We start from the raw sequence: 144,179 nt of genomic DNA on the forward strand, positions 1-144,179 counted from the left end.
GGATGTTTTGTGAACAATGCTGTCACGCTTTCACCAGGCACACACACCACCAGATGTCAGTGCACGCTTCCACCATGCACACACACCACCAGCCTTCAGTGCATGCTTCCAGGCACACATACCACCAGCCATCAGTGCACGGTTACAGACACACACACCACCAGCTGTCAGTGCATGCTTTGCCACCAGGCACACACACCACCAGCCGTCAGTGCACGCTTTCACCAGGCATACACACCACTGGCCGTCAGTGCACACTTTCACCAGACACAGACACCATCAGTCGTCAGTGCATGCTTTCACCAGGCACAAACACCACCAGCCGTCAGAGCATGCTTTCACCAGGCACACATACACCACCAGCCATCGGTGCACGCTTTCACCAGGCACACACACACCACAAACCGCCAGTGCACGCTTTCACCAGGCACACACACACCACCAGCCGTCAGTGCATACTTTCAACAGGCCCACACCACCAGCCATCAGTGCACGCTTTCACCAGGCACATACAACACGAGCCATCAGTGCACGCTTCCACCAGGCACACACACACCACCAGCCATCAGTGCACGCTTCCACCATGAACACACACCACCTGCCGTCAGTGCAGGTATCAGAGCGCTTTAAATCAGCATGCTTATAACAAGCAAGACTAGAACTCTATATTACTGCCAACTTTGCTTAGCATAAGCAACAGCTAACCATTCACAAACAATGTTTATATACCAATTGCAAATAAAAAAATCTAAATTAATGCAAAGCATTGTCATTTACAATGCCAGTAACTCAAACTTTAATGCTGCGAGACCTATTGCATTGTAAATGCTTGTCCTTAATGTTTCTGCATGGGTTGAGAGAGAAATGTCCCTGTTTTCTACCTGATGTCAGTAAGCCCTTACTTGCTTGTGAGGTGAGAGGTCTGCACCTTGTTAGTGCTTTGTCCCTTATTTCTCTGGGAAACGTATTTTAATTGCCTGATCCTCACTGTTCATACTAGTAATTAACACACAGAGACAGTTTCTTAATTAAATATTGTTTTATTTCATCACATAAAATTGTGTTGATGTGGTTAATACCGCTGAAGCCATTGCCAAAAAAGCTGAACAGAAAAGCACACAGTCCCTCCCAAAGCAAGTATTGCTGGAAAATGTTTGAAGTCAATTTATCCCATGTCTAGAGGCAGGATGATAAAGTTTGGGCAGTAACTAAGGCCTGAATCCACTCCTACTGAATAGGGGAAGCATCAGAGTGCCTTGAACTCACCCCTGATGGAAGCGTCAGAAGGGCGCCTGATCTCTTTTCTTGTGGAAGTGATACTGGTGAACAAAATGGTCCGCACCCGTGTGTGCTGGTAAGTGGTGGAACATGCAGAAGTATTCGGGATTGTTCTAGTAACTGAATTAAATTGTTAGTATTAGAAGAGCCAGATCTCATTGTGCTGGTAACAGAAGAGAATCAGATGAATAGAACCTTTCTCTGATGTTGGTGAAGTGGTAAAAAACAAAAGTTCTGAGCTTGTTCATAGTGCTGGTGAAAGGGAGAGCAGAGAGAGGGGATGAAAAAGTGTCCGTTAGAATAAAACGGATTCTATCCTCCTATTGGGTAATATGGTGAACATCAGAAGGACACAGACTCAGTCATGGTGACGTTGAAAGATAGAGCATACCGAAGCTTGCGTCAAGTGCTGGCAAAATAAGAAGCAGGCAGAAGAACTTGAATTGAGGAGTCCATGCTGGGATAAGTGTAGGAGCACGCTAAAGGACGCGGTCTTGCTAATTCTGATTAAATAAGAGGAGAAGCATGCAAAGCGCCCTGGATTCAATCCTCATACTTGATTTGAGGAGACGTGTGAGAACAATTAGGAGATTGCTGCTTTGGAGATATATCAGCCACACAGTAGTCTTATCAAATGAGCTGTTGGTTCCTAGGGGAGACACAAAATGGAACAAATGAGATAAAACAAATGGCTTCTCACGTGGTGACAAATCATTATATCTTCATTACACAGAGACAACACCAGAAACAGACGGTTGTATGTGACAATATTGAGGTCAACAATATCGACCTACGAAAAATTACTTTGCTAACATAAGTATATATTTACTATTCTTAGTTCCACATCTGCTTACCTTGATGATTATGGGGTAGTTAATGGTGTGAATGCAGTTTATCGTCATTCAATATATTGCATGATCTATAGTGATAACCACTGAAACTGACTCACAGCACACACATGGAGCAATGTGACTAATTCCACGAACAGGGATCAAGTATCTTCTGTCTGTGATTACACTGATGGATTACCCATCACTTTTGGTATACTTTAATACACTCATAGATTAGCTGTGGAGTCTAATTAGAAACTGATCTACGTAACACACAAGTACCAATCATTCCCCACCTTCGGTGACAATTAGGGACTAGTCAACCCACTGGATATCATCTTCAAGGCCAGTCAGAAAGTAAGTGACATCACACACACACACAGAGACAAATCATCGACTGTCTGTGATCACACAGAAGGACCAATCACCCCTTGGCTGATGTAATCGCACATGGAAACCACTCGTTCTCTGTATGATGTTGCAGACAAGGGCCAACCATTCCCTGTCTCAGTCTGTGCTAATTCAATTCAGAGTTTTTGAGTTTTTGAGTTCCCTAGTGCTTGTCAATGTGACAAGAACAGGCCACACCAAGCTAAGTGCAGGGACGGGTTGTGCAATAAAGTATCTTAGTATCCCACTTCAAGTCCACTTTATGGAAGTTTACACTGCTATCTGGAAAACCCCAATGAAAGACTAACTTTAGAACAAAGCTTGACTGTCTGTTTTACTGTCTAATCTGAAACATTTCAGATGAAGGAAGGTTAAGTAGTAAAAGAGGAGTGCTCTGCTTTTCTATAACGTGGTCACTAATCTTTGGGACCGGACCCTTTCATACCTACTCAAAAATATCCAAAGGTTTGAAACTGAATACCCAAGATAACCACTTTCTTACATGGAAATTCGCTTTTAGCCCATACAAAATGGCCAAGGTTATCCAAGCCTGAAGCTCTCGGTCCCCTTTCATGCTTGCTCTCACAACCTTTGAACTATAAAGCAACTATGGCGAGGAAACACCATAAATCCATAGGTGGCAGATGCATCTCCTCAACACAGATCTTCCTCCTCAAGGGAGGGCCAGCCAGAGAGTGCCAACCCATCAATGAGAGCAACATAATGAGCCAAAGTGCTATCAGCCAACATTTACCCAAACAATACTGAAGCCTACTCAGGCTGTGACCCACCATCAGAACTAATAACTTCAACCACAGTTCCACAGATAGGAACACTAAGGAAAGCATTTATGCAGCACACTACAATATGTGGCGAAGTGTGGCTCAATGGTTAGAGCAGGCACACTTTGATGCAGAGCTCTGGCCAGGGACCAGGGTTTGATTCCCACCTCGGTGGGTCTCCGGCTCATTAATTCCCCTGACTGGATATTCTCGCCTCAGTGCCTGTTCTGATCATGGGTCCCACGCTGCAACTCTGGGCAATAGCTTGCTTAGTCTCCACAATAGCCCCAAAAGCGCTGGGATGCCTGGCTGCACCTGGGGGGTGCCCAGGAGTGGACATTTCCCAGGAAAGCCAGGAAGGGTTCCTAAGCGGTATACGGACAGCGCCGGGACACCTCCGGTGGAGGTAGCTGTGCGCTTTACAAATTCCGACATTTACATCAGCCCCACCTTGTGCACAACATCTCTACCAGAGATGTAAGTCACTCAGTAGCAGAATAAAGGCCAACCTAAACGTAGAGCAAGAATGTGCTCTCTCAGGAGAGACATGATCCTCTCATGATGCAGCAACTCTCATAAACATCCTGCTCAACCACATTTTGAAATCCTCATGAAGAACAGGTCTTGTGTCAGAGGCAGAGTTGTCTACCACTCACTCACAACACTGGTCATTGTCACTCAAGCTTTATCATACAGACTACTGCTGCTGTGAGATTTTAATCTGTGTGTGGACTTCACGTATATGACACACACACTTGAATCTGTTTAAAACTGATAGTTGTTAAGTTTCTTTCTAATGATCTCCTCCACACGTAAGGCAAGTGATACTCTGTACCTGGCCATCTCCTGAAGTACTAAGCCCTCGGTTGTATCCCTAAACGGATAACTTCTGTTATCATTATCTACAACAGCAAAATGTACCCAGGGAAGACTGAAACATGCATCTTTGATCATTCAAACTTTGCCCATCTACCACAGAATCCAATCAGATTTCATGAAGTTTTCCCTGCGTACGACACACCACCCCTTCAATCTAAACCAACCTAGACTCCCTCCTCCATGAAATACCCAGAACACTGAATATGGTGCCATCCTTACAACATGAAAACGTTGAAAAGGTGGTTAATACGTGGTTCATCTGTGGAAACTGGAAAAATGGTGGAGAAACCCCAAATGCCAACCAACAAGTAGCTCTGTAAAGCTTACAAGGTAATACCTTAGAGCAGTCCAGAAAGCAAAGAAAGCCAGTTTTGCAATCAAAATGAATTGGGTTCGAGACCAAACAGCCAAATTGTTTAAAATATTTCAGGAAGTTACCCATCCGGATGTGTTTGCCCTTGTCCTTTTAGTCCAACCTTGTCAAAATATCATGTCCTTCTTTGAGAGCAAAAAGCTCCAAGCACAGGCTAATATTTCAGAGTAGTTGCAATACCATTTTGTGCCTCAATTGATCCTCCCAACATCTAAACATTGTCTCAACCTTTGCAGTACTAAACCCAGAGCAAAAGTGCAACGCTACTAGCAAGTTGAAAACCTTCAAATTTCTAGTTGAGCCGTGTTCAGTCACTGCAATACAAGACAATGTCTCTATTCTTGAGTCAGAGGTAACAAGAAACAGGAATGCGTCACAACTAAAAGCAATGCATCCCAAACTCTCTAAATAAATAAAAAACACAATAATCACCTCAATGCTAAAGATACTGTCAGCCAGCCCGCTGGAAACAGGCAATTTCAGTCCCATCCCTGGGAAGATGAAGAATGATGGCATAACTCAACAAGTGCAAGAAGTTATATAATCAAACTCTACTCTGCATTTGGAAAAAATATATTGAGTTTTTCATAGTGGGAGACAGTAATATCGGGGGGGAATATTGTAATACAAAAATATCATTATGCAGAAATATTGTTGTCAAGATATAATTTTTTTCAGACAAGTATCATTACTAATATTGTTTTCAATAATATAGTTGTAAAGAGATCGTTTTTTAATTTTTTTTAATGTGTTTTATTTTATTTAATGTTATGGTTTGTATAATTGGTATTATTTTTTTTAAATATAGTTTGTAATTTCGATTGATTTACATTTTTTATTTAATCGTTAATGGTAATTTATAGTTTTGTAGCAGGTTGGTGGGTTTGTAGGGGGGAGTTAATTAAGTAATAATTAAATATGAATTAATAATGTTGTGGTATGTGATTGATATTGCATATTACTGATTTAATTAATTAAATTTGAGGTGTGGGTTATGATGTTTGTAGGGGCATAGGGTGGAAAGTTAATTAGGTAATAATCAATTAACACTTAATTTGTAATGTATTATCAATTATTTAATAGATTATTAATTCATTGTGAATTATTAGTAATTATGTACATTATTTAATACTGAATTATTTTAGTTATACTTTAGTTGCATGTTGCTTAGTTTGTAGGTGTATAGGGTGGGAAGTTAAGTAATTAAAAAAAATGATATACAAGTAAATCTTCAAAGGATTATAAATTATGTAATTTTGTGTAATAAATATATATATTAGTTATATTTTAGGTGTCGGTTGCTCAGTTTGTAGGGGTGTTTGGTGAGATGGTAAGTAATTATTAATTGGCAATTCATTAATAATTGTTAAGTAGTTATTTCATTGATTATCAATCATCTAAATTGTGTTATACCTATTTCTTTTTAGTTCTATTTTAGGTGTAGGTTTCTAGGCTTTGGCGGGATATCGGTTGGAAAGTTAATTAAATAATAACTAACTCATCATTATTGTTAAATTGAAAAGTAATTGTTACATTGTTTATTAATTTAGTAAATTAGTGAACTGTTTTTAAATATATATATATATATAATGTTAAGTAATAATGTTTATAGTAAGAGTTTTATATTTGTTTCTAAATAAGGGTATGCAAATATGTAATGTGTTTGAAGTGAAGCAGTTTACCTACAGTTGCTTAAATTGGAGTGGGAATATTAAATCGTACTCCTCTGAAGTCTATGTTTTCCCTACTGTTGCACAGACTGGAGTGGCAATAATAAATATGCCTCTCTGAAGGCCACCGCTTGCCATACTGTTGCACAGTCTGGAGTAGGAATAGGGAATGTAACCGATCCGAAATCCAACGCTTTCCTTACTGTTGCACATACTGGAGTGGCAATAGTAAATCTTACTGCTCTGAAGTCAAACAGTTTCCCCACTTTTGCTTAGACTGGAGTGACAATAGTAATTTTAACCCCTCCAAACTTCAGTGCTTTCCCTTTTATTGCTCAGACTAGAGTGGCAGTAGTAGGTTCTTCCCCTTCAAAGTCCAACACTTTTCCTACTGTTGCATGGACTGGAGTGGCAATAATAAATTATGTCTCTCCAAAGGCCAACGCTTGCCTTACTGTTGCACAGACTTGAGCGTGAATAGTAAATTTAAACCCTTCGATGTCCAATGCTTTCCCTACTGTTCCTCAAACTAGAGCGGGAATAGTAAATTTAGCCCCTCCGAGTCCAACACTTCCCCTACTGTTGTACTGTTTGGAGTGTGAATAATATATTTAACCATTCTGAAGTTCTACAATTTCTCTACTGTTGCATAAACCTGGAGTGGGAATAGTATATGTATTATTCCCAGGCTCAAATACATTTCCTAATATTGTTTAAATATATTTATTATTAATATTCTAATTTTATAGCATTTGTTTATATTTCAATTTGTTTCTAAATGTTTATAATATTGTTTGTAAATGGATTTTTCTGTTTGTTTTAACTTTTATTTTAGTAATTTATATAATGTTTGTAACTGAATTCTTAAATTTCATGCAAAAAATATATGTAAATATATAAGATGTACTTTTTATAATAGTACATAAAAATACATTTATGCAAAATATATATTTTTAGTAATTGTGCTGTATAGGTTTGTGTATGTATATATATCTATACTACTATTATAAAGAGAGAACAGAAACCTTTTGGCAAGGTAAACTCGGGAACCACGGCGCCAATCCACACACCCAATACATTGTTGGAATCCTCAGGGTGTGTAGATGGACATAGGCGACATAAAATAAAAATAAAACGTAAATTAAAAAAAAAAATTAAAAACAAAGTAGTCCCCTAAAACTAGCGCCGGCCGCAACGTAGTGCTGACCGCGACCTAGACGTGTGTGATGATGACAGGCGGGGAGGAGCGGTGACGGGCAGCGAGGAGTGGCGGTGAAGTCCCAAGCGCAGGGAGGAGCGGCGGCTCAGGTAAGGCAAAGGCGAGACGGGAGGCGGGAGGCGGTCTGGGCAATGTCGGGGCGGGCGGGGGCCCAGGCGGGAGTGCACAGAAGCCTAAAAGAGGAGTGGCGGAGGAGCGGAGGCTCAGGTAAGGCGAGGCGGGAGGCGGGAGGGAGGCGGGAGGGAGGCGGGCGGGAGGCAGTCTGGGCAATGTCGGGGCGGGCGGGGGCCCAGGCGGGAGTGCACAGAAGCCTAAAATGCTGCCCCCAGCCCCCTTCTGCCCCGGGCAACGCCGGGGCGGGCTGCTAGTATGTATATATATATATATATATATATATATATAGATATATATATAGATATATATAAATACATATGCATATATACATATATATAGTAATTTAATCAGCAAAATTTCTTCTTCCAGAAATAACTGCGCAGGACACTCCAAGGTGCTTAATTTTGTTTAATGCAAAAACTGAAGCTTCCTACCGACACGTTTTGCCAATTACTTCTTGGTCACGGTGAAGCAAGCATTGTTCAACTTCCATTTACATACAGACGTGAGTCCCTTACTCACTTTGCCACTGGATTCAAGCTAGCCTGGCTGATGAAGGCTGAAATGCCAGAAACCGGTCCCAGGGTGCTTGTTTCCAGTCCAGGGAAGACATGGCTTTGGCAGTTCGGGCTGGACTGTTCCCATGAGGCACAGGGTCAGACTGATTTGCATATGGCCATGTCTGAACTGGGATGGCAGAGTGAGCTAAAGAATGGTGATGGATTAAACCCAGATCATTTGACATGATTAGACACAAACTTTTGTTGGATCAACTTAACCCAGTGTTGGTTAAAATACCAAATTTTACTTTATGCTGCTGAGGAGGATTCTTCCCCAGATTTAACTGTTACACCGCACTGAATTGATAAGGTCCTTGGGACTCTCAAAATGCTATTACTGTAACACCGTACAATCAAGCACCCCAAAGATGAAACTTCGAAACTACAAAATCTGCAAAACTGAGGAAATCAGCTCAGCTCACTCAGATTTTTAAAGCCCTGCATTGTATCCCAATTGCCAAGAGGATAAAGTTCAAACGCCTGTGCTCTGTTTTAAACTCCCAGGGCAGTTTATGACCCAAACTAAATTCAAACCTTATTTGCTAACTATACAAGTAGCTGAAGACTAAGATGAAATTATGCAAACATGCACACATAAATCAGATCAAACAGCATATCCCACAGAGGCCGGGCGATTGGGATGTTGGGAGCTCAACCTTGGAACACCATGTGCCCAGATCTGAGACATCAATCAAACTTTGCAATCAATATTCATGATCAAATTTTAGATGAGCCTCCTCTACTTAGAGGTCTTCCCATCTCACCAGGCCCTAGTGAGTGCAGCTCATCCCCATGAAGGTTACACCTGAACACTGGTGTTTTATGTTTATGTTTATGGGCTTTGTAAAGCGCGTGACTACACTTAGGCATCTCAGCGCTGCATGAATCAAGGTAAAGGGGGTGAGCGCTTAGTCTTGTGGAAAGAGCCATGTCTTAAGTTTTTTCCTGAACAGTACTTTGTTTTGATTGAGTCGAAGGTCTGGATCTAGACTGTTCCAGAGCATAGGTATCTAATGGATGAAAGACCTTCCACCCCATATGGCTCTTTTTATTGTGGTATCTTTCATGAGAAATTTTGAGCTCGACCTAAGCTGTTGGTTGGGTGTATAGTAGGCGACCAGGTTTTGAATAAGTGCCGGACCCCTTCCGTGCATGGCACGATGAGCCAGGTTAAGGGACTTGAATTTGATTCTGGCTTGAACTGGGAGCCAATGCAGTTCCTTCAATCTTGTTTTAACTGATTGGCATCTAGGTATGTTCAGTAATAGTCGTGCTGCTGCGTTCTGAACAGTTTGTAGACAGTTTGTTACGTATGTGGGAGAACCAAGAAAGAGGGAGTTTCCGTAGTCCAGCCTCGAAATCACCAGGGCCTGGACTACTGTTTTGCTCATGTCTTTTCTGCTCATTTTTCTGCCTTCTGTTTTGTCTTGTTTGCTTGTTTTTTGCCCTCTGTTTTGCCTTTTCTGCTCTTTTTTCTTCCCTCTGTTTTGCCCTCTTCTGTGCTGTTTTGTTTCTTGCCCTCTGTTTTGTCTTTCTGCTCGTTTTTCTTCCCTCTGTTTTGCCCTCTTCTGCTCTGTTTTGCTTTTGCTGGATGCTTTTTTTGCCCGTTTTGCCTTTTCTGCTAGTTTTTCTGTCCTCTTTTTTTTACCTTTTTCTGCCCTCGTTTGCCTTTCCTGCTCGTTTTTCTGGCCACAGTTTTGCCTTTTCTGCTCGTTTTTATACCCTCAATTTTGCCTCTGCTGCTCGTTTTTATACTCTCCATTTTGCCTCTTCTGATCACTTTTCTGCCCTCTATGTTGCATTTTCTGCCCCTTGTTTTGTCTTTTCTGCTTGCTCATTTGTCTGCCCTTTGTTTTGCCTTTCTCTGATTGTTTCTTCCCTTTTCCTGCTGTTTCCTCAAGACCTGGCTTTTCTACGGAGATCTTGCACCACAGCGCCCAGATACCACCGGGGCTGACAGTGCTGCGCTCTACAAATGATGATTGACTGAAAACTGTGCATGAGAAATCAGCTTCTCTTTGAAAGTGGATTAGTTTACTCATGGAATGTTTTGTACAGATGCACATGTGCTTCAAAGAGACTTCCTGTCAAACGGCAGTGCACTTCAAAACAAATAACTAAATGAATAAGTCATGTGTTGGCCAATACCAGTAATGTGAAATCGGCAAAGTCGCCCAGGATAAATAAATTCCATTATTACCACACTTTTTGAAAGATATTGTTCAAGTCTGTCTGATCTTTCCTGCACAGAAAGATATTGTTAGGAGCTGGTGGCCCACATTTCTCACCATCATCCCTTTTCCCTGTATAAAGGAGATTATCAGGTGGAGGAAGTCTTCGTCACTCCTGTCTGGAGCCGGCCTGCCTCTTAATGCCTTCATCCTATTGGCTACTATAGGGTCATTGAAAGGGTTTACAACTAGGTTAAGTTTGGTGTTAAATTATCGCTTCCCATGATACTCTTTCAATATGCCATTCCAGTCTGTGGCCATACAATGGCCACAGCACACAATCTTGTTAGTATGTCGTCGCTTCGTTTTTCACAAATCAGTCACTATCATGGGCGTCATTTAGGGGTCACTGCTACGACACCTGGCATGCCCCATGTGACCCCTTGCACTGTCGTTGTGACGCCTAGTATCAGCTGTGGCAGGAACAGAAGCAGCTTGTCCTTATGGATGTCGGTGGGGGCTTCACTCACCTAATTTTTGTCGATTTTTTATTATACTCATAGTGAATATTACATTATTCGCTAATAGTTTAATAAAAAATGGCGTACAAATAGCTGGAATATGACTTTCCCTGGCAGCTGATGTAAGTAAAAAAAAATATTTTAATTGTATGTATGTTGTCACTTGCTTGTGGAGGTGATCTGGGGCCGGTCTCTCTGTCCTATCGCTTGTGGAGGTGATCTTGGTATGGTCTATCTGCCCTATGTTATGTTATGTTAAGTTAAGAATACTTATAAAGCGCTCGTACACCATACGGTTTCATGGTGCTGAGGTCCAGGGAGGACTGCTGCTAAGTGATTTATTCGATCACTGTCAATTGTGATGCCAAGGCTTTTAATAGATCTAGACGGAAGATTGGGGTTTCCCAACTTAAGAGGGGACCTGCGACCGGTCTCTCTGACCATCACCTGTTTATTGAGGTGATCTGGGGCTGGTCTCTCTGCCCATCACCTGCTTATTGAGGTGATCTGGGGCTGGTCTCTCTGCCCTATTACTTGCCTGTAAAGGTAATCTAGGACTGCTCTCTCTGCTCATCACCTGCTTATTGAGGTGATCCGGTCTCGTAGAAACATGGATAATGACCAGGGCACCATGTTAAAGTTGGTTTCAATCTTTTCTGAAAGAACGTATCAGACCCTATCCCTCCCTTCCTCCCTACATCTAAAGCACAGGTACTGTGTGGAGAACCACAGAGTGCATCCCTGTACCCTATTCCGTTCAGTATGTACATCCATCTTCTGTTGAGCTTGAGGTACCACACTTCTCTTTAACAGGTTAGATGAGCAAATTCCAGCTTCTGCATTGAAGCTGACAGACTCTCTGGATGGAGTGTCTCTATAGATCAGGCATAACTTTCTGCAACTAAGTGTGAGCAAGACAAAGCTGCTTGTCATAGGAAAGAACACTGAACACTTGGACTCAAGCCTATGGACCCGTTTCGAAGCCAGACCTACACCTGCAACTAGCCTTAAGCCCTTCGTGGGTATATTCAATTTGGTGATATCCCCGACAATGCAAGTTCATTCTAGGGTGAGATCTTGTCATTGGTTGTTATGCTTGTTAATAAACATCTTGACTTTCTTACCAAAAACACACCCTGCCTCCTCAGTGCCCTCATGCATTCACTCCGGATTGGATTATTGCCATAGCCTATGTCTGCTACTTAGTGATTTTACACCAATAGGTTCGGACGTTTGCTGTGAGGGTGACTATTACTTTGTTAATCCACCGCTCTCAGGCAGATATGTGTTAAGGTGGATATGTTTTAATGTGTTTAAAGCCCAGCTTCATATTCTGTCCATATGATCAGTAGGTGCTGGAAGTTTTCTAATGTTCTTTTCAAAATGATTCTGGTATCGATTATTTATATATTTGGTGATTTACAAATATATAAATAATTAAGTTTAGCCAAAATGTCCCCTAACCTTTCACAATGTAGCTAGGTCAATACATAGAGAATATTGGACCTTAGAAAGATTGCGTGAAATAAATCTTATATCCTCTGACGCATATTGGAATTCTCTCCCCCCAAACAGGGACTTCTATCATAAGTCATGAGAAAAATCCAACCATACTTGTAAGAAATCTTGCACAATAACATACCACTGGATTTCTCCACGGCTTTATTGGGTATCTTTGCAATGGACTCCTTGCCACCTTTAAACCTACCAGACATACCTTTTGCAGTCATCCTCCTTTCTCAGGGTATAACATCGATACTGGGCAAATGGAAGGGTTATGACTGTCTATCCATAACACCTGGTGGTATTGGATCTACTTATTTCATGTGGCAGACTGCATCATTTCTAATGAAACATGATCTGGAGGAGCATAAAACCTTTGCAGAGTAAGTTAGATCTATACTTGGTAAAACCATCTTCAACGAGGTAATAAGGTACATGACAACTGTGTATCTTCTTATTCAGTGATACCTACCTACCCTCTGTAATTTTATCAAGACTTTTAAAATTACACAAAGATGCCACATTCATTCCATTGCATTTTCTTGTTTCGTCCATTAAATGGCTCAGGCTCTAGCAAAAGTATCACTTAAGTTTGATTTGATGCCTACTGTTCCTACTGCCTCTAAAACCTTTGTTGGTCTCTTGACTTTCATGCAACCTCTGTAGGAGCTCTGTACTGTATCTCTGTACTACAACCCAGCATGCTGTTTATTTCTTTTTATTTGTCTTTACTTAGATTGAATAAATATTTACTGCATTTCAGAAGTCTCCTAATGCTTCCTTTCGATTACATTTATACAAATTAATTCTCTATATGCTAACACTACTAATAAAACTACTAGAACTTCATCATCACGATACTTAATACTATGTATTTGTGGACAAACCTTTTAGTAACTCGTTACTAAATGTGTCAGTACCTTGTTTACATTTCCGTTCTGTTACGTCTTTTTTATATAAAAATCAATAAAAAAGTCTGAAATTAGAAACAAAATAGATAAAAAACAATAAATAAATCGGAGGCTTTTTTGTCTCTGCCAATTCCCTGGGTCAGCTCGCACTTACCCATCATAGGCTAGTGGAGGTGATCTCATTACCCGCTTGTAGAAAGGACACTAGTTTTGGAAGAAGTTCTGTTCTCTCTTTCTCTCGCTGGCTCATCCTCTCTTGCTCTTTCATTTTAGTTCTTTCTCAATCACACTTTCTCATTCGGTCTTCCTTTCTCTCTTTCTATTTCTCTCTATGTCATCTTGTATTCCTCCCTTCTTCTCTTTCTATTTCTCTTTCTATTTTTTTTGTACTCTCTTTCTTTCTTTTAGTTTACCTTTTTATGGAAGTGGCCATTAGTCAGTGATGAACTTCACTCTTGGTCTTGTTCGAGGAGCCCCAAAATAACACGGCATAGCCCTTCTTCAGGGAGTCCGGGGGCCTGGACACCATCACCCACTGGTCTGAGGAAAACAACATCAGGTTACAAATGACAGGGTAGTGTCCTCATGGCGGTGTAGTGACATCTCACCAGAGTATAATTTCCTTTGGTTACTACTTACTAGTATGCAGTGCTTGATATCTAGGGCGCCAGTGATATAACAATCAAAATAACTTTTCATAAAATTAGGACGCGCTGTCAGGTTTTATTATCAACAACTTTAATGATATTCGCTTTCCCGACCTCAGAAGGATGGAAGGCTGAGTTTGTCTTGCCGGGATTCGAGCCTGTTAGCTTCACGTTGCTGCATGTTGGCAGTAAGCATTAAAACACAAAGCCATTTTAATATACGAGTAGCTTCCTGTATGTTTTCAGCGACATTTCCTGGGGAGAAAGTGGTGTTTGTGGAGCTCAGTGTACCCCTTCATTGGCTGTAGGCCTGCATTGTGTTCTCCCCAGGACTTCCTATCCCATGAGAGTAGCGTATAGCACCGTTTGTAGCTGAGAGTTTTTGATGTCTTCTCTAGTGACCACAGGGATGTATTTTTGTTTAGCGCTCTTGGCTGTAGGTCTCCAACCTGGCTATTTAGTACTGTAAAAGGAGCAGAAGGTGAAACCTTGTGACTATAAGTATACAGGACCTGATTCACGTAAGGCCTCCGCACTCGTGGCTTTAAGTATAAAGGACCTGATTCACAAAAGGCCTCCGCACTCGTGTCTATAAGTATACAGGACCTGATTCACAAAGGGCCTCTAAACTCGTGGCTATAAGTATACAGGACCTGATTCACAAAGGGCCTCCGCACTCGTGGCTATAAGTATAAAGGACCTGATTCACAAAAGGCCTCCGCACTCGTGTCTATAAGTATACAGGACCTGATTCACAAAGGGCCTCTAAACTCGTGGCTATAAGTATACAGGACCTGATTCACAAAGGGCCTCTGCACTCGTGGCTATAAGTATACAGGACCTGTTCTCAAAGGGCCTCTGAACTTATGGCTATAAGTATACAGGACCTGATTCACAAAGGGCCTCTGAACTTGTGGCTATAAGTATACAGGACCTGATTCACAAAGGGCCTCTGCACTCGTGGCTATAAGTATACAGGACCTGTTCTCAAAGGGCCTCTGAACTTGTGGCTATAAGTATACAGAACCTGATTCACAAAGGGCATCTGCACTCGTGGCTATAAGTATACTGTGTTTTGTATTCAGGCATCTTGTGTTGTTAGGAGAGATTGAATTGTTAAATTATGGCTAAAAGTTCACAGTGACTCATGTTTAGACATCTGAGAAAAGAGAATCATCGAATACAAACTTTACATAAATGAATAAAGACAAGCAAAGTCCACTATATAAACCAGTCTGTGGGGGAATTAAAGCCGGACAAAGAACTGCTGTGGTCCTCATAAAGTAATAAACAAGATGCTTAAACACAGTTCACAACAAATTCAAACAACACTAGCAAAACTGTAACACCTAGGGCTCTCTTCAGACACGTGGCTCTCAAGCAGTGGTCAGTGGTGCTGGAACAATTTTCAGATTGGGGGCACTGCCTTCAATGCTACATCACTGATCTCATAGGTGTTATATGAAAAATCCAAGCATCACACAAAGAACAAGTGTTGCAAACAAGCCACACCCATTCTTTAGGCAAGTGGTAAGAGTGCAGTATGTACCCGGTGTTGCATTCAGGAGCACACTGTCACAAGTATATTAATACAGCTTGGTATGGTGTTACATTGTCATTTACAAACAACACATTTTCCATTGAAATTAGCATTACACTGGCACAAACAACCAGTTTTGCTGATAACATTATATAGCGCACAATCAATGTGTGAAAATTGGGTTTAAGAGAATACTTGTCATTTGCTTAACAGCAAGGAAAGTGTCTTGATTTGTTTGGATCCTATTCCAATCTTTGTTTCCATCACACTCCAGAATTAAACAACAAAGAATTTCATTTGTGCTTTCCTAACTGTTTATTTATTTTGAAATATTTGTACAGTTCATTTCTAGGTATTTAGAATTTGTTGTGTGTTTGTAGAACACAAACCCCTGCAGACTTTACTTTAACACCAAAAATATTGTCACTTTACAAAATCGTCACCCTTTGCAGTAAGAGAAAGAAAAGTTAATACCAGTGTTCATGTTAAAAGAATAAGCAGCAATTTATCAGAAGATTAGACTGACATTAGGACTTTGTATTTGATTGCCCATTAAGGATATAAAACCCAATTTTAAGGTAATCTTCCATGCTCGTTCATTTTCAGAGCATCAGCATGGTTATTTTGGGGGATGCTACAGCATCCCCCACACCTCTTCTTCCAGCGCCTAGGAGAGTGTTCTGTCCTATCTACAAACATTGTGAAATCTCAAATAACTACAGAAAATCTGTGTAAAATAGTAATAAAAGTCAACTTTTCTGCAGTCTTATGAATCAAGGAAGCGGAGGGTCCACCTGGATAATAACATTTTACATAGGCGCTACATAGGTCTGCTTCCAAAATGCCAACCACAAGCCACATCTTCACATTTTATCCTCATTCACAGCAACACATTACAGCAACATTAGAGATTCACTCACAGAGAATCGGACTGTTTGCAACCATAAAAGCTTTTAGTGCATCGGGCTCGAAGAAATGCTGTTTCTCCAACAACACTCAACTTGCATGGGGAGTACCTTTGCCCCGAGTGTTGCAGGGTTGTATGTACACCACCCTGAGATACACAAAATTCTCAATAACACCAACCCCTTTCTCTATCATATAAAAACGTGGAATAGATACATCGACGACATCCTGGTAATCTGGGATGGTGATGAGTCCACAGCTGAGGAGTTCATAATATGGCTCAATACACAGAACACCTTCCTGAAGTTCACCCACACAATGAGCAGGACGGAACTAGTTTTTCTGGATCTTAACATCATTGCAGAAAAAGGGATCCTAAAGACCAATACTCACAAAAAACCGACAGCAAAGAACTGATTACTACTTTAAGACAGTTTTCATCCCAGACACCTAAAAGAAAACATACCATTTGGACATTTTTTAAGAGTCAGGAGAAACTGTACAGAACTCAATGATTACAGGACACAGTCATAAAAATGGACACAGAAATTGCTAGCAAGGAGCTACCCCAACCGAATAGTTTCAAAAGCAAAAAATCACGCATTCAACATTCTTAGGGACAATCTACTTGAACCCCGCCCACACCAGGCAAGCAAGAAGAAACAAGGCCGATCTGCATTACGACATATAACATAGCTTCAGCCGGGTCTCAAAAATCATAGGGAAACACTGGCGTATTCTGAACAGCTGTAATTTGAACATACCAAAGCCTATATTCTCTCACAGAAAAGGAAAAAGCCTGAGGGTAGGCTAGTACATACCTGCCCAACTCACTAATACGAGACCAGTGAGCCAATCTATTTCTGCAACATCACCAATGGGCCACTATCCCTGCGGGAATTGCGGTGTTTGCCATCTCACTAAGATCACCAAGACTATGTTTTTCAACAATGGAATGCAACAATGCAACTTGACAAATTGCAACACTGCAGGGGTAGTCTATCTCATTACTTGCCCATCCAATTTGCATAATGTGGGCATGACCACTCGCAAAATCAGCATCAGAATATGTGAGCACCGTAGCAATGTCCGATGCCAACGCATCACAACAAAGATGTCATCCCATTTTCTTGAACTGAAACATACACCCTGAGATTTGAAATGGGTGATTCTTGAACACATCAAGAACACAGACAACTGTGAGCAATGCCTTCTGGAAAAGGAGCAGAGATGGGTCTTCAAACTCAGAGCAGATTCCCTGGGTCTTAATGACAATATCCATTGGGGTCTTATTCTTTGATTTTCCAACAGCGCGGTTGAAATAAGGACCCAGAGACACACAAAGCTAAGATGCAGTCTCAGGGAATCGATTTAGGCATGTAAGCAGAGGGCGGCCTTGACGAAGTAAGTAGAAAGGAGGGTCTTACGTGGTATATCACCTGGTAGCCACGAGCGAAGGTACTCAATCGACTACCTTAGATGTTTTTTCTTTAGTCCCGCGTTGATTACTCTCTCCTGACGATACAATCTTTCATTTTTTCCTTCACTTAGGGTTTGACTACAGGCCCCTCCTCTCTGGCAAAGACCATGACGCACTAGTACAGCGTCAAAAATGTATGTAATAAGATGTTTGTGTGTTCGTGATTGTCTTGTTTTGCCTCATGATGCCTCCCCACAATGGTGGAGATTTTTTACACAACAACTGAGTTAAAGCTACGAAGAAGGGCATTTATTGCTTTTTCATGTACAGAGTGATCACTGTTCTACAGTTTTAATAAGCACCCTCACATTTGGGTGTTTCATATTTGTGTTCATTTGCATTGAGTAGGTTTGTCAGTCAAGGCTAATGAGCCGTTTTGTTTTTATTGTGTCCTTATTAGAGGATTCTGAGGAGTGGTACCATTGGGATTAGATTCCCGATTGGTCCTGAAGAAGAGCCAATAGGGGAACGGCTCGAAACATGTTGACCGATCATTTCTGGAGAGAACAGATTCATTATAGTCCTCGCCTTCAGTCACAACCCCTGGTTTTAACCTTACCAGCTAGGGGCGGGAATAAAACAATAGTCCTACTAGTCAGGTATTTTAAACTTCTACTCCCCTCCACCTCACATTCTTTATCATAGACTACATCTATAAGTGCTCCCTTGTAACAGTTGGGTCTTAGCATGCCTCAATCTGTAGAGGATTGGGATGAACCCCAAAGATAAAGCATACCACCAAGGGGATTCACTGTATCTGATACACGCTCCCCTGGGCAGGTTTCCTTTCCGAAATCTTTCGATTTCTTTTGGAAAACCTATTACTCCCCCCTTTTTTTGCTGAGACAATATTAAATAATCCAATCATTACATAGGGTATAGAGTTACATTATCTGAAGAAGTATGTGCCTTAAAGAAGCCATGAACATTGGGGCATAGTATAAATTGCAGTAGTGACAACATTTGAGCAGCAGCATGTCGACTAATGGCAAATTCCATATGTAAAAGTTGGGCAGTCAATCTCAGGGCAATAATCATTTGTGAAACTAAACCATCAAGGTTAGAAGTGAGGACAAGAGGTAAGCTAAGAATTCTTTGAAGGAGAAGGGCTTTCAGCTCCGATTTACAAAAAGCCTTCGAAATGTTGGTGCGTAGGATACAGAGTTAAGGAGTTCCACATTCTGACAGTGCTTCCTGAGAAGGATTATACCATGAGTCGTTCTTTTTTAAAGTTCAGTGGTTCAAGCAACACTGCTTTGGCGTTTTGATGGTCTATTGTCCCCAGTTCAGCTGGAATCTGTCTAGCAGTTAATATGGAGTGGATGTGGGTAGGGCTTTGTCAATGATACAAGCCGTCTTGTATATAGCTCTGGCTTTAATGGACAGCCAGCGAAAGTGAACAGAATTGGTGAGATATGATCATTCATTTTGGCCCCATAGATGAAACGTGCTGCTGAATGTAGGATTGATTTGAAAGGCATGAGATGAGTTTTGGGGAGATCAGTTAAGAGAGAGTTACAGTAGTCAATTCTAGAGGGCATTAATGATTAAACAAGAGTTTTTAGATCTTGCTCTGGAAGGTAGCGGCAAATTCCCCAGAGAAGACGCAATTTACATTGCACATTTCTGGCCGGGGTTCTGATTTCCAAATGTAAGTTGAGCCACTTATCTAGCATGACTAGTCAGGATGTGGCACTGTCTACAATGGTGGGTCTGCTGTTTAGCATGCTGAGTGTGTCCATTCAGGGTTTTATACGAGGTTGTGATTTCGATGAGGAAATGAGGAGAAATTCAGGTTTGGAAGGATTTAGTTTTAAGTGATGTGAAGTCATCCCATCTCCAACAGTGATTAGAGTGTTGCTGAGGTGCGAGATGCCATTTGGGGAGGAGACCTGCAAGTACAGTGGGTGTCATCTGCATATTGATGATACAAGATCCCTGATTTTCCTAGTAAGAGTCCAAGGGCTCGATATAATGGTTTGTTATGGGTCACAGCCAGGATAGATCCCTGAGGGACCCCGTGATCTACAAGATCTAAGAAGGAGACACAAGCCTCTTCTACAGTCAAATGTTGGACCCCAGTAATTCCAGGAGGTAAACGATGCAGGAAAGATGATTGATCAAGTAGGAAGCAGTACCACAACCAGGAGGGGTACAGTGCACCAGGGTTGATTTAACTAGCGGAAGGTAGCTCCACCACCATGAGGGGAATATTTCAGCAGGGGTGAGTTAACCAGTGGGAGGCAGACGCAGCACTAATATCAAGAGAGGAATGGTGCAGGATGGATGATTTAACCAATACCACCACCATGAGGTGAACTGTGCAGCAGGGTTGAATTAACCAGCGGGAAGCAGCGCCAGCCACCACTAGGAGGGGAACAATGAAGGATTTATGGTATGAAAAAGAGGGAAGTAGCACTACCACCAGGAGGTGAAGGTGCAGTGGGGACGATTTAACCAGAAGCAAGCATAGCTACCACCAGGATGAGAATGGTGCAGCAGGGATGATTTCACCAACAGAAAGCTGTGCCACCATCAGGAGGGCGATGGTGCAGCAGGGGTGAGTTAACTAGCAGAATGCTGTGCCAACAACTGGAGGGCATAGGTGCAGCAGGGATGAGTTAACCAGTGAGAAACAGCAGCACCACCACAAGAGGAACAGTGTAGGATTGTTGATTTATCCAGCAGGAAGCACTGCATCCAGCAGGAAGGGAATGAGTCAGGATGGATATTTTAACCAGTGAAAAGCACCACCACCACCAGGAGGGGAACGGTGCAGCAGTATCGATTTAACTAGCAGGAAATAGAGCTGTAAAATGTTTCTGGGGGAAGGAGCTACGCTAGCAACCAAGATGGCTGCTTAGGCTCCCGACTCCGCCGGCCTCCGTCCCCCGCCAGATGATCCTGCTACTAATCCTGAATTTACACCCTGCCTCCGGGCGTGTGAACTGCTGTGCTGTACTTTGGAGCGATCCTGGGACTTTTACCAGCTTGGTGGACGGAGTTATGTCGAGTTTCAGTTTGGGGCCTACACCAGCTTGTGAGCCGGGGACTCGAGTACTGGCCCAGCCGGGTTCCAGTTGAATAACATCGGCCGTGGGTGACCGACAGGGTCTGGTCCTTGGACGTGGAGAACTTTCTAAGCCTGATTTTGACGGCGGTTGTTGCTCTGGCCTAAAAATCGACGGAGGGTTGATGAGGCACAATTGTGGCTGTGGGTGGAGGTCCCTGACCCGGAGACCCGGTTCGCCGCCGCCGGAGTTCGCTGAGTCGGGGTCTCCGCTCGCGGTAGCGGAGCGTGGATTGTGATCTTTGTACGCCTTGAGTCTCCCTCCGTGGCAGTCCGTCCCAATTTTGCCGGTTTCCCCGGGGAAGTTCGGTGCCCCTGGGGGACGCGATAATGGTCGACTCGGAACGAAATGTGGTGGGACGGACTGATTCTGTACCGTTGATGCGGACTGTACTGGCAGCTATCGGGGCACTACATTGCCATGTGGAGTTTATTGTCCAGAAAATGATAGCGGTCACATATAGACATGGGCATGAGGGACCGGACCCTGATCCGTTGCAATATCTTGATCGGTCTATACCACCCACGGAGGTCCTTGTAACAGCAGTGGGCCCTTTGCCACGAGGGGCGGCGGAGCTTCATGGCAATGTGATGGCCGACGACCGTGTACTCGGTGTTCTCTATGGATTGCCAAGCCCTCCATCATTGCCTACTGTGTGGATTACTTGGTGCTTCCTTTCCGGATACTCTTGGTGGGAACTGTCTATGGCATCAAACAGCGTTTTTCCCCTCTCTGACACCTTCATTACGATCGCAGAGACAACGGCGCTGGGAGCTCATCGCAGTGAGGGACATCGTTGATGTCGATGGAGTTTCCAGTGATTCTAAAACTTTGCTTAGCCTCGGAAGGAACTTTACTGAACTGTTTTGGCATTTTGACTATCCTGCGGAGGCGACAGTCTGTCCGGAAGGGGCTTGCACGTCTGATCGGAAGGGTCAAGGATGAGACTGATTGTTGGGGCTTGGCTTCGAGGACTTGCTGAATTGGGATTCGCTACTATTGTATTTACGGGAAGTCGGGTGGTGTTTACTGTTTCCCCTGTTGTTTTATGTCGCTTCTAATAGAGTTGTGGGTTTTATCCTGGGGGATTCATGGTTCTGGCGAGGGGGAGAGGGGACCGGGGGCCCGTACTGAGGTGTCCTCCTCCACTTTTTCTACTTTTAGAACCTAGTTAGATGGGGCGACAGGTACATTGCTAGTTGGGGACAGGCGCAAGCCATATGCAGGGGTGCAGGGTGGGGGAGGGGTGTTCGTCTTGTTAGTGTTTGTAGTTTTTATGTTTGAAATCCTTTAGAATCCTGATATAGGTGGTCTTATTGAGGCGCGAATTTGTGTTTTGGGTGGATGGGCTCTGGTGGGGGTATTATTAGCATAAATTAGCCAACTGTTGCGTCATCCGTTATTGTATCCGGGATGCGGCTGTAGTCTCGTAACCTTTTTACTGCTGCGCCCCCCCCCCCTCCCTTCTACTCTGGATTGCCGCTCAATGTTTATCCTGTTTCCAGGGGAGGTGGGGTTGGTGGTTGGCATTTGTTTGATTATCCTGAATGTCGAGGGGCCACACACCCGATGTAGCTTGTGAGTAGGCTTTATTGATAGCTCTCCATCCATTTTTCCCTGTATATATATTGCTCATCCTTTCATTCCGCGATGTAAGTCACCTGTCATTGGTTTTTCTTTGTTTATTCAATAAAAAGAAATTAAAAAAAAAAAATGTTTCTGGCTGCACAAACTGGAGTAAGAATAGTAAATAATACTATTCCTAAGTCCAGCGCGCCCCTCAAGTCATTCTTATGACTTGCGATGTAAAGTATCACGTACTAACAACGTGGTCATTGTAACAACTGCGTTGTAAAAGCACTGCAATGTGATGACAACGTTGTAAACGCTGTTTCCCCTCTGGAAACACCAGATATGCCCAGCAATTCACTTTTTATTCTTACTCGAAGAAAACTCAAGTAGGCCAACAACAAACATTGACTTAAGCCTAAAAGGACACTTCAAACTCAATATAATGTTAGAGATCATGGCAGGATGAAGCGCTATGATTCCTCAAAGCATTCTTACCTTTTGCCATTTAAGTCTGAAGATGACAGAAAGAAGTAATCAGGGCTGTGGGCAATGAAATTCAGGCTCTTTTGGGCTTTGACATCCTCCTTCTTCTCCTGCTGCCAATTCTCAGGTTTCAGGACTCTGGCCTCAGTGTTGATGTCCTTCTTCTGCTGCAATGACTTTACGGGAGCAAGGACACCTGCCTCCATTGAGCTGAGATCTTTCTCCTGACGACGCTCCTTTGAAAAGCTAGAGGAACATTACAGATCGTGTGAGCATTAGGTGCAGTGCACAGATAACCCCCTCATCGTGGAAGCAAGAAGACTGAGAGAGCACAAGTTTGGAAAAAATGTATAAGTACGCCATATTTACAAGCACGTAGTTAGTTTAAACATGTTTTGCACACGAGTGTTTTATATCTAGGAGTGAAAATATACAGAGTGTTTTATATTCAGTAGTGAAATGTATAGAATGTTAAGTAGAGTAACTATAATTGTAACGGTGTGAGATTAATGTAGAAATGTTGGAATGAATATGAAAACCTCACGTTCTCATGTTAAAAGAATCATGTCCGAATTAAATGTAACTTTAAAATCCAGTATAATGTGTAGGCCTTAGGGCAATTCACAGCAAACCTGAACGTGCTGCTAAATTAATGTGAGATAAGGTTGACATGGTTCTTCCAAATGTACTATTGAACTTAGGGTTAAAAGTATATGCTTTATAGATGTGTTATTTTAGAAACGTATGCTAGTTAAGAATGTTTGCTGTTTAAATCAAGTTAACGTTTTAAGAGTGCAGGGACCTGCTGCATGTAAATCAAGTAGGCCAGAGGAGATAATGTCATGTCGTTTAAATCGTCATGTGCTCGTTAGAGAAGAGGTCGCGAGGTGTCCAGCACAGAGCTTTGAGAGTGTTTTACGACTAAAGATATGGTGGAGTCTGGAATTTGAGGCCCACTGCAGGACGAGCTGTATGCAGGTGCGAGGGTCCTAATCAGCTCGAATGAAAGGGACTTTGTTCAGTGGCGCCTTGCGCAGGCCTGTAGGAGTTTCCAGGAATTTCAGGGGGTATCAGCGTACTGGAGAAGAAGCCTGGGAACCAAGGTCAACTATAACGAGGGTCTTCAAGAGTACCATCATGGAGTTTGTCGCGCAATGATGTACCACGTGAGGGGCGTCCCAAGGGGCGTTTCTATTGAAAATGTGATTTGGTATTAGGGAAAGAGACCCGGGAGGAGAGCAGAGCAGATGATTTTGGGAGCCTAAGGAAGCGGATGGGTAGGCAGATAGGCTGATCAGGAGAGACCCATTATCAGAGAAGAGACAAAGAGAAGTGCGTGATCTTCTTAGGAAGTCACCACGGCTGACACCTAGAGGGTTAAGATCTTGCTAAGTAGGGATGTCACTTAGTATAGTGTAGGGACAGACTAACTTAATTTTCTTTTCTGTAATGACTTTGAGATTGCAACTTATATCTATTTTGACAACCCTTATGGTTTTTGAGCTTGTACTTATTATTTTGTTCTTCAGACTTAGATTATTCAAGAAGTTCATGTTTATAGTGATACCAATTTACCTTTTGAATCTCATTTTGAGAAGTTTGTATCTTCAGTTATCTTTGACTTTATATTAAATCTTTGAAACTTTAATCCTGGTCAGTGGTCATTTAGAGTGGTGTAAGTTCTTAATTGACTAACCTAGTAGTAGATTATCTTTTACTCAATGACAGGTACCAACGATTCAGTCGACTTGGTTTGGGATCTAGTAAGATAACTAGTAACCAGAAATCCCGCGTTAGCAGTTGGTAGCAGAGTGAGGATGGTTATCTTCTTGAGGAAGGTAATCTAGAGAGGTTAGTTTACCCCAAGGCCCGAGACGCCGAGAGACGAGCAGCGGAAGAATCGTGTGCCGAAAGGTGCAGACGGTGCGAGAAAAGCAGCAGTATCGGAGAGTGAGTATAAAAAGGGTCATGCGTGAACAGATTGCGGTGTTTTGTGTTGTACTTGTATTGTAATGTCTTGCGGAGTTGAATGCCTGTAGTGTGAATGAGAGAAGGTTGTGAGCGCGCGCAACCTGGTAAGCTGGTTACCTGGTAAACGGGTGAACTGGTGAAATCTTAAGTTCAGGCCAGAGCTTAAGTGGTTTTGGGTGTATCGAACATCCAGGGTAGTTGTCGACCATAGTACGGAGGTCACGAGGTACCATTGACCGCCGTGGATCCAAGATAGGGGGAGTGTAAGAGTGAGTGTATGAGTAACGGACGCTGGTCGAAAGTTACTGTGTGTGAGTACCCTATCGGAGAAGGCGATTGTCTGGAAGTAAACGGAAAGACATTTCGCCAAGTTAAGGTGACAACTACAGAAAGACTGTGGGCGTACAGTCAAAGAAAGGTGATCGCTTGGACGGAAGTAATCATTTTTCGGAGTATGAATGGGACGCGTGCATAACCGAGGAGACGAGCTGAGAAAGGAGGGGAACTGCTGCGAAGGGGGACGGGTGACGTCGGCTAGAGCCGCGCTGTGATTGAGCGGTTGGTGTGACGTTAGCTAAAGCCGCGCTCTGGTTGGGCGGCTAGCGTGACGTCGGAGGAAAGTCGCGTACGGATAGGCCAGTTAGTGAGAACGGCGCTGAGATTGGTGGAGTGTCATCAGGAAGTAAACAAACGCAGAGAAAAGAGGAATCATGAAGTGTTTTAAGTGTTTGAAAGGGATTTTTAAACGTAAACGAAGTGAACATTATTACGGGGAAGAGGCTCCGCCAGAGGGTACACCAGCTCATTATATGGCAACGAATGTGGGGCTGCATACGATATTATGGATTGGGGCTTGGAATAAGCTTACGGAAGGGAATGAGGAAATGCAGTTCCCGAGGTACGGGACGTTTAAATTAGAGGTGTTACATCGGCTAAAAGCAACCATGTCCTCATTGAAACCCTCGCCCAGACCAACACAGTTTGAGGCTCTTAATGCATGGATTAAGGCTGCACACGACCGAAATTTGAACAGGCGTCAACAAAGGCTGACGCGATCGGTAAGGGCAGTACGAGATTCTAAATGGGATGAGGAAGCAAAGCGGTGGAGGGTACAGACTATTGAGGTGGAGAAAATGTATCCGATGAGGGAGGTGTCAGGAGGAGGAAACCTCATGGAAGAAGACGAGGAAAGCGAGTCGGAGGACAATCTGATAAACAGATTGTTAATGGATAGACCACCTCCGAGAGTGGGGTTAATAGAAGATAGAGGGCTTGCAAGGGAAGATGGGAATGACATAGAGGGATATACACCACTCCCTATATCGGAATGGACACCTATCAAAAGTGGAGAAACACCTCCAAATAACACTGTACAGAGTGTAGTGGGAAGGTTTGTAGTGCAGAAAACGCCAACCACCGAAAGGGCTGAGTCTGTGGGATTACCAGACGCTCTTCAAGTGCCTGTTACCATAGGACCCATAGTTTCGATCTATAACTCTGAGAGAGATAGGGGGGAACAACAAAGGCAATTGGATAGAGAAAGGATCGAGATGGAAAGGAGGAATAACGTGACAAATGCATGGAAGCAATTGCCAGGTTCGGTAACATGGAACACCCCATTAGACACAACTGTCGGTCCCAATTCAGAACAGGGAGGTCCGAGAGGACCAATGGATCTAAGGGGACCGCGGCCAAGACCCTATTCAGAATTAAGAGCTGATTTGAGGGAATGGGACGGGTCCATAGTATCCCCGAATAATAGGTCGAGAACGGAACCAGAGTGGGAAAGTAGAGGTAACGGGACTGTATCTCTTTGTGGGGCCAGCGAAAGTAGTCAGGGGCGGGAAGGCCAAAGTCAGGAGAATAGAGGAGTTACATGTCCTACAAATCAGAGAGAACAGCCGGAACAAAATACTAGGATTGTAGAATGTGAGGAAATGTCCCGTCTCTGGGGAAAAGGAGGAGATGAGGCGGTACGGGCTTTTCAGAATAGGTTTAGGTGCCTTCATCATACACTCGGGGAAGACGTTCAACATTGGAGAAAGGAGAACAGTGATAGGTCCCGCCACGCCTCGAATAATCAGGAATCACAGGGAAGTAGGGAAGAAAGAGGGAGTAATGGAACATCTTACCCTGCATCCCGTGAAACTAGCCAGGATGGGGAGAGAGAGGCTAGGAGGCATGAAGGAGTGTTTCACCACCCACCCCGAGAAGATGGAAAGGCATGGGACCTAGAGAGATGGGAACAGGGGAGGACTCCCTATAACTCACCAATACCTAAACGTAGATCTCGGAGCTGGGATGGGAGAGATGCGGATGGAGGAGCTAAATTGAGTGTCTTAAAAGCTGAAATTAGGGCAAAAAGGCTTGATGTTACTAGTTTAAAATCAGATGTTGATAAGATAATAGATGGAACATTGCCTTTGGAAAGGATAGAATTGTATGAACAGGATGAGTTATTGTTCATGGCAAAGGATATTACTAGGAAAGCTAGAGCGTTTCATGAAAAACTGACTGATTTGGCAGATAGGTATGCCGTGGATTTATCTAGGACAAGGGCATTACAGAGTAACCACAGATTACAGTACGCAGACCAGGATCTAGATGAGAAGAGAACTACTGGATTAAAAACACACATAAGAGAGCTGGTATCAGGGATAAGAGTGTGGAGGGAACTGGATAAATGGGAAGAAAGGTGGTCGAAAAAGGGCACGGTTAGACGAAGTACAAATGTGATGACCCCAGAGGGAAGGGTAATGCATATGGAGGCATTCCCTTTGCGAGAAATATCAAATGGAAATTATGTACATGTGCCCTGGAGTAGAGGAGACTTAGCTGCATTCACCAACTCATTTCCGAAGTTGCGGGACAATCCAGTAGAGTGGTATAAGCAGGTAGAGAGGTTTGTTAAAATTTCGAAGGTATTGTGGATTGATTTGAACACGTTGTTTGACATCGTGGTCCCATCTGATTTATGGACCCCTTGTAAGACTAGTGTTGAATGGCCAAATACTGAACCAGTGAGGGATCTTCGGACTAATGGACCGTCCGAGATTGTCATGCAAAAGTATGAAAGGGTAATAGCATGGCTGAAAGATAAGGTACCACCACAGGACATAGATTGGGTAAAAATAGACCGAACAAGGCAGGAACCCAAGGAGACAGTTCACGAGTTTTATGAAAGATTATTGAAAACTTTCAAGCAATACAGTGGACTAGATGTAATGGATCCCAAAGATATAGGGCAGTTTGTGTCAAAGTTTGTCTTGGGGTTGAGACCTGATATTTGTTTGATGATACAGCAACATTTAATCTGTTGGCAGAACAAACCACTAGATGAGATTTTACGTTATGCGAGGTACTGCAGTGACGAGATAGATTCTAAAGCCAAGAATCTAAAGGAGAAATTGATGGTGGTGCAAATGCAGTCCGCTGGGAAGGGTGGCCAGCAGAAGCAGGGAATGGGACGAAAACCAAACGGTCAGAGCAAAGATAATGAAGAAGGGCAGAGACCTAGGATAGACTTTGCCACTCTAAAGAAAACGACAAAGTGTCATCAGTGTCACCAGGTGGGGCATTGGCGACGCGAGTGTCCCTTTAACCCTGAAAATGGAGAGTTGGAAGTAGAAGAGCAGGTCCAAGAAGTCCCAGTGCAAAAGGTGACAGTCCCAAGTAGTAAGGTGGCCAAAGGGGGGACTTCGGCTCCACGGGCCCAATTCCCACAGCCACCGAAGATAGCAGCTGGGGGAAAGGTCTTTAAACAAATGCCTCTGTTTATCGAGGAAGAAAAGTGTTATTACATTGATCCATTGACAGGACAACGGGTGAGCAGTGAAGAGGACTGTACCCTCGGGGCAGTCCTAGAAGTGGATCAGAGAGGGCCATTTGTTGAGGCAGAAGTGGCAGGATGTCCCACTACGTTCTTAGTGGACACTGGGGCTACTCGTTCGACTCTGAGGTCAGCGGTGGTTACAGACTTGCCAATGTCAGGGGAAACAATTCAGGTGGTAGGAGTCGCAAATAAAAGAATGACTAGTCCCTTGACAGAACCAGTGTCTGTGAAAATTGGAAACCACATGAACGAACATCAGTTTGTGGTTTGTGACTCAAGTCCGGTATGTCTGTTAGGAAGGGATTTGTTGTGCAAATTGAACTGCACCATATACTGCACCCCGCAAGGAGTGGAGGTACAGACTACCGACGAAGATGCTACTTTTAAGGTGGCCAATTCGAAATCTTGTGTAGAACTATATCCTACTCTGACAATAGAAGATCTTCCCCAAGATTTAAGAGATGCAGTGGCGTCAGAGGTATGGGATTTTACAGGAGAAGAAATAGGATTGATTAAGGGGGTAGAGCCGGTAAAAATTCTGGTAAAACCAAATGTTGAGTTTCCAAGAACGCCTCAATACAAATTGTCCCAGGAAACGATTGCGGGAATAAAACCTGTGATCGAGTCAATGATACAACAGGGAATACTGAAAGAAATCGTGGGTAGTCCTTGTAACTCCCCGATTATGGGTTTACAGAAACCTAGCGGGAAGTTTAGGATAGTTCAGGATTTACGAAAGATTAACAACATAGTCGTTTCATGTTGTCCCGTGGTACCGAATCCATCAGTGATACTGTTTCAAATACCATGTCAAGCAGAATGGTTCACAGTGATAGATCTTTGTCAGGCTTTCTTTTCAATCCCATTGGATGAAGAGAGCAGGTATCTTTTTGCTTTTAAGATGGAAGATCGCGTTTTAACATGGTGTCGAATCCCACAAGGATTCACAGACAGCCCATCCATCTTTAATCAGTTGTTGAAGAAGAATCTTGAGAATCTAGTACTGCCACAGAACTCGGTTCTGGTACAGTACATAGATGACCTACTTGTTGCGTCAGAGACAGAGGAAGCTTGTAAAGCAGATTCAATTGCCTTACTGAATCATTTAGCTGAAAATGGACATAAGGTATCTCCGAGCAAGTTGCAGTATTGTCTGATAGAGGTACAGTATCTAGGGCATAGGTTAGAAAAAGGGAAACGTAAGGTGTCCCCAGAGAGGATTGAGGCGATAATGAAAATGAATGCGCCTACAACACAGAGAGAAGTTAGAATGTTCCTAGGAATGGTGGGTTACTGCCGACAGTGGATAGTTAACTTCTCACTGAAAGCAAAGCCCTTACAGAAACTGACGCACAAGGAGGTGAGTGATCCGGTACCATGGGATGAAGAATGTCTGGTGGCGTTTTTACAGCTGAGAGACGATTTATGTCGTGCTCCGGCTCTGGGAATGCCAGATTACGAAAAGTCATTTTCACTCTATTGCTGTGAGAGAGAGGGATGTGCTTTGTCAGTCTTGGCACAGACCCACGGAAATGCCCGTAGACCAGTTGCATATTTTTCGGCTACATTAGATCCAGTAGCCGCAGCGTTGCCCGGATGTCTCAAATCCGTTGCTGCAACGGGTGTCAGCATTGAAAGGAGCGAGAGTATTGTGATGGGACATCCAGTGGTGGTGTATGTACCACATTCAGTTGAATTGCTAATGACCAGGACGAAGACGCAGCATCTGACCAATAGTAGGCTCACGCGCTACGAGCAAGTTATCCTTGCTGCGGAGAACGTGACTCTTAGGAGATGCTCTGTCTTGAATCCTGCTACTTTGATGCCATTACCTACTGTAATAGAAGGCGAAGGATGTGAAGACCACGATTGCCTTGATGTGACTGAACTATGCACGAAACCCAGACCAGATATTGTGGATGAGCCGTTGTCTGACCCCGATGAAATTTACTTTGTTGATGGCTCATGTTTAAGAGACGATACTGGTCGGTTGAGAGCAGCTTATGCTGTTTGTACTATTACTGGAGTTGTGGAAGCCGCTTGCCTGGAAGGAGTACATTCCGCACAGGTAGCAGAAATTATTGCCCTAACTCGTGCCTGCATAGCAGGAAACGGAAAGAGAGTCACCATCTACACGGACAGCCAATATGGTTTCGGTGTGGTTCATGATTTCGGGCAGTTGTGGTCTCAGAGGGGTTACATGACCTCCTCTGGTTCGCCCATTCGAAACGGAGAATTTGTGAGATTGTTGTTAGAAGCATTACAAGGTCCAGTTGACATTGCAATCGTAAAGTGTGTAGCTCATACTAAGAATACAGATTTTGTGTCACAAGGCAACAGATACGCTGATGAAGTCGCACGCTATTGTGCGGAACAAAATTATTCTTTCTCAAAGGTGGAAATAGAAGGTGCAGAAGAAAAGACTGAATTAAGCATGATGTTAGAAACTGTAGACACTTGGGAGGATTTAAGAATAATGCAGGAGAACGCACCTGAAACAGAGAAAAAGGCATGGGAAATAGCAGGTTGTGTGCGAAGTGAAATGGATTTTTGGGTTTCAGCAGATGGGAGAGCTGTGTTACCTGAAGAATTAGCTAATCCCATGGCGAGAGAAATACATGGTCCAGTACATCTAGGAAGGGATGCTATGATGAGAGTGTTTAGGCAAACTTGGTATTGCCCTAAATTTAGAATAGCAGCAGAATCAGTATGTAAGCGATGTGTTACCTGCCAACAACTGAACGTAGGCAAACGAACACCAGTCACACTGAGTCACATTGGGAGGTCGGGGGGGCCTTTCAATAGAATGCAATTAGATTTCATCGAAATGCCAAGAGTCAATCGCCTTAGGTATGTGTTGGTGATTGTATGCGTATTTTCCAGATGGATTGAAGCGTACCCTACACGTAGGTGCGATACACTCACAGTGGCTAAATTGTTGCTCAGGGAGTTGATACCGCGCTTCGGGGTGCCTGCCTCTTTGGAATCTGACAGAGGAAAACATTTTAACAGCGAAATAGTGAAGATGTTGTGCTCCACACTGAATATCGATCAAAAGCTGCATTGTAGTTATCGACCAGAAGCTTCAGGAATTGTGGAACAAGTGAACGGCACGTTAAAGAATAGATTGGCTAAAGTAGTGGCATCCACATCTTTGAGTTGGCCAGATGCTCTTCCTTTAGTGCTCATGAGCATGCGCAGCACCCCTGACAGGAGGACAGGTCTCTCTCCCCACGAGATCCTGATGGGGAGGGCCATGAGACTTCCTACAGTTCCAACTACTGCCCTATTGAATATTACAGATGATCTGATCTTGGATTATTGTAAAGGACTGTCTGACGCCATCCATTCTGTGTCCCTTCAGGTGCATGCGGCTGAAGTTCCAGCATCGAGGAACCTGTGTCATGATCTGAACCCAGGGGACTGGGTCTTAGTTAAAAAACACGTCCGGAAGAACTGCCTAGATGTTCGCTGGCGTGGGCCCTTTCAGGTAATCCTGATAACGAACACCGCGGTGAAGTGCGGGGGGCTGCCAAATTGGATCCATGCTTCCCATACTCGAAGAGTTCCAGCACCTCTAGAGGGAACAGCTCCCATCCCAGACGAAAGCCCGGAAGTGGAAGAAGAGTTGCAAGAAGGGATTGAGGCAGCTGAGGGGGTGTCAGAAGAAGTTGGGAACGCAACGGATTCAGAAGAAGAGCGAAGGCAGGACGGCAGTGAGACAGAAGACGCAACTGAAGGAGAGAGCAGAAGTGAATACGACTCAGACTCAGATCCGTATCAGAGCGACCAAGAACCAAGTGAGAGGACAAGGAATAGGAGAATAAGGCTTGGAGCTGCCACTTGGCCAACAAGGAGAAGAAGGCTAAGTTTGAGGTCGGCCCAGGAAGAAACGCTTACTCCTATATCCGAAGACTCAGATCCAGAAGAAGATATCCAGGATCAAGCCGAGGAGGGTCTTAGAAGATCAAGGAGGGTGCGAGTGCCTAGTAGAAGATACTCTACTCCCGACTGGACCTACCTCGTTGCAGATGTCTGGGAGACACAGAACAGGGAGGATCAGGGAAGTGGAACTGATCAGAACTGACCCGATCATCACAGTGCAAATAAGGTTTCTACTGCCAGGAGCGGAGACCGAAAGGTTGCTGACACTCAACATCGTTCATCCTGCTCTCCTGAGTGGAATAAGAAAATTGATTTTAGAGACAGTTGAGTTTCCAGTTTGCTGTTCACGATATCCAATATTGGAGGGAACTCTTCTTCGTTTGGAAATGCTTGAGCGAGTAGTAGAAATGCTAGGAGCGCTTATTGTTGTGGATTAATACCATATTGTGAATGTCTTCAAAGGGGCGCAGAACTGGAAAGGTGAAGAAAGTGATTCTGATTAGAACGGACCCCTTTGTGATTGTGGATGTAGAACTGATAGTACCAGGAGTAGAAATTGAAAAAACGCTAACTCTCAATTTCGTCCGTCCACTTGTCCTGAGCGAAATAAGGAGAATAATCCTAGAAAAAGTTGACTTTCCATGTTGTGGTACGAACTGCCCAGAACCTGAGGGAATGATACTTCGGATGGACATTTATGAAGACGTAGTGTCACTCCTTGAGCCATACATAACTTTAGATGAAAATAAGACTTTTGAAAAGAAATTGTAAACTTGTTGCAAGATAACCTAGCGCCGAGTGGAAGAAGAAAAGTGATAGGGGTTTCCTTTTAGTGGATGGAGAAGGGCTAGGGTTGTCTAATTTCTACGGGACTTTGAACTGTTTTGTGGGAATAAATTGTCAAGCTTCCAAGTGTTCAAAAGAATGACATTGCGAGAAAGAAAGACTTTTGGCTCAGAAAGAAGAAGAAGTGAATGCTGGAAGAAAGTCAAGAACTACACTGTTTGAGAACATGGAGGCTGGCAACCCGAACCGCAGGGCAAAATGTATAGCTGTTACACTTTTACGAGTAGTGGTTTCTCTTATAATTTTAGTGGTAACTGTTTCATTCCTAGTGGGACACGAAGGGGATGAAACCGCAGTCAAGGAGGATAAGGGAGTATCAACCCCGAAAACTACCATTATTGAAGGGAAGGGAAACATCAATGAGAAAGACAAAGCGTTGTTAGATGCAGAAATAAAAAGGCTTCACACAGATGAGTCACAGGGAAATTACAAGTCAAATGCTTATGCTAAATTGCTTTTATGAATATGTTGATGCCATGGAAGTGAAGGATTGTTACGTTTGTATGCAATTACCAGCTTCAGTGGAGGAGGGTATCAGATACCATCATCTTCCGTTGACATATGGAATAACGTGCAGTTTATTGTTGAGCATGTTTTATGGACGAGAAGGATTCGAGTATTATTTCTCGAATTTCGACTCGACATTGCCAGAGGTTCCGAATTTCAAGCATTTGAACAAATGGGACTACTACAAAAGCGAAGACAGATTACACAAATGGTTTATTCCATGGAAAACGTTAGATACTTCACATGCTCGAAGGAACAATCTGACTTGTCAAATATCAGAAGTTGAGAAAAAGTTTATAGCACAGGTAGATACTAGATACAGGAGGCAGAAGATTTTGAAGGCATCAGAACAATGGGAAACAGATTGGACCAAGGAGGAAAGGGCACATCAAAGAAAAGGTAGTATTGGTCCAATTGCTTTGGATAAGGATAAACGGGGAAAACTGTGCATTCACAGGAGTTACTCCTATTATGAAAACTTTTATGTAGGTCAAGTCCATTGTGAACATGCCTTTCAATTGGAGTATTACTCTAAGAACTTTTTGAAAGGGATGCAAGCAATACCAAATGTATATTTTGTATGTGGAAGAAATGCCTATGTGAAGTTACCAGATAATTGGTACGGATCATGCTATCTGGCTGTTGTCTTCCCTAAAATATATCATGTTGAAAATTTAGACACGCCTAAGAAAGAAATATCAACTAGATGGAAACGAGGGCTGGGTGCAGCAGAAGTAGTTGGAGATGTACTAGGTGCTGCATTCCCTTTCTTAGGATTGATAATGAATGACATCAAAATTAGGAGGTTAGCTACAGTCGTAGATAGGCTATCTGCTAGTACTGCAAGATCATTGATGCTGATAGAAGGTGAGATGCAATCGATTAGGGCAATGGTTCTTCAGAACCGACTTGCTTTAGACGTTCTGTTAGCAAAAGAGGGAGGAGTCTGTAAGGCTTTGAAGGTCCAGGAATGCTGTACTTACATTCCAGACAATTCAAAACCTCTAGAGAAGTATATACAAAATATCACTGCCATACACTACGAAATTGAGGACCTAGCAAAGGTAAATGTGTGGGAAAAAGTAGGTCATGGAATGGGTAAAGTTGGAAGTTGGTTTGCCAACTTAGGAAAGGGTATCGTTTGGTACATACTGAAACCCATCATCATAATAGTGATTTGTGTAATCACTTTGTGGGGATTGGTGCGTTTGTATCAATGTTATAGAGCAAATAGGTTGCAGAGAACTATGAGGAAACAGGAGGAAGAGTTGACAGCAATGCGGGATTCTCAATACAAGAGTCTGAAAGCATTGGAGAGTATGAAAAGAGGTGGCACAACCATGACTTCACTTTGAAGGGTTCTACATTTTTAGTGTCTTGGTGATGATGACCCCTGAAGGTCATCAAAGGGGGGACTGAGAGAGCACAAGTTTGGAAAAAATTTATAAGTACGCCATATTTACAAGCACGTAGTTAGTTTAAACATGTTTTGCACACGAGTGTTTTATATCTAGGAGTGAAAATATACAGAGTGTTTTATATTCAGTAGTGAAATGTATAGAATGTTAAGTAGAGTAACTATAATTGTAACGGTGTGAGATTAATGTAGAAATGTTGGAATGAATATGAAAACCTCACGTTCTCATGTTAAAAGAATCATGTCCGAATTAAATGTAACTTTAAAATCCAGTATAATGTGTAGGCCTTAGGGCAATTCACAGCAAACCTGAACGTGCTGCTAAATTAATGTGAGATAAGGTTGACATGGTTCTTCCAAATGTACTATTGAACTTAGGGTTAAAAGTATATGCTTTATAGATGTGTTATTTTAGAAACGTATGCTAGTTAAGAATGTTTGCTGTTTAAATCAAGTTAACGTTTTAAGAGTGCAGGGACCTGCTGCATGTAAATCAAGTAGGCCAGAGGAGATAATGTCATGTCGTTTAAATCGTCATGTGCTCGTTAGAGAAGAGGTCGCGAGGTGTCCAGCACAGAGCTTTGAGAGTGTTTTACGACTAAAGATATGGTGGAGTCTGGAATTTGAGGCCCACTGCAGGACGAGCTGTATGCAGGTGCGAGGGTCCTAATCAGCTCGAATGAAAGGGACTTTGTTCAGTGGCGCCTTGCGCAGGCCTGTAGGAGTTTCCAGGAATTTCAGGGGGTATCAGCGTACTGGAGAAGAAGCCTGGGAACCAAGGTCAACTATAACGAGGGTCTTCAAGAGTACCATCATGGAGTTTGCCGCGCAATGATGTACCACGTGAGGGGCGTCCCAAGGGGCGTTTCTATTGAAAATGTGATTTGGTATTAGGGAAAGAGACCCGGGAGGAGAGCAGAGCAGATGATTTTGGGAGCCTAAGGAAGCGGATGGGTAGGCAGATAGGCTGATCAGGAGAGACCCATTATCAGAGAAGAGACAAAGAGAAGTGCGTGATCTTCTTAGGAAGTCACCACGGCTGACACCTAGAGGGTTAAGATCTTGCTAAGTAGGGATGTCACTTAGTATAGTGTAGGGACAGACTAACTTAATTTTCTTTTCTGTAATGACTTTGAGATTGCAACTTATATCTATTTTGACAACCCTTATGGTTTTTGAGCTTGTACTTATTATTTTGTTCTTCAGACTTAGATTATTCAAGAAGTTCATGTTTATAGTGATACCAATTTACCTTTTGAATCTCATTTTGAGAAGTTTGTATCTTCAGTTATCTTTGACTTTATATTAAATCTTTGAAACTTTAATCCTGGTCAGTGGTCATTTAGAGTGGTGTAAGTTCTTAATTGACTAACCTAGTAGTAGATTATCTTTTACTCAATGACAGGTACCAACGATTCAGTCGACTTGGTTTGGGATCTGGTAAGATAACTAGTAACCAGAAATCCCGCGTTAGCAAGACTTTCATGTCACCAATGGCTCTCTTGACATTTCAATTATTGTCACTGAAACCTCTCAGTGTTATGTTCAAGCGGTGGATTACTGTAGGATGCCTAGTATCAGGTTCACAGTAAGATAAAGAGGCAGCTCATTGATAAGATGCCACAGTGCTCTCGTCACACGATGGGCAAATGAACAAATCAACATTTTATCTGTATCAAGACCACATCAGAAGGTTCACCAATGCTCAACCCAAAGTTTTTTTAGCTAACTCATTTGAGACTCTGATTTTCCTGGTTATTTATGAGGTTCACCATGCCTCATTACCATCTCATCCTCATCATGGCTGTGCGTTGATACTACCAGCATACCAGTATCACCAGGAATGTGTGAGAACTCTTGGTGTGTCCACACCATGCATGTAAGACCCTATTTGTATTCTCATAATGATCAGCCTTCGGAAAAGGTTGTCCTAGTGAATGAAGCCTACCTAGGAGAAGATACTTTCAGATGTGATGAGAAGAAAAGTGAAGTGAGATTGCAAAAGTGGATTTCTGAAAAAACAGCTTTTTGGCTTGTCAGTTTCAAAGTTTTTGTAAGACTTTATTGTTGAGGGAGTTGTTGAGCCCTCACTAATACAGAAAATTGCTAGAAGTAAACAAACATATGTTTGTCCTGGACGGCACACTTAGCTACAGTATTCCCTGGTAGTGAAAGGAAAACACTTTGCGTGTGGATGTGTTCTTTGAGAAAGAGCAGAATGCCTTTACTGAAAGTGAAGTCAGCCAACAGCTGGAGTGGGCTGACCATGGTGTGTGATGAAGCAGGCGTAAGAAAAAGGGGGTTTTCATTTTCTGCTCGTACCATAAAGACACTGGATAATATATTTCATGACCTTGGTCAAGAATTCCTGATGAATTAAAGTAGTGGTGCCGAGCAATGTCAATGTAGACGAACCCACGTGACAGCATGCAAATATTTGTAAAATAACAGCTACCTTAACGGTTAAAAAAGCCTGCAGGGACAGCCGAAACGCGTCCTGAATTAAAGCTGCTTTTGCATGGTGTTTTGTTACCAAGAACGCATGTGCCACAGTCAGCAACAGTGCAGGTTTCTCTAACACACAGTCCTTGACCTTGGGCATCTTGGACTGCTCATATCAGGTGACTTTGAACTGCCCTGTGAGGACAGCAAGGTGAATTGCAAGCTGCAATAGGAGATGCGTGACCAACCGGCAAGGAGGCTTATGTTGCCATTATACAGTGTATCACTTTTAACATATTCTATCCTCATCTGGTCACTCCTAATGATAGATGGATGGATTCAGGGATGGGATGGGGATGCACTGAAGTATGTGATTGGCTAGCTGGCTGGCACACTTGTTATGTGAAAGTGGAAGGATGTGTTATGTGAAGTGTTGTGTGAAAATGGATGACTTTCCGTTTGTGTGAAAATGGATGTATGGATCGAAAGATGAATGGATGGATGGATTGTGTAGTGAGAACAAGGATGGGCTAATGATTGTATGGATGAATAGATAGATGGTTGGTGGAAGTGTTGTGTGAAGATGAATGGATGCTAGTGAACTGACGTGTTGTGTGCATGCAAGTCGAAAGAACAGTGGATGAATGAGTGCTTAGATGGCTGGATATAAGTTGGGCTGACAGTACGCCGGAAGCAGTACAGGGGTGTGGTTGGAATCACAGTCAGTTACAAAAAACACAGTTGATGGACAGAATGTAGAACAATGTCATACATTCACCCCAGTACAAGGATCTGGGCCTAAATCCATCGTTTTTTTCACTCCACACCACCCTGGGTTAGACACTGGCTATATGCAAATCAGCTCTGACCCTTTGCCTCATGGGAAAAGTCCAGTCCGAACTGCCAAGCCCTGTCTTTCCCAGACCGGAATCAAGCATCCAAGGACCGGTTTCTGGCTATCAGCCTTCATTCAGCCTGGATAGCTTGACTCCAGTGGTGTGGAGAGCCTGGGACTCACGTCTGAGCATACCCAGCCCACTCGGGGTGAAAATTACAAAAAACACAGTTGATGGACAGAATGTAGAACAATGTCATACATTCACCCCAGTACAAGGATCTGGGCCTAAATCCATCGTTTTTTTCACTCCACACCACCCTGGGTTAGACACTGGCTATATGCAAATCAGCTCTGACCCTTTGCCTCATGGGAAAAGTCCAGTCCGAACTGCCAAGCCCTGTCTTTCCCAGACCGGAATCAAGCATCCAAGGACCGGTTTCTGGCTATCAGCCTTCATTCAGCCTGGATAGCTTGACTCCAGTGGTGTGGAGAGCCTGGGACTCACGTCTGAGCATACCCAGCCCACTCGGGGTGAAAATTACAAAAAACACAGTTGATGGACAGAATGTAGAACAATGTCATACATTCACCCCAGTACAAGGATCTGGGCCTAAATCCATCGTTTTTTTCACTCCACACCACCCTGGGTTAGACACTGGCTATATGCAAATCAGCTCTGACCCTTTGCCTCATGGGAAAAGTCCAGTCCGAACTGCCAAGCCCTGTCTTTCCCAGACCGGAATCAAGCATCCAAGGACCGGTTTCTGGCTATCAGCCTTCATTCAGCCTGGATAGCTTGACTCCAGTGGTGTGGAGAGCCTGGGACTCACGTCTGAGCATACCCAGCCCACTCGGGGTGAAAATTACAAAAAACACAGTTGATGGACAGAATGTAGAACAATGTCATACATTCACCCCAGTACAAGGATCTGGGCCTAAATCCATCGTTTTTTTCACTCCACACCACCCTGGGTTAGACACTGGCTATATGCAAATCAGCTCTGACCCTTTGCCTCATGGGAAAAGTCCAGTCCGAACTGCCAAGCCCTGTCTTTCCCAGACCGGAATCAAGCATCCAAGGACCGGTTTCTGGCTATCAGCCTTCATTCAGCCTGGATAGCTTGACTCCAGTGGTGTGGAGAGCCTGGGACTCACGTCTGAGCATACCCAGCCCACTCGGGGTGAAAATTACAAAAAACACAGTTGATGGACAGAATGTAGAACAATGTCATACATTCACCCCAGTACAAGGATCTGGGCCTAAATCCATCGTTTTTTTTCACTCCACACCACCCTGGGTTAGACACTGGCTATATGCAAATCAGCTCTGACCCTTTGCCTCATGGGAAAAGTCCAGTCCGAACTGCCAAGCCCTGTCTTTCCCAGACCGGAATCAATCAAGCATCCAAGGACCGGTTTCTGGCTATCAGCCTTCATTCAGCCTGGATAGCTTGACTCCAGTGGTGTGGAGAGCCTGGGACTCACGTCTGAGCATACCCAGCCCACTCGGGGTGAAAATTACAAAAAACACAGTTGATGGACAGAATGTAGAACAATGTCATACATTCACCCCAGTACAAGGATCTGGGCCTAAATCCATCGTTTTTTTCACTCCACACCACCCTGGGTTAGACACTGGCTATATGCAAATCAGCTCTGACCCTTTGCCTCATGGGAAAAGTCCAGTCCGAACTGCCAAGCCCTGTCTTTCCCAGACCGGAATCAAGCATCCAAGGACCGGTTTCTGGCTATCAGCCTTCATTCAGCCTGGATAGCTTGACTCCAGTGGTGTGGAGAGCCTGGGACTCACGTCTGAGCATACCCAGCCCACTCGGGGTGAAAATTACAAAAAACACAGTTGATGGACAGAATGTAGAACAATGTCATACATTCACCCCAGTACAAGGATCTGGGCCTAAATCCATCGTTTTTTTCACTCCACACCACCCTGGGTTAGACACTGGCTATATGCAAATCAGCTCTGACCCTTTGCCTCATGGGAAAAGTCCAGTCCGAACTGCCAAGCCCTGTCTTTCCCAGACCGGAATCAAGCATCCAAGGACCGGTTTCTGGCTATCAGCCTTCATTCAGCCTGGATAGCTTGACTCCAGTGGTGTGGAGAGCCTGGGACTCACGTCTGAGCATACCCAGCCCACTCGGGGTGAAAATTACAAAAAACACAGTTGATGGACAGAATGTAGAACAATGTCATACATTCACCCCAGTACAAGGATCTGGGCCTAAATCCATCGTTTTTTTCACTCCACACCACCCTGGGTTAGACACTGGCTATATGCAAATCAGCTCTGACCCTTTGCCTCATGGGAAAAGTCCAGTCCGAACTGCCAAGCCCTGTCTTTCCCAGACCGGAATCAAGCATCCAAGGACCGGTTTCTGGCTATCAGCCTTCATTCAGCCTGGATAGCTTGACTCCAGTGGTGTGGAGAGCCTGGGACTCACGTCTGAGCATACCCAGCCCACTCGGGGTGAAAATTACAAAAAACACAGTTGATGGACAGAATGTAGAACAATGTCATACATTCACCCCAGTACAAGGATCTGGGCCTAAATCCATCGTTTTTTTCACTCCACACCACCCTGGGTTAGACACTGGCTATATGCAAATCAGCTCTGACCCTTTGCCTCATGGGAAAAGTCCAGTCCGAACTGCCAAGCCCTGTCTTTCCCAGACCGGAATCAAGCATCCAAGGACCGGTTTCTGGCTATCAGCCTTCATTCAGCCTGGATAGCTTGACTCCAGTGGTGTGGAGAGCCTGGGACTCACGTCTGAGCATACCCAGCCCACTCGGGGTGAAAATTACAAAAAACACAGTTGATGGACAGCGCTGATTTGCATATCGCCATTGTCTAACCCAGGGTGGTGTGGAGTGGAAAAACGATGGATTAGGGCCCAGATCTTTTGACTGGGGTGAATGTGTGACATTGATCCACATTCTGTCCATCATTGTTGTTTTTGCAGTAACCGCTCTAAGTGTACTGGGGATGCTCAGAAGTGAGTCCCAGGCACTCCACACCACTGGAAGCAAGCTAGCCGGGCTGATGAGAGGTGTTACCTCGAAACCGGGCCGGTCCTCGGATGCTTGTTTCCGTTCTGGGAAGGACATGGCTTTTGTAGTTCGGACTGGACTGTTCCCATGGGGCACAGGGTCAGCGCTGATTTGCATATCGCCATTGTCTAACCCAGGGTGGTGTGGAGTGGAAAAACGATGGATTAGGGCCCAGATCTTTTGACTGGGGTGAATGTGTGACATTGATTCACATTCTGTCCATCATTGTTGTTTTTGCAGTAACTGCTCTAAGTGTACTGGGGATGCTCAGACGTGAGTCCCAGGCACTCCACACCACTGGAAGCAAGCTAGCCGGGCTGATGAGAGGTGTTACCTCGAAACCGGGCCGGTCCTCGGATGCTTGTTTCTGTTCTGGGAAGGACATGGCTTTTGTAGTTCGGACTGGACTGTTCCCATGGGGCACAGGGTCAGCGCTGATTTGCATATCGCCATTGTCTAACCCAGGGTGGTGTGGAGTGGAAAAACAATGGATTAGGGCCCAGATCTTTTGACTGGGGTGAATGTGTGACATTGATCCACATTCTGTCCATCATTGTTGTTTTTGCAGTAACCGCTCTAAGTGTACTGGGGATGCTCAGACGTGAGTCCCAGGCACTCCACACCACTGGAAGCAAGCTAGCCGGGCTGATGAGAGGTGTTACCTCGAAACCGGGCCGGTCCTCGGATGCTTGTTTCCGTTCTGGGAAGGACATGGCTTTTGTAGTTCGGACTGGACTGTTCCCATGGGGCACAGGGTCAGCGCTGATTTGCATATCGCCATTGTCTAACCCAGGGTGGTGTGGAGTGGAAAAACGATGGATTAGGGCCCAGATCTTTTGACTGGGGTGAATGTGTGACATTGATCCACATTCTGTCCATCATTGTTGTTTTTGCAGTAACCGCTCTAAGTGTACTGGGGATGCTCAGACGTGAGTCCCAGGCACTCCACACCACTGGAAGCAAGCTAGCCGGGCTGATGAGAGGTGTTACCTCGAAACCGGGCCGGTCCTCGGATGCTTGTTTCCGTTCTGGGAAGGACATGGCTTTTGTAGTTCGGACTGGACTGTTCCCATGGGGCACAGGGTCAGCGCTGATTTGCATATCGCCATTCCAGGGTGGTGTGGAGTGGAAAAACGATGGATTAGGGCCCAGATCTTTTGACTGGGGTGAATGTGTGACATTGATCCACATTCTGTCCATCATTGTTGTTTTTGCAGTAACCGCTCTAAGTGTACTGGGGATGCTCAGACGTGAGTCCCAGGCACTCCACACCACTGGAAGCAAGCTAGCCGGGCTGATGAGAGGTGTTACCTCGAAACCGGGCCGGTCCTCGGATGCTTGTTTCCGTTCTGGGAAGGACATGGCTTTTGTAGTTCGGACTGGACTGTTCCCATGGGGCACAGGGTCAGCGCTGATTTGCATATCGCCATTGTCTAACCCAGGGTGGTGTGGAGTGGAAAAACGATGGATTAGGGCCCAGATCTTTTGACTGGGGTGAATGTGTGACATTGATCCACATTCTGTCCATCATTGTTGTTTTTGCAGTAACCGCTCTAAGTGTACTGGGGATGCTCAGACGTGAGTCCCAGGCACTCCACAGCACTGGAAGCAAGCTAGCCGGGCTGATGAGAGGTGTTACCTCGAAACCGGGCCGGTCCTCGGATGCTTGTTTCCGTTCTGGGAAGGACATGGCTTTTGTAGTTCGGACTGGACTGTTCCCATGGGGCACAGGGTCAGCGCTGATTTGCATATCGCCATTGTCTAACCCAGGGTGGTGTGGAGTGGAAAAACGATGGATTAGGGCCCAGATCTTTTGACTGGGGTGAATGTGTGACATTGATCCACATTCTGTCCATCATTGTTGTTTTTGCAGTAACCGCTCTAAGTGTACTGGGGATGCTCAGACGTGAGTCCCAGGCACTCCACACCACTGGAAGCAAGCTAGCCGGGCTGATGAGAGGTGTTACCTCGAAACCGGGCCGGTCCTCGGATGCTTGTTTCCGTTCTGGGAAGGACATGGCTTTTGTAGTTCGGACTGGACTGTTCCCATGGGGCACAGGGTCAGCGCTGATTTGCATATCGCCATTGTCTAACCCAGGGTGGTGTGGAGTGGAAAAACGATGGATTAGGGCCCAGATCTTTTGACTGGGGTGAATGTGTGACATTGATCCACATTCTATCCATCATTGTTGTTTTTGCAGTAACCGCTCTAAGTGTACTGGGGATGCTCAGACGTGAGTCCCAGGCACTCCACACCACTGGATGCAAGCTAGCTGGGCTGATGAGAGGTGTTACCTCGAAACCGGGCCGGTCCTCGGATGCTTGTTTCCGTTCTGGGAAGGACATGGCTTTTGTAGTTCGGACTGGACTGTTCCCATGGGGCACAGGGTCAGCGCTGATTTGCATATCGCCATTGTCTAACCCAGGGTGGTGTGGAGTGGAAAAACGATGGATTAGGGCCCAGATCTTTTGACTGGGGTGAATGTGTGACATTGATCCACATTCTGTCCATCATTGTTGTTTTTGCAGTAACCGCTCTAAGTGTACTGGGGATGCTCAGACGTGAGTCCCAGGCACTCCACACCACTGGAAGCAAGCTAGCCGGGCTGATGAGAGGTGTTACCTCGAAACCGGGCCGGTCCTCGGATGCTTGTTTCCGTTCTGGGAAGGACATGGCTTTTGTAGTTCGGACTGGACTGTTCCCATGGGGCACAGGGTCAGCGCTGATTTGCATATCGCCATTGTCTAACCCAGGGTGGTGTGGAGTGGAAAAACGATGGATTAGGGCCCAGATCTTTTGACTGGGGTGAATGTGTGACATTGATCCACATTCTGTCCATCATTGTTGTTTTTGCAGTAACCGCTCTAAGTGTACTGGGGATGCTCAGACGTGAGTCCCAGGCACTCCACACCACTGGAAGCAAGCTAGCCGGGCTGATGAGAGGTGTTACCTCGAAACCGGGCCGGTCCTCGGATGCTTGTTTCCGTTCTGGGAAGGACATGGCTTTTGTAGTTCGGACTGGACTGTTCCCATGGGGCACAGGGTCAGCGCTGATTTGCATATCGCCATTGTCTAACACAGGGTGGTGTGGAGTGGAAAAACGATGGATTAGGGCCCAGATCTTTTGACTGGGGTGAATGTGTGACATTGATCCACATTCTGTCCATCATTGTTGTTTTTGCAGGAATCACAGTCAGTAACGCATGACAAGCAGTAATGAGGGTCAGGGTGGCTCTAGAAGGTGGGCGGGTAGTAACAACGTAAGAGTAGTTACAGGAAGAGAGGAGTCTGAGAATGCATTTGGAAGGGCGTACATCCAGCACCAGGTGAAAGAAAAAAAGCTAAGGAACAGTGAGAGCAAGGTGGAAAGTAAGTAGTGTGAACACATGCTCTCTCCACAAACGACAGGTGGAGATCTGAGACCTACTCGACTCCATCTACCCCAACATCGCCTTCCTCACGGAAACATGGATTAACTCAACCTCCTTCCCGGACTTCACCACCTCCTGGATGGCCACAAAATCATTCACAAGGACGCATCAACAAACCTTGTGAATGCTAGATTACTGGTTAATGTCTCGGAATGTGGCTGCCTGGACCATTGCCGTCAAACATCTACCGCGCACCCTCTCTTACCACGCACCGGTGATGTTCAACTGGATTATACCATTATCTCAGCCACGCGCTTGTAGTTGCCACTTACCCCAGCACGCATTATTTGATGCAGTTTTCAGAGCGGAGGTGCGCGTAAAACTCCTGCAGTACTTTGCCATCAACGAAAATCGGTGGACTCACCTTCCACACTGTGGAAAGCTTTTAAAGCTGTCATAAGAGGCACTTGCATTGAAAAACAATTGGGGGTCTTAAAGTCTATCAGGTCTACCATAGAGAAACTTTAGGTGGAGATAAAACAACAAGAGCTGCTATATCACCACACGGGTCTCCCTGCACACTTAGCCACTATTAGGGAAAAACGAGGCAGAGGTGGTCGTTGAGACACATTTCCTAGGAAGAGCTGCTCGTGCCCGTAGATATGGAGATGGCGACCGCCCGGGTAGGTCCCTAGCGTACTTCCTTAAATCACAACTCACCTCCTCATTCATCACTAAACTAGATGCAGATTCCAGCCCGATGCAAAGGCAGTCCACTACACTTGGGAGAATGAAATATTTTATACCTCCCTCTACACTGCCACGCAGCCAAACCTGCGACCTGAGCGGCAGGACTACCTAGTCTCCATTGAACTAGTCTTGTTGAGCAATGCCCACTGCGAATACCTTGATGCATCCTTCTTGGCAGAAGACATTGTTCGGGTGTTCAGAAGCCTATGCTGAGGAGTTAGCCCCTCATCTGCTATCAGTATATCAGGAGAAACTTGACAGAGGATGAATTCCCCCGACAGTGCGCAAGGAGGTGATCATCACAATTTTAAAGCCGAACAAACCAGCCAACATGTGCAACGCTTACCGTCCATTGTCTCTGATCAATATTGACGCAAAAATACTTGCTAAACTGCTTGCAGACAGACTGCAGCACCTTCTCCTTACTGTGGCCATACCGGATCAATCTGGGTTTACTTTACATAATTTGCGCACTTTCTTCTTAGTCGTCCATCAAATTGACCCAAACCTACCATCCTTGGCAGCTTTCCTGGACACTACCAAGGCGTTTGATTCCCTAGAATGGCCATTTCTCTTTACTCTACTACCCAGAATTGGCTTGAATAATGACTTTTTAAAGCTTATTAATTTGCTTTACACACACGCAACTGCCACACTCAAAGTAAACGACCTAATATCCGACCCATTCCTTGTGTCTCATGTGGCACCAGACAGGGTTGTCCCCTTTCACCCCTGCTATTTGCAATGGAAGCCCTGGCGGCCCGGCTAAAACAACATCACATGGCAAGGGGACGGGGGTTCCCTGACAGAGGCCTGATAATATCTATGTATGCTGACGACATCCTACTCTACGTGCGCGACCCGTAGTCTTACTTTAACCCAGTGCTACGCAAAATCCTACTGTTTGGTGGCATGTCGGGCATACAGATAAACTGGGCTAAATCAACACACTTCACACTAACGCCGGCCCCTATAACGCTCACACTAGACTTCCCCTTAAACTGGTCAGACGGCGTGGTTAAATATTTGGGGATATGGCTCAGCAGGGATCTACAAGATATATGGTGCCTAAATTATGGCAGGTTGACCACTTGGCTTGAGAACAAAGTAGCCATCTGGGCCAAGCTGCCGCTGTCATTAGTCAGCAGAATTGCTATTGCAAAAATGATAATTCTACTCAAGCTCCTGTACCTGTTTGTTAATAAACCCCTCATGTTCACACAAGTTTTTTTCCGGAAACTGCGCTCTCTCCTTATAACTCACACCTGGGCCAGGAAACAGCCGCCATCTCTTGAGAGGTGCTTACGCTAACACTAGAACAGGGAGGACTTGATGCACCATTGAGCTTTATGCACTATGCGCACAGGCACAATATCTAAATTTCTGGTTGCATCCCACTCCATTCCAACCTCACGTTGAGATAGAAAAAGACTTTGCATCCCCAGCATCACTGCCGGCGGTGCTTTATTATGCATACAAACGTCCGAAGGAAGAAATCAATACAGTGTAGAACCTGCATCGGGCATGGGAGGGTCTTTGACGTTGCACTAAGCTACCGTTACTATATGCTCCAACGACACAACTCGCACATCATCCTATCTTTCCTGCCATGCAAGACACTAGCTCTATCCAACGCGCACGCCAGATGGGATTGACCACATTCAATGACCTTTACCCAGACAATAAATTCCTGGACAATTCGTACAGCCCAGAGAGTGCTCAGACCCCTATCCTAGAAATGTTTTTATATTACCAGCTTCGAGCCCATTGGAGCAGACCCCACTCTACCCCCCCCTCTGCGCCGGCGCCACTAGTTGCACTGGAGACCATATTAGCTCAACCATCACCCAAGAAACGTATCACTCGCATATACAACATGACACAATGCACATCACCGGTTTCGACGCCTCGGTGTTGGAAGAGTACAGTAGGGATCTTACCTCACCCACCACTGAGAAACAGTGGGCCTACTGCCGTGCTCAGCTCAAATGTCTCTCACCCAACTAAAAACGTAGGCTCATTCACTTTAAATATCTACACAGACTGTATCCCACGCTTATACAACTACACCAGATGGGACTGAGACCGGATGACACGTGTTGGAGATGCGCTACAGCACAGGCCTCCTTCATCCACTTAGCATGGACGTGTAGGCCTGTCTCACAATTCTGGCACTAGGTGTTTGGCATTATTCAAAAGGTAACAGGCTTCCGCCCAGACCGAACCCCTCTCACAGCCTCAATGGGGCATGTGGCGGAGGCCGCCTGTCAGCCATGATGCTCCTCCTAGCCAAGCGCCGCATTGCGATACACTGAGGGTCACAAAACATGCCCAAAGTAAACACATGGATTCAGAATATTTATTGTTGTCATGAGATGCTGTCGGCATACTGGGAAGTGATGCCCACGGTGTCCAGGCTTAAAGATATCTGGGCTCCATTTGTCAGATGGGCCGCGATACCGTGCACCAGAGACCCCTGTGATTCATGTAACCGACTTCACAGACCCCAACGCACCGCTCTCACCCATGACCTCACTGGACATCACTGGTTAACCGTGCAATTACTCTCACATGTCAGCAAACTTTGTTTCAGGTACTACTGACATCTAGATGTGGGGGGAACAGCACTTTGTACCTATTCAAGCTTATTTCTCACAGACTATGTATTTATAATGGCTATAATATATTGCCTGCTATGTTATGCTGCTAAACCTGTCTTCTTAAAGGAAAACTGTTGTGTGGCCTATATTTTTCAAGAACACCCACTTACCCAACAGCAAATACGCAATCCCTGCTGTTGAGATGTACTTTCCATGTTTGTATTTTGTATATTTTTTGTGTGGAATGAATACATTGCCATCGTACACAAAAGCACCCTTCGCCTCACCACCCACTCGGACAACCACATGACCAACATGGAGCACCTCAACTTCCAGGTCCAGACCAATCCGTACACCACCCTCCACTTCACCCTATCTACAAACACCCCGGACCCTGTAGACCCTTCAGCAACTCCATCATCAACTTCATTGCACCCAACACTCTCGCCCTACCCTTACAGAAGTTGTAACAAGGTCACCGAAAAACAGCTCACCACTTCCCTCAGCAAAACTCCACATCTGACTTCCGCGGATGCCAATACCTCAGCACGCAAACTCCACTGAGGGATCTCCAACTGCGCTGACACACTGGCTCCCATCAAGAAAACGCCAGGCAAGCGACACCTCAAGAAAGCCATTTGGTACACTCCCGCCCTCCACGAGTCTAGATGCACCTGAAGATGGTTTGAGAAGAGATGGAGGAGCAGATAGACCTCGGAAGACCACTCAGCCTTTAAAACTGCTGTCACCACACACCACCACCTCATTAGAACAACAAAGAAAGTGGTCCTACAAGAAAGGATCAGCGCACTCAATAGCAACAAACTTTTCACTGTGGTCAAAGAATTTGCCAAACCCAGCACAGAGACAGCTGCCATCCTACCCTCCTACCCTCCTAAAACCTCTGCCACAACCTCTGCACCTTCTTCCACTGCAAGATTATGTAGATCTATGACAGCTTCAACAGCCTCGATACCCAAGAACCTCTCACCCCATTTGCAACCATCGCACCCAACGACACCCAACCCCAGAAGACCCTGCTTAGCTGGACCACAGGACATCCGAGACCCTGCTTTCTTGGATCACCCCTACCCCCACAGACCATACACAAAACAATTACATCATCCTAGACTGCTCGCTCACCATGAACCTACACCGTTTTATCATCCTACTTCCACACGCTACTCCTGCACCAAAAGATCTACAAATGGATCCCCATCGAGTCCAGAAAGACATCACCCACGCACTCATCAGCTGCAGACACAACTACGGTAACACACTCTTTGCTTGCATCACCCAGAAACTCTTCAAGAAACAGCAGAACATTCAGACCACCTCTGCTAGACTCATCTTCAATATTCCCTACCGCAGCCACATCACTGGCCACCTGAGAGACTTCCACTGGCTCCCAGTCAACAAAAGAATCAACTTAAAGCTCCTCACACATGCCTACAACCACCGCCTCACATACGGTGCACCCAACAGAGACCTCCGCTCCGCCCAACTGGCCCCGGCAGCAGTCCCATGCATCCGCAAGACCATGACCGGAGGAAGATCCTTCTCCTACCTCGCAGCAAAGACCTGAAACACCCTGCCTCTCCACCTCAAGCAATCACCAGCACTGCCTCAATTCAAGAAGGACCTCAAGACCTGGTTCTTTCACAAGGCCTTCAACAGATCAGCAACCTCTCCCTACCCCCTCTCGCCCCAGCACCGTGAGTCCCTTACGGGTGAGTAGTGTCGCTTTACAAGTCACTTGATTGATTGATTGACTGACTGAACTGCAAGGGAAAAGGAAGTAAAAAAGCTTCAAGAACACGAATGCTGTGGGTTGTTTTTACCAAAAGGGACACAGCTGAAAAAATCTAAATATCCATTACACGTTCTACTGCAGCAGAATTGCTTCTGCTGCAGAGCATTAATTCTAGGTGTGGGTGAAAATGACATTATACCAGCGTAATTTGCCTAATTTTAGGAATTTGATGTTATACTTGTTATGTAGAATTCACGAAGTTATGCCACTTTGGTTACTGTTTATGGTAAAAATGTATTCAATGGAATATTGCGTCCTCGCTTCAAAAATTGACACGAGGATGCATTTTGCACTAAAGTATACTGCGAAAGGCCATATTTGAATATATGCATTATGCAGAATTTTGATTAAATAAATTACACGAATTTTGAACACCCCTAATTATTTCTTCCCACCGGCTAGATGACGCAAGACAAAGACAAACATTACAATGAGACAATGTTTCCAGCTTCTTTTGCCTTCTGGTGGCTCTCCAAATGGTAAAGCACCAATTTGTCTAGAAAAGGATCACCATGCATAACTTGCACTGATATGCTGTCTTGTGCTGTCTTGTGCACACACAGCAATGGACACTGTCCTTGGCAAAGCGAGGACATGCAAGGTTTCCTCTAACAACCTGCCCATGTAGTCCTTTTTCATGCGACAGCAACAAACTAGTTTTCCCCAGTATCCCCAAAAATAATAGAAATTCAGTAATACAGGCCATCATGTGCACAGACACGTTTTTCAAGGTTTAACATTATGTAACACAACTATGGCCATTAAAGAATTGGGGAGCCGGTACCTTTTTACTCCCAGGACAGAGTTGACAAGCTTGCGAATGGCAGATGATCCTCTTGCACGACTGAAGTCGCTGGTGAACATGCCATCTGCATGCCGCCTGGTCCTATGTGTTCAAAAAGGGCGAAAAAGACAGAAAGAAGTCAATCAGTAGTTCTAGTTATGTCCTGCCAGGGCAGCCATGTCTTACTGGAGATCTCCCATATTCTGGCAAAATGAGACAAGTCCTGATCTCTGGCAGACACCAGTAGAAACAATATTCTCCAGTATTAGGACATATTAGCACCCAACAACCACACCTACCTGGTACTGATCATCAAGCTTAGAAGACCCCCTACATTGTTAGCCTGGTCCTCTGAATTGATGGGACGGTCCAGCAAACATGTCGTCGCAGTACTAGTCGTACTGACAATAGACAGCAAACACGTTGTTGCAGTACTAGTCGTTCTGACAAAAGACAGGAGCGCCAACTTAAATGCTATCGCTGTGGATATGACTTCCCTCACACGGAAACCTACCCTGCTTTAGGCCAAAAGTGCAGGAAGTGTGGCAGAGACAACCACTTTGAGAATGTTTGCGGAACACCTCGCAAAGACACTCACTGAGACAATTACAGACAGTCCAGACAGTCCAAGACTCGCAATCATGCAGAGATTCTTCTACTGGCTCTTCACAGTCCAGCCGTCATTTTCAAGGGACATATTAATCCCATCTCGTGAGTCACGGTTACTGTCACAAATATCGCAAGACAGTGACTAATATGTCTACATGGTTGCAGATCCGGACCGGCTGAAGAAATACCCACGATCAGATCTCAAAATGGACACACACTTAGCCAAATTTGTTCTGGACAGTGGAGCATCTCTCAATTACATCTCATTTGCAGAGTACAAAAAAATGAATCCGCCACCACACTTGCATAAAGCTGCTGTATGGATGTACACATGGCTGTCAAAGGAACCTCTCCCGTGTCTAGGACAATTTCCTGTATAAAGTTGATGATGAACCTAACATCATTCACAAGTTTCCAAAACTATTTACCGGACTAGGAATAATGGCTCATTGTCAGGTTCGACTGCATATAAATGAACCTGACAATGAGCCATTACATTATAGCTCAACATCACAGAAAAATTCAGTTTCACCTTCAACAATTTGTAGAACAGGAACTACAAGATCTCCTCCAAGCTGACATTATTGAAAGGACATCAGCAACCCACTCCATGGGTCTCTCCAGTGGTCGTAGTGCCCAAAAAGGGTTCGCCTGGCAAAGTGCGTCACTGCGTGGATATGAGAGCACCCAACACTGCCATTGAAAGAGAACGGCACCCTGGGCCTCACCGGTGCACAGATATTCTCCAAATTAGACCTTAACAAGGGTTATCACCAGCTGGAGCTCCACGAGAAATCGAGATACATCACCACATTCTCGACCCATCAAGGCCTGTTCAGATACAAAAGACTCAGCTTTGGGGTTTCATCTGCCGCTGAGATGTTTCAGGAGGCCATTAGAAAGGTCATTCATCACAATCCCAACACTCTAAACTACAGTGATGACATCCTCGTCTACGGTGCGACACTGCAAGAACATGACACTGTGCTGGATCGAGTCTGCCTTGCTTTACTGGATGCCAATCTCACTCTAAACAAAGACAAGTGTGAATTTCACAAAGCCACACTAAAGTTCTTCGCACACATACTCTCAGGCGCAGGAATGAAAACCGAGCCAGAAAAGATTGCTGCCCTGAATGACACCCCCAAGCCACGAGGCGCTGGAGATGTGCGTTCATTTTTATGCATGGCAAGTTACTGTGCACGGTACATCAGGGATTATGCCACCATCAGTTACCCACTGAGAAAGCTGACCAAACAAGGACACCCTTTTCAATGGACCATGAGATGTGACCAAGTCTTTCATGCAATCAAAGGTTGAATCAGCCAATAACCTTGCACATTTCAATCCTAGAAGAAAAACGGAAATCACCGTGGATGCAAGTCCCGTAGGACTTGGAGCGATATTAGCTCAATACGACAAAGAGAATGATCAGCGGTATATTGTAGCATATGCCAGTTGGAGTGTCACAGACACGGAGAGAACCTACTCTCAACCTGAAAAGGAAAGCCTGGCAGTAGTCTGAGCGTGTGAACATTTTCACATCTTTATTCATGGAAAACACTTCACACTTATCACGGACCACCAGGCCCTGATAACTATCTTTGGGAATCCCCGAGCCAAGATGCCACCCCGAATAGAGCGCTGGGGTATCCGCCTTCAATAGTATACATACACCATCCTCCACAAACCGGGAAAAGCTGCAAATCCAGCTGATTACATGTCCAGACACCCCAAGGCAACGTCCACATCTAATCCCTCAGTAGCTGAGCAGTACATTAATTTTGTGGTGGCTCAAGCCAGACCACCCGCAGTACCTTTGGAAGCCATCATTGACGCTACCAATGAAGATGCCACACTACGAAACATAAAGCATTCAGACTAACAGCTAGAGACATCTGGAGGAATGCGAACAGAATGAACATATTGACAGTTATGATCTGTCCTCTTTCAGACATGTGAAGGATGAATTATCCATCACCACGGATGGTCTCATATTAAGGGACAAACGAATCATCATCCCATCCTCGTCGCCAGTTGTAGTGTCATGGACCTGAAATCATGACACCGACACATGCTTTATATTTCAGGGACTTTATTCGGTCCTTCCTTTTCTTGCCCCAACTTTAACTAACTTTTTCTCCGCCTTGTCTCCTCCTCTTCCGTCCATCACTCTCCTCCCACCTCATGGATTGGTCCTAGTGCCCAGCCCATTTCACGACATTACAAACCTTATTGCGATAAGGTTTTGCTCCGAGGCCTGATTAAAGCACTCTTGGGAAGACTTTGAGCTTCTCACTCTAAGCTGAGACACATCATCCACCTCAGCTGAGATGTTTTGTTCTTAAAACTCTTCTGCATGTGTACACGGCAACATGTGCTTCCTGGTGCATGTTTAACAGGTGAGACTGGCTGTGTTTACCCAGGGTCACAGAAGATGACCTGGCTGGCACTGGGAGGTTGTTTGTGCAAATCATGCGTTGTGCTTTCAGGGATATCTAAAGGAAGAGGGTGCACCAGAGTGTTGTCTGAATGGATGGAAGGCGTCAAGTGGGAGGTTGTAGAGAAACGCCTGGCAGTGTCCTATGGGTGTGGTGTGTGTTTCTCACTGAGTTGTTAGAGGACCAAGGTGACAAAGCTGATTCATAAAGTTGAGTATTTACCCACAACATGGCTACCTCCCTGGGCTGACAGTATTTTTTTCCCACAATGATCTCTCCTGTCACATAAACCTTTTCTTTGCCCAGCCAAGCGCTAGCATCCACCGTATGTGGCAGACATTCAGACTTGGGTTCACAAGAGGGATACTGGATAGGTGCTGACATAAGGGACATAGAGGTCTCAGTGACTTGCATGACCCTTGTCCCCGGGGTAAATGAGGAAACAGAAACACAACAAGAAATGTAGGTGTGGCCTAGATACAGTCACTCTTTTTCCGTTCTTTATCCTATTTTAGTCATCCACGTGTTCAAATGATGTCTTTGAGTTATAGTAATTGAAACACATTAGTAACTTTTCTTTGTGGCAATTAACCAGATCTTCATGGGACATACAATAATAAGAGTTGTTATGCCAATTCTAAGTATACCTGCATGTTCGAAAGCATCCATATTGTGGTTTCAAAATTATATAGTGGTTAGTTTTTTTATTTTTTATTGCAAGCATATATCCACCACATTTTGGCAGTCATGCTTTCTTTTTTTCTTCTTTTTATTTATGTGGTGTATACTTGCAATAAAAATTATTTAAAAAAAGAAAGAAAGAACCAGCACACATACTTGCCAAGGCCAGACCAATTGGTTTCGCCAATGCTTGTTTTACAATAAATAGTGTAGGACAGCCGTGGCCTGGTTCATTAAAATGCAAAATAGTACAAGACGCAAGAAACGCATTTTACAAAGTCACGTGGGTGGGGAATGATGAGAATACAGGGATTCTGAGTCCTACTGTGTGGTTGACATAACAAGGAGCAGCACGTGCAAACAATGGTGGTGTTGCCAGAAAAAGACTGTACTTCCGGGTTTGTACGAGAGGGGGAGATAAAGAAGGGGGCAGTTTTTTGGTCAAACTTATTTTAATTAGCATTTGGTATACACTTCATAATGCTACATCCAATATGGTGCTAAAGCATGGTTACAGAGTATAGCACACTGAATTTCATGTAGGTGGAGCCTCCCTGTATGGCAACAACCGGGGCCTTTCTCTATTTAGAACATAGAGATATAGGTACAGTTTCAAAAAATGTAGAGGCATTAGGCAGTCCATAAAACAAATACACGTGCATGCCCAACCTATCTATGCTTTGCAATACGCTTTTAAACCAACCCGTCCAAAAAACCAAAACAAATCCCCTGAAACAAAAACCCTCCCCCCTTCCTCGGTACCAATTTGAGTGGTGGTGGTGTCCATTACATAGTGCGTGTTGTATACCAGTTGTGTGTGAAGTAAGGTCCTTTGGCGGGATAAGTCTTTATCGTTTCCTTCTGGATGCTCCTATCGGGAGTACTCTGAGGATGCGTCTAGTGCCTGTGGACTCTCGATCTAGAATTGGAAAAGATGCATTTTTCTGATTAAGGGAGGGCACACCGCCAATGGCAGTCCTCGTGTAAGATACATGACTAAAGGACCCCATTTGTATTCAAGATGTTTATAGTCATCCCTGAAGATGTCAGTCATTCTCTCAAGACACAGTATCTTTCAGAGTCTCGAATGCCATACGGATAGGGCGGGCTGCCTTCTTTTTCCAGGAAGCTGCTATCTCAACTTTAGCGGCCCCTATACATGTCCACATAATAGCCTTGTCTGCTTTGGTTTGGTGCTCTAGTGACGGGTCCCTGATGCCTAGGAGTATTCTTCCATGGAGGTCGGTATTGGATATCCTAACATGTGTTTAATGTGGGCGAGTATCTCCTCCCAAAAAGGTCTGATTGTGGGACAGTCCCACCAAATGTGTTGGAAATCACCAAGGAGTCCAAACCCTTTCTAACACAGATCTGATGTATTCTGGAATATCCGTTTAAGTTTGGTGGGGTAGAGATACCAGTCCATCAAAGTTTTTACATGGGCCTCTTGCAGTTCCAGGGAGTGATTACATTTAGCGATGTCCGACCACAACCCTGCCCATTCTTTATCGGGTATGTCTCTTTGCACCATTCCCTCCCACATGGACATATATCTAGGCCTCCGAGAGTGGGTGGTGGCATGGAGGGAGCTATATAAAAAAGAAATTACTCCTTTCGTAGAGCTTACCTTCAGTACACATTTTTCAAAGCTTTTTTTTCTTGTGTGGCAGCATCTCGTATATGGGGGGTAGTAGCCCAGAAGGGGGCAATTTGTCCTATAATTAGGATGGTGTTGGACTTGGCATTTTATGCAGCGTCATCCCTAAACTTTTTGCCTTTCCCCTAGACTTTTCTCTTACATGGTGTTGGTGTCTGGGCACTTTAACACTGCTGTCCAGTGTAAGGTACGTGGGCTCTCTATGTTAAATATGGTAAGATTGGTCTACACCTGTTTGGCCTATTTAATTTACCTGTCAGTCCCTTGTAAAGTGATATCTCATATACCCAGGGCTGGTAAATTAAATGCTACTGGTGGGCTTACACGCTGATTGCGCCACCCACCAAAGTAGCCTTTCAAACCTGTCTCAGGCCTCTGCCATTGCAGGGCCTGTGTGCGCAGTGTTACTGCCGCTGTTACATGGCACCTAAAGTGTGTGCCATGTCTGTGACCCCCCTTTTACTACATGTTAGTGACCCCTAAGGTGGGCCTTAGGTAGCCCTAAGGGCAGGGTGCATTGTAGGTAAAAGATAGGACATGTACCTTAAGTGTGTGACATGTCCTCATAGTGACAAACAACAATGTTGGTTTCTCACTGCTGTGGGGCTGCCCTCCTATAGGAATGCATTGGGATTCCCTGATAAGTGTTTCAGTGGTAATTCCTGATATGAGAGGAGCAGCGTGGTCAAGTGTAGTATATTTGGAATGGTAATAATAAATGCTGCGCAATGATGTGCCTCTGGAGCCCCGTACATCCGGGCTCCTCTCTGGGCCTTTGGCACCAGCACTGCACCCACGTGAGCCCCACTCACCGGGTTCTGGTTGTGGACTCCTCCACTCCCGGGCAGCATGCGTCAGAAGAGCCCCCACTCCTCGGGGACTCTCTCTTCTTCTGGTGGCCTACGTGGGGCTTCCCTCAGCTCACGGAAGCCCCGCCCAACCACAGGCTCCCACTTGGCCGTTCTTCTCGCTGGCCATGCTGCTATTGGCGGCCTCGGCAGTCTCTTCCTGTTTTGGCCCCACCCAGAGTCAGGCAAGGCCGCCTGGCTTCCTGGTTACCGCACAATCGCGTCGGCCGCTTCTCCTCTTTACGGCGGCTAAGTGCGGGGTGGGCTCCCGCCTCAATTAAAGATAATCACGGGTGGTCACCTGCCTCAGATAAAGCAGTTGTGGGGTGGGCACCCGCTCGTCGACACCATATGCGGGGGGGGCATCCGTCGCTAATTAAAGGCATAAAGCGGGGTGGGCTCCCGCTCCACAAAGCCGCATGCTGGAATCCCTACGACGGGCAGACAAGGGAATGTGTAATATAAATATAGGGGCTGTGCACCCATGAGTTGGTTGTGCTGTTCCAGTGCTGAGGGGGCCTGCTGCTGTTGGGCTCCAGGAGGAACCACCACAAGGGTCTGCCTCCCTGCTGGAGGGCCCTGTGTGCTGGCCTGCCTGGGCCCAGCTTTGCTCTCTCGTAATCCCTAAGGACTTTTTGCTTCTAGCGCCTCATGAGCGCTATACTTTAATTGCCCCAGAAGAGAAGAGCGTGGGCTTTGCAGCGCTGAGCTGCCCATCTTTCAGAGGGAATCCCCGTTGTAGAGATTCCTCCATGCAGCTTTGTGGAACGGGAGCCCACCCAGCTTTATGATTTTAATTATTGACGGGTGCCCACCCCGCTTATGGTGTCGACTAGCGGGTGCCCACGCCACAATTGCTTTATCTGAGGCGGGTGACCACCCCGCAATGATCTTTAATTGAGGAGGTCTAGCCACGTGGGTTGCAACTCACCTGGACTGTACTGTTGAGCTGCTGGCTACTTCCTCAGATGATATCCAGTGTACCATTCTTACTTTTAGAGCCCTAATTAAGATTGCCTTTATCAATATTTATTCCCATTTAGGAGGGGGGAGGGTTTCGGGGGAGGGGGAGCTGAGTTGCGGGGGGGGACGACGACGATGTTCTTTGTTCTCTGCGCTGAAGCATAGAGGCTGACAGTGCTTGCATAAGCAAGGAGCAACACAATTCAGCCCTGTAGGACTGTATCTCAGGTCAACTGGGATATCATTCTCACTATAGGAAAGGCCTCACTCCTCGTGTGGAACAATCTGATGGACTAAACAAGTTTCGGCGAGGCTAGGCAAAGTCATGCTGGGGGCACAGTTATTGGACAAGTGTTCCAGGGCCAATGTATTGGGGTTGAATATGTGTGAGAATTGTTTGAGCATTTCTTGAAAACTTAATAAAATCTGTTTTAAAAAAAAATCAATATTTATTCCCACCCGGTCGAAATGGCCCACGAATCCAAGACCATGGGCTTGCTTTCCACGCTTATTGGCTTGGTTCCTCCAAATACCAGGATGGTGATAGGCGGTGACTTCAACTGCCAATTCGAACCACTAACAGCTCCTACTGACTCTTTGCTTTCCGTAGAGGATTCTCTTTGATTAATCCCTCCTCCACTTGTTCCTCCGGTCAGACCTTGGACACCTTTGGTCTTACAGATAAATGCGGTAAAACTAACTCGTGCATTGAGGGCTTGTAATTGGTGCACCAAGTCAGACCAACCTGGCAATTACACCTTTAATAGACCGGGCCAATCATCCCTACTTGACTACATTCTAGTGGAGGCAAGCATCTGGCATTGGGTGATTGATTTTGCTGTCTTGCCAACACACAACAGCAACCACAATGCCTTGGCGCTCGAACTCTAGCACCCAGAACTAAATGGTCCCCCTATTACAGGCCCCTTTTCTGATTCCGGTCTGTCCCTAGACAATAATAGAAGGAGAATCAGATGGGATAATTTGAGGAAGCCACCGGACAAGGTAGCTGCACTTTATTCCTTAATTATCCCTCCTTTGTTGGCGATGGAAACGGCAGTACAAACTCTTGGCACTCCTGACACCATCACCCAAAATACGACCATACACTTGGACTTGACCACCAGTCTAACTAATATTTTTAATCCCCTGATGCACACTAAGGGCAATAGGCCTCCGAAATCCACCTGGTATAACAACACATGCCGTATGGCAAAGAGTGCACTTATTGATGCCATAAAAACCAAAGATAGATCTTTGATAAAAACTTGGAGGGTTCTTTATAGGAATAGTATAAAGTCTGCCAAAGATGAGTGGGAGTCCGAAAGATGGGACGCGATTAACAGGCACTCATCAACAGAGATATGAGTGAGTTTTGGTCGTTGGTTAGAACTGCGAGTTCCTCTGGGAGTTCGCCCATTGAGCCAAATATATTGGCGGAAGCATGGAAACTTCATTTCCAATCATTGTACTCTATTCAGGACACTATAGACCCAATAGAAGGCTCCCAGCCAACTGGTGTAGAGATCTCCCCTGAAGACGAGACTTGGTTCTCTCTGACCGAAGTCCTGAGTGCTATTGGGAAGCTGCCTCTTGGAAAGGCCGCTGGACTGGATAAGATCCCCGGGGACCTATATCGGGAAGAATCCAACGTCTGGGGCACATATTTATGTTTAATATTTAATGCCATATTAAGCGGTATGTAAATCCCGGACACCTGGCTAGGGGGCGAAATCTTTCCAGTTTACAAATAAGGATCCCCTCTTCTGCCCTTAAATTATAGGAAAATAAGCCTGTTGATGTAACGCAAAAGCTGTTCGCCAGGATCATTTTAGATTGTCTTCAGTCCTGGTTGGAAGAGCGTGAGACGCTCAGTGTATATCAGGCAGGCTTCTGAAAAAACATCTCCACCATAGACCAAATCCTAAGGCTCCAATTATTATATTGGAAGACGGTGACAATAGATCTTTGTTGATCTTAGATCAACGTTATAATAATAATAAAACCGCTTATAAAGCGCCTGGTAACAGCTTCACGGCGTGTCCCCGCGCTAGTGAGGAAAAAGTAACCAACAATAACAGAGACTGCCCACCCTTCCGTGAACCCTACATCCTATACAGATGAGTTTTTAACAATGCTCTAAATTTGACTTCAGCGCCTTCTAGTCTCATCTCCAAAGGGAGATTGTTCCAGCTCCGTGCCGCAATCACACTAAAAGAGCGCCCCCCCCATTCTTGCTTTCTTCACTCGAGGAACCACCAGCAAGCCCGTTCCTCCCGAGCGAAGAGCTCTCGAGGGTTCATATTTATGCACCAAGTTTTGCAGGTAAGAAGGAGCCCTATTCCATACAATGCAATGGCAGATCAGGAAGCATTTATAAAGCACTCTCTTCCTGACCGGCAGCCAGTGCAGAGTATCCAGGGCCAGACTGGAGGCTGCTCTCCTAGGCCGCCGCAGAACTAACCGTGCGGCAGAATTTTGCAGAACTTGCAGCCGCCCCAAACTTTTCTCGGTGGCCCCCAGGAATAGAACATTCCCATAATCCATCCGGGAGGTCACCAGGGCCTGAGTCATGGTCCATCTGGCTGGCAAGGGCAGGAGGTCAAGCGTTTTATTCAAGGTCTTCAAGACTCCAAAACACTTCCCAACTAACCGGCGGATATGCCCTTCATAAGAAAGGGTAGGATTAACCCATACCCCCAAGTTTTTAGCCTCCTCACAGGGTACCGGGGTGGGACCCAGACATGGCGGCCACCACTCGGCTGACCAACTGCTGGTCTCCCCGCCCACCACCATCACCTCCGTTTTAGAGGCATTCAATTTTAGGCAATGGGAGTCCATCCAATTCGCCAGAGCCTGCATACAGACCTTAAAATTGGACGCAGTCATTGCGGGGCCTTGAGATAGGGATAGCAGCAGTTGAGTGTCGTCGGCGTAGGATACCAACTCCACTCCATACGCCTGGACGACCCGGGCCAGGGGGGCCATATACAAATTAAATAGAGTGGGGCTCAGGGCAGAGCCCTGAGGCACCACCTGGTCAAGTGCCAGCTCAGTAGAGCGGGCAAATCCCTGCTGGACCTGGAAGTAGCGGCCCGTGAGGAAGGACTTTAGCCAACCCCAAGCAGACCCGGTGACACCACCATCGCTAAGACACTGTAGCAAGATAGAGTGCGCTACAGTGTCAAAAGCGGCACTGAGATCTAGCATCACCAGTGCCATGGTGTGCCCCGCATCTGCTCCCTGTCTCAACGTTTCAGTAGCTCTCAGAAGGGCCGTCTCAGTCGAAAACCCCGACCGGAAGCCCGACTGAGAGGGATGTAAAATCTCAGCCTTCTCCAGGTGCTCCACCAGCTGACGGTTTACAACCTTCTCAGCCACTTTGGCGAGATAAGGGAGAAGAGATATAGGTCTTAGATTTTCAAGAACCTCCATACCCACATTAGGCTTTTTCCTAATGGGCAGGACTATAGCCTTCTTCCAATCTGCTGGGAGCTGCTGGGAGGTAAAGGAGACCTGAAGTACATATCTGAACAGGGGTTCAAGTACATCCAAGCCCTCAGCAAGCACCCTAGGGGGCGCAGGGTCCCGCGGGGAGCCTGATTTTACACTACGACAGATGCTGCGCAGTTCTTCAGATGGAGGAATGCAGAAGTGCTCCAACCTCTCCGCCGAACCTCTCCATCCCAGTGATTCCATGAACTGAAGGCTACTATGCGGCTGTTTGGAGAAAGAGGCATAAATACTCTTTACTTTGCCAGCAAAGAATTCAGCCACTCGATTACATTCCCCCATAGGATCAGTAGATTGGGAATTCACGCCAGGTACCCAGGATATTTCTTTAAAAAGTTTAAACAGCTCCTTCGATGAGTTCTCCGCCTCCTCTATCCGAATGTGATAGTAGGCAGCTTTGGCCCCTCGCGCTTCCTTTTGATATTTCCTCATAGCTAATTTGTAGCAGACCTTACTCCCAGAACAGGATGTCAACCTCCAACTGCGCTCCAGCCGTTTACATTCCGATTGTACCAGCTGTAAATCTGGTGTGAACCATGGAGCAGTCCTAGCTCTTCTACCACAAGTCTTGGAACTGCTCAGTGGAGCCGTGGAGTTCACGGTGTCTAGGATGCGCTCATCAAGCGTAGAGTTCACACACTCAACGTCGGTGCCATCCAGCGGACCCCCTATTTGTATCAGCCTGTTAAAGCTATTTTGGGAGAACTGCTTCCATTTACGGTACGGAAAGTTTTTAATGTCCGCTGCGTGCTTCTCACAGCCAGAGCTACTTATCTGAACGGGAACTAAGTAATGGTCTGACCATGGGATAGGAATAGGGGTGTCCACAGTCACCCCCTCCCAACTCGCAAACACAGGATCCAGTAAGTGACCCATAGCATGCGTAGGAGTTGAATTTTTCAACTCAAGCTGTAGTTCCTGAAATTCCTGACGAAGGTCAGTAACATCTTTCAGATGAGTGTTTTCAAAATGCATATTAGTGTCCCCTAAAACTAAGATTTTACTCCGTCTAATGGTTAGGTGGGCAGCGCTCTCCACAATACTAGACCTAAAGTTTCCAAGGCTTCCTGGAGGTCTATATACTAGGATCCCAGATATAGAGTCCTGCGGACTAAGCTTCAAGTTGAACGTTCCAGCTTCGCATCTGTCTATAGGGATTGGGAGTAGAGTACATTCTAATGGGGACTTTACAATAATTGCAATCCCCCCGCCTCTACCTTGTTCCCTATCAACTCTGGCTATGGAATACCCTGGTGGAACAGCACTAACGATATCGGGATCAGAGTGCTCATCCAGCCAGGTCTCCGTTAGGAAGAGAAAACCTAGCTTCTCATCCAGCAGGAGATCCCATATTTGAGTCGAGTGCTTACTTAAAGATCTACAATTGAGTAAGCCTCCCTGGGCTCTCAGTCCTCCATGAGAGCTAGAGGGCTCTCTAATGCCTTTGAATGGGCAGTAGGGGCAACTATGTATCGCATGTGCCTCCATAGAATTCCTGCAGGATACATTTATTGGTGGACACAGCCGCACAAGTTTCTGGCTATCATAGTGGATAGGTGCTTGCACTAAATGGGCAGGGGTTGTAGCCCCACGCCCCGGCCGGCCGCGGACGGGCGCAGACGGGCTTGACTTAGGCGCCACTTCGGCGCGCCTTCGTCGCGCCCGCTGCACGCGTCCGCTGCGCGGTCGCGGACCCACACACATAAGTAGAGGATAGGGGAGGGGCAACTAGAGCGCTGACCTCGCTGCCTAGAGCCCGGAAGTGCTGGGCTCCTCCTCACCCTCCGCAGCAAACGCCCACACTGGGCGCGGCGAAAAACGGGGCGGGAGTGCAGGAGGTGGAGTGACCCCCCGGACTAATAATCAGCCCCGGAGAATCAAATACAAGTGAGTCAAGCCCCCCACAATGTCACCATAACATTAGGAATAAACCCGATCGTATGTGTCAATATTTAAAAGCGCTTTAGATCAGCGCGCAGTGCAATAAGTGATAAAATACACATGCAATCGTATCAGCAGTTTTTAAGCTCTTAATCAGCGTGATATACAATAGGTATTTTAAAATGCTCTAACAGCTATGGCGCACAAGCGGATGGAGCCTGCCACTGCCACCGGCTAGCTCTTCGCCACCGTTCAAACTGGTACCTCGCCACAAACTTTGGTTAGTTCTGGAGGAACTGGGCATTCCACCTTATCTTCTAACTCTGATCAAGCGACTACACACTGGAAACTTTCCACAGGTTAGATATGGGAAACACTGGGAATTGACTTCACGCTTCCCAGTGAATAGGGGTGTAAGGCAGGGGTGTGTTTTGGCCCCCACACTGTTTTGTCTTTATATAAATGCTCTGGTCGAACAACTGTATCAAATTGCCAACATTGATGCCCCAAAGTTTGCCCGTGACAAGGTGCCAGCAATGATGTTTACGGACGACACCTTGTTACTTTCTAAATCACCCATGGGCATCCAAAGGACTCTTAACACCTTTTTTATATTCTGCAAAGATAGGGGGCTAGAGATTAATACGGCAAAAACCAAGTGTATGGTATTTAATCCTAGCAAATCCTCTCGTCCCAACCCCACCCTAAATGGCACCCAGTTGGAGAGGGTGGCAGTCTTTGACTACCTGGGTGTCACGTTGACGGAAACCTTTGGGTGGGGCCCGCATCAAGAAAAGGCAGGCCTGAGGCTAGCACAGACGACCGGGGGCCTAACAAAATTATATAGGAATTTAACTTCAAGACAACTGGGCCCGCTAACAGAGATTTACAAAGTTTCAATCAGGAGTGCAGTTATGTATGGGACTGAACTTTGGGAACACCACCCTGTAGGCGCACTGGTTAGAACAGAGAAGGCAATGATGAGGCAAATCTTGGGCCTTCCGCCAAGTACCCCTCTCATCCCCTTATGCATGGACCTTGGCCTCAGACCCATGAATGAGGAAATCGAGTTGCGAATTTGGCCTTCTGGCGCAGACTATGGGCAACACCTGGACCACTAGCCTACCAGTCAGAACTCAAGGTGATCCTGGGGCTTCCATGGGTGGGAAAAATATCCTGGTTGGCACATATAAAAGACCTGTGCTTTAGACTAGGCTGGCCAAAATTATGGACCCACCTGGAGGAAGCGTCCCGGACCATCTCACGCCTCGAATTAGTTAAATCTTACAGGCTTTTTAGACTGGGTGAACTCTACAGGAATGCTAAACATGGTTGTTTAACTTCTGACTTTTTTAACTTTAAAGATCAATATTTATTTGAGACTTTCCTTGATGACGTCTATCCACTCATGGCAAGGAAACTCTATGCCCAGTTTAGATGGGGTTGACTTCCAGTCTATGCTTTTACCAGCACTTGGACCAAAGCCTCCCCTCCCGGCTGTCCTGCCTGTGAGAACCAGGAAGAGACCCTTATACATGTTTTTTTCTTCTGTCTAGGTTATATTGCAATCAGAAGGTACTGGCTCTAACCAATATGCAGGAATATGGGGTTTAGACAGATAGGGGAGGCTCTTAGAGTTATGCGAACTGGAACGCACCCCTCGATTGTTTTTGCTGTGTCCCGTTTCCTTAACTCTATGTGGTTTAGGCGTCGCAAGTTTTTAAATTCCTCTAGTGTAGCCTAAACATACCTCTTCCGTTTTCCACTGCTTTGAACACCTATCAAATATGAATTGACTGTTTTAAATGCTTTTAAATGTCAATACTTTTTTTACTTGTTATCGGTATTTTATAATTAACTGCTATTGGCTATATCTTATTATGTTTAAACAAATATAATGTATCTTATTTTTTTATCTGTCGCTTTTATGGTCTGCAATGATCGAAATAAAGCTTGGAAATTGACTATTTATGGGCTTCCACCAATGGACAGCAGCATTAGAGGTGACCAGGTGAAAATGGGAATCAGATAGACTAAACACAAGGTGAGATCAGCCAATGGATGCATATTAATATTAAAAAGCAAGGGAGTAAAATACCCTCTTGTGCAACACTCCAGTTCAGCATGTATGAAGGGGGAGTGGACTGCGAGATTGCAGCTAATCCCGTTCTTTCAGAAATTAATGATTTGATCCAATTTAGAACTTTTCCTCGACATCCAATAAATATAATTCTCTGAATTATGATGTTCATGATTAACAATATCGAATGCTATTGGTAGATACAACAGTATCAGCGCTCCGTCATCATCCCTATCCACATCCATACTTAAATCATCCAGAGTGAAGGATTAGGGTTGAGATTTCGTCCAGCATCTATTATTATACACAGGTGAGACAGATTGAGAGGAGGTGAATGCTGGATGCTGATTGCATCATCAGTCAGAGATGGGTGTCACTTTTGTATTGATAGATTGCGATATCAGGGGTCGCCACAGGACACCCAGAGGTGCTGAATTAGATTCAGTGATATTCCAACTGGATCAATTGCTGGTGAATACAAAAGAGGCAAACCTTTGCGAAAAGGTTTGAGAGAAAACCATGCGAGAGGAGAGGCTGGTGAGGAGGGCTTGGTCGTCTGTAGTTTCCATGTTGTAGAAGCGCCTAGTAGCACCAGAAGGCAGGGGTCTGTACTGCCTGTACTGGTCTATGTGCTGTATTTACTGCCTTCCTCCCGGAGAAGCCCTCGACTCTACCCCCAAACTCTACACTTTCCCTTTTTTATGAATGTGGCTGGAGAGTACAGGAATGTATTTGTGGTTGGAATTAAATAAAACAGTACAGGCTTAAAGGGAATGTGCACCCTGATGTTGGGTCTAGTGCACTGTCGCCTGCCTCAGTGTCTAGAGCGCAGGACTCTCAGTCGCTGTCTGTAAAGAGTAGGATCTACAATGGTACATTACATAGACCCAGGTGTCTGCAGGACCTTGAAACACCTCTCAGCATCAGAAGTATTTTATTATTGTCTCAGTGTACATTCTATTTCATCCAACTAATTTAGAAGTCTGCTTCATGGATGCATTTCTTTACCTTGTAAAGGAGATTTTGTCCAGATCATTGGTCTGCTACATTTAAATTTCCTGACCTGAAATGCAAAGTTTATCTCCAAGGATGGTTAAAGTAGAGATCTCAGTGAATGCTTATGAGAGGGGTCGCTCACGATGAGAGGACATACGTGATAGTGAGCATCCGGCATTATTGGAGACTCTACAACCCTGACATTGTGTACCTAATTACCAAGAGTCTCCTTTACAAGTTGTTCATGATTACTAACTAATTGATGAGGACGATGTGACATTAAAATATACCTGATCTCCATGGTATCCAATGCATCTCGTACTGTACGTGATCGCCACAGGATTTACTGAATATTAGATGTGTACATTACACGCTCACAAGGAGATGAATGGGCATGTTAAATGTCTATAGCACCTGATGATCAGGCTATCAGTAAGAAACTATATAAGGATAAATTCAATGATCACTAGTTGTAACATGCCTATTTGTGATCACCATTTCATCCCTGGGATATCTTGGCAATAGCAGAGAAGTAATATGAGCTGTGTGAAGGCAGCATGGTGCTCACCTTCACACATCTGGTTATGCTGCTCTTACTGATAGTGCAATATTGCTTGATTAAGTTTTGCTCTTACCTGATTGGCTGTGGAAGCGCACTCAAAGAATGCAGAGCAATTCCCATTATCAGCATCACGCGAAGCACCGTCTTCAAGGCCATGATGATCTGAGGAGAGATTAAAGTGCATCAAAGGGTGTACTTGAATGGCACTCCTGGAATATGAGCACACTGACCATGCAGGCAGCAGGCACCAACAGGAAAACTTAAGAAACATGACCGCTAATATTGATTCCACACAGAATGTACAATGTCTTTTCCACAGACCTAGCAGTTGCTTTACCTGACAATATTCACATCAAAATGAACATACAGTATTCAGCCTGAATACTCTATCATGGTAGTGTTTTGGTGATGTGTCCCTCTCTGCATGACTTCTATTCCTCTAGGTTCTAAATCCAGCAAGTTTGTTTGAGCTATCAAGGTTGGTAGGACACACATTTACTGCATGCCATTATTCAGATAGTTTGTTAGAAAGGGTTTTGTATTATTCAACAGAACTTGCTTCATACTTCTAATGTATTTTTTGCGGGTGTACTGCAGTGACACTCCACTAGACAGAAAGTATTGCATTGGCATTAAAAGAAAGGAATCTAGGCGAAGAACTGAAATTGACGTTTTGGTAATCTCTAAAGGAGTGTTCCCATCACAGGGCATTATACAGCAGTACATATCAGTCCAAGTACACTGATCAAGATTTATGCAAATAATTTATCTGCCAACCTTCGCTCCCTGCCCAGGGCCGCCATGAGCCTAGAGCCGCCCCTGTGCCAAGTTTCATGTCTGTCTAGTCAAGCATTAGGAAAACCTTCCACTGATTCCCGAGCCAATGACTGCTGCTAATGGCATCTTACTTTTTCTGCAGCCTTGAGCCTAGTTCCTGGCACTCCTCTTAAACCTCAAGAGGGAGGACCAGGGGAAGAGAGAAACATGTATGTGAGTCTGTTATTTATGTAGAGTGAACCTAGTTATAAAGGAGAGTACTGTAGGTGGCAGGGATCTGATGCAGAGAACAGTGATATTGAAAGAGGGATAGTAAAGAGCAAGGAAACGTGAAAGAATCATGGCAAAGAAGAGGGCAGCAAGGTTTATACAAATGAACTGGACATTATTAGGGAGAGGAGAGAGTTACTTATTTATTTGGTTTTTAATACAATGCAAACCAGACCCCATGGGTATTGTTAAGAGCGTTTTACACAAGACCAGTTCCAATATCTACTTTATTTGGTTCTGTAACATTACTTTTTGTACTGGTTGGTTTTAAGTTCCAAATTATTATCGGGCAAAATACTTTCCTTTGGATCATTTTGCACTTAAGTCTCGTTTTGTCCCTTTTAATTCTGCTGAATCTCTGTGGCAGACCAGGCAGAAGGACCACATCCTCCACTAGCGACAAGCTATAGGATGTGGGTGCCCAGACATATAGTCTACCCGTTTGCTAGGCGGTAACACCTGTCACCATGGAGCTGCCTCCAGTCCTGTCCTGGCTGAACAATTGCCCATGTTACCAGGAGATTGGAAATACAGGTGGGGATCCAGCACAGTTGCATCCAAATTCTAAAAATAAATTTTGATAACTGAGCAGGTGGGCAGCCATTTTTACTTCCAACATGGTCACCGCTATTCAAGCAATGTTGTATCACAGGTTGCGTGGAGTTGTAGTCTTGTGGTGTTGTCAAGGTATCCAGTGGATCCATAACGAAGACAAGCAGAGCAGGAAGCAAGATGGCAGCAAAGAACGTGTTCATAATTAAATGGTTTGTACACATAACAATATTAACAGGCAATACGCAAGTGTTTTTACCGTCATTTTTCACGTTTTAACCGACAGTAGTTAGCCTAGGCCGCTTTTAAAATGACCATTGTTAGACTACCATAGGTATTTTGGCTGTGTATCTTACTTTTTCATTTCAGAAGAAAAGCTGTACCAACGACTTTGAACGGTATATCATTTAGTTTTCTTTCTCATATGAATGTTTAACTTTAAGCAATCCTTGGAGCACGCAGTAATGAGCACCTGCGAAAGAACATCTTGGGAGAAATGTATCTTCTTATGTTGCAGGTAGTAGATGTTTGAACAATGCTGAGAGGGATTCCACTGTGCTCTAGCTTGTGAAACTAATGAATATGATTATCGATATGTTCTTTAACCAGATTGGTCACTTTCGTGGGAACCGTGTAACGAAATGTGGAAAAATAATTATTTTAACGAGTGCAAAGATGACCTTTCCTTATTGTTAGAAGAAGCTTTGTTCGGCTCTTAGAGAGAATTCCTTTTCTATTTGCTTGTGAGCAGATGGCTTCTACTGTCTTTCAGAGGCTATCATACGGGCACTTATTACCCTGACTTCTTTAATTTTCCTAACTTCCTCATGGTATGCAGGGTAGCGTTTCCCTTCATGGCAAATTCAGTTTGCCTATTTTGAGACAACGTTATAACAGTTTGTCTTTGCATTTACAATTTTGAATTACTTTTAAGTATATTGACCAATACATTCTTGTGCTAGCTATTGAAATTCAAATATTTTGATGATTTGGCTTTGTAAATTTGCTAATCTTTTAATAAGCATTCATGGTTTTCAAATCTAATACTCTCTGTCATTTTTGTGAGGCCTAATGTGCTTCACGTTATTGTAATGCAATGACTGTCATGTCAGCCTCAAAGATCCATCTGCGTGAGTGTAGCCCAAACTCGAGTTTGTAAAAATATTTTGCAAGGTGCAAAGCGCTGCAGCAGCGGTGTCAAGCATATTCTTTGCCCATTAAAGAACTACATAGCCCAATCCAAATTCTGAGAAGTGCAGGTACTGCCCACCAAGAGCATAGGAGCCAGGCTGTGAATGCTCATTAAGAGTACAGCTGCCCAGCTTTGGTAGTTGGTACTGCCCATTCAGAGTAAGGTAGCGTGCTGAGAAGTGCTGGCACTGCTCATTAGGAGTATTGCACCCTGCTGAGAAATATTTATACTACCCGTTATGATTATTGCAGTCTAGCTTTAAACTGCTGGTACTAACCATTAAGAATATAGCTGTCCTGCTTGAAAGTGCTGGCACTGCCCATTCAGAGTATAGCGGCCTTGCTGTGAAGGGCTGGTACTGCCTATCAAGAGTATAGCAGTCCAGCTGTGAAGTGCTGGCACTGCCCATTCAGAGTATAGCGGCCTTGCTGTGAAGTGCTGGTACTGTGCCTATCAAGAGTATAGCAGCCCAGCTGTGAAGTGTTGATACTCATCATTAGGAGTCTAGCATCCCAGCTGTACCTTTCTGATACTGCACATCCCAGCTGTGAAGTGCCGGCACTGCCCATTAAGAGTATAGTATCCTTGCTGAGAAGGTCTGGTACTGGCCATTACTGATATAGCTGCTCTGCTGGAAAGTGCTGGCATCATCTCACTTAATACACAGACCTTTTGTCACTAGAAGAGCTTCTCTAGTCTATCACATCCATAGTCAAACCTGCCGGTACTGTAAATTCTAGTATAGTGTCTGTATTTGTCCTCTTGCTGGGGTAACTGCTGAGAAATTAATAGAGAGTAAGCAGCAAGTAAATATGGTTTTCTTTCATTTCTGTGCATGCTTCTTCCCACCCCGACCCCCCCCCCCCCCCCCTCCACCCCCACCCATTCTACCTCTATCGATCTGGAGGATAGGTGTCTGAGTAATGAATGATCAACACCCCTACTCCCACAAACTGACCACATTTGCACCCACAAATAATGCACAAAGCACTTGGAGGCTTAGCGAGTGCATGGGCCCCTCTGGAACCTTTCACCAGTTTCTAGTGCCTTAAACTGGATTGGCTCTGTATAGGATGTTATTCATCACTGGCATAACAGAGGGTTCAGGGAGCAGCAGCAGCAGCTACCCACTGGTTGGTGGTCTTTAACCTTTAGAAGTACAGTGAGAGCTAGAGAAAAACAAGCATTTGCAATGCAATAGGTCTCACATTAATTAAGTTTGAGCTATTGGCATTGCTAAATATTGCAACACCAATTACAACAAAAGTCTATAAATTGTAGGCCAAAAAAAGTGTATTTAATTTTGTAGCAATGGTGGCATGCTGCGCTTTAGATTAATATGTTTAAAAGTAAAGTGCGCCATACTGCGATTGCTACAATAGTTAATTGTGGATGCATTAAGAATTGATATGTGCACTGATGGCTGGTGGTGTGTGTGCCTGTAGAAATTGTGCACTGATGGCTGGTGGTGTGTGTGCCTGGTGGATGTGAGCACTGCTGGTTGGTGGTGTGTGTGCCTGGTGGAAGCGTGCATTGACGGCTGGTGGTGTGTGTGCCTGGTGAAAGCGTGCACTGACGGCTGGTGGTGTGTGTGCCTGGTGAAAGCGTGCACTGACGGCTGATGGTGTGTGTGTGCCTGGTGAAAGCGTGCACTGATGTCTGGTGGTGTGTGCCTGGTGGAAGCGTGCACTGACGTGGTGTTTGTGCCCTTGTGAAAGCATGCACTGACAACTGATAGTGTCTGTGCCTGGTGAAAGTGTGCACTGACGGTGTGGTTGTGTGTGTGGTTGTGTGTGTGTGGTTGTGTGTGTGGTAGTGTGTATGTGGCTGTGTGTGTGGTTGTGTGTGTGGTTGTGGTTGTGTGTGTTGTGTTTGTGGTTGTGTGTGGTTGCATGGTTGTGTGTGTGCTTGTGGTTGTGTGGGTGTGGTTGGGTATTGTGTGGTTGTGCGTGTGTGTGATTGTGTGTGGTTGTGTGTGTGGTTGTGTGTGTGTTTATGTGTGTGGTTGTGGTTGTGTGTGTGGTTGTGTGTGTGTGGCTGTATGTGTGGTTGTGTGTGTGTGTGTGTGTGGTTGTGTGTGTGGTTGTAGGTGTGGTTGTGTGTGTGTGGTTGTGTGTGTGGTTGTGTGTGTGGTTGTGTATGTGTGGTTGTATGTGTGCTTGTGTGTGTGCTTGTGTGTGTGGTTGTGTGTGGTTGTGTGTGGTTGTGGTTGTGTGTGTGGTTGTGTGTGGTTGTGTGTGGTTATGTGTGTGTGTGTGTGGTTGTGGTTGTGTGTGTGGATGTGTGTGTGTGGATGTGTGTGTGTGGTTATGTGTGTGGTTGTGGTTGTGTGTGTGGTTGTGTGTGTGGCTGTATGTGTGGTTGTGTGTGTGTGTGTGTGTGTGTGGTTGTAGGTGTGGTTGTGTGTGTGTGGTTTTGTGTGTGGTTGTGTGTGTGGTTGTGTATGTGTGGTTGTATGTGTGCTTGTGTGTGTGCTTGTGTGTGTGGTTGTGGTTGTGTGTGCTTGTGTGTGGTTATGTGTGTGTGTGTGTGTGTGTGGTTGTGGTTGTGTGTGTGGATGTGTGTGTGTGTGGATGTGTGTGTGTGTGTGTGGTTGTGTGTTGTGTTTGTGGTTGTGTGTGTGGTTGTGTGGTTGTGTGTGGTGTGTGTGGTTGTGTGTGGTTGTGTGTGTGGTTGTGTGTGGGCTTGTGGTTGTGTTTGTGTGATTGTGTGTGTGGTTGTGTGTGGTTATGTGTGGTTGTGGTTGTTTGTGGGTGTGGTTGTGTGTGTGGTTGTGTGTGTGGTTGTGTGTGTTTGTGGTTGTGTATGTACAAGCCACATCGTTCACACTGAGCTCTGCATCTAAAGGTCATGCAATTTGTACATGCGATTTTGAAAGTATCGTATCTCCGAGAGCAGCACCCACTTTTTTTTTAGATACCTGCTTACAAGACAACACATATCTTCTTTACAAAGTAAAGGAGGCTCGCCCTTTGTAGTGAAAAACAATATAATTCTGTTTTTAAATGAGTGAAGGAAATGCATGATTGGTTAACAACAAACAGGTCACCCAAAGCAACGTGCAATAATTAAGGCCAAGAGACTGTCTTTAAGTTAACACCCGCAATAACCTCAGAGAAAGGGACTTGTTTAGAACAAGCAAGTAGGACATTGTATAAAAGTATCCTATATTGAAAAATTTCCTACTCGGAAAGAAGTATTGGCAAAGACATTAGCTTTCCCCTATGTGAGATCGATCGGCTTTATCAATGCTTGTATTACTATTGTTTTGGAGTATTCCTGGAATATGGACTTTCAGATTATGCATGTAGGCACTTTTCTATTACTTATGCATGTTTTGAGAGGAGGGGTGGGTAAATCAACTGAGAGCCAGTGGCAGAAAATAAGCCCCCACTGACCCCGTAGTTTGCAAGGGGGGAGTTCAAATTTCGTTATGCTACTGCAGGGAGGAGGATGAGGTGGTGTTTTAAAAGCAGGGGGGCTTGTTTAAAACCATGGTTGCAAGCGGGTCGGGAGCTAGTGGGTTAACACAACAAATGCATGCCTAAGGTCGAGCTGCTGACCCTGGAACTGGGTTCAACTCTCGGTGTTAGCTTGGTATGCCGTGATCCTGGGCAAATCACTTAATCCCCACAGTGTAATTGAAAAAAAAGGGGAAAAGTGTGTCATTATAATGTACATGGTGCTCATGTAAATCACTCCAGTGCCTACGGGTACACGAGTGAGAGCGCAGGACATGGCTGAAGCTGGGGGCTGGGTAAAACAGAGCAGGGAGAAGGACGTGGTGGGTCAAAAGCAGCTGGGGTGTTGTCTGTAAACAACAAGCTCTCTGCATTGCGCAGATTATAAAACCCCTGTCCCTGCTGCGCACGTCAGGAGGGACCAAGGAATGCAGATTAAAAAATGGAGCGGCTGGAATGAAAACCTGTGCGCGTCCCTTGTGAGAGTTACCGGATGACTAGCGGCGGTGAAAGTGATACCTAATGCGCTGACACGATAGGAAAATAAGCCCCCACTGACCCCGTAGTTTGCAGCGGGGGGGGGCTCAAATTTCGTTATGCCACTGCAGGGAGCAGGATGAGGTGGTGTTTTAAAAGCAGGGGGCTTGTTAAAAATCATGGCGGCAAGCGGGTCAGGGAATATTGGGTTAACACAATGAATGCATGTCTAAGGTAGAGCTGCTGACCCTGGAACTGGGTTCAACTCACGGCAGTGGCTCGATATGCTGTGATCCTGGGCAAATCACTTAATCTCCCCAGTGTAATTGGAAAAAAAGGGGAAAAGTGAAAGTGTCAGTGTAATGTACATGGTGCTCATGTAAAGCACTCCAATGCCTTCAGGAACACGAGTGAGGGCGCAGGACATGGCTGAAGCAGGGGGCTGGGTGAAACAATAGAGCAGGGAGATGGACGTGGTGGGTCAAAAGCAGCTGGGGTGTTGTCTGTAAACAACAAGCTCTCGGCATTGTGCGGCGGGGGGTGGGGGAGCGGATTCCTTTGAAGTGTTTGAAGTCTGATGCCGGCTGCAAACCAGCATGAGTGCGGAGAGAGGCTCACAGACTGGCAAATGGTGTGCGATGTGCACGCGCCCGCACACATGCACTGTAGGCAATCCGCCTGGAAAAGCCTTTGTGAGAACTTTTGAAAGTCCTTACTTAATATCTCACCAAATCATCGCTAACGCGATGGCTTAGGCGAGACCTAACGAGAAAAGGAAATAGCACCACAGTTATCGCTCTAAAGTGATCAAAGGTTCTAGGCAGTATCGTTCTTTAGAATGACTGATTCCTGACTTAGATCTAGGTTATACGCCAGCTAGACACAAGGAGAGGGCAGTCGGGTCACTTTTCCCCAGGCCCTGCACTTTATGAGGACCCGCATTCCTGCTCCAAAATTTTAATTTAATATAGGGCAAAGCCAATATGCCTTGACATTGGAACTTATCGGCTTTGTCAATTCCTTTTGGTGATGCTGTGCATAGTTTGCGCTGTGGTAGATTTCAAAGAGGGGTTTGCCACTTCATTCGATATGAGCTGTACACAACTGTGATGGTTCCATATGGACCTGGGACCTGTTCACTCCCTCTCTGGAAAGCCTAGATGACAATACATATGTCATACACAGACACTCATGATGTTTTATAGATGTATAGGGACACATAGGAGCCTGCAATTCCTGTATAAATGCCTGCCTCCAATTTCCGTATTACATTCAAGTTGTGAGGTCTCTAATCTCCAGTAATAAGAAAATGATGTAGCTGCTCAACTGTAATAAATTGTTACATTTAAGTCTTGACATCCTAATGTTTACTGCCAGAGTCAGCAGCCAATGTGAATAGCAAGCCACAGAGCAGAGGAGTAAACAACCAAATCAAGCTTTCCATTCTTCTGATCTGTTTTTCTAAAATGGATATTGCTCGGTAAAAATGCTATACCTATGACAGCATTTTTATTCTTCGCATCCTATAGATTATTAAAGAGCGATAAAATCTCTCTGCCTGTTGCTATGAATTCTAATCTGACTTACATTACACTGATTCTGATATCTATTTTGCAACAAAGTACTTAAATACTAAATGCTTTTTGTTGTGTTTAATTCGTCACTACTGATTCACATAACATAAAATACTTTGTTTGCATCATTAATTAAAACCATTGTATACTTAAAACACAAATAAATAAGCAAGAAATCAGATTATCCGATTTTACAATAACATGGTTTCACATATAAAATTGACGAGAGGTTAGTTACAATTTTCCAAAATTACATCACTAGGGTATTGTGGTTCCGAGTCCCCAGCAAGGGAGAAAAGAGGGCAAGTTCTATGTGCAAAGATAGTAGGATTTCCATTACAGTTAAAGCCAACGATTGTGGATGCTTTTAGTTTATAGCTCGGTCGGATCATCTGCTGCAGTTTTGATAAAGACCTCATCCGCCCAAGGTCTCTTTTGAGTTTGTTTAATTTGGAGAATCCAAAGTGGACATGTTTCAAGTGTAAATGCTGCAATGTTAGGCTTCCACAAGCCATCCAGTGCAGCTAAAAAAACAACAGTTGCAGCAGCATTTAGTTTGTTGTGCAATCAGCCCTTGTGCTGCAATTTTGATCATGCAAAACCAAAGGGGATGATGGACGGAGTGTTGAACATTGCAAGCACTCACCCCCAGCCAACTGATCTGGGTTTAATCCATCATCCTTCTTTAGCTCACTCCGCCACCCCAGTACAGACATGGCCATATGCAAATCAGTCTGACCATGTGCCTCATGGGAACAGTCCAGCCCGAACTGCCAAGCCATGTCTTCCCTGGACCAGATACAAGCATCCTGGGACCGCATAACAAGACTGCCTGGTCTTAAGGCCACCTCTTGCCGCTTTCATGTAAAAAGTAAATGTAGTGCTTATATAGCGCATGTATCACCCCCAAAGGGGTCTCAAGGCACTGTACACATACCGCTGTGGAACCCTTCCTGGCCTTTCCCTGGGAGGTGCCCACTCCTGGGCACCCCCAAGGTGAAGCCAGGCATCCTAGCACTGTTGTGGAGATTAAGCAAGCTATTGCCCAGAGTTGCACCCATGCTTAGAATAGGCACCAAGGCGAGAATTATCAGGTCCTGGGAAATTGAGCCCAAGACCCACCAAGGTGGGAATTGAACCCTGGTCCAGGACAGACCCCTGCATCAGCGTCTGGCGCTCTAACCATTGAGCCACACTTCTCCACAATATTCCACTGACCTACACTTCCTGTATCTTTATCACTTTTGCAGGATCTTTTTCATGCCTACTATGTCCCTTTGTCAATGTATTCCTATATTTCTCTCCCACCTTCATTTTCTCTTTTCTGCCTTACTCTCACTTTTTTCTGTATCAAAGTTTGATGACGAAAAATGAGTCCCAATCTCCAAAAATGAGTGCCGGTGTCCACTAAAGATGGACAAGCCAAGCCACGGATCTAGTTTGGATCTAGGAGAAAATATCTGGCATGTAAATGGTACAATAAGCATAATGTAAAAATATGATAAAATCTATTTAAAATTCAAAGAACACAGAGAAGCATTTCACCTTAGTATATCATATGATATCACTGCATAGACAGGCATTTGTTATTTTTTTTAAACAGAAAATAGAAACAGTCTTGCCCACCACTCTACCAACAAAGTCATTAGCGAATTAAGTGCTGATTCAAATGTCATGTGTACCCTATTGTGGCCTATATTCTTAATATAGATGCGGAAAATGATAGTATAATACATGGGATTCTGTAATCCCTGGGTAAACAACAGTCAATAAAGTTATTACATACCAGTTCTGAGTCACAATATCTGCTGCCAGAGCTAGCAGACAAGGGGAAAGGTCACAGAGCATAATTGAAGCAGCTGCTTAAAGCAATGAAAGATAAGCTTGCTTTTCTTTCTTACGGTCTATTTTTAGTTTATGATGACACGCAGAGAGAACATGTTTAATTTTTGCACACCTGTGATAGCGAATATCTAAAATCTTTCTGAAGGTTTCTACACATTCCAAACTACTGCGCTTCTTTTCATCTGAATTGTATTGAACTGTTTCAAATATCTGTTTGCAACAAATATCTAACATGTTTTTGATGTTTTTAGTTTTGCACTAGAGTTTTTTTTTTATTCTTCATGTTTGCAAACATGCTCGCTCTTTCACATCAAAGAGCTATGCACCAAGGTTTTAAGAGGTTTGTGGGAAAGGTGATGGCATGACCATGTATTATATGGGATAAAGTACCCCCTGGCGTGCATGATAAGGATATTTGCAAATCACCTCGGACTCATTTCTCTATATGGTTGTGGAACTCCTGGGTGACTTCCAATATCTTTATAATTAGTGCTCCTGGTTTTATGGTATTTATTTTTTAACATTTCCATATCCATATTTATTTGTGTCCATCTTAATGGTATTTATCCATATTTCCTTTCTGTTCTGTTTTGAGAATAAACAGTCATAAAATGGTATATTTCCACTTTTATTTAACTGATAAACATGCATTCATACTTTGATATCTGTTGAGTTTTAGCAAATTAAGCAGCCAAATATACCAAAAACATTACACCCATTTGTAAATACAGCATTATATGCAAATATATGTTAACTAATGCCTGTATTTAAGAAAACCTCATCCTATTGTTTAACTCCCCGTGCTTTCTATCTGCTCTGCTGTTGGCCTCGAATTCATGAAGGACAGCATGGGGAGTCACTTACAAGAAGTACAATTTTCTGTATTTTTCTGTTTGTAAAAATAAATACTGACAGAAAACACATTGTTTTCTGTCTGCATTTATCTCTCAGAATCTGTAAAGATGGAAAACCGGGAGCGTTATTTATAATGCATGGCAGGGGGTACTTTATACCATATACAGATTAATTCACACACAAGGGGTTTTTGCACAGCCCTCCACATCCTGAACTTCTGTATTTGAAGGTACTCTTATATGACATAAAGAAAACAAGCATTTACAATGCAATGGTCTCGGCATCATTAAAGGTAGAGCTATTGGCATTGCTCATGACATTTTTTTTTCTTTAAATCATAAATAAATGGCATTGTCATTTACATTGTCAATACACACCACTCTGCACTCAACTGCACTCACCTGCACTGCACTCAACTGCACTCATCAGCACTGCACTGCACTCACCTGCACTGCACTCAACTGCACTCACCAGCACTGCACTGCACTCACCTGCACTGCACTCACCTGCACTCACCTGCACTGCACTGCACTCAACTGCACTCACCTGCACTGCACTGCACTCAACTGCACTCACCTGCACTGCACTCACCTGCACTGCACTGCACTCACCTGCACTGCACTCACCTGCACTGCACTGCACTGCACTCACCTGCACTGCACTCACCTGCACTCACCTGCACTGCACTCACCTGCACTGCACTCACCTGCACTGCACTCACCTGCACTCACTTGCACTGCACTGCACTCCACTGCACTCACCTGCACTCACCTGCACTCACCTGCACTGCACTCACTTGCACTGCACTGCACTCACCTGCACTGCACTCACCTGCACTGCACTCACCTGCACTGCACTCACCTGCACTGCACTGCACTCACCTGCACTGCACTCACCTGCACTGCACTCACCTGCACTGCACTCACCTGCACTGCACTCACCTGCACTGCACTGCACTCACCTGCACTGCACTCACCTGCACTGCACTCACCTGCACTGCACTCACCTGCACTGCACTCACCTGCACTGCACTCACCTGCACTGCACTGCACTCACCTGCACTGCACTCACCTGCACTCACCTGCACTCACCTGCACTGCACTGCACTCACCTGCACTGCACTGCACTCACCTGCACTGCACTGCACTCACCTGCACTGCACTGCACTCACCTGCACTGCACGCACTGCACTCACCTGCACTGCACTCACCTGCACTGCACTGCACTCACCTGCACTGCACTCACCTGCACTGCACTCACCTGCACTGCACTCACCTGACCTGCACTCACCTGACCTGCACTCACCTGCACTGCACTCACCTGCACTGCACTCACCTGCACTGCACTCACCTGCACTGCACTCACCTGCACTGCACTGCACTCACCTGCACTCCACTGCACTGCACTCACCTGCACTGCACTCACCTGCACTGCACTGCACTCACCTGCACTGCACTCACCTGCACTGCACTCACCTGCACTGCACTCACCTGCACTGCACTCACCGGCACTGCACTCACCTGCACTGCACTGCACTCACCTGCACTGCACTCACCTGCACTGCACTCACCTGCACTGCACTCACCTGCACTGCACTCACCTGCACTGCACTCACCTGCACTGCACTGCACTCACCTGCACTGCACTCACCTGCACTGCCCTCACCTGCACTGCACTCACCTGCACTGCACTCCACTGCACTCCACTGCACTCCACTGCACTGCACTCGCATGCACTGCACTGCACTCGCATGCACTCCACTGCACTCGCCTGCACTCCACTGCACTGCACTCACCTGCACTGCACTGCACTCACCTGCACTGCACTGCACACACCTGCACTGCACTCACCTGCACTGCACTCACCTGCACTGCACTCACCTGCACTGCACTGCACTCACCTGCACTCACCTGCACTGCACTGCACTCACCTGCACTGCACTGCACTCACCTGCACTGCACTCACCTGCACTGCACTGCACTCACCTGCACTGCACTGCACTCACCTGCACTGCACTGCATTCACCTGCACTGCACATACATGCACTGCACTCTGCACTCACTACTCTGCACTCACTACTCTGCACTCACTACTCTGCACTCACTACTCTGCACTCACTACTCTGCACTCTGCACTCACTACTCTGCACTCTGCACTCACTACTCTGCACTCTGCACTCACTACTCTGCACTCACTACTCTGCACTCTGCACTCACTACTCTGCACTCACTACTCTGCACTCACTACTCTGCACTCACTACTCTGCACTCACTACTCTGCACTCTGCACTCACTACTCACTAATCTGCACTCACTACTCTGCACTCACTACTCACTACTCTGCACTCACTACTCACTACTCTGCACTCACTACTCTGCACTCACTACTCTGCACTCCCTACTCTGCACTCACTACTCACTACTCTGCACTCACTACTCACTACTCTGCACTCACTACTCACTACTCTGCACTCACTACTCTGCACTCACTACTCTGCACTCACTACTCTGCACTCACTACTCTGCACTCACTACTCTGCACTCTGCACTCACTACTCTGCACTCTGCACTCACTACTCTGTACTCTGCACTCACTACTCTGCACTCACTACTCACTACTCTGCACTCACTACTCTGCACTCACTACTCTGCACTCACTACTCACTACTCTGCACTCACTACTCACTACTCTGCACTCACTACTCTGCACTCACTACTCACTACTCTGCACTCACTACTCACTACTCTGCACTCACTACTCTGCACTCACTACTCACTACTCTGCACTCACTACTCACTACTCTGCACTCACTACTCACTACTCTGCACTCACTACTCACTACTCACTACTCTGCACTCACTACTCTGCACTCACTACTCACTACTCTGCACTCACTACTCACTACTCTGCACTCACTACTCTGCACTCACTACTCACTACTCTGCACTCACTACTCTGCACTCTGCACTCACTACTCTGCACTCACTACTCACTAATCTGCACTCACTACTCTGCACTCACTACTCACTAATCTGCACTCACTACTCTGCACTCACTACTCTGCACTCACTACTCACTACTCTGCACTCACTACTCACTACTCTGCACTCACTACTCACTACTCTGCACTCACTACTCTGCACTCACTACTCTGCACTCACTACTCTGCACTCACTACTCACTACTCTGCACTCTGCAGTCACTACTCTGCACTCTGCACTCACTACTCTGCACTCACTACTCACTACTCACTACTCTGCACTCACTACTCTGCGCACTCACTACTCTGCGCACTCACTCCTCTGCACACACTCACTCTGCACTCACACTCTGCACTCACTACTCTGCACTCACTACTCTGCACTCACTACTCTGCACTCACTACTCTGCACACTCACTCTGCACTGTGCACACCACTGATATCATGGAATCTTCCACCACACTTTCTAAAACTCTATAGTCCGAAGCATAATAGGCACAGAACCAAAAGAAGGGTAGACATTGCTTAAAATAATCTTATTGTATTTATGAGAAGCAAAAGCGAGACTGTGAAATGTGCTGAATATCAGTTTGTTACGAATCAACAGAGTGGAGTTAGAGAACCAAGAAATAGTAATTTAGAATCCGGGTTAGAAGGAGTAGTAATCACAAGCTGAGGATCAACGGGCGCGAAACAGCGTGGTGGGCGCGCAGGAGACGCAGCGTGAGCGTGCACATCAGCTGAAGATCGCCGAGAAGACACTGAGCCTGCCTGCTGCCGTGACTGACCCGCTGCAGAGGGAAAGAGCCCGGTGAGTGGGGGTAGAGGGGGGGGGCGGCAGAGAGGGAGTGGGTAGAGATGGAGTGTGTGTGTGTGTGTGCGTGCGTGTGTCTGTCTGTCTGTGTGTGTCTGGTGTGTGCCTGCCTGCCTGCCTTTGTGTGTGCGCGTCCACAGACCCTGGTCGGCTCGTGCACCGCTCTGTACTCCCTTGCGAGCTTACTCGGCGACAATAGTTCTCGTTGCCGAGACCTAAAAAAGGAGGCTCCGAAGAAGAAAATAATTACCTAGAATTGATCCCAGGGTTTTGCAATGTGCAATTCGGCCTAGATGTGTATCTCTTTCTGTTGACCGTTTTATATCAAAGGTCACTGCTTTGTCTTGGGGCAGAAGCCACAGGAACGCTAGGCTTGTTTTGAGCTGGAGGGTCCAATAGGATCTCGAGCATAGCATAGCCAGGTATGTGTCTCCTGCTATCAGTGGCTTGCCCACCTATAACCAATACAGGCACAAACTGAGCAGTACCAGCTCGCACACTGCAGTAGATTATCATGCACTGATGTTACAGTCTATCCTGATATAAACACACTGTGCAGCTAAACACAGAGGGGAATATTACATGAGAATGGTGTAGCATAGTGCAGCAAGCAATTTTGCTGTGTCCAGCGGCATCATTTTCAAAACGCTGGGATGAGCCGAATTAGCAAGAATACGGCGTATCCCTATGCTCTGCGCCAGTGCTAAAGATATTGCCTAGTGCCAATGCAGGCATCCTTGCCTGCGTTGCAGGGATGATTGTGTTTGTGCAGGTGTTTTGTAATGGTGTTTTGCTCCTATGTGTGCTGCATAAGGCAGAAGAAAGAGCAAAAAAAGAGGAGAAATAAAAGTATTTCTCCTTGTTGCGCCACATTAATGCCTCCTTTTGAAAGGCGTTCGTTGTAGCACTGCCTCAGATTTACAGATCCTTGTAAATCTGGAACAGGGTCACAAAGCCATGGGTGTTGCTGGGAATGCCCACAGCATTGCACATCGCTTTGCTGCAGAAAACGGGTGCAGAGGGCCTATTTACAAGGCTGTGTTAAGCCACGCAAAGTGGTTTAGCGTGGCTTTGTAAATATGAACCTATGAGGAGCCCCTCAGGAGTGCCATAAAAGTGACACTCTGGCGGCACTAAGGGTTTGTAAATATGCCCCAGAATGTGCACACAAGCAGTGGAGCTCGTACTCACCGTGTACTGGGTCTGGCGTGGGCTTCTGTTGATGCCCCTCGTGTCACCTGGAACTGTCAGGCTTGTGAGTTTGCTGGTGTCATCCCTCTCTTCTTTTATAGCCCCTGAGGGCATAGGGGCACGAGCCTTGGGAATGGAATTGGCTACCTGCCACAGGTGACATGAAGCATTCCTTCCGCCGGTTATTGCCGGGGCTCTTTGCCAGTCGCCACTTTACAAATGTCACCTTTCCTTCTAATTGCCAATAAGGCTGGATGGAGTCTGAGCAAACAGCAGAAGGGCTGCGGATCGATCAGTGCCTGATAGGAAACCAATCAGTGAGATAGAGAGATAGAGAGATAGCAGCAGTGAAAGGACAGCATCCACCTGGCCCGCGACAGATGTACAGACACAGACAATCTAGCCCAGGTAGGGTGGCAATAAAGAGCGATGTGATAACGCCAGATGCAACAGAGGCTGTGGTTCAGCAGGTACAGTGGCACCTAGGCCCAAGAGGCCTGAAGGGCACACAGAGCCCTGAATATTGCTGCCTTTTATTATTCAAACAGCGGCCAGTGGGCCCATTTCCTCCCACTACGGCCAATGACTCACTAGCTAGGCTACTGGCTGTGACCTGACAAAAAAGGATTAACTCACAGTACACAGTGGGTTTAGGAACCAATACCCTGAAGCACAGGGCCACAGACTAAGACACTGAGATACTTGGGACCAGAGACTGTATAATATATAGGTACAAAAAAGATGTTAAAAAATTGTGTCATTTGCTTTTGCGTATTATGCAAAATTTCAGGAAAATTAAGGTATGTATAATTCTGTGGAATGCAAATCGGTATTTAAGGGCCACATGTACGTAGCTTTCTTCATTTCCCGAATGGCCCAATTCGCAGGTTTGCGACCTGAATTATTATTTTTTCTATGTAAAAAGCCGATTTTGCAATTCAATAACCTGTTACTGAATCACAAAATGGGTTAGTGATTCGGTATTAGCAAGGAGCTTGTTAAGGGCATCCCTTCCTACTAGCCACTCACAGTGGTATGCAAGAATGTTTTTCAACCAAAATGCTTTTGCAAAACATTTGCATTTTCCACAAACTTCAAATTGTTGGTAACCCATTGGCAAACATGAAGTAGTCCCCAGGGAACCCCTTCCCTTTTGTGAATGCATGCTAAAACTTTTTTATAAGACACAGCAGTGGTCCCATGGTCCACTGGCTACTCTTAAAAAATGAAAAGAAACTTTAAATTTTCGTTTTTTAAACACATCTTAAAGAAAAACATGCTGCATTTTTAAAAACAACGTTGCTTTATTTAAATGCAAACACAGACATGGTGGTATGCTGTTCCCAGCAGGTCACCTTCCCTGTGTTTTTAGCGATTCCCAATGGATTGCTAATTTCAACCTACCTCATCAATATTAATGAGGTAGTTCAATTGCGACCAATATTAGGAATCCCTAATTGTATCAAAGGCACATTAGTACATAGGTGTTTGCGACTACCTAATAGCAAAATGCAAAAATTCGCTATTAGGTAATCTCAAAATGGAAAGTGGCCAATGTGCTTTATTTTAGCGTTAAGTGCGTCCTTGTGTCAATTTATCCATTTCCTGGAAAAAAAGTAGCATGAAAAGATTGGCATGCTCAACAGTTGCCCGCGTTCTGGCCCTTCCTGTTATTCCTGCACGCTCTTGATGTGAAGAGGTGTGGTGAAGTGGCCAGGGCAGCTGACTTCAGCGGACAGGGTGCACGGTTTGATCTCCGGCAGCAGCTCAGCTCAGCACCATGTGACTCTGGGTAATAGCTCACTTACAGCCTGATTCATGAAGCGAAATTGCGCCCGCAATGGCTGCGAAAATGCAATTGCGGGTGCAAAACACGGAATCGGCATTCAAGTACAAAATAGCGAATTCGCAAACACAGAATAGCGATTTAAATAGCGATTACGCTATAATAGTCGCAGACTCCGGGTAGTCGAGCATTAGCGATACGGAAATAGCGACCAACCACGGAATCTGCGAAATGAATAGCGAAACGCAATATTGTCTCAATCGGCATTCATGAAAAATATACAATAGCGAAAAAGCGCAAATTCGCACGTTTGCGCGGCGCAATTTAAGGACAACTCAAAGCAGGTGGTAACCATAAAAGCCATGATTAAGTAAAATTTGAAAAACTGTTGGCCAATCACCAACAGGTCCAGGCCTGACCAATCACACATAAGGACATTCAGCAGCAGCATTAGGCGTTCCACAATGCCAGGGATGTACATGGTGGTGAGGCGGCGAAGGCTACAGCGAGCAGCACGGAGGAGACGCATGAGGCAGGAAAGGATTTACCGGCAGCGGGTCACCTTGCTGGGCCAAACCAGAGAACAGATTTATGCTAAATACAGGCTGAATGGGGAAATGATCACCTGGCTGATACAAGAACTCGACCCCATCATGCAGCACCCAACAAGGCGAAACAATTCTGTGCCCACACATGTGCAGGTATTGTGCAGCCTGCACCTCCTGGCCTCCGGCAGTTTCCAGGGCATAGTAGCCGCTGCTGGGGGGATATCCCAGCCCACCATGTCACGCTGCCTCCACACTTTTGTTGACGCCATGCTCAGCCAGCTCCACCGCCACATCACATTTCCCACGAGCCAACAGGAATTGGACCTGACAAAACTACAATTTTACAATGTCGCCCATTTTCCCCATGTCCTCGGCTGCATAGACTGTACCCACGTCGCCATCTGCCCACCAGCTGCCACGGAGTATATGTACCGCAACAGGAAGTCCTACCACTCCCTCAACATACAGATGGTCTGCAATGCCAAGACCATCATCACTGACATTGTGGCCCAGTACCCAGGGAGTACCCATGACTCCTTTATCTTCAGGCACAGCGGACTCCACACACGACTGCTCATGGGAGAGTTTGGGGAAGGACACCTACTTGGTAAGTACACTTTGTCGACAATGTCACATTGCTATGAAGTAACTGCGCTGCACAGGCAATCAACATCTGCTCCTCTCATTCAGGTGACAGTGGCTACGCCCTACGGGAATACCTCCTGACCCCTTACCTCAACCCTGCCACACCTCAGCAACGGCGCTACAATGTTGCGCACATCCGGACAAGGAACTGTATAGAAAGGACATTTGGCCTGCTCAAGAGCAGGTTCCGTATTCTGCACAAGACAGGTGGGGCGATGTATTACAGTCCTGCAGCGTGCTGCCGCATTGTGGCTGTCTGTGCAATGCTTCATAACATTGCAACCAAGCGCCGGATACCTGTTGACATCTCAGGCAGTGAATCTGAGGGGGACAACCGGCCACCAGCACATGCGCACCATGCACGCGGGGAGAACCCAGCTGAAGGCCACAGACGTCGCAACCACATCACAGCGAACAATTTCTAGCCCACCCTCTTCCCCCAACCCACATATCACAATTGCATGCAAAATGTAATGATTACACAAGGCTAATGTGTGCAGCAAAATAAATGTATTTGTTTCATTCACAAGAAAAAGGTTATGGTTTCAACTATTTACAAATTACAGTATTCCTGCATACTGCAGTGTGAAGAAGGTTCTTGGCAGGCTTAGCGTCAGCCTGTGGCAGTGTCCCTCAGACAGTGTCAAAGGCGCCTCCGGCGCGTAATGCCCAGGCGCCTGTGAGGCTCATCCTCATCCTGGGCAGCTGTACCAGGCGTTGCCCTGGTGCTGCGCCTAGGTGGCGGGACCTGCGTGGCAGATTGGCTGCTCACGCTGGAGGCACCCTCACTGGCATTGTCTCCCCCTACAGTGGCCGGTAGCACAGGTGTGTGAAGTGCCGTCACGGCGGTGGTTAGGTGCTCCAGGACCCTGGTTATGTCCTCGCAGCACTGGACCAGTTGGTGCTGCTGGGTGAGAGAGCGCCGCGACAACTGGGTGGTGGCATTTGCTGCCACATAATTCGACCTACTATAGGACGACAGCCGGCTCATTAGCTGGTGGTGGCGCCTGCTTGCTACACTGCGGTGCTTGATGAGCGCAGCAGTGTTCTCCTCCATGGCTGCAGTCATGCGGCACATGGCCGCCGTCATGCGGTCCATCCTGTCTCCAACTCCCGCCACATTGCGGCCAATTTTGTGCAGCTGGAGCTGGATGGCTCCTTGCTGCTGCGACTGGCGCTGGTGGATTCTGAGCATGCGCCGCTCGACGCTCATACAGGCATGGAGATGCCCATTGCCCCTCCTGCTGACCGGCCGCTGTGTTGCCGCTGTCGCAGGCCCAGATCTCGTTGCACGAGCTGCAGGTGGTGTCGCAGCAGGTGTTGCTGGTGCGGCAGGAACTGGAGGCACATTGGTGGGGTGCCTGGCTCTGGCTGCCGGTGGGCCGGCAGATGCAGGAGCAGGTACGGTGGGGGGCCTGGCCTTGGCTGCGGGTGGTGCGGCAGATCCAGATGCAGCTACGGTGGGGGGCCTGGGCTTGGCTGCCGGTGGGATGCTAGTTGCAGGGGCCACAACGGTGGGGGGCCTGGCTGCTGGTGTTGGTGCAGCGGCAGATGCAGGAGCAGGTATGGTGGGGGGCCTGGCTGCTGGTGTTGGTGCAGCGGCAGGGGCTGGTGCCTGGGTTTCGGGTTGTGAGTCCTCCTCCTGGGCCTCCTCATCAATCTGCAGCCTCTCGCTGTCACTGCTATCTGCGCCACCTGTGAGGGTAAGTGGATACTCATTAGTTGCATGTGACTGTCAGACGTGCAGATGTTACATGCATGCTGGGTGACATTCCCTGGATGGCTGTGGATTTGCGTACTTTGGAACCTTTCTGGCTGCATTGTGGTACTACTACATTGTGGACAGACTACATCTCCCACAATGCTTCAGGGCATTTCCTGATGCACAACATAGGCATGACTAAGGGCCAATGAGTGAGCCTATTTGGTCAGGGACGGTCATAGGGGACAGGGTCGCAGTCGCATGCCACTTACCTTGGGTGTCTTGGGTGGGGCGGGAGGAGTCCAGAGGGGTCACGCCAACGCATGCCTCCCTCTCCAAGGTGTTCTCAACCTGGTCCTCCAGGGGTGTGTTGGGTGGGACTGTCGGTCCGCCACCTCCAGTGCCCGATGCCTCACCAAGGCGCTCCGCCACCCTCTCCTTGGCACGACCTCGGAGGTCATACCAGCGCTTCTTTAGCTCCTCCAATGACCTATCGGCCACACCCACCGAGTTTACGCTGGAGGCTATTCCCAGCCAGATCCTCCGCTTGTCCTGCTCTGGGACCTTCCTGGAGTTGACGCCGAACAGCCTGTCATGGTTGGCCACCACCCCTTCAATTAGGTTCTCGAGCTCCTGCTCTGAGAACTTGAGCTTGCGCTTTCGTCCTGCGCTGTTGCTGGGGCCAGGGACAGGTTCCTCAGACATGGCGGTCGCTATTTCAGGCGTTTCTGGAGTCGCTATCGCTGGTTAGGCGTCTGCTTTCCGACGTGCTCACTCGTAGGATAGCGTCACTGTGGTGTTTGGGGGTGGGAACTGCCTGCTTCCTGGATGTGATGTCATCACGGTGCTCGGAATGCGTCTTCCCGTTTTCCCGATCGCGCGAGAATGCGAGTCGCAATCCCGATCGCACGGGAATGCGAGTCGCAATCCCGATCGCACGGGAATGCGAGTCGCAATCCCGATCGCACGGGATTGCGAGTCGCAATCCCGATCGCAGGTAGCCGGGAATAGCGATTTTTCTGCGTTTTTAGTTGGTCGCTAACGGCTTTAGCGCCCGCGTGCGAGTCGCTATTTTTTCCCCGAAAAGTACATGAATGCCGTTTTGCTTTTCCTCTATAGCGAGTCGCTATGAATCGCTATTAGGGACACGCAAAACGGCCCGTACATGAATCAGGCTGTTAATTTCCACGACGACCCCCAGCGGCTTGAGACCCTTAAGGGTGAGTAGTTCGCTCTATACAGATTTATTTATTTTGCCACAAACGGTGTGAATTTACACAATGTAGCATCATTTTGGGAACTTCATGTAACTAGCGTAACACCAAATTCCTGCAATTACTTGAATTACTCTGGTGTCATATTTCTTTCACCGGGACCTAGTACAAACTGGGGTGGGAACAAGCCCGAACACCAACACAGGAAGTGACACATGCCCTCGGACTGAAGCGAGGTAGGCCGGAACCAGACCAAGAGGAATCTTCATTTAAAATCACAGGTTCCAGGGGAGCCAAGTAAAACCCAGGCCGGGACCAGACAGAGAAGAGACAGCAAATAGGCCCCAGAAGCCAGCATAGTGCAGTGACAACTCACAGGACTAACTATAAAGACCCATGAAACAGGTAACATCCTATTTAGACAGGCTACGGGACACGAATGAGTGGCCGACAGCGGAGCTGGTTCGGATGAGATTCGTGAGGAAGGAAGAAAAGGCTGAGGACAGTAGACTAGCTTGGGCATCCACGATAACAGACCCCCAGAAAGGTCAGGGACAGCCTGCCCAGCAGAGAAGTGTGAGGGACGGTACCCAGGAGGATAACCAGGTGGACGTCCAGACAGACAAGCCACCACTTGACTAACATAATGACGTCAGAACTACTGGTAATCACAGTAAGCAGACTTGAATCGCTTTGAAGGAAGGGAAGGGGGGTACTGTTTATTGTTTGATGTTTTCTCTTTAGCTTTCCAGGCTGTCACATAACATGGCGGTAAAATATGATGGGACTGCACGCTTTTATACGATTTTTTAGATAAATGTTTTTCATTCACAGGGAACATGTCTATGCTGGATTAGGACATGTGTGCACTAGCATGTATCGTGAATGCAGGCCATGATGTGTTCTTTACACAATTTTAAATGCCAATAAAAATATTTAATAAAAAAAGAAACAGGTAACATTCACCACAGTGTGACAAAAGGCCAGGAAGCAACACCCAGAGACATGGGAGGAGTGGACAAGACAAAGAAGCCACACACACAGAAACAAGGTTTGTTTGAGCAGACAGAGAGAGAGTATATCATCACCACAGGGACACAGCTGCCAGCACACACAGACTCAGGCCAGTGGATCAGCACAAAGAAACACAAGTCAGGACATCACCAAACACAGAGGGTCTAACACACCATGAGAGAGACCCAGGGGCTTAGCACACACACAGACACAGGCCAATAGAACACCACAGAGAGAGAGATAAACCAGGACCATCACCAAGCACAGAGGGTCTAACACACTGAGAGACAAACCAGGACCATCACTAAGCACAGAGGGTCTTACACACTGAGAGACAAACCAGGACCCTCACCAAACACAGAGGGTCTAACACACCGTGAAAGACCAGGGGGCCAGCACACACACAGACACAGGCCAATAGAACATCACAGAGAGAGAGATAAACCTGAACCATCACCAAGCACAGAGGGTCTAACACACTGAGAGACAAACCAGGACCATCACCAAACACAGAGGGTCTAACACACCGTGAAAGAGACCCAGGGGCCAGCACACACAGCACAGACACAGGCCAATAGAACACCACAGAGAGAGACAAATCAGGACCGTCCCCATACAGCGAGGGTCTAACAAAGCGTGAGAGATAAACCAGGACCATCACCAAGCACAGAGGGTCTAACACACCATGAAAGAGACCCAGGGGCCAGCACACACACAGACACAGGCCAATAGAGCACCACAGAGAGAGACAAACCAGGACTGTCACCAAACGCATAGGGTCTAACACACTGTGAGAGACAAACCAGGACCATCACCAAGCACTGAGGGTCTAACACACCGTGAAAGAGACCCAGGGGCCAGCACACACACAGACATTGGCCAATAGAGCACCACAGAGAGAGACAAACCAGGACTGTCACCAAACGCATAGGGTCTAACACACCGTGAAAGAGACCCAGGGGCCAGCACACACAGCACAGACACAGGCCAATAGAACATCACAGAGAGAGTCAAACCAGGACCGTCCCCATACAGCGAGGGTCTAACAAAGTGTGAGAGATAAACCAGGACCATCACCAAACACAGAGGGTCTAACACACCGTGAAAGAGACCCAGGGGCCAACACACACAGCACAGACACAGGCCAATAGAACATCACAGAGAGAGTCAAACCAGGACCGTCCCCATACAGCGAGGGTCTAACAAAGCGTGAGAGATAAACCAGGACCATCACCAAGCACTGAGGGTCTAACACACCGTGAGAGACAAACCAGGACCATCACCAAGCACAGAGGGTCTTACACACTGAGAGACAAACCAGGACCCTCACCAAACACAGAGGGTCTAACACACCGTGAAAGAGACCCAGGGGCCTGCACACACAGCACAGACACAGGCCAATAGAACATCACAGAGAGAGTCAAACCAGGACCATCACCAAACACAGAGGGTCTAACACACCGTGGGAGACAAACCAGGACCATCACCAAGCACAGAGGGTCAAACACACCGTGAGAGACAAACCAGGACCGTCCCCATACAGCGAGGGTCTAACAAAGCGTGAGAGACAAACCAGGACTGTCACCAAACGCATAGGGTCTAACACACTGTGAGAGACAAACCAGGACCATCACCAAGTACAGAGGGTCTAACACACCGTGAAAGAGACCCAGGGGCCAGCACACACACAGACACAGGCCAATAGAGCACCACAGAGAGAGACAAACCAGGACTGTCACCAAACGCATAGGGTCTAACACACTGTGAGAGACAAACCAGGACCATCACCAAGCACTGAGGGTCTAACACACCGTGAAAGAGACCCAGGGGCCAGCACACACACAGACACAGGCCAATAGAGCACCACAGAGAGAGACAAACCAGGACTGTCACCAAACGCATAGGGTCTAACACACTGTGAGAGACAAACCAGGACCATCACCAAGCACTGAGGGTCTAACACACCGTGAAAGAGACCCAGGGGCCAGCACACACACAGACACAGGCCAATAGAGCACCACAGAGAGAGACAAACCAGGACTGTCACCAAACGCATAGGGTCTAACACACCGTGAGAGACAAACCAGGACCATCACCAAGTACAGAGGGTCAAACACACCGTGAGAGACAAACCAGGACCGTCCCCATACAGCGAGGGTCTAACAAAGCGTGAGAGACAAACCAGGACTGTCACCAAACGCATAGGGTCTAACACACTGTGAGAGACAAACCAGGACCATCATCAAGTAAAGAGGGTCTAACACACCGTGAAAGAGACCCAGGGGCCAGCACACACACAGACACAGGCCAATAGAGCACCACAGAGAGAGACAAACCAGGACTGTCACCAAACGCATAGGGTCTAACACACTGTGAGAGTCAAACCAGGACCATCACCAAACACAGAGGGTCTAACACACCGTGAGAGACAAACCAGGACCATCACCAAGCACAGAGGGTCAAACACACCGTGAGAGACAAACCAGAACCGTCCCCATACAGCGAGGGTCTAACAAAGCGTGAGAGACAAACCAGGACTGTCACCAAACGCATAGGGTCTAACACACTGTGAGAGACAAACCAGGACCATCACCAAGTACAGAGGGTCTAACACACCGTGAAAGAGACCCAGGGGCCAGCACACACACAGACACAGGCCAATAGAACATCACAGAGAGAGACAAACCAGGACCATCACCACACACAGAGGGTCTAACACACTGTGAGAGACAAACCAGGACAATCACCAAACACAGAGGGTATAACACACCGTGAAAGAGACCCAGGGGCCAGCACACACAGCACAGACACAGGCCAATAGAGCACCACAGAGAGAGACAAACCAGGACTGTCACCAAACGCATAGGGTCTAACACACTGTGAGAGACAAAGCAGGACCATCACCAAACACAGAGGGTCTAACACACTGTGAGAGACAAACCAGGACCATCACCAAGCCCAGAGGGTCTAACACACCATGAGAGAGACCCAGAGGCCAGCACACACAGCACAGACACAGGCCAATAGAACATCACAGAGAGAGTCAAACCAGGACCGTCCCCATACAGCGAGGGTCTAACAAAGCGTGAGAGATAAACCAGGACCATCACCAAACACAGAGGGTCTAACACACCGTGAAAGAGACCCAGGGGCCAGCACACACACAGACACAGGCCAATAGAACACCACAGAGAGAGACAAACCAGGACCATCACCATACAGCGAGGGTCTAACACACCGTGAGAGATAAACCGGGACCATCACCAAGCACAGAGGGTCTAACACACCATGAAAGAGACCTAGGGGCTTAGCACACACACAGCACAGACACAGGCCAATAGAACATCATAGAGAGAGGCAAACCAGGACCATCACCAAACACAGAGGATCTAACACACCGTGAGAGATAAACCAGGACCATCACCAAGCACTGAGGGTCTAACACACCGTGAGAGAGACCCAGGGGCCAGCACACACACACAGACACAGGCCAATAGAGCACCACAGAGAGAGAGATAAACCAGGACCATCACCAAACACATAGGGTCTAACACACTGTGAGAGACAAACCAGGACCATCACCAAACACAGAGGGTCTAACACACCGTGAAAGAGACCCAGGGGCCAGCACACACACAGACCAATAGAGCATCACAGAGAGAGACAAACCAGGACCATCACCAAGCACTGAGGGTCTAACACACCGTGAAAGAGACCCAGGGGCCAGCACACACAGCACAGACACAGACCAATAGAGCATCACAGAGAGAGACAAACCAGGACCATCACCAAGCACAGAGGGTCTAACACACCATGAAAGAGACCCAGGGGCCAGCACACACAGAGACACAGGCCAATAGAGCACCACAGAGAGAGACAAACCAGGACCGTCCCCATACAGCGAGGGTCTAACAAAGCATGAGAGATAAACCAGGACCATCACCAAACACAGAGGGTCTAACACACCGTGAAAGAGACCCAGGGGCCAGCACACACACAGACACAGGCCAATAGAGCACCACAGAGAGAGACAAACCAGGACCGTCCCCATACAGCGAGGGTCTAACAAAGCATGAGAGATAAACCAGGACTATCACCAAGCACTGAGGGTCTAACACACCGTGAGAGACAAACCAGGACCATACCAAGTACAGAGGGTCTAACACACCGTGAAAGAGACCCAGGGGCCAGCACACACACAGACACAGGCCAATAGAACATCACAGAGAGAGTCAAACCAGGACCGTCCCCATACAGCGAGGGTCTAACAAAGCGTGAGAGATAAACCAGGACCATCACCAAGCACAGAGGGTCTAACACACCATGAAAGAGACCCAGGGGCCAGCACACACACAGACACAGGCCAATAGAACATCACAGAGAGAGTCAAACCAGGACCGTCCCCATACAGCGAGGGTCTAACAAAGCGTGAGAGATAAACCAGGACCATCACCAAACACAGAGGGTCTAACACACCGTGAAAGAGACCCAGGGGCTTAGCACACACACAGACACAGACCAATAGAGCATCACAGGGAGAGACAAACCAGGACTGTCACCAAACGCATAGGGTCTAACACACTGTGAGAGACAAACCAGGACCATCACCAAACACAGAGGGTCTAACACACCGTGAAAGAGACCCAGGGGCCAGCACACACACAGACACAGGCCAATAGAACACCACAGAGAGAGACAAACCAGGACCTACACCATACAGCGAGGGTCTAACAAAGCGTGAGAGATAAACCAGGACCATAACCAAGCTCAGAGGGTCTAACACACCATGAAAGAGACCCAGGGGCCAGCACCCACACAGACACAGGCCAATAGAACACCACAGAGAGAGACAAACCAGGACCTTCACCATACAGCGAGGGTCTAACAAAGCGTGAGAGATAAACCAGGACCATCACCAAGCACAGAGGGTCTAAAACACCATGAAAGAGTCCCAGGGGCCAGCACACACAGCACAGACACAGGCCAATAGAGCACCACAGAGAGAGACAAACCAGGACAATCACCAAACACAGTGGGTCTAACACACCGTGAAAGAGACCCAGGGGCTTAGCACACACACAGACACAGGCCAATAGAACATCACAGAGAGAGTCAAACCAGGACTGTCACCAAACGCATAGGGTCTAACACACTGTGAGAGACAAACCAGGACCATCACCAAACGCAGAGGGTCTAACACACCGTGAAAGAGACCCAGGGGCTTAGCACACACACAGACACAGACCAATAGAGCATCACAGAGAGAGACAAACCAGGACTGTCACCAAACAAATAGGGTCTAACACACTGTGAGAGACAAACCAGGACCATCACCAAACACAGAGGGTCTAACACACCGTGAAAGAGACCCAGGGGCCAGCACACACAGCACAGACTCAGGCCAATAGAACATCACAGAGAGAGTCAAACCAGGACCGTCCCCATACAGCGAGGGTCTAACAAAGCGTGAGAGATAAACCAGGACCATCACCAAGCACAGAGGGTCTAACACACCATGAAAGAGACCCAGGGGCCAGCACACACACAGACACAGGCCAATAGAACATCACAGAGAGAGTCAAACCAGGACCGTCCCCATACAGCGAGGGTCTAACAAAGCGTGAGAGATAAACCAGGACCATCACCAAACACAGAGGGTCTAACACACCATGAAAGAGACCCAGGGGCCAGCACACACACAGACACAGGCCAATAGAACATCACAGAGAGAGACAAACCTGGACCGTCCCCATACAGTGAGGGTCTAACAAAGCGTGAGAGATAAACCAGGACCATCACCAAGCACAGAGGGTCTAACACACCATGAAAGAGACCCAGGGGCCAGCACACACACAGACACAGGCCAATAGAACATCACAGAGAGAGTCAAACCAGGACCGTCCCCATACAGCGAGGGTCTAACAAAGCGTGAGAGATAAACCAGGACCATCACCAAGCACAGAGGGTCTAACACACCATGAAAGAGACCCAGGGGCCAGCACACACACAGACACAGGCCAATAGAACATCACAGAGAGAGTCAAACCAGGACCGTCCCCATACAGCGAGGGTCTAACAAAGCGTGAGAGATAAACCAGGACCATCACCAAACACAGAGGGTCTAACACACCGTGAAAGAGACCCAGGGGCTTAGCACACACACAGACACAGGCCAATAGAACATCACAGAGAGAGTCAAACCAGGACCGTCCCCATACAGCGAGGGTCTAACAAAGTGTGAGAGATAAACCAGGACCATCACCAAACACAGAGGGTCTAACACACCGTGAAAGAGACCCAGGGGCCAGCACACACAGCACAGACACAGGCCAATAGAACATCACAGAGAGAGTCAAACCAGGACCGTCCCCATACAGCGAGGGTCTAACAAAGCGTGAGAGATAAACCAGGACCATCACCAAGCACAGAGGGTCTAACACACCATGAAAGAGACCCAGGGGCCAGCACACACACAGACACAGGCCAATAGAACATCACAGAGAGAGTCAAACCAGGACCGTCCCCATACAGCGAGGGTCTAACAAAGCGTGAGAGATAAACCAGGACCATCACCAAACACAGAGGGTCTAACACACCGTGAAAGGGACCCAGGGGCTTAGCACACACACAGACACAAGCCAATAGAACATCACAGAGAGAGTCAAACCAGGACCGTCCCCATACAGCGAGGGTCTAACAAAGCGTGAGAGATAAACCAGGAATATCACCAAGCACAGAGGGTCTAACACACCATGAAAGAGACCCAGGGGCCAGCACACACACAGACACAGGCCAATAGAACATCACAGAGAGAGTCAAACCAGGACCGTCCCCATACAGCGAGGGTCTAACAAAGCGTGAGAGATAAACCAGGACCATCACCAAGCACAGAGGGTCTAACACACCATGAAAGAGACCCAGGGGCCAGCACACACAGCACAGACACAGGCCAATAGAACATCACAGAGAGAGACAAACCAGGACTGTCACCAAACACAGAGGGTCTAACACACCGTGAAAGAGACCCAGGGGCCAGCACACACACAGACACAGGCCAATAGAACATCACAGAGAGAGTCAAACCAGGACCGTCCCCATACAGCGAGGGTCTAACAAAGCGTGAGAGATAAACCAGGACCATCACCAAGCACAGAGGGTCTAACACACCGTGAAAGAGACCCAGCGGCCAGCACACACTGCACAGACACAGGCCAATAGAACATCACAGAGAGAGACAAACCAGGACCATCACCAAACACAGAGGGTCTAACACACTGTGAGAGACAAACCAGGACAATCACCAAACACAGAGGGTCTAACACACCGTGAAAGAGACCCAGGGGCCAGCACACACAGCACAGACACAGGCCAATAGAACATCACAGAGAGAGACAAACCAGGACCATCACCAAACACAGAGGGTCTAACACACTGTGAGAGACAAACCAGGACCATCACCAAGCACTGAGGGTCTAACACACCATGAAAGAGACCCAGGGGCCAGCACACACACAGACACAGGCCAATAGAACATCACAGAGAGAGTCAAACCAGGACCGTCCCCATACAGCGAGGGTCTAACAAAGCATGAGAGATAAACCAGGACCATCACCAAACACAGAGGGTCTAACACACCATGAAAGAGACCCAGGGGCCAGCACACACACAGACACAGGCCAATAGAACATCACAGAGAGAGACAAACCAGGACCGTCCCCATACAGCGAGGGTCTAACAAAGCGTGAGAGATAAACCAGGACCATCACCAAGCACAGAGGGTCTAACACACCATGAAAGAGACCCAGGGGCCAGCACACACACAGACACAGGCCAATAGAACATCACAGAGAGAGTCAAACCAGGACCGTCCCCATACAGCGAGGGTCTAACAAAGCGTGAGAGATAAACCAGGACCATCACCAAGCACAGAGGGTCTAACACACCATGAAAGAGACCCAGGGGCCAGCACACACACAGACACAGGCCAATAGAACATCACAGAGAGAGTCAAACCAGGACCGTCCCCATACAGCGAGGGTCTAACAAAGCGTGAGAGATAAACCAGGACCATCACCAAACACAGAGGGTCTAACACACCGTGAAAGAGACCCAGGGGCTTAGCACACACACAGACACAGGCCAATAGAACATCACAGAGAGAGTCAAACCAGGACCGTCCCCATACAGCGAGGGTCTAACAAAGTGTGAGAGATAAACCAGGACCATCACCAAACACAGAGGGTCTAACACACCGTGAAAGAGACCCAGGGGCCAGCACACACAGCACAGACACAGGCCAATAGAACATCACAGAGAGAGTCAAACCAGGACCGTCCCCATACAGCGAGGGTCTAACAAAGCGTGAGAGATAAACCAGGACCATCACCAAGCACAGAGGGTCTAACACACCATGAAAGAGACCCAGGGGCCAGCACACACACAGACACAGGCCAATAGAACATCACAGAGAGAGTCAAACCAGGACCGTCCCCATACAGCGAGGGTCTAACAAAGCGTGAGAGATAAACCAGGACCATCACCAAACACAGAGGGTCTAACACACCGTGAAAGAGACCCAGGGGCTTAGCACACACACAGACACAGGCCAATAGAACATCACAGAGAGAGTCAAACCAGGACCGTCCCCATACAGCGAGGGTCTAACAAAGCGTGAGAGATAAACCAGGACCATCACCAAGCACAGAGGGTCTAACACACCATGAAAGAGACCCAGGGGCCAGCACACACACAGACACAGGCCAATAGAACATCACAGAGAGAGTCAAACCAGGACCGTCCCAATACAGCGAGGGTCTAACAAAGCGTGAGAGATAAACCAGGACCATCACCAAGCACAGAGGGTCTAACACACCATGAAAGAGACCCAGGGGCCAGCACACACAGCACAGACACAGGCCAATAGAACATCACAGAGAGAGACAAACCAGGACTGTCACCAAACACAGAGGGTCTAACACACCGTGAAAGAGACCCAGGGGCCAGCACACACACAGACACAGGCCAATAGAACATCACAGAGAGAGTCAAACCAGGACCGTCCCCATACAGCGAGGGTCTAACAAAGCGTGAGAGATAAACCAGGATCATCACCAAGCACAGAGGGTCTAACACACCGTGAAAGAGACCCAGCGGCCAGCACACACAGCACAGACACAGGCCAATAGAACATCACAGAGAGAGACAAACCAGGACCATCACCAAACACAGAGGGTCTAACACACTGTGAGAGACAAACCAGGACAATCACCAAACACAGAGGGTCTAACACACCGTGAAAGAGACCCAGGGGCCAGCACACACAGCACAGACACAGGCCAATAGAACATCACAGAGAGAGACAAACCAGGACCATCACCAAACACAGAGGGTCTAACACACTGTGAGAGACAAACCAGGACCATCACCAAGCACTGAGGGTCTAACACACCGTGAAAGAGACCCAGGGGCCAGCACACACACAGACACAGGCCAATAGAACATCACAGAGAGAGTCAAACCAGGACCGTCCCCATACAGCGAGGGTCTAACAAAGCGTGAGAGATAAACCAGGAACATCACCAAACACAGAGGGTCTAACACACCGTGAAAGAGACCCAGGGGCTTAGCACACACACAGACACAGACCAATAGAGCATCACAGAGAGAGACAAACCAGGACTGTCACCAAACGCATAGGGTCTAACACACTGTGAGAGACAAACCAGGACCATCACCAAACACAGAGGGTCTAACACACCGTGAAAGAGACCCAGGGGCCAGCACACACACAGACACAGGCCAATAGAACACCACAGAGAGAGACAAACCAGGACCTTCACCATACAGCGAGGGTCTAACAAAGCGTGAGAGATAAACCAGGACCATCACCAAACACAGAGGGTCTAACACACCGTGAAAGAGACCCAGGGGCCAGCACACACACAGACACAGGCCAATAGAACACCACAGAGAGAGACAAACCAGGACCTTCACCATACAGCGAGGGTCTAACAAAGCGTGAGAGATAAACCAGGACCATCACCAAGCACAGAGGGTCTAAAACACCATGAAAGAGACCCAGGGGCCAGCACACACAGCACAGACACAGGCCAATAGAGCACCACAGAGAGAGACAAACCAGGACAATCACCAAATACAGTGGGTCTAACACACCGTGAAAGAGACCCAGGGGCCACCACACACAGCACAGACACAGACACAGGCCAATAGAACATCACAGAGAGAGTCAAACCAGGACTGTCACCAAACGCATAGGGTCTAACACACTGTGAGAGACAAACCAGAACCATCACCAAACGCAGAGGGTCTGACACACCGTGAAAGAGACCCAGGGGCTTAGCACACACACAGACACAGACCAATAGAGCATCACAGAGAGAGACAAACCAGGACTGTCACCAAACGAATAGGGTCTAACACACTGTGAGAGACAAACCAGGACCATCACCAAACACAGAGGGTCTAACACACCGTGAAAGAGACCCAGGGGCCAGCACACACAGCACAGACACAGGCCAATAGAACATCACAGAGAGAGTCAAACCAGGACCGTCCCCATACAGCGAGGGTCTAACAAAGCGTGAGAGATAAACCAGGACCATCACCAAACACAGAGGGTCTAACACACCGTGAAAGAGACCCAGGGGCTTAGCACACACACAGACACAGGCCAATAGAACATCACAGAGAGAGTCAAACCAGGACCGTCCCCATACAGCGAGGGTCTAACAAAGCGTGAGAGATAAACCAGGACCATCACCAAACACAGAGGGTCTAACACACCGTGAAAGAGACCCAGGGGCCAGCACACACACAGACACAGGCCAATAGAACACCACAGAGAGAGACAAACCAGGACCTTCACCATACAGCGAGGGTCTAACAAAGCGTGAGAGATAAACCAGGACCATCACCAAGCACAGAGGGTCTAAAACACCATGAAAGAGACCCAGGGGCCAGCACACACAGCACAGACACAGGCCAATAGAGCACCACAGAGAGAGACAAACCAGGACAATCACCAAACACAGTGGGTCTAACACACCGTGAAAGAGACCCAGGGGCCAGCACACACAGCACAGACACAGACACAGGCCAATAGAACATCACAGAGAGAGTCAAACCAGGACTGTCACCAAACGCATAGGGTCTAACACACTGTGAGAGACAAACCAGAACCATCACCAAACGCAGAGGGTCTGACACACCGTGAAAGAGACCCAGGGGCTTAGCACACACACAGACACAGACCAATAGAGCATCACAGAGAGAGACAAACCAGGACTGTCACCAAACGAATAGGGTCTAACACACTGTGAGAGACAAACCAGGACCATCACCAAACACAGAGGGTCTAACACACCGTGAAAGAGACCCAGGGGCCAGCACACACACAGCACAGACACAGGCCAATAGAACATCACAGAGAGAGTCAAACCAGGACCGTCCCCATACAGCGAGGGTCTAACAAAGCGTGAGAGATAAACCAGGACCATCACCAAACACAGAGGGTCTAACACACCGTGAAAGAGACCCAGGGGCCAGCACACACACAGACACAGGCCAATAGAACACCACAGAGAGAGACAAACCAGGACCTTCACCATACAGCGAGGGTCTAACAAAGCGTGAGAGATAAACCAGGACCATCACCAAGCACAGAGGGTCTAACACACCGTGAAAGAGACCCAGGGGCCAGCACACACACACAGACACAGGCCAATAGAGCATCACAGAGAGAGACAAACCAGGACCATCACCAAACACAGAGGGTCTAACACACTGTGAGAGACAAACCAGGACAATCACCAAACACAGAGGGTCTAACACACCGTGAAAGAGACCCAGGGGCCAGCACACACAGCACTGACACAGGCCAATAGAGCATCACAGAGAGAGACAAACCAGGACCATCACCAAACACAGAGGGTCTAACACACTGTGAAAGAGACAAACCAGGACAATCACCAAACACAGAGGGTCTAACACACCGTGAAAGAGACCCAGGGGCCAGCACACACAGCACAGACACAGGCCAATAGAACATCACAGAGAGAGACAAACCAGGACCATCACCAAACACAGAGGGTCTAACACACCGTGAGAGACAAACCAGGACCATCACCAAACACAGAGGGTCTAACACACTGTGAGAGACAAACCAGGACCATCACCAAACACAGAGGGTCTAACACACCATGAAAGAGACCCAGGGGCCAGCACACACAGCACAGACACAGGCCAATAGAGCATCACAGAGAGAGACAAACCAGGACCATCACCAAACACAGAGGGTCTAACACACTGTGAAAGAGACCCAGGGGCCAGCACACACAGCACAGACACAGACCAATAGAGCATCACAGAGAGAGACAAACCAGGACCATCACCAAGCACAGAGGGTCTAACACACCATGAAAGAGACTCAGGGGCCAGCACACACACAGACACAGGCCAATAGAACATCACAGAGAGAGACAAACCAGGACCGTCCCCATACAGCGAGGGTCTAACAAAGCGTGAGAGACAAACCAGGACAATCACCAAACACAGAGGGTCTAACACACCGTGAAAGAGACCCAGGGGCTTAGCACACACAGCACAGACACAGGCCAATAGAGCACCACAGAGAGAGACAAACCAGGACCATCACCAAACACAGAGGGTCTAACACACTGTAAAAGAGACCCAGGGGCCAGCACACACAGCACAGACACAGACCAATAGAGCATCACAGAGAGAGACAAACCAAGACCATCACCAAGCACAGAGGGTCTAACACACCATGAAAGAGACCCAGGGGCCAGCACACACACAGACACAGGCCAATAGAACATCACAGAGAGAGTCAAACCAGGACCGTCCCCATACAGCGAGGGTCTAACAAAGTGTGAGAGATAAACCAGGACCATCACCAAGCACAGAGGGTCTAACACACCATGAAAGAGACTCAGGGGCCAGCACACACACAGACACAGGCCAATAGAACATCACAGAGAGAGACAAACCAGGACCGTCCCCATACAGCGAGGGTCTAACAAAGCGTGAGAGACAAACCAGGACAATCACCAAACACAGAGGGTCTAACACACCGTGAAAGAGACCCAGGGGCTTAGCACACACAGCACAGACACAGGCCAATAGAGCACCACAGAGAGAGACAAACCAGGACTGTCACCAAACGCATAGGGTCTAACACACTGTGAGAGACAAACCACGACTGTCACCAAACGCATAGGGTCTAACACACTGTGAGAGACAAACCAGGACCATCACCAAACACAGAGGGTCTAACACACCGTGAAAGAGACTCAGGGGCCAGCACACACAGCACAGACACAGGCCAATAGAGCACCACAGAGAGAGACAAACCAGGACTGTCACCAAACGCATAGGGTCTAACGCACTGTGAGAGACAAACCAGGACCATCACCAAACACAGAGGGTCTAACACACCGTGAAAGAGACCCAGGGGCCAGCACACACAGCACAGACACAGGCCAATAGAACACCACAGAGAGAGACAAACCAGGACTGTCACCAAACGCATAGGGTCTAACACACTGTGAGAGACAAACCAGGACCATCACCAAGCACAGAGGGTCTAACACACCGTGAAAGAGACCCAGGGGCCAGCACACACACAGACACAGGCCAATAGAACATCACAGAGAGAGTCAAACCAGGACCGTCCCCATACAGCGAGGGTCTAACAAAGCGTGAGAGATAAACCAGGACCATCACCAAACACAGAGGGTCTAACACACCATGAAAGAGACCCAGGGGCCAGCACACACACAGACACAGGCCAATAGAATATCACAGAGAGAGTCAAACCAGGACCGTCCCCATACAGCGAGGGTCTAACAAAGCGTGAGAGATAAACCAGGACCATCACCAAACACAGAGGGTCTAACACACCGTGAAAGAGACCCAGGGGCCAGCACACACACAGACACAGGCCAATAGAACACCACAAAGAGAGTCAAACCAGGACCGTCCCCATACAGCGAGGGTCTAACAAAGCGTGAGAGATAAACCAGGACCATCACCAAGCACAGAGGGTCTAACACACCATGAAAGAGACCCAGGGGCCAGCACACACACAGACACAGGCCAATAGAACACCACAGAGAGAGTCAAACCAGGACCGTCCCCATACAGCGAGGGTCTAACAAAGCGTGAGAGATAAACCAGGACCATCACCAAGCACAGAGGGTCTAACACACCATGAAAGAGACCCAGGGGCCAGCACACACACAGACACAGGCCAATAGAACATCACAGAGAGAGACAAACCAGGACCGTCCCCATACAGCGAGGGTCTAACAAAGCGTGAGAGATAAACTAGGACCATCACCAAGCACAGAAGGTCTAACACACCATGAAAGAGACCCAGGGGCCAGCACACACACAGACACAGGCCAATAGAACATCACAGAGAGAGTCAAACCAGGACCGTCCCCATACAGCGAGGGTCTAACAAAGCGTGAGAGATAAACCAGGACCATCACCAAGCACTGAGGGTCTAACACACCGTGAGAGAGACCCAGGGGCCAGCACACACACAGACACAGGCCAATAGAACATCACAGAGAGAGTCAAACCAGGACCGTCCCCATACAGCGAGGGTCTAACAAAGCGTGAGAGATAAACCAGGACCATCACCAAGCACAGAGGGTCTAACACACCATGAAAGAGACCCAGGGGCCAGCACACACACAGACACAGGCCAATAGAACACCACAGAGAGAGTCAAACCAGGACCGTCCCCATACAGCGAGGGTCTAACAAAGCGTGAGAGATAAACCAGGACCATCACCAAGCACAGAGGGTCTAACACACCATGAAAGAGACCCAGGGGCCAGCACACACAGCACAGACACAGGCCAATAGAACATCACAGAGAGAGACAAACCAGGACTGTCACCAAACACAGAGGGTCTAACACACCGTGAAACAGACCCAGGGGCCAGCACACACACAGACACAGGCCAATAGAACATCACAGAGAGAGTCAAACCAGGACCGTCCCCATACAGCGAGGGTCTAACAAAGCGTGAGAGATAAACTAGGACCATCACCAAGCACAGAGGGTCTAACACACCGTGAAAGAGACCCAGCGGCCAGCACACACAGCACAGACACAGGCCAATAGAACATCACAGAGAGAGACAAACCAGGACCATCACCAAACACAGAGGGTCTAACACACTGTGAGAGACAAACCAGGACAATCACCAAACACAGAGGGTCTAACACACCATGAAAGAGACCCAGGGGCCAACACACACAGCACAGACACAGGCCAATAGAACATCACAGAGAGAGACAAACCAGGACCATCACCAAACACAGAGGGTCTAACACACTGTGAGAGACAAACCAGGGCAATCACCAAACACAGAGGGTCTAACACACCGTGAAAGAGACCTAGGGGCTTAGCACACACACAGACACAGGCCAATAGAGCATCACAGAGAGAGACAAACCAGGACTGTCACCAAACACATAGGGTCTAACACACCGTGAGAGAGATCCAGGGGCTTAGCACACACACAGACACAGGCCAATAGAACATCACAGAGAGAGATAAACCAGGACTGTCACCAAACACAGAGGGTCTAACACACTGTGAGAGACAAACCAGGACCATCACCAAACACAGAGGGTCTAACACACCGTGAAAGAGACCCAGGGGCCAGCACACACAGCACAGACACAGGCCAATAGAACATCACAGAGAGAGTCAAACCAGGACCGTCCCCATACAGCGAGGGTCTAACAAAGCGTGAGAGATAAACCAGGACCATCACCAAGCACAGAGGGTCTAACACACCATGAAAGAGACCCAGGGGCCAGCACACACACAGACACAGGCCAATAGAGCACCACAGAGAGAGACAAACCAGGACTGTCACCAAACGCATAGGGTCTAACACACTGTGAGAGACAAACCAGGACCATCACCAAGCACTGAGGGTCTAACACACCGTGAAAGAGACCCAGGGGCCAGCACACACACAGACATTGGCCAATAGAGCACCACAGAGAGAGACAAACCAGGACTGTCACCAAACGCATAGGGTCTAACACACCGTGAAAGAGACCCAGGGGCCAGCACACACAGCACAGACACAGGCCAATAGAACATCACAGAGAGAGTCAAACCAGGACCGTCCCCATACAGCGAGGGTCTAACAAAGTGTGAGAGATAAACCAGGACCATCACCAAACACAGAGGGTCTAACACACCGTGAAAGAGACCCAGGGGCCAGCACACACAGCACAGACACAGGCCAATAGAACATCACAGAGAGAGTCAAACCAGGACCGTCCCCATACAGCGAGGGTCTAACAAAGCGTGAGAGATAAACCAGGACCATCACCAAGCACTGAGGGTCTAACACACCGTGAGAGACAAACCAGGACCATCACCAAGCACAGAGGGTCTTACACACTGAGAGACAAACCAGGACCCTCACCAAACACAGAGGGTCTAACACACCGTGAAAGAGACCCAGGGGCCTGCACACACAGCACAGACACAGGCCAATAGAACATCACAGAGAGAGTCAAACCAGGACCATCACCAAACACAGAGGGTCTAACACACGGTGAGAGACAAACCAGGACCATCACCAAGCACAGAGGGTCAAACACACCGTGAGGGACAAACCAGGACCGTCCCCATACAGCGAGGGTCTAACAAAGCGTGAGAGACAAACCAGGAACATCACCAAGTACAGAGGGTCTAACACACCGTGAAAGAGACCCAGGGGCCAGCAAACACACAGACACAGGCCAATAGAGCACCACAGAGAGAGACAAACCAGGACTGTCACCAAACGCATAGGGTCTAACACACTGTGAGAGACAAACCAGGACCATCACCAAGCACTGAGGGTCTAACACACCGTGAAAGAGACCCAGGGGCCAGCACACACACAGACACAGGCCAATAGAGCACCACAGAGAGAGACAAACCAGGACTGTCACCAAACGCATAGGGTCTAACACACTGTGAGAGACAAACCAGGACCATCACCAAGCACAGAGGGTCTAACACACCATGAAAGAGACCTAGGGGCTTAGCACACACACAGCACAGACACAGGCCAATAGAACATCATAGAGAGAGGCAAACCAGGACCATCACCAAACACAGAGGGTCTAACACACCGTGAGAGATAAACCAGGACCATCACCAAGCACTGAGGGTCTAACACACCGTGAGAGAGACCCAGGGGCCAGCACACACACACAGACACAGGCCAATAGAGCACCACAGAGAGAGAGATAAACCAGGACCATCACCAAACACATAGGGTCTAACACACTGTGAGAGACAAACCAGGACCATCACCAAACACAGAGGGTCTAACACACCGTGAAAGAGACCCAGGGGCCAGCACACACACAGACCAATAGAGCATCACAGAGAGAGACAAACCAGGACCATCACCAAGCACTGAGGGTCTAACACACCGTGAAAGAGACCCAGGGGCCAGCACACACAGCACAGACACAGACCAATAGAGCATCACAGAGAGAGACAAACCAGGACCATCACCAAGCACAGAGGGTCTAACACACCATGAAAGAGACCCAGGGGCCAGCACACACACAGACACAGGCCAATAGAGCACCACAGAGAGAGACAAACCAGGACCGTCCCCATACAGCGAGGGTCTAACAAAGCATGAGAGATAAACCAGGACCATCACCAAACACAGAGGGTCTAACACACCGTGAAAGAGACCCAGGGGCCAGCACACACACAGACACAGGCCAATAGAGCACCACAGAGAGAGACAAACCAGGACCGTCCCCATACAGCGAGGGTCTAACAAAGCGTGAGAGATAAACCAGGACCATCACCAAGCACTGAGGGTCTAACACACCGTGAGAGACAAACCAGGACCATACCAAGTACAGAGGGTCTAACACACCGTGAAAGAGACCCAGGGGCCAGCACACACACAGACACAGGCCAATAGAACATCACAGAGAGAGTCAAACCAGGACCGTCCCCATACAGCGAGGGTCTAACAAAGCGTGAGAGATAAACCAGGACCATCACCAAGCACAGAGGGTCTAACACACCATGAAAGAGACCCAGGGGCCAGCACACACACAGACACAGGCCAATAGAACATCACAGAGAGAGTCAAACCAGGACCGTCCCCATACAGCGAGGGTCTAACAAAGCGTGAGAGATAAACCAGGACCATCACCAAACACAGAGGGTCTAACACACCGTGAAAGAGACCCAGGGGCTTAGCACACACACAGACACAGACCAATAGAGCATCACAGGGAGAGACAAACCAGGACTGTCACCAAACGCATAGGGTCTAACACACTGTGAGAGACATACCAGGACCATCACCAAACACAGAGGGTCTAACACACCGTGAAAGAGACCCAGGGGCCAGCACACACACAGACACAGGCCAATAGAACACCACAGAGAGAGACAAACCAGGACCTTCACCATACAGCGAGGGTCTAACAAAGCGTGAGAGATAAACCAGGACCATAACCAAGCTCAGAGGGTCTAACACACCATGAAAGAGACCCAGGGGCCAGCACACACACAGACACAGGCCAATAGAACACCACAGAGAGAGACAAACCAGGACCTTCACCATACAGCGAGGGTCTAACAAAGCGTGAGAGATAAACCAGGACCATCACCAAGCACAGAGGGTCTAAAACACCATGAAAGAGACCCAGGGGCCAGCACACACAGCACAGACACAGGCCAATAGAGCACCACAGAGAGAGACAAACCAGGACAATCACCAAACACAGTGGGTCTAACACACCGTGAAAGAGACCCAGGGGCTTAGCACACACACACAGACACAGGCCAATAGAACATCACAGAGAGAGTCAAACCAGGACTGTCACCAAACGCATAGGGTCTAACACACTGTGAGAGACAAACCAGGACCATCACCAAACGCAGAGGGTCTAACACACCGTGAAAGAGACCCAGGGGCTTAGCACACACACAGACACAGACCAATAGAGCATCACAGAGAGAGACAAACCAGGACTGTCACCAAACGAATAGGGTCTAACACACTGTGAGAGACAAACCAGGACCATCACCAAACACAGAGGGTCTAACACACCGTGAAAGAGACCCAGGGGCCAGCACACACAGCACAGACTCAGGCCAATAGAACATCACAGAGAGAGTCAAACCAGGACCGTCCCCATACAGCGAGGGTCTAACAAAGCGTGAGAGATAAACCAGGACCATCACCAAGCACAGAGGGTCTAACCCACCATGAAAGAGACCCAGGGGCCAGCACACACACGGACACAGGCCAATAGAACATCACAGAGAGAGTCAAACCAGGACCGTCCCCATACAGCGAGGGTCTAACAAAGCGTGAGAGATAAACCAGGACCATCACCAAACACAGAGGGTTTAACACACCATGAAAGAGACCCAGGGGCCAGCACACACACAGACACAGGCCAATAGAACATCACAGAGAGAGACAAACCAGGACCGTCCCCATACAGCGAGGGTCTAACAAAGCGTGAGAGATAAACCAGGACCATCACCAAGCACAGAGGGTCTAACACACCATGAAAGAGACCCAGGGGCCAGCACACACACAGACACAGGCCAATAGAACATCACAGAGAGAGTCAAACCAGGACCGTCCCCATACAGCGAGGGTCTAACAAAGCGTGAGAGATGAACCAGGACCATCACCAAGCACAGAGGGTCTAACACACCATGAAAGAGACCCAGGGGCCAGCACACACACAGACACAGGCCAATAGAACATCACAGAGAGAGTCAAACCAGGACCGTCCCCATACAGCGAGGGTCTAACAAAGCGTGAGAGATAAACCAGGACCATCACCAAACACAGAGGGTCTAACACACCGTGAAAGAGACCCAGGGGCTTAGCACACACACAGACACAGGCCAATAGAACATCACAGAGAGAGTCAAACCAGGACCGTCCCCATACAGCGAGGGTCTAACAAAGTGTGAGAGATAAACCAGGACCATCACCAAACACAGAGGGTCTAACACACCGTGAAAGAGACCCAGGGGCCAGCACACACAGCACAGACACAGGCCAATAGAACATCACAGAGAGAGTCAAACCAGGACCGTCCCCATACAGCGAGGGTCTAACAAAGCGTGAGAGATAAACCAGGACCATCACCAAGCACAGAGGGTCTAACACACCATGAAAGAGACCCAGGGGCCAGCACACACACAGACACAGGCCAATAGAACATCACAGAGAGAGTCAAACCAGGACCGTCCCCATACAGCGAGGGTCTAACAAAGCGTGAGAGATAAACCAGGACCATCACCAAACACAGAGGGTCTAACACACCGTGAAAGAGACCCAGGGGCTTAGCACACACACAGACACAGGCCAATAGAACATCACAGAGAGAGTCAAACCAGGACCGTCCCCATACAGCGAGGGTCTAACAAAGCGTGAGAGATAAACCAGGACCATCACCAAGCACAGAGGGTCTAACACACCATGAAAGAGACCCAGGGGCCAGCACACACAGCACAGACACAGGCCAATAGAACATCACAGAGAGAGACAAACCAGGACTGTCACCAAACACAGAGGGTCTAACACACCGTGAAAGAGACCCAGGGGCCAGCACACACACAGACACAGGCCAATAGAACATCACAGAGAGAGTCAAACCAGGACCGTCCCCATACAGCGAGGGTCTAACAAAGCGTGAGAGATAAACCAGGACCATCACCAAGCACAGAGGGTCTAACACACCGTGAAAGAGACCCAGCGGCTAGCACACACAGCACAGACACAGGCCAATAGAACATCACAGAGAGAGACAAACCAGGACCATCACCAAACACAGAGGGTCTAACACACTGTGAGAGACAAACCAGGACAATCACCAAACACAGAGGGTCTAACACACCGTGAAAGAGACCCAGGGGCCAGCACACACAGCACAGACACAGGCCAATAGAACATCACAGAGAGAGACAAACCAGGACCATCACCAAACACAGAGGGTCTAACACACTGTGAGAGACAAACCAGCACCATCACCAAGCACTGAGGGTCTAACACACCGTGAATGAGACCCAGGGGCCAGCACACACACAGACACAGGCCAATAGAACATCACAGAGAGAGTCAAACCAGGACCGTCCCCATACAGCGAGGGTCTAACAAAGCGTGAGAGATAAACCAGGAACATCACCAAACACAGAGGGTCTAACACACCGTGAAAGAGACCCAGGGGCTTAGCACACACACAGACACAGACCAATAGAGCATCACAGAGAGAGACAAACCAGGACTGTCACCAAACGCATAGGGTCTAACACACTGTGAGAGACAAACCAGGACCATCACCAAACACAGAGGGTCTAACACAGCGTGAAAGAGACCCAGGGGCCAGCACACACACAGACACAGGCCAATAGAACACCACAGAGAGAGACAAACCAGGACCTTCACCATACAGCGAGGGTCTAACAAAGCGTGAGAGATAAACCAGGACCATCACCAAACACAGAGGGTCTAACACACCGTGAAAGAGACCCAGGGGCCAGCACACACACAGACACAGGCCAATAGAACACCACAGAGAGAGACAAACCAGGACCTTCACCATACAGCGAGGGTCTAACAAAGCGTGAGAGATAAACCAGGACCATCACCAAGCACAGAGGGTCTAAAACACCATGAAAGAGACCCAGGGGCCAGCACACACAGCACAGACACAGGCCAATAGAGCACCACAGAGAGAGACAAACCAGGACAATCACCAAATACAGTGGGTCTAACACACCGTGAAAGAGACCCAGGGGCCAGCACACACAGCACAGACACAGACACAGGCCAATAGAACATCACAGAGAGAGTCAAACCAGGACTCTCACCAAACGCATAGGGTCTAACACACTGTGAGAGACAAACCAGAACCATCACCAAACGCAGAGGGTCTGACACACCGTGAAAGAGACCCAGGGGCTTAGCACACACACAGACACAGACCAATAGAGCATCACAGAGAGAGACAAACCAGGACTGTCACCAAATGAATAGGGTCTAACACACTGTGAGAGACAAACCAGGACCATCACCAAACACAGAGGGTCTAACACACCGTGAAAGAGACCCAGGGGCCAGCACACACAGCACAGACACAGGCCAATAGAACATCACAGAGAGAGTCAAACCAGGACCGTCCCCATACAGCGAGGGTCTAACAAAGCGTGAGAGATAAACCAGGACCATCACCAAACACAGAGGGTCTAACACACCGTGAAAGAGACCCAGGGGCTTAGCACACACACAGACACAGGCCAATAGAACATCACAGAGAGAGTCAAACCAGGACCGTCCCCATACAGCGAGGGTCTAACAAAGCGTGAGAGATAAACCAGGACCATCACCAAACACAGAGGGTCTAACACACCGTGAAAGAGACCCAGGGGCCAGCACACACACAGACACAGGCCAATAGAACACCACAGAGAGAGACAAACCAGGACCTTCACCATACAGCGAGGGTCTAACAAAGCGTGAGAGATAAACCAGGACCATCACCAAGCACAGAGGGTCTAAAACACCATGAGAGACCCAGGGGCCAGCACACACAGCACAGACACAGGCCAATAGAGCACCACAGAGAGAGACAAACCAGGACAATCACCAAACACAGTGGGTCTAACACACCGTGAAAGAGACCCAGGGGCCAGCACACACAGCACAGACACAGACACAGGCCAATAGAACATCACAGAGAGAGTCAAACCAGGACTGTCACCAAACGCATAGGGTCTAACACACTGTGAGAGACAAACCAGAACCATCACCAAACGCAGAGGGTCTGACACACCGTGAAAGAGACCCAGGGGCTTAGCACACACACAGACACAGACCAATAGAGCATCACAGAGAGAGACAAACCAGGACTGTCACCAAACGAATAGGGTCTAACACACTGTGAGAGACAAACCAGGACCATCACCAAACACAGAGGGTCTAACACACCGTGAAAGAGACCCAGGGGCCAGCACACACAGCACAGACACAGACACAGGCCAATAGAACATCACAGAGAGAGTCAAACCAGGACTGTCACCAAACGCATAGGGTCTAACACACTGTGAGAGACAAACCAGAACCATCACCAAACGCAGAGGGTCTGACACACCGTGAAAGAGACCCAGGGGCTTAGCACACACACAGACACAGACCAATAGAGCATCACAGAGAGAGACAAACCAGGACTGTCACCAAACGAATAGGGTCTAACACACTGTGAGAGACAAACCAGGACCATCACCAAACACAGAGGGTCTAACACACCGTGAAAGAGACCCAGGGGCCAGCACACACAGCACAGACACAGGCCAATAGAACATCACAGAGAGAGTCAAACCAGGACCGTCCCCATACAGCGAGGGTCTAACAAAGCGTGAGAGATAAACCAGGACCATCACCAAACACAGAGGGTCTAACACACCGTGAAAGAGACCCAGGGGCCAGCACACACACAGACACAGGCCAATAGAACACCACAGAGAGAGACAAACCAGGACCTTCACCATACAGCGAGGGTCTAACAAAGCGTGAGAGATAAACCAGGACCATCACCAAGCACAGAGGGTCTAACACACCGTGAAAGAGACCCAGGGGCCAGCACACACACACAGACACAGGCCAATAGAGCATCACAGAGAGAGACAAACCAGGACCATCACCAAACACAGAGGGTCTAACACACTGTGAGAGACAAACCAGGACAATCACCAAACACAGAGGGTCTAACACACCGTGAAAGAGACCCAGGGGCCAGCACACACAGCACAGACACAGGCCAATAGAGCATCACAGAGAGAGACAAACCAGGACCATCACCAAACACAGAGGGTCTAACACACTGTGAAAGAGACAAACCAGGACAATCACCAAACACAGAGGGTCTAACACACCGTGAAAGAGACCCAGGGGCCAGCACACACAGCACAGACACAGGCCAATAGAACATCACAGAGAGAGACAAACCAGGACCATCACCAAACACAGAGGGTCTAACACACCGTGAGAGACAAACCAGGACCATCACCAAACACAGAGGGTCTAACACACTGTGAGAGACAAACCAGGACCATCACCAAACACAGAGGGTCTAACACACCATGAAAGAGACCCAGGGGCCAGCACACACACAGACACAGGCCAATAGAACATCACAGAGAGAGTCAAACCAGGACCGTCCCCATACAGCGAGGGTCTAACAAAGCGTGAGAGACAAACCAGGACAATCACCAAACACAGAGGGTCTAACACACCGTGAAAGAGACCCAGGGGCCAGCACACACAGCACAGACACAGGCCAATAGAGCATCACAGAGAGAGACAAACCAGGACCATCACCAAACACAGAGGGTCTAACACACTGTGAAAGAGACCCAGGGGCCAGCACACACAGCACAGACACAGACCAATAGAGCATCACAGAGAGAGACAAACCAAGACCATCACCAAGCACAGAGGGTCTAACACACCATGAAAGAGACCCAGGGGCCAGCACACACACAGACACAGGCCAATAGAACATCACAGAGAGAGTCAAACCAGGACCGTCCCCATACAGCGAGGGTCTAACAAAGTGTGAGAGATAAACCAGGACCATCACCAAGCACAGAGGGTCTAACACACCATGAAAGAGACTCAGGGGCCAGCACACACACAGACACAGGCCAATAGAACATCACAGAGAGAGACAAACCAGGACCGTCCCCATACAGCGAGGGTCTAACAAAGCGTGAGAGACAAACCAGGACAATCACCAAACACAGAGGGTCTAACACACCGTGAAAGAGACCCAGGGGCTTAGCACACACAGCACAGACACAGGCCAATAGAGCACCACAGAGAGAGACAAACCAGGACCATCACCAAACACAGAGGGTCTAACACACTGTAAAAGAGACCCAGGGGCCAGCACACACAGCACAGACACAGACCAATAGAGCATCACAGAGAGAGACAAACCAAGACCATCACCAAGCACAGAGGGTCTAACACACCATGAAAGAGACCCAGGGGCCAGCACACACACAGACACAGGCCAATAGAACATCACAGAGAGAGTCAAACCAGGACCGTCCCCATACAGCGAGGGTCTAACAAAGTGTGAGAGATAAACCAGGACCATCACCAAGCACAGAGGGTCTAACACACCATGAAAGAGACTCAGGGGCCAGCACACACACAGACACAGGCCAATAGAACATCACAGAGAGAGACAAACCAGGACCGTCCCCATACAGCGAGGGTCTAACAAAGCGTGAGAGACAAACCAGGACAATCACCAAACACAGAGGGTCTAACACACCGTGAAAGAGACCCAGGGGCTTAGCACACACAGCACAGACACAGGCCAATAGAGCACCACAGAGAGAGACAAACCAGGACTGTCACCAAACGCATAGGGTCTAACACACTGTGAGAGACAAACCACGACTGTCACCAAACGCATAGGGTCTAACACACTGTGAGAGACAAACCAGGACCATCACCAAACACAGAGGGTCTAACACACCGTGAAAGAGACCCAGGGGCCAGCACACACAGCACAGACACAGGCCAATAGAGCACCACAGAGAGAGACAAACCAGGACTGTCACCAAACGCATAGGGTCTAACGCACTGTGAGAGACAAACCAGGACCATCACCAAACACAGAGGGTCTAACACACCGTGAAAGAGACCCAGGGGCCAGCACACACAGCACAGACACAGGCCAATAGAACACCACAGAGAGAGACAAACCAGGACTGTCACCAAACGCATAGGGTCTAACACACTGTGAGAGACAAACCAGGACCATCACCAAGCACAGAGGGTCTAACACACCGTGAAAGAGACCCAGGGGCCAGCACACACACAGACACAGGCCAATAGAACATCACAGAGAGAGTCAAACCAGGACCGTCCCCATACAGCGAGGGTCTAACAAAGCGTGAGAGATAAACCAGGACCATCACCAAACACAGAGGGTCTAACACACCATGAAAGAGACCCAGGGGCCAGCACACACACAGACACAGGCCAATAGAATATCACAGAGAGAGTCAAACCAGGACCGTCCCCATACAGCGAGGGTCTAACAAAGCGTGAGAGATAAACCAGGACCATCACCAAACACAGAGGGTCTAACACACCGTGAAAGAGACCCAGGGGCCAGCACACACACAGACACAGGCCAATAGAACACCACAAAGAGAGTCAAACCAGGACCGTCCCCATACAGCGAGGGTCTAACAAAGCGTGAGAGATAAACCAGGACCATCACCAAGCACAGAGGGTCTAACACACCATGAAAGAGACCCAGGGGCCAGCACACACACAGACACAGGCCAATAGAACACCACAGAGAGAGTCAAACCAGGACCGTCCCCATACAGCGAGGGTCTAACAAAGCGTGAGAGATAAACCAGGACCATCACCAAGCACAGAGGGTCTAACACACCATGAAAGAGACCCAGGGGCCAGCACACACACAGACACAGGCCAATAGAACATCACAGAGAGAGACAAACCAGGACCGTCCCCATACAGCGAGGGTCTAACAAAGCGTGAGAGATAAACCAGGACCATCACCAAGCACAGAAGGTCTAACACACCATGAAAGAGACCCAGGGGCCAGCACACACACAGACACAGGCCAATAGAACATCACAGAGAGAGACAAACCAGGACTGTCACCAAACACAGAGGGTCTAACACACCGTGAAACAGACCCAGGGGCCAGCACACACACAGACACAGGCCAATAGAACATCACAGAGAGAGTCAAACCAGGACCGTCCCCATACAGCGAGGGTCTAACAAAGCGTGAGAGATAAACTAGGACCATCACCAAGCACAGAGGGTCTAACACACCGTGAAAGAGACCCAGCGGCCAGCACACACAGCACAGACACAGGCCAATAGAACATCACAGAGAGAGACAAACCAGGACCATCACCAAACACAGAGGGTCTAACACACTGTGAGAGACAAACCAGGACAATCACCAAACACAGAGGGTCTAACACACCATGAAAGAGACCCAGGGGCCAGCACACACACAGACACAGGCCAATAGAACATCACAGAGAGAGACAAACCAGGACCGTCCCCATACAGCGAGGGTCTAACAAAGCGTGAGAGATAAACCAGGACCATCACCAAGCACAGAAGGTCTAACACACCATGAAAGAGACCCAGGGGCCAGCACACACACAGACACAGGCCAATAGAACATCACAGAGAGAGTCAAACCAGGACCGTCCCCATACAGCGAGGGTCTAACAAAGCGTGAGAGATAAACCAGGACCATCACCAAGCACTGAGGGTCTAACACACCGTGAGAGAGACCCAGGGGCCAGCACACACACAGACACAGGCCAATAGAACATCACAGAGAGAGTCAAACCAGGACCGTCCCCATACAGCGAGGGTCTAACAAAGCGTGAGAGACAAACCAGGACCATCACCAAGCACAGAGGGTCTAACACACCATGAAAGAGACCCAGGGGCCAGCACACACACAGACACAGGCCAATAGAACACCACAGAGAGAGTCAAACCAGGACCGTCCCCATACAGCGAGGGTCTAACAAAGCGTGAGAGATAAACCAGGACCATCACCAAGCACAGAGGGTCTAACACACCATGAAAGAGACCCAGGGGCCAGCACACACAGCACAGACACAGGCCAATAGAACATCACAGAGAGAGACAAACCAGGACTGTCACCAAACACAGAGGGTCTAACACACCGTGAAACAGACCCAGGGGCCAGCACACACACAGACACAGGCCAATAGAACATCACAGAGAGAGTCAAACCAGGACCGTCCCCATACAGCGAGGGTCTAACAAAGCGTGAGAGATAAACTAGGACCATCACCAAGCACAGAGGGTCTAACACACCGTGAAAGAGACCCAGCGGCCAGCACACACAGCACAGACACAGGCCAATAGAACATCACAGAGAGAGACAAACCAGGACCATCACCAAACACAGAGGGTCTAACACACTGTGAGAGACAAACCAGGACAATCACCAAACACAGAGGGTCTAACACACCATGAAAGAGACCCAGGGGCCAGCACACACAGCACAGACACAGGCCAATAGAACATCACAGAGAGAGACAAACCAGGACCATCACCAAACACAGAGGGTCTAACACACTGTGAGAGACAAACCAGGGCAATCACCAAACACAGAGGGTCTAACACACCGTGAAAGAGACCCAGGGGCTTAGCACACACACAGACACAGGCCAATAGAGCATCACAGAGAGAGACAAACCAGGACTGTCACCAAACACATAGGGTCTAACACACCGTGAGAGAGATCCAGGGGCTTAGCACACACACAGACACAGGCCAATAGAACATCACAGAGAGAGATAAACCAGGACTGTCACCAAACACAGAGGGTCTAACACACTGTGAGAGACAAACCAGGACCATCACCAAACACAGAGGGTCTAACACACCGTGAAAGAGACCCAGGGGCCAGCACACACAGCACAGACACAGGCCAATAGAACATCACAGAGAGAGTCAAACCAGGACCGTCCCCATACAGCGAGGGTCTAACAAAGCGTGAGAGATAAACCAGGACCATCACCAAGCACAGAGGGTCTAACACACCATGAAAGAGACCCAGGGGCCAGCACACACACAGACACAGGCCAATAGAGCACCACAGAGAGAGACAAACCAGGACTGTCACCAAACGCATAGGGTCTAACACACTGTGAGAGACAAACCAGGACCATCACCAAGCACTGAGGGTCTAACACACCGTGAAAGAGACCCAGGGGCCAGCACACACACAGACATTGGCCAATAGAGCACCACAGAGAGAGACAAACCAGGACTGTCACCAAACGCATAGGGTCTAACACACCGTGAAAGAGACCCAGGGGCCAGCACACACAGCACAGACACAGGCCAATAGAACATCACAGAGAGAGTCAAACCAGGACCGTCCCCATACAGCGAGGGTCTAACAAAGTGTGAGAGATAAACCAGGACCATCACCAAACACAGAGGGTCTAACACACCGTGAAAGAGACCCAGGGGCCAGCACACACAGCACAGACACAGGCCAATAGAACATCACAGAGAGAGTCAAACCAGGACCGTCCCCATACAGCGAGGGTCTAACAAAGCGTGAGAGATAAACCAGGACCATCACCAAGCACTGAGGGTCTAACACACCGTGAGAGACAAACCAGGACCATCACCAAGCACAGAGGGTCTTACACACTGAGAGACAAACCAGGACCCTCACCAAACACAGAGGGTCTAACACACCGTGAAAGAGACCCAGGGGCCTGCACACACAGCACAGACACAGGCCAATAGAACATCACAGAGAGAGTCAAACCAGGACCATCACCAAACACAGAGGGTCTAACACACGGTGAGAGACAAACCAGGACCATCACCAAGCACAGAGGGTCAAACACACCGTGAGAGACAAACCAGGACCGTCCCCATACAGCGAGGGTCTAACAAAGCGTGAGAGACAAACCAGGACTGTCACCAAACGCATAGGGTCTAACACACTGTGAGAGACAAACCAGGACCATCACCAAGTACAGAGGGTCTAACACACCGTGAAAGAGACCCAGGGGCCAGCAAACACACAGACACAGGCCAATAGAGCACCACAGAGAGAGACAAACCAGGACTGTCACCAAACGCATAGGGTCTAACACACTGTGAGAGACAAACCAGGACCATCACCAAGCACTGAGGGTCTAACACACCGTGAAAGAGACCCAGGGGCCAGCACACACACAGACACAGGCCAATAGAGCACCACAGAGAGAGACAAACCAGGACTGTCACCAAACGCATAGGGTCTAACACACTGTGAGAGACAAACCAGGACCATCACCAAGCACAGAGGGTCTAACACACCATGAAAGAGACCTAGGGGCTTAGCACACACACAGCACAGACACAGGCCAATAGAACATCATAGAGAGAGGCAAACCAGGACCATCACCAAACACAGAGGGTCTAACACACCGTGAGAGATAAACCAGGACCATCACCAAGCACTGAGGGTCTAACACACCGTGAGAGAGACCCAGGGGCCAGCACACACACACAGACACAGGCCAATAGAGCACCACAGAGAGAGAGATAAACCAGGACCATCACCAAACACATAGGGTCTAACACACTGTGAGAGACAAACCAGGACCATCGTCAAACACAGAGGGTCTAACACACCGTGAAAGAGACCCAGGGGCCAGCACACACACAGACCAATAGAGCATCACAGAGAGAGACAAACCAGGACCATCACCAAGCACTGAGGGTCTAACACACCGTGAAAGAGACCCAGGGGCCAGCACACACAGCACAGACACAGACCAATAGAGCATCACAGAGAGAGACAAACCAGGACCATCACCAAGCACAGAGGGTCTAACACACCGTGAAAGAGACCCAGGGGCCAGCACACACAGCACAGACACAGGCCAATAGAACATCACAGAGAGAGTCAAACCAGGACCGTCCCCATACAGCGAGGGTCTAACAAAGCGTGAGAGATAAACCAGGACCATCACCAAGCACAGAGGGTCTAACACACCATGAAAGAGACCCAGGGGCCAGCACACACACAGACACAGGCCAATAGAACATCACAGAGAGAGTCAAACCAGGACCGTCCCCATACAGCGAGGGTCTAACAAAGCGTGAGAGATAAACCAGGACCATCACCAAACACAGAGGGTCTAACACACCGTGAAAGAGACCCAGGGGCTTAGCACACACACAGACACAGGCCAATAGAACATCACAGAGAGAGTCAAACCAGGACCGTCCCCATACAGCGAGGGTCTAACAAAGCGTGAGAGATAAACCAGGACCATCACCAAGCACAGAGGGTCTAACACACCATGAAAGAGACCCAGGGGCCAGCACACACAGCACAGACACAGGCCAATAGAACATCACAGAGAGAGACAAACCAGGACTGTCACCAAACACAGAGGGTCTAACACACCGTGAAAGAGACCCAGGGGCCAGCACACACACAGACACAGGCCAATAGAACATCACAGAGAGAGTCAAACCAGGACCGTCCCCATACAGCGAGGGTCTAACAAAGCGTGAGAGATAAACCAGGACCATCACCAAGCACAGAGGGTCTAACACACCGTGAAAGAGACCCAGCGGCTAGCACACACAGCACAGACACAGGCCAATAGAACATCACAGAGAGAGACAAACCAGGACCATCACCAAACACAGAGGGTCTAACACACTGTGAGAGACAAACCAGGACAATCACCAAACACAGAGGGTCTAACACACCGTGAAAGAGACCCAGGGGCCAGCACACACAGCACAGACACAGGCCAATAGAACATCACAGAGAGAGACAAACCAGGACCATCACCAAACACAGAGGGTCTAACACACTGTGAGAGACAAACCAGGACCATCACCAAGCACTGAGGGTCTAACACACCGTGAAAGAGACCCAGGGGCCAGCACACACACAGACACAGGCCAATAGAACATCACAGAGAGAGTCAAACCAGGACCGTCCCCATACAGCGAGGGTCTAACAAAGCGTGAGAGATAAACCAGGAACATCACCAAACACAGAGGGTCTAACACACCGTGAAAGAGACCCAGGGGCTTAGCACACACACAGACACAGACCAATAGAGCATCACAGAGAGAGACAAACCAGGACTGTCACCAAACGCATAGGGTCTAACACACTGTGAGAGACAAACCAGGACCATCACCAAACACAGAGGGTCTAACACAGCGTGAAAGAGACCCAGGGGCCAGCACACACACAGACACAGGCCAATAGAACACCACAGAGAGAGACAAACCAGGACCTTCACCATACAGCGAGGGTCTAACAAAGCGTGAGAGATAAACCAGGACCATCACCAAACACAGAGGGTCTAACACACCGTGAAAGAGACCCAGGGGCCAGCACACACACAGACACAGGCCAATAGAACACCACAGAGAGAGACAAACCAGGACCTTCACCATACAGCGAGGGTCTAACAAAGCGTGAGAGATAAACCAGGACCATCACCAAGCACAGAGGGTCTAAAACACCATGAAAGAGACCCAGGGGCCAGCACACACAGCACAGACACAGGCCAATAGAGCACCACAGAGAGAGACAAACCAGGACAATCACCAAATACAGTGGGTCTAACACACCGTGAAAGAGACCCAGGGGCCAGCACACACAGCACAGACACAGACACAGGCCAATAGAACATCACAGAGAGAGTCAAACCAGGACTCTCACCAAACGCATAGGGTCTAACACACTGTGAGAGACAAACCAGAACCATCACCAAACGCAGAGGGTCTGACACACCGTGAAAGAGACCCAGGGGCTTAGCACACACACAGACACAGACCAATAGAGCATCACAGAGAGAGACAAACCAGGACTGTCACCAAATGAATAGGGTCTAACACACTGTGAGAGACAAACCAGGACCATCACCAAACACAGAGGGTCTAACACACCGTGAAAGAGACCCAGGGGCCAGCACACACAGCACAGACACAGGCCAATAGAACATCACAGAGAGAGTCAAACCAGGACCGTCCCCATACAGCGAGGGTCTAACAAAGCGTGAGAGATAAACCAGGACCATCACCAAACACAGAGGGTCTAACACACCGTGAAAGAGACCCAGGGGCTTAGCACACACACAGACACAGGCCAATAGAACATCACAGAGAGAGTCAAACCAGGACCGTCCCCATACAGCGAGGGTCTAACAAAGCGTGAGAGATAAACCAGGACCATCACCAAACACAGAGGGTCTAACACACCGTGAAAGAGACCCAGGGGCCAGCACACACACAGACACAGGCCAATAGAACACCACAGAGAGAGACAAACCAGGACCTTCACCATACAGCGAGGGTCTAACAAAGCGTGAGAGATAAACCAGGACCATCACCAAGCACAGAGGGTCTAAAACACCATGAAAGAGACCCAGGGGCCAGCACACACAGCACAGACACAGGCCAATAGAGCACCACAGAGAGAGACAAACCAGGACAATCACCAAACACAGTGGGTCTAACACACCGTGAAAGAGACCCAGGGGCCAGCACACACAGCACAGACACAGACACAGGCCAATAGAACATCACAGAGAGAGTCAAACCAGGACTGTCACCAAACGCATAGGGTCTAACACACTGTGAGAGACAAACCAGAACCATCACCAAACGCAGAGGGTCTGACACACCGTGAAAGAGACCCAGGGGCTTAGCACACACACAGACACAGACCAATAGAGCATCACAGAGAGAGACAAACCAGGACTGTCACCAAACGAATAGGGTCTAACACACTGTGAGAGACAAACCAGGACCATCACCAAACACAGAGGGTCTAACACACCGTGAAAGAGACCCAGGGGCCAGCACACACAGCACAGACACAGGCCAATAGAACATCACAGAGAGAGTCAAACCAGGACCGTCCCCATACAGCGAGGGTCTAACAAAGCGTGAGAGATAAACCAGGACCATCACCAAACACAGAGGGTCTAACACACCGTGAAAGAGACCCAGGGGCCAGCACACACACAGACACAGGCCAATAGAACACCACAGAGAGAGACAAACCAGGACCTTCACCATACAGCGAGGGTCTAACAAAGCGTGAGAGATAAACCAGGACCATCACCAAGCACAGAGGGTCTAACACACCGTGAAAGAGACCCAGGGGCCAGCACACACACACAGACACAGGCCAATAGAGCATCACAGAGAGAGACAAACCAGGACCATCACCAAACACAGAGGGTCTAACACACTGTGAGAGACAAACCAGGACAATCACCAAACACAGAGGGTCTAACACACCGTGAAAGAGACCCAGGGGCCAGCACACACAGCACAGACACAGGCCAATAGAGCATCACAGAGAGAGACAAACCAGGACCATCACCAAACACAGAGGGTCTAACACACTGTGAAAGAGACAAACCAGGACAATCACCAAACACAGAGGGTCTAACACACCGTGAAAGAGACCCAGGGGCCAGCACACACAGCACAGACACAGGCCAATAGAACATCACAGAGAGAGACAAACCAGGACCATCACCAAACACAGAGGGTCTAACACACCGTGAGAGACAAACCAGGACCATCACCAAACACAGAGGGTCTAACACACTGTGAGAGACAAACCAGGACCATCACCAAACACAGAGGGTCTAACACACCATGAAAGAGACCCAGGGGCCAGCACACACACAGACACAGGCCAATAGAACATCACAGAGAGAGTCAAACCAGGACCGTCCCCATACAGCGAGGGTCTAACAAAGCGTGAGAGACAAACCAGGACAATCACCAAACACAGAGGGTCTAACACACCGTGAAAGAGACCCAGGGGCCAGCACACACAGCACAGACACAGGCCAATAGAGCATCACAGAGAGAGACAAACCAGGACCATCACTGTTAGACGGACCGGGAGGGTCGGCCGAGGACAAGGGGAGAGGTCTCCGGGGAGAGCCGTCTCCAGCGAACCGTACAGACGGGTAACTTCCCCCCCACAGACGGACACCACACAATGATAAAGTTCAACGATACTTTATAGGCAATTCTTTAAGTACGGTAGAATGGTACAAGGAGGTCTGGACTCAGGGGTCCCCTCTATTCTGGTCTCTGTTTGGGAAAAGGGTAGCGGGACAGTCTTGTTACCAAAAAGATGGAAATAGCTCTCAATCCTCGAGCTCGGTGGTGTAGATGAACGGGCCGCGGCGGAGCCAGCGGGTCCCGAGATGGATGAAGGAAGACGACGGTCCGCGGCAGAGCCAGCAGGTCCCGATGAAGGTGGTGGTTACAAACGGTCCGCGGCCACGCCAGCAGGTCCCGACGACGATGAAGGATAGGGTGGTTCCCAAAGCCGCGGCAGCGCCAGCAGGCAGGACGAGGGTGCACAAGACAGAGCTACGGCAGCGCCAGTAGTCCGTCAAGGATGAGTTCTTCTTTGCGTCTCTCGACTCCAAGATACAACTGCCGTCCTGCTCTGGAGCTGCCCCAGTTATAGGGCTGGTGTGCTTTGATGTCCGGACCCTCGCACTTGGAGGTCGGGAGGTCCGGGATGAGGGGGTTCAGACACCCAGCAGGGGGGTGGAGCCAGCGCCCGGGGAGGCGATGGGCGAGCGGCACTTGGCGGGGGAGAGCCATCGACACCTCTTGCTCCCATTGACTGACCAAGTAGCCCGCTCACCTCCTGGGTGGATGTTGGTGCCGGAATGTCTGAGGCCTGGCCAGGCCCAGGGTTGAGGTCGATCGGGGGCCAGGCGGCCTCGTGGTGGAGTGTCCAAGATGGCGCCCAGGATGGGCGCGCAGGCCGGTAGTGGGTCGGCCTACGCGGTCAACAGGTTCGAGTGTAGGGGTCCCTGCGGGGACGGTGGACGTGCAATGGTGGTGTGTGGTACTTGCGTGGCTGGTTCGGGCCTGGTTGGGCCGGGGGAGAGCGGCCCTTCATGTGGCCTGTCCAACATGCGTCCCCCCCAGCTGAAGGCGGGGAGAGTTACCCATTCTCTTGGGGACTCTTCTCGTCGAGGCGGAAGAACCGGGACAGGCCATCTGCGTTGGCGTGATCTGGCCCAGGCCGATGTTCAACTGTGAAGTCCATCCCTTGTAGGGAGATGGACCAGCGTAGTAACTTCGGGTTTTCCCCCCGCATCTGCATCAGCCACTGCAGGGGTCGGTGGTCGGTCTGTACCCGAAAGGGTGTGCCAAAAAGGTAGGGCCGGAGCTTCTTGAGGGCCCATACCACCGCGAAGGCCTCCCTCTCTATGGTGCTCCAGCGTTGTTCCCGTGGTAGGAGTCGCCGGCTGATGAAGGCCACCGGCTGATCACGGCCCTCGGTGTTCACTTGAGACAGGACTGCCCCAATGCCATGGTCGGAGGCATCCGTCTGGACGACGAACTCCCGGCTGTAGTCGGGGGCCTGGAGCACAGGGGCGGAGCACATGGCGGCTTTCAATTGTTCAAATGCAGCTTGACACTCTGGGGTCCAGTTGACTTTCTGGGGCTGATTTTTTGACGTGAGCTCTGTGAGGGGCCTCACGATAGTACCATAGTCTTTCACGAACCTTCGGTAATAGCCCGTGAGGCCCAGGAAGGCTCGTACCTCGGTCTGGGTAATGGGGGGCTGCCAGGACTGGATGGCGGCAATTTTTAGCTGCAGAGGGGCCACCAGGCCGCTTCCCACCTGGTGCCCGAGGTAGGTTACAGACCCTTGCCCAATTTGACATTTGCTGGCCTTGATCGTGAGGCCAGCTTGCTGAAGGGCGTGCAGCACTGCTCGGAGGTGGTGGAGGTGCTCGGACCACTGGTTGCTGTATACAGCGATGTCGTCTAAGTAGGCGGCGCTGAATCCTTCGAGCCCCGCCAGGACCTGATTGACGAGCCGTTGGAATGTTGCTGGGGCATTCTTCATGCCGAAGGGCATGACTGTGAAATGGTAATGGCCATCGGGAGTGGAAAAGGCAGAACGTTCTTGTGCCCGGGGTGTGAGGCCGATTTGCCAGTAGCCCGCCGTCAGGTCGAAGATACTGAGGTAGCGGGCAGCTCCCATGCGGTCGATTAGTTCATCTGCCCGGGGGATGGGATGTGCGTCTGTCCTGGTGACCGCATTCAAGCCCCGGTAGTCGACGCAGAACCGGAGTTCTGGTGTGGTGCCGGGGGCAGCTGCTTTGGGGACCAGTACTACCGGGCTGGCCCAGGGGCTGTCTGAGGGCTCGATGACCCCGAGCGTGAGCATTTTGGCTACTTCCTCCTGGATGCAGGCCCGTACCCGATCTGGCACGCGGTAGGCCCGGTGGCGGATAGGGGGGCTGTCCCCAGTGTCCACATCGTGCGTACACCAGGAAGTGACACCTGGGGTGAGGGAGAACAGGCTGGCGAATTGTGACAGGAGCACTTGGCACTCCTGGTGTTGCTCTCGGGTGAGGGCCTCTGAGAGTCGGACCCCATCTACGGAACCGTCTTTCTCCCGCGTCCGTAGGAGGTCCGGGAGGGGCTCGGAGTCCTCTTCAGCCCCATTGTCTGTGGCCATCAGGAGGCTGAGTTCTGTCCGTACAAAGTGCGGTTTCAGTCTGTTAGCGTGGAGGACCCGGAGGGGGTTCCGGGAAGATTCCAAGTCGATGAGATAGGTAGCCGGACCCTTGCGCTCGACCACTTTGAAGGGCCCTGTCCACTTGTCTTGTAGGGCGCAGGGTTCGGTGGGGGACATCACCCATACCTGTTGCCCAGGTTCAAATTCGATGGAGGAGGCATTCCGGTCATACCACCTTTTCATGTCCTCCTGACTGGCCTCTAGGTTGGCTTTTGCTAGTTCTCGGAATCGCCGGGTCTGGTTGCGGAGTGTTAGGAGGTAGCGGAAAACATCTGGTGGGTTCTTTAGAGGGGGCATCTCCCAGCCTTCCTTAACTAGGCTGAGCGGCCCGCGTACGGGGTGTCCATATAGCAGTTCAAATGGGCTGAAGCCCAGGGACTTCTGGGGAACCTCTCGATATGCGAAGAGGAGGCACGGCAGCAGCACATCCCACTGGCGACGGAGGGGCTCTTCCAACCCCCCGATCATCCCTTTGAGCGTGCGGTTGAACCGCTCAACGAGTCCGTTTCCTTGAGGGTGATAGGGGGTCGTGAACCGGTAGGTAACCCCGCACTGTTGCCAGAGAGATTTCATATATTTCGAAATAAAGTTCGTGCCTCTGTCACTGACGACCTCCCGGGGGAAGCCCACCCGGGAGAAGATCCCCATCAGAGCCCGGCCGACTACCGGGGCTGTCACAGTCCGCAGGGGAACAGCCTCCGGGTAGCGGGTGGCGTGGTCCACTAGCACCAGGATGAATCGATGGCCTTGTTTTGTGCGCGGGTCCAGGGGCCCTACGATATCGATTCCGACCCTCTCGAACGGGGTGGTGACCACGGGAAAAGGTTGCAGGGGGGCTTTCAGTTTGCGGCCGCTCTTCCCACTGGCTTGGCACGTGGGGCAAGATCGGCAATGCTGGTGTACATTGTCCCTCATTTTGGGCCAGAAGAAGTGGGTCACCAGGCGGCTATAGGTTTTGTCTTGACCCAAGTGTCCTGCCAGGGGGACATCGTGGGCCAGGTTTAGCAGAAAGTCTCTAAAACGGAGGGGTACCACTAGGACTCGACTGGCCCCCAGCTCCGCGATTCTTTGCTCACTGTACAGCAGATCATTGTCCCAGTAGACCCAGTGAGTTCCGGAGGTATCCCCTGCGCTTTGGGCTAGCGCTTGCTGGCGGAGTCCCTCGAGGGAGGGACAGGTCTTTTGTTCTTGGCGAAATTGTTCTTGCGTGGGCCCCCCCTCTTGAGGCCACTGGTCGAGGTTAGCGAGGTCTGGAGGTTGAGCTGGTTCGGGGGGGACGTCACGGTCGGTGGTTTCGGCGGGGGCGACCGGAGGCGGTGGCGCCGGCCATTCGAGTTCCTCTGGGCGGGTGTTGGCACGGGCGGTCATGGACCGGGTGGTGACGCACGCCCAGTCCGGGACGCCCAGCATCCCCAGGTGCTCTTTTCGTTCGACTGCTGCCCATGGAGAGCTTTCCAGGTCATTACCCAGGAGGCAGTCTACGGGGGCATCATCTCGGACCGTCACCTTCAACATGCCGGAGACCCCTCCCCATTCGAAGGGGACGCAGGCCATCCGACACAGACTTTCTGAGTTATCGGCTGAACGTACAGGGCAGAGAATGTTTGGTAAGTATTGTTCGGGGGTCACCAGGTGACAGCGGACGGCTGTTACGCTGGCCCCAGTGTCACGAAGGGCTTCAGCCCGGCGTCCATTGATGCCCACCCATTGGCTGTACTTCTGGGTATTAGCGGGTAGGGGGACCCGCGGGACCATGTCTCTCCCCCCTAGGCAGGCGAGAGCCATGGCGGCTGGCTCCCATTCTTGGTGTTCCTGTTCATATTCTTCTTGTTCCTCTGAGATCTGTTCCTCCCCCAGAGCAGCAGCGGCTACTTGGCGGGGTCTTGGGCTCTGGTACTGGGGGCAGTTTGGGTCGTTTGCATAGTGTCCGACTCGTTGGCATCGATGGCAGGTAACATTGGCTCGATGTCCCGGTCGCGCTGGGGTGCTGCCCCGGTTGGCCGGGGGGGTGGTGCTGGTAGTGGGGGTGACCGGAGCGTTGCTCCTTCCGCGTCCTTGGCCTCCACCTCCTCGGGGACGGTGCTGACCATTGTTGTTCCTGTTCTGTTCGGAGGACCCATTTCGACTCACTCTGGTGATCTCCCACCGGTCTGCTTCGGCTGCGAGCTGCCGGGGATCCGTTAACTTGCTGTCGAGGAGGTGCTGGCGAAGTTCAATGAAGCAATTGTTCGACAGATGCTCCCATACCATAAGATTGAACAGTTGTTCGTAGGTTGTGACCTTGCTTCCTTTGATCCAGCCCTCGAAGGCTCGGCTAAAGTAATTGACATAGTCCACCCAAGTTGTACCCGGGATGCGGGTGCAGTCTCGGAACCTCTGACGGTACATTTCGGGTGTGAGGCCATAGCGGGTGAGGAGTGCAGCTTTCATATGGTCATAGGAGGTCATCTGGTGGTCCGGGAGTTGCAGCAGGGCGTCGCGGCCCTCATTGAGGAATCTCCCCCACAGACCGGCCCCCCAATCGCTTTTATCGATCCGGTGTGCAGTCATAGCGATTTCATAGGCCTTAAACCATTGCTGGATGTCGTCCTCTCGGAAGTATTCTCGAACGACATCCTTGGGGATGTGTACCTTCTTCTCTGTTGCCCCTGGAGTGTGGGGTTGCTCGGGCACCCCTGTTTCTTTATTCTGTTTGCGTAGGTCGATTTCAGCTAATTTCCGCTCATGTTCATATGCCAGTTTCTTTTCCTCGAGCTCCCTTTGTCTCTGTTTCTCCTCTCTTTCTTCTCGGAGACGCAGGTGCTCTAAGTTGATTTTCTGTTCGGCCAACTTTAGTTCAACGTCCATTTTGAGCCGGGCCATTTCCAGCTCGTGTAGTCGGGTTCTTTCTCGTTCCTGGATCTCGTCTGGCGAGAGACCCGTTCTTCGTTCTTCAGGGGCCATGGGGGTTTGTGCTGCGATGTCTTGATCGGGGTTTCCGGCAGCCCCGGTTTCTGCCCAAGATTCTAGGGCCTGCTTAAAGTCATCTTTGGTATTTAGTCCGGTGGTAGCGATACCTAATTCGATACAGAACTGTTTAAGTTCACGATGGCTGTATTCGTCCAATTTCTCCATCTGGAATTTCTCCGTTGATCCGCTGTCTTTAGTTGACATCGTGATTCGCCGTGGGGTGAGCTACTCTCTGTACGGTTTATGCGGTGATTCGGATCCCGTCGCTGGCCACCAATGTTAGACGGACCGGGAGGGTCGGCCGAGGACAAGGGGAGAGGTCTCCGGGGAGAGCCGTCTCCAGCGAACCGTACAGACGGGTAACTTCCCCCCCACAGACGGACACCACACAATGATAAAGTTCAACGATACTTTATAGGCAATTCTTTAAGTACGGTAGAATGGTACAAGGAGGTCTGGACTCAGGGGTCCCCTCTATTCTGGTCTCTGTTTGGGAAAAGGGTAGCGGGACAGTCTTGTTACCAAAAAGATGGAAATAGCTCTCAATCCTCGAGCTCGGTGGTGTAGATGAACGGGCCGCGGCGGAGCCAGCGGGTCCCGAGATGGATGAAGGAAGACGACGGTCCGCGGCAGAGCCAGCAGGTCCCGATGAAGGTGGTGGTTACAAACGGTCCGCGGCCACGCCAGCAGGTCCCGACGACGATGAAGGATAGGGTGGTTCCCAAAGCCGCGGCAGCGCCAGCAGGCAGGACGAGGGTGCACAAGACAGAGCTACGGCAGCGCCAGTAGTCCGTCAAGGATGAGTTCTTCTTTGCGTCTCTCGACTCCAAGATACAACTGCCGTCCTGCTCTGGAGCTGCCCCAGTTATAGGGCTGGTGTGCTTTGATGTCCGGACCCTCGCACTTGGAGGTCGGGAGGTCCGGGATGAGGGGGTTCAGACACCCAGCAGGGGGGTGGAGCCAGCGCCCGGGGAGGCGATGGGCGAGCGGCACTTGGCGGGGGAGAGCCATCGACACCTCTTGCTCCCATTGACTGACCAAGTAGCCCGCTCACCTCCTGGGTGGATGTTGGTGCCGGAATGTCTGAGGCCTGGCCAGGCCCAGGGTTGAGGTCGATCGGGGGCCAGGCGGCCTCGTGGTGGAGTGTCCAAGATGGCGCCCAGGATGGGCGCGCAGGCCGGTAGTGGGTCGGCCTACGCGGTCAACAGGTTCGAGTGTAGGGGTCCCTGCGGGGACGGTGGACGTGCAATGGTGGTGTGTGGTACTTGCGTGGCTGGTTCGGGCCTGGTTGGGCCGGGGGAGAGCGGCCCTTCATGTGGCCTGTCCAACAATCACCAAACACAGAGGGTCTAACACACCGTGAAAGAGACCCAGGGGCCAGCACACACAGCACAGACACAGGCCAATAGAACATCACAGAGAGAGACAAACCAGGACCATCACCAAACACAGAGGGTCTAACACACTGTGAAAGAGACCCAGGGGCCAGCACACACAGCACAGACACAGACCAATAGAGCATCACAGAGAGAGACAAACCAAGACCATCACCAAGCACAGAGGGTCTAACACACCATGAAAGAGACCCAGGGGCCAGCACACACACAGACACAGGCCAATAGAACATCACAGAGAGAGTCAAACCAGGACCGTCCCCATACAGCGAGGGTCTAACAAAGTGTGAGAGATAAACCAGGACCATCACCAAGCACAGAGGGTCTAACACACCATGAAAGAGACCCAGGGGCCAGCACACACACAGACACAGGCCAATAGAACATCACAGAGAGAGACAAACCAGGACCGTCCCCATACAGCGAGGGTCTAACAAAGCGTGAGAGACAAACCAGGACAATCACCAAACACAGAGGGTCTAACACACCGTGAAAGAGACCCAGGGGCTTAGCACACACAGCACAGACACAGGCCAATAGAGCACCACAGAGAGAGACAAACCAGGACTGTCACCAAACGCATAGGGTCTAACACACTGTGAGAGACAAACCACGACTGTCACCAAACGCATAGGGTCTAACACACTGTGAGAGACAAACCAGGACCATCACCAAACACAGAGGGTCTAACACACCGTGAAAGAGACCCAGGGGCCAGCACACACAGCACAGACACAGGCCAATAGAGCACCACAGAGAGAGACAAACCAGGACTGTCACCAAACGCATAGGGTCTAACTCACTGTGAGAGACAAACCAGGACCATCACCAAACACAGAGGGTCTAACACACCGTGAAAGAGACCCAGGGGCCAGCACACACAGCACAGACACAGGCCAATAGAACACCACAGAGAGAGACAAACCAGGACTGTCACCAAACGCATAGGGTCTAACACACTGTGAGAGACAAACCAGGACCATCACCAAGCACAGAGGGTCTAACACACCGTGAAAGAGACCCAGGGGCCAGCACACACACAGACACAGGCCAATAGAACATCACAGAGAGAGTCAAACCAGGACCGTCCCCATACAGCGAGGGTCTAACAAAGCGTGAGAGATAAACCAGGACCATCACCAAACACAGAGGGTCTAACACACCATGAAAGAGACCCAGGGGCCAGCACACACACAGACACAGGCCAATAGAATATCACAGAGAGAGTCAAACCAGGACCGTCCCCATACAGCGAGGGTCTAACAAAGCGTGAGAGATAAACCAGGACCATCACCAAACACAGAGGGTCTAACACACCGTGAAAGAGACCCAGGGGCCAGCACACACACAGACACAGGCCAATAGAACACCACAAAGAGAGTCAAACCAGGACCGTCCCCATACAGCGAGGGTCTAACAAAGCGTGAGAGATAAACCAGGACCATCACCAAGCACAGAGGGTCTAACACACCATGAAAGAGACCCAGGGGCCAGCACACACACAGACACAGGCCAATAGAACACCACAGAGAGAGTCAAACCAGGACCGTCCCCATACAGCGAGGGTCTAACAAAGCGTGAGAGATAAACCAGGACCATCACCAAGCACAGAGGGTCTAACACACCATGAAAGAGACCCAGGGGCCAGCACACACACAGACACAGGCCAATAGAACATCACAGAGAGAGACAAACCAGGACCGTCCCCATACAGCGAGGGTCTAACAAAGCGTGAGAGATAAACCAGGACCATCACCAAGCACAGAAGGTCTAACACACCATGAAAGAGACCCAGGGGCCAGCACACACACAGACACAGGCCAATAGAACATCACAGAGAGAGTCAAACCAGGACCGTCCCCATACAGCGAGGGTCTAACAAAGCGTGAGAGATAAACCAGGACCATCACCAAGCACTGAGGGTCTAACACACCGTGAGAGAGACCCAGGGGCCAGCACACACACAGACACAGGCCAATAGAACATCACAGAGAGAGACAAACCAGGACCGTCCCCATACAGCGAGGGTCTAACAAAGCGTGAGAGATAAACCAGGACCATCACCAAGCACAGAAGGTCTAACACACCATGAAAGAGACCCAGGGGCCAGCACACACACAGACACAGGCCAATAGAACATCACAGAGAGAGTCAAACCAGGACCGTCTCCATACAGCGAGGGTCTAACAAAGCGTGAGAGATAAACCAGGACCATCACCAAACACAGAGGGTCTAACACACCGTGAAAGAGACCCAGGGGCTTAGCACACACACAGACACAGGCCAATAGAACATCACAGAGAGAGTCAAACCAGGACCGTCCCCATACAGCGAGGGTCTAACAAAGCGTGAGAGATAAACCAGGACCATCACCAAGCACTGAGGGTCTAACACACCGTGAGAGAGACCCAGGGGCCAGCACACACACAGACACAGGCCAATAGAACATCACAGAGAGAGTCAAACCAGGACCGTCCCCATACAGCGAGGGTCTAACAAAGCGTGAGAGATAAACCAGGACCATCACCAAGCACAGAGGGTCTAACACACCATGAAAGAGACCCAGGGGCCAGCACACACACAGACACAGGCCAATAGAACACCACAGAGAGAGTCAAACCAGGACCGTCCCCATACAGCGAGGGTCTAACAAAGCGTGAGAGATAAACCAGGACCATCACCAAGCACAGAGGGTCTAACACACCATGAAAGAGACCCAGGGGCCAGCACACACAGCACAGACACAGGCCAATAGAACATCACAGAGAGAGACAAACCAGGACTGTCACCAAACACAGAGGGTCTAACACACCGTGAAACAGACCCAGGGGCCAGCACACACACAGACACAGACCAATAGAACATCACAGAGAGAGTCAAACCAGGACCGTCCCCATACAGCGAGGGTCTAACAAAGCGTGAGAGATAAACTAGGACCATCACCAAGCACAGAGGGTCTAACACACCGTGAAAGAGACCCAGCGGCCAGCACACACAGCACAGACACAGGCCAATAGAACATCACAGAGAGAGACAAACCAGGACCATCACCAAACACAGAGGGTCTAACACACTGTGAGAGACAAACCAGGACAATCACCAAACACAGAGGGTCTAACACACCGTGAAAGAGACCCAGGGGCCAGCACACACAGCACAGACACAGGCCAATAGAACATCACAGAGAGAGACAAACCAGGACCATCACCAAACACAGAGGGTCTAACACACTGTGAGAGACAAACCAGGGCAATCACCAAACACAGAGGGTCTAACACACCGTGAAAGAGACCCAGGGGCTTAGCACACACACAGACACAGGCCAATAGAGCATCACAGAGAGAGACAAACCAGGACTGTCACCAAACACATAGGGTCTAACACACCGTGAGAGAGATCCAGGGGCTTAGCACACACACAGACACAGGCCAATAGAACATCACAGAGAGAGATAAACCAGGACTGTCACCAAACACAGAGGGTCTAACACACAGTGAGAGACAAACCAGGACCATCACCAAACACAGAGGGTCTAACACACCGTGAAAGAGACCCAGGGGCCAGCACACACAGCACAGACACAGGCCAATAGAACATCACAGAGAGAGTCAAACCAGGACCGTCCCCATACAGCGAGGGTCTAACAAAGCGTGAGAGATAAACCAGGACCATCACCAAGCACAGAGGGTCTAACACACCATGAAAGAGACCCAGGGGCCAGCACACACACAGACACAGGCCAATAGAGCACCACAGAGAGAGACAAACCAGGACTGTCACCAAACGCATAGGGTCTAACACACTGTGAGAGACAAACCAGGACCATCACCAAGCACTGAGGGTCTAACACACCGTGAAAGAGACCCAGGGGCCAGCACACACACAGACATTGGCCAATAGAGCACCACAGAGAGAGACAAACCAGGACTGTCACCAAACGCATAGGGTCTAACACACCGTGAAAGAGACCCAGGGGCCAGCACACACAGCACAGACACAGGCCAATAGAACATCACAGAGAGAGTCAAACCAGGACCGTCCCCATACAGCGAGGGTCTAACAAAGCGTGAGAGATAAACCAGGACCATCACCAAGCACAGAGGGTCTAACACACCATGAAAGAGACCCAGGGGCCAGCACACACACAGACACAGGCCAATAGAACATCACAGAGAGAGACAAACCAGGACCATCACCAAACACAGAGGGTCTAACACACCGTGAAAGAGACCCAGGGGCCAGCACACACAGCACAGACACAGGCCAATAGAACATCACAGAGAGAGTCAAACCAGGACCGTCCCCATACAGCGAGGGTCTAACAAAGCGTGAGAGATAAACCAGGACCATCACCAAGCACTGAGGGTCTAACACACCGTGAGAGACAAACCAGGACCATCACCCAGCACAGAGGGTCTTACACACTGAGAGACAAACCAGGACCCTCACCAAACACAGAGGGTCTAACACACCGTGAAAGAGACCCAGGGGCCTGCACACACAGCACAGACACAGGCCAATAGAACATCACAGAGAGAGTCAAACCAGGACCATCACCAAACACAGAGGGTCTAACACACCGTGAGAGACAAACCAGGACCATCACCAAGCACAGAGGGTCAAACACACCGTGAGAGACAAACCAGGACCGTCCCCATACAGCGAGGGTCTAACAAAGCGTGAGAGACAAACCAGGACTGTCACCAAACGCATAGGGTCTAACACACTGTGAGAGACAAACCAGGACCATCACCAAGTACAGAGGGTCTAACACACCGTGAAAGAGACCCAGGGGCCAGCACACACACAGACACAGGCCAATAGAGCACCACAGAGAGAGACAAACCAGGACTGTCACCAAACGCATAGGGTCTAACACACTGTGAGAGACAAACCAGGACCATCACCAAGCACTGAGGGTCTAACACGCCGTGAAAGAGACCCAGGGGCCAGCACACACACAGACACAGGCCAATAGAGCACCACAGAGAGAGACAAACCAGGACTGTCACCAAACGCATAGGGTCTAACACACTGTGAGAGACAAACCAGGACCATCACCAAGCACAGAGGGTCTAACACACCATGAAAGAGACCTAGGGGCTTAGCACACACACAGCACAGACACAGGCCAATAGAACATCATAGAGAGAGGCAAACCAGGACCATCACCAAACACAGAGGGTCTAACACACCGTGAGAGATAAACCAGGACCATCACCAAGCACTGAGGGTCTAACACACCGTGAGAGAGACCCAGGGACCAGCACACACACACAGACACAGGCCAATAGAGCACCACAGAGAGAGAGATAAACCAGGACCATCACCAAACACATAGGGTCTAACACACTGTGAGAGACAAACCAGGACCATCACCAAACACAGAGGGTCTAACACACCGTGAAAGAGACCCAGGGGCCAGCACACACACAGACCAATAGAGCATCACAGAGAGAGACAAACCAGGACCATCACCAAGCACTGAGGGTCTAACACACCGTGAAAGAGACCCAGGGGCCAGCACACACAGCACAGACACAGACCAATAGAGCATCACAGAGAGAGACAAACCAGGACCATCACCAAGCACAGAGGGTCTAACACACCATGAAAGAGACCCAGGGGCCAGCACACACACAGACACAGGCCAATAGAGCACCACAGAGAGAGACAAACCAGGACCGTCCCCATACAGCGAGGGTCTAACAAAGCATGAGAGATAAACCAGGACCATCACCAAACACAGAGGGTCTAACACACCGTGAAAGAGACCCAGGGGCCAGCACACACACAGACACAGGCCAATAGAGCACCACAGAGAGAGACAAACCAGGACCGTCCCCATACAGCGAGGGTCTAACAAAGCGTGAGAGATAAACCAGGACCATCACCAAGCACTGAGGGTCTAACACACCGTGAGAGACAAACCAGGACCATACCAAGTACAGAGGGTCTAACACACCGTGAAAGAGACCCAGGGGCCAGCACACACACAGACACAGGCCAATAGAACATCACAGAGAGAGTCAAACCAGGACCGTCCCCATACAGCGAGGGTCTAACAAAGCGTGAGAGATAAACCAGGACCATCACCAAGCACAGAGGGTCTAACACACCATGAAAGAGACCCAGGGGCCAGCACACACACAGACACAGGCCAATAGAACATCACAGAGAGAGTCAAACCAGGACCGTCCCCATACAGCGAGGGTCTAACAAAGCGTGAGAGATAAACCAGGACCATCACCAAACACAGAGGGTCTAACACACCGTGAAAGAGACCCAGGGGCTTAGCACACACACAGACACAGACCAATAGAGCATCACAGGGAGAGACAAACCAGGACTGTCACCAAACGCATAGGGTCTAACACACTGTGAGAGACAAACCAGGACCATCACCAAACACAGAGGGTCTAACACACCGTGAAAGAGACCCAGGGGCCAGCACACACACAGACACAGGCCAATAGAACACCACAGAGAGAGACAAACCAGGACCTTCACCATACAGCGAGGGTCTAACAAAGCGTGAGAGATAAACCAGGACCATAACCAAGCTCAGAGGGTCTAACACACCATGAAAGAGACCCAGGGGCCAGCACACACACAGACACAGGCCAATAGAACACCACAGAGAGAGACAAACCAGGACCTTCACCATACAGCGAGGGTCTAACAAAGCGTGAGAGATAAACCAGGACCATCACCAAGCACAGAGGGTCTAAAACACCATGAAAGAGACCCAGGGGCCAGCACACACAGCACAGACACAGGCCAATAGAGCACCACAGAGAGAGACAAACCAGGACAATCACCAAACACAGTGGGTCTAACACACCGTGAAAGAGACCCAGGGGCTTAGCACACACACAGACACAGGCCAATAGAACATCACAGAGAGATTCAAACCAGGACTGTCACCAAACGCATAGGGTCTAACACACTGTGAGAGACAAACCAGGACCATCACCAAACGCAGAGGGTCTAACACACCGTGAAAGAGACCCAGGGGCTTAGCACACACACAGACACAGACCAATAGAGCATCACAGAGAGAGACAAACCAGGACTGTCACCAAACGAATAGGGTCTAACACACTGTGAGAGACAAACCAGGACCATCACCAAACACAGAGGGTCTAACACACCGTGAAAGAGACCCAGGGGCCAGCACACACAGCACAGACTCAGGCCAATAGAACATCACAGAGAGAGTCAAACCAGGACCGTCCCCATACAGCGAGGGTCTAACAAAGCGTGAGAGATAAACCAGGACCATCACCAAGCACAGAGGGTCTAACACACCATGAAAGAGACCCAGGGGCCAGCACACACACAGACACAGGCCAATAGAACATCACAGAGAGAGTCAAACCAGGACCGTCCCCATACAGCGAGGGTCTAACAAAGCGTGAGAGATAAACCAGGACCATCACCAAACACAGAGGGTTTAACACACCATGAAAGAGACCCAGGGGCCAGCACACACACAGACACAGGCCAATAGAACATCACAGAGAGAGACAAACCAGGACCGTCCCCATACAGCGAGGGTCTAACAAAGCGTGAGAGATAAACCAGGACCATCACCAAGCACAGAGGGTCTAACACACCATGAAAGAGACCCAGGGGCCAGCACACACACAGACACAGGCCAATAGAACATCACAGAGAGAGTCAAACCAGGACCGTCCCCATACAGCGAGGGTCTAACAAAGCGTGAGAGATGAACCAGGACCATCACCAAGCACAGAGGGTCTAACACACCATGAAAGAGACCCAGGGGCCAGCACACACACAGACACAGGCCAATAGAACATCACAGAGAGAGTCAAACCAGGACCGTCCCCATACAGCGAGGGTCTAACAAAGCGTGAGAGATAAACCAGGACCATCACCAAACACAGAGGGTCTAACACACCGTGAAAGAGACCCAGGGGCTTAGCACACACACAGACACAGGCCAATAGAACATCACAGAGAGAGTCAAACCAGGACCGTCCCCATACAGCGAGGGTCTAACAAAGTGTGAGAGATAAACCAGGACCATCACCAAACACAGAGGGTCTAACACACCGTGAAAGAGACCCAGGGGCCAGCACACACAGCACAGACGCAGGCCAATAGAACATCACAGAGAGAGTCAAACCAGGACCGTCCCCATACAGCGAGGGTCTAACAAAGCGTGAGAGATAAACCAGGACCATCACCAAGCACAGAGGGTCTAACACACCATGAAAGAGACCCAGGGGCCAGCACACACACAGACACAGGCCAATAGAACATCACAGAGAGAGTCAAACCAGGACCGTCCCCATACAGCGAGGGTCTAACAAAGCGTGAGAGATAAACCAGGACCATCACCAAACACAGAGGGTCTAACACACCGTGAAAGAGACCCAGGGGCTTAGCACACACACAGACACAGGCCAATAGAACATCACAGAGAGAGTCAAACCAGGACCGTCCCCATACAGCGAGGGTCTAACAAAGCTTGAGAGATAAACCAGGACCATCACCAAGCACAGAGGGTCTAACACACCATGAAAGAGACCCAGGGGCCAGCACACACACAGACACAGGCCAATAGAACATCACAGAGAGAGTCAAACCAGGACCGTCCCCATACAGCGAGGGTCTAACAAAGCGTGAGAGATAAACCAGGACCATCACCAAGCACAGAGGGTCTAACACACCATGAAAGAGACCCAGGGGCCAGCACACACAGCACAGACACAGGCCAATAGAACATCACAGAGAGAGACAAACCAGGACTGTCACCAAACACAGAGGGTCTAACACACCGTGAAAGAGACCCAGGGGCCAGCACACACACAGACACAGGCCAATAGAACATCACAGAGAGAGTCAAACCAGGACCGTCCCCATACAGCGAGGGTCTAACAAAGCGTGAGAGATAAACCAGGACCATCACCAAGCACAGAGGGTCTAACACACCGTGAAAGAGACCCAGCGGCTAGCACACACAGCACAGACACAGGCCAATAGAACATCACAGAGAGAGACAAACCAGGACCATCACCAAACACAGAGGGTCTAACACACTGTGAGAGACAAACCAGGACAATCACCAAACACAGAGGGTCTAACACACCGTGAAAGAGACCCAGGGGCCAGCACACACAGCACAGACACAGGCCAATAGAACATCACAGAGAGAGACAAACCAGGACCATCACCAAACACAGAGGGTCTAACACACTGTGAGAGACAAACCAGGACCATCACCAAGCACTGAGGGTCTAACACACCGTGAAAGAGACCCAGGGGCCAGCACACACACAGACACAGGCCAATAGAACATCACAGAGAGAGACAAACCAGGACCATCACCAAACACAGAGGGTCTAACACACTGTGAGAGACAAACCAGGACAATCACCAAACACAGAGGGTCTAACACACCGTGAAAGAGACCCAGGGGCCAGCACACACAGCACAGACACAGGCCAATAGAACATCACAGAGAGAGACAAACCAGGACCATCACCAAACACAGAGGGTCTAACACACTGTGAGAGACAAACCAGGACCATCACCAAGCACTGAGGGTCTAACACACCGTGAAAGAGACCCAGGGGCCAGCACACACACAGACACAGGCCAATAGAACATCACAGAGAGAGTCAAACCAGGACCGTCCCCATACAGCGAGGGTCTAACAAAGCGTGAGAGATAAACCAGGAACATCACCAAACACAGAGGGTCTAACACACCGTGAAAGAGACCCAGGGGCTTAGCACACACACAGACACAGACCAATAGAGCATCACAGAGAGAGACAAACCAGGACTGTCACCAAACGCATAGGGTCTAACACACTGTGAGAGACAAACCAGGACCATCACCAAACACAGAGGGTCTAACACAGCGTGAAAGAGACCCAGGGGCCAGCACACACACAGACACAGGCCAATAGAACACCACAGAGAGAGACAAACCAGGACCTTCACCATACAGCGAGGGTCTAACAAAGCGTGAGAGATAAACCAGGACCATCACCAAACACAGAGGGTCTAACACACCGTGAAAGAGACCCAGGGGCCAGCACACACACAGACACAGGCCAATAGAACACCACAGAGAGAGACAAACCAGGACCTTCACCATACAGCGAGGGTCTAACAAAGCGTGAGAGATAAACCAGGACCATCACCAAGCACACAGGGTCTAAAACACCATGAAAGAGACCCAGGGGCCAGCACACACAGCACAGACACAGGCCAATAGAGCACCACAGAGAGAGACAAACCAGGACAATCACCAAATACAGTGGGTCTAACACACCGTGAAAGAGACCCAGGGGCCAGCACACACAGCACAGACACAGACACAGGCCAATAGAACATCACAGAGAGAGTCAAACCAGGACTCTCACCAAACGCATAGGGTCTAACACACTGTGAGAGACAAACCAGAACCATCACCAAACGCAGAGGGTCTGACACACCGTGAAAGAGACCCAGGGGCTTAGCACACACACAGACACAGACCAATAGAGCATCACAGAGAGAGACAAACCAGGACTGTCACCAAACGAATAGGGTCTAACACACTGTGAGAGACAAACCAGGACCATCACCAAACACAGAGGGTCTAACACACCGTGAAAGAGACCCAGGGGCCAGCACACACAGCACAGACACAGGCCAATAGAACATCACAGAGAGAGTCAAACCAGGACCGTCCCCATACAGCGAGGGTCTAACAAAGCGTGAGAGATAAACCAGGACCATCACCAAACACAGAGGGTCTAACACACCGTGAAAGAGACCCAGGGGCTTAGCACACACACAGACACAGGCCAATAGAACATCACAGAGAGAGTCAAACCAGGACCGTCCCCATACAGCGAGGGTCTAACAAAGCGTGAGAGATAAACCAGGACCATCACCAAACACAGAGGGTCTAACACACCGTGAAAGAGACCAAGGGGCCAGCACACACACAGACACAGGCCAATAGAACACCACAGAGAGAGACAAACCAGGACCTTCACCATACAGCGAGGGTCTAACAAAGCGTGAGAGATAAACCAGGACCATCACCAAGCACAGAGGGTCTAAAACACCATGAAAGAGACCCAGGGGCCAGCACACACAGCACAGACACAGGCCAATAGAGCACCACAGAGAGAGACAAACCAGGACAATCACCAAACACAGTGGGTCTAACACACCGTGAAAGAGACCCAGGGGCTTAGCACACACAGCACAGACACAGGCCAATAGAGCACCACAGAGAGAGACAAACCAGGACTGTCACCAAACGCATAGGGTCTAACACACTGTGAGAGACAAACCACGACTGTCACCAAACGCATAGGGTCTAACACACTGTGAGAGACAAACCAGGACCATCACCAAACACAGAGGGTCTAACACACCGTGAAAGAGACCCAGGGGCCAGCACACACAGCACAGACACAGGCCAATAGAGCACCACAGAGAGAGACAAACCAGGACTGTCACCAAACGCATAGGGTCTAACTCACTGTGAGAGACAAACCAGGACCATCACCAAACACAGAGGGTCTAACACACCGTGAAAGAGACCCAGGGGCCAGCACACACAGCACAGACACAGGCCAATAGAACACCACAGAGAGAGACAAACCAGGACTGTCACCAAACGCATAGGGTCTAACACACTGTGAGAGACAAACCAGGACCATCACCAAGCACAGAGGGTCTAACACACCGTGAAAGAGACCCAGGGGCCAGCACACACACGTACACAGGCCAATAGAACATCACAGAGAGAGTCAAACCAGGACCGTCCCCATACAGCGAGGGTCTAACAAAGCGTGAGAGATAAACCAGGACCATCACCAAACACAGAGGGTCTAACACACCATGAAAGAGACCCAGGGGCCAGCACACACACAGACACAGGCCAATAGAATATCACAGAGAGAGTCAAACCAGGACCGTCCCCATACAGCGAGGGTCTAACAAAGCGTGAGAGATAAACCAGGACCATCACCAAACACAGAGGGTCTAACACACCGTGAAAGAGACCCAGGGGCCAGCACACACACAGACACAGGCCAATAGAACACCACAAAGAGAGTCAAACCAGGACCGTCCCCATACAGCGAGGGTCTAACAAAGCGTGAGAGATAAACCAGGACCATCACCAAGCACAGAGGGTCTAACACACCATGAAAGAGACCCAGGGGCCAGCACACACACAGACACAGGCCAATAGAACACCACAGAGAGAGTCAAACCAGGACCGTCCCCATACAGCGAGGGTCTAACAAAGCGTGAGAGATAAACCAGGACCATCACCAAGCACAGAGGGGCTAACACACCATGAAAGAGACCCAGGGGCCAGCACACACACAGACACAGGCCAATAGAACATCACAGAGAGAGACAAACCAGG

At 48.5% G+C, this 144,179-nt stretch overlaps 1 protein-coding gene across 1 annotated transcript; it reads right to left on the reverse strand.

The window, feature by feature from the left end:
• Positions 1-1,020: 1,020 nt before the first annotated feature.
• LOC144767572 (uncharacterized) lies at positions 1,021-83,310 on the reverse strand. Its single transcript, XM_078650992.1, has 6 exons — positions 83,245-83,310; positions 67,330-67,418; positions 51,026-51,127; positions 22,913-23,146; positions 13,615-13,741; positions 1,021-1,927 (listed from the first exon to the last, which is right to left on the reverse strand). The coding sequence occupies exons 2-5, from the start codon at positions 67,410-67,412 to the stop codon at positions 13,651-13,653; spliced, it is 510 nt and encodes a 169-aa protein (XP_078507118.1). The 5' UTR covers positions 67,413-67,418; positions 83,245-83,310; the 3' UTR covers positions 1,021-1,927; positions 13,615-13,650.
• Positions 83,311-144,179: the final 60,869 nt, after the last annotated feature.

This window comes from Lissotriton helveticus, chromosome 7, assembly GCF_964261635.1.
Source record: "Lissotriton helveticus chromosome 7, aLisHel1.1, whole genome shotgun sequence".
Lineage (NCBI taxonomy): Eukaryota > Metazoa > Chordata > Amphibia > Caudata > Salamandridae > Lissotriton > Lissotriton helveticus.

Excerpts from the sequence above, each read along its gene's own strand:
- LOC144767572 (XM_078650992.1), bottom strand. The coding sequence starts at position 67,412 with ATGGCCTTGAAGACGGTGCTTCGCGTGATGCTGATAATGGGAATTGCT. Across the intron at positions 51,128-67,329 it reads GCGCTTCCACAGCCAATCAG|GACCAGGCGGCATGCAGATG; the intron begins GTAAGAGCAAAA and ends TTGAACACATAG. Across the intron at positions 23,147-51,025 it reads TCTGTCCTGGGAGTAAAAAG|CTTTTCAAAGGAGCGTCGTC; the intron begins GTACCGGCTCCC and ends ATGTTCCTCTAG.